The sequence below is a fragment of the Anser anser genome (assembly GCF_964211835.1).
Source record: "Anser anser genome assembly, chromosome: 1".
Lineage (NCBI taxonomy): Eukaryota > Metazoa > Chordata > Aves > Anseriformes > Anatidae > Anser > Anser anser.
In genome coordinates, this window is record NC_139720.1 from 3,566,772 (window position 1) to 3,688,667 (window position 121,896).

The window sequence follows — 121,896 nt, forward strand, 5'->3', positions numbered from 1 at the left end:
ATTTCTCTAACGGTCACATGTAACGCTTTCCTGGATCACTACCAACATCTTTAAAGATCTGCGTGCAATTAAAATCAAACTGTCTGTTCCTGCTTGTTAATAACTGGCTTATTTTGAAAGGAAATTTATACTTCCCTGCTCAGAATTTTTTAATTGGTTTTAAAATCAGGTAGTGTAGCATATAGCAATGCAACGAAATAATTCGATTTAAGGACACGGAACCAGGAAACACCCTTGGCAAAGCCACAAGCAGCCTTCGCTTTGGATTAACTTCCCCGGCCACAGGGTGCCTCTGCTGCTCCACAAATACTCTGAAGCCGAGCAAATAGTTTCTGTTGGTTAATGACCAGCTGTAATCCATAAACTGTGCTCATGTGAGATGAAATCGATCGGCTCGGGATAAAGGTAGGTCAATATTTGATCATCCTGAAGTGCTCTCGTTAGCTAGGATTGCCTGCCCTACAGACGCAAGGCTCGCTTAGCTCGGACGAGGAATTCATCTACGCTACAGCACAGCGACCAAGCCAGTCTTTGCGTGCACCCCGATAAAGTGAGTTTTGATAGAATTTCTCTAACGCCAGCCAGCTCAGCGGCCACGCTATTCACACAGCCTTCAGCATTTCTCAACTTCCACCACCTATTTGCCATGGTTCCTCAATCCAGCTATTTTTATAGGCTCAGAGGTGCACGAATATAAGTACGGGCTGCAGCATTTCAGCTGGTTGTATCAGGTGGGCTCAGCTCAACCTTGGTGGAAAACTCAATTTGGAAAACTCCCCCAGGGTTAGCACAACTGGTAACTACATTCGTATCCCAAACTCTAACTAGTTAATAACAAAGCATCTGCAAACCTAGCACGTCGGAAAACCTTGCAGCGACCTAAAACTTTCCATGTCACCGGAAAAAAAAATCCCGTGTTTCAAAGAAACAATTTAATCAGATTTCACTTTATGCACTATGTACAGAGCGGATTCTTCCACAGACATCTGATTTGCCATCCACCGAAGTATACAATTTCTAAACAGCCTCAAGTTACAGGTTACTTAAAAGCATTGCATCTGTATAGCCCTCCCTGCAGACACAGCAAAGCCCAACCTCTATCGCATTTGTTCCTTTCCGGGTGATTAATCACTAGTATGGAGGTTTACAATTTATTTCTAATGCGCCAGACCTACGGAAGTCACACAAAGAACATGATAAAGAGGCAGTACAATGCAATCAAAGCAAGCAGACACTCGAGCTCTGAAAAAGACACTTCACTAACTCTTTATTTCAAGAGTCCAAATCGTCTTTGCACACACAAGACTTCCATCAAGTTCAACAGGAGCTGTGTAGCCATAGTGAGTGCAGCAATGATACCCTACCGGCATGAACATTTCTGGACATAAAAGCTTTGCAGTCACACAAATATTTACATCAGCCAGTTTGTACTGAATGCTTACTGACACTGAATGCAAGAAGTTGCTAATGCTGGGTACGCGCATCCTTCGTTCCACTTCATAGTGCAGCACCGAGCCCTTACCTTATTTATAAAGAAGGCTTTCAGCGAGGAAGAATATATTTTCTATACATATGCATCAGCTTGCTTTTGAAGAGGTTTATGCTAGAAAGGCCTCCCTCACGCTCAGACTGAGGTCTAAAATGCATTTAAAAGTGAGTACGCTGCACTACACAGAGAGGAGACAAGCTGTTTGGAGCAAACCTCTTTACATTTACACATCGACAAACGCACACAGAAGCATAAGGTGGATGTAAACGGAGACTATCTGCTTCAGAAATCCTACACCCAACCTGGGGTCGGGTTGCAGTGGTTGGGTGTGCGCGTGGAAGACCCAGTTCTGCAGAGCTCTGTGAGGACCTGCAAAGTTTCTCAGCAGGAGAGCACGGCAGCAAGAACAGAGAGATCCCTGAAACGGAGCCTGTGCAGACAACCCCAGCACTCCCATTTTCTGACAGTTTCTCCAGAGCTCCCAGTTGTCTGTCAGGTCTAAGTGGAAAGCTCCAGAGAATGGAAGCTAGGCATTTAGGTATTTAGGTTTGAAATGGATATCAAATGCGATTTGACATTGCTGCCAGCCAGGATCTCAGACAAGGAGACAGACAATTTGTCACACATGCTCCCTTCACATGACACGCTGCGATTACAAGACTCGAGACACATACATTACTATTACCTCAACACACGCCAGTGTCCTGCTGCCAAGTTATTCAGCTGCTGAGAATGAAGTTGTAGGACAAAACAATATATCATGGCTAGCTACATGAGCAAAGAACCACCACCCCCTCTCCCATGAAACCCAAAATAAAACCCATCATCTTTAATTCCAGACAGCCCATGAATCTCAATTTTCCCCGACAGGCAAAAACAATCACTGCGTGATGGGGTTTTATTTTCTTCTCTTCCCCCCTCTTTTCTCCTTTCATTTGCTAACTCAAAAATTCAAAGTCAGAAAAAATATATGTATTTAGTCAGAAGTATGTCAGTTACATTTTTATTAACCTACTCCAAGGGAAAAGCTTCAGGGATTCACCATACAAGTATAAAACCCCTCTCAAACACCTAGGGGTTACTATATAACTTCATCCCAGCAGTCAATCAATGCAGTAAAAAAATTAAAATACTGAAAATGGATGCTTTTCCCCCTCTTCCACGTGTCCAGTGATTGCTCCGTTACAGCGTGATGAGGTCTACCAGGTTGCCTTTCGGAGGGGTCATGTTGTCCGGAAAGAAGTTGACTAGTGTATCAAACAGCTGAGTTCTCTGCGCGTAAGTGTGGTCGACGTCTGAAAATCCTGGGGGAGGAAGAGAATGGAAAGCTCGTCAGCACTCACTGCTTTAAATGCTCGGTTTAGCTGCAGGATACATCAGTTTTCAATTCTGGATGGCTGTTAACTATTCGCTGCTTCTGCTTTAACCCCTTTGCCCATGAATACATCGCTGTAGCCAACGATGAGCGTTAATTAACTGCCTTATTCCCCACTACAGCCCAGCTCACATCTGTAGCATCCTACAAACAAGGCCACCAGCTCCCCATCCCACCTACTACATGCCTACGCACACACAGCTCGTGTCACCCCAAGCCAACACCGAAATTAAAACTCCATAAAAAGCAATAAGCAAACGGCTGTCAGGCTTGTGGACGGTCCTGAAGAAATTGGGGAAGCGACAGTCCTCAGGGGACCGCTCTGATGTCCCAGAAAACAAGACCTCTGTAGCTATTTTTATTTGGTGCCTCGTTTCTTCTATCCCCAGGCTCTCCTCATTATCTCACGGCTGTCTTAGCCAGAACTGGTACTTGTGCTGCTTGCAGTTTTTCTCAAGACCAGCTCTGCTGATGGTAGGAGTCCCAAGTTAAGAGCTGTTATTTAATCCCTGGACTGCACTGAGGTCCCAGCCTGAGTCTTGGCACAGGGTCTTCGCCAACTCGTTTTGTGAAGTGCCTCCTCCCGACAGGGGAGGGTTTAGTCTACCGCAGCAGCATTGTTTATCCAAATCCCCATACTTAAACCATCAACAGCAAGAACAATAGAGCGGGCATGCAACGATTTCCTCTGCTTTGTATTTACTTAAATCACTGGTATCTCAGAAGAATGCTTTTTAATTCACTCTTCAGTTAATCAAAGTCAAGCAAGTTAATCAAATCAAGGAGGGCTTGGTTGTTTTATTTCAGCAGCACTACTTGATGTATGTGTCCTCCTATCTGTAAAGCCAATCTCTGACTACAGCATTGTACTGTAAAACACAGCGGTGTTACTGCAGGATAAACTAATTCATCCTTCAGAGCACTTAGAAGTTGGGAGGGGAGGGCAAGCTTTCCTGAAACAAGTGCTGTCTTTCTTTAAAAATCCGTATTTTAAGAAATAGCAACAACTAGGTAACATCCTCCAAAGCACACAAACTCAGCAGAGCTTCCTCATCCAGCAGGGCAGACAGAGCAGTGGCTTTTTCCTTCCGTCAGTTCCTTAGATTGGGAATTATGTTTGTCAAAAAGTGAAGTCATCCACGCTCCTAGGAAGAGCTCCGTAAAGGGATGGCAACACAATCAAAAGAACGTGAATTATGCCAACAGTCTTCCTATATCTTGCCCAGGATTAACATCTGAACCCTTGAGAAGAGTTAACTGGATAGAATAGCAAAACAAATTATGGCTTTGGCTCAGACCTCCTGTTTTCAGACCTACACGCCACTGCTGTCTTCAGTCTTGACATTCTGCCCAAAGAACTAGTTTTGCAAAGAACAGAGCGAACCAAACTACTCCAGGAATTGCAGCTATCCCAGCAAACAGAGCCATAGCCATGCTGTGAGATTCCAAAGTGACATGACGGGAGTTACTTTATTCTGACCAAAGCTTCTGTTTATTTGGGTAACAGTAAAGCATCAGATGTAATAAGAGACACAAAATACTCCCCAGAGGCACGGATTTAAAACCACTGGTGACAGCTGTTTTAAATATGGGCTCAAAGGCATTGTACACTGGTCATTATACTCCCTCTCAAATGCCTATAATGCGGCACTTCGCATAATCAAACCGAAAAGGGCTCACAATACTCCTAAGAACTGTAAGCTTTTGATATAAAAAAAACAGCAGAAATGAACAGTAATGATCTTTATGAGAGGGAACATATTTAGTATGATTCTTCTGCTACACAATACTCACCAAGAGTGGTGAAATCCGAGCCAGACTTAAATAACGCTGAGGCAAGAAGCTGAAACTGCAGAAGAGGAGGTGGAAGAAGAAAGAAGTGTTATTAACTGCATGGGAAAAAAACACCAAAAGATTCATAGTGGTACAGGTGGCTTTAGAATTACTGGGTTTTCTTTGCACAACCCTCAGAATTACTGTGACATGCATACAAATAACAGCAATGCTTTCATATGAGCAACACCGTTTGTCACCTCAGCAGCACAAGTTGGATGTTTTTTCCAAGAGGTCTTGCTTAGACCAGCATCAGTTCAATGAAAGGTACTTGACAAGGAGAGCGCTAACATTTATTTTTATATGTATTTTTAACATTTTTTTTTGCCTCTTTGGCAGATGTCAGAGCACAGAAGTCAGGTAAGCTCTTTCACGCAGCATTCCTAGAGATGAGTGTGGTGCAGTCTCTGCAAGGAAAGATTAGATGGCACAAAAACAGGTTAACTGCTCAAGTGCAGCATCAACTTCTTGAACACTGAGAAAGCTCTTAAACGGCAATAACCTTTCTGAATTGCCAGAGCAGCTCCCATCACAAGCTTGTTCGAGGCAAGGTCTTTTTAAGTTAAAAAAAGAAGAAAGTCCCTTGCTTGGGAACATCAGAATCAAGAGCGAAAGTGGTTTAAGTAACACATTCACAGCTTTATTCTCCCCTAATGCCTTGCTGATAGACAGGCAGCACTAGCTTTCCTCCGCCCCCAGCTGCTGTTTGCAGTTCCTCGTGTCACAGCAAAGCCTAGCGCTTTGTCATGTTTCTTCCAAGAATTAGCCAATCCCTTAAAGGCCTGCAATCTTCTGTCTCCTGCCTGTGTGTCTTTACAGCACACAGCCCAAGCAAAGGAGGCTAAAAACAGAAGAGAAGCAAATATGTTGAGGGAAGGGGCGGGGAGAACAGCCAGGAATTACATATCCATCATTGTAACTTCAATTTCAAGAAGAAATGGAACAGACGATGGAGAAGGTGACAAGTAGCAGCCAAAGCAGATTTGGCAACTACGGGTTGCATCACTTCCATCTAATTTCTTCTAGAGCAGGGCAGCAGGCCCTAGGGATGGGACTCGGACGTTTCCCATCTTGACTTCCATAGCACTTCGTATGCTTTTGTATGTTATTTACGGTAAATTAGCAAGGATTTGCTGAGATTAAGCTAGGACGGAGTGGCACATAGGTCAGATAACTTTACTGGGAGTTGCCATCAATGCTCTGACACCAAAACAGTGCCATGAACAGGCCAGTATCATCCTATTGCAAAAGTGACAAATACAGTAGGAAATGCATGAAAAGGAGTAGGTCTTCAAGTAAATCAAGTGCTCCTTCGGTTATCAAGGCTCCTAAGTTCTCATCCACAATAAGGCAACCACTTTTGGATGCCCTATATCAATTAGCAGCATGCAGGGAAAGCACTAGAAGAATCAAGTGGTTTGAGACTCAAGCTCTATTAATCAAGTTAAAAGGAGTCAGGGTTGCACAGCCTCCATGGAAGAATGTCCAAGGATGAAACAGCAACAAGTCACAGATGTGAAAGGCACCTACAAAAAGGTAAATCTACAACTAAGTGCAAGGAGACAAAAAAAAAATCAGTAAGATCAACTTCAGTATGACATCAAGAAAAAGAACAGCCTGAAGTAAGGCCTTCTTACTAGGGTGCTGGAATAAATTTGCAGGTTTTTGTGGAGGCTATTATCAGAGAAAGCAATCAATAGATACATTTAAGAACAAGTTAGGAAGATACAGAATTGACAGACTGCAGAATAGGGGGAAGAGGTTGATTAAATACCCTCTTCAGTGAGGTCTCATTACATGAAATCAAAAGGGACTGCAACACTACACCAGTACTTCGCTGCTAGAGCAACTTGGCTCCACGTCAGTACCGTACGTAAACAGAAGCCCAGCCTAAACAGCTCCAAAATTCCCATAAAACCGGTGGCTTGAACCCGTGCTCCTTCTGACTATGAGTGCCATGTCCTGGCCACCTTCCCCTCGGCACACAACCGCCTCAGGGGCCTGCTGCCAGCTGCCTGGTGACACGCTAAGCCAGCTCGGCGGGGACAGGGCAGATGCCACATGCTTTGAGGGGCTCCTTCCTCCCCCAGCAACCGCAGCCATCCTGCTGGAAACAGAACCAAGCCCTGCTTAGGGCCAGGCCTCAGGATGCCCAGCTTTAAGAGACCAAACAGTCGGATCCAGGTAGGAACTCGCTGAACTGGGACCAAAAATCAAACCTTCTGCCAAGTATTCCCGTCTCTTCACACCACGCGTGACCAATTTCCACTGCTACGAGTTCCTCTCCAGCTTTTTGGGGAAGGAATATCTTGCCTCCTTCCCTGATGCCGCTGCACTTCAGTTAACCTTGACTGGTGTGTTTTCATTTGCTTTAAAAGGGTGTTTTATGCATCATCTCACACTTTAAAAGCACTTTCCGATAGAAGAGTCAAGCACACAAGTTATGAACATCAATTACAGACAGCACTGATGCTTAAGCTGGCTCACTCTGCATTTGCATTACAATGTCAGCTAGCCCTGTGATGTTTTCCCAAAGGGCCCTTTCTTTTTTTTCCCCCATGCATAGTAGGGCTGTGGCTTACTCAAGACCAGGTCCCCTACACACTCTTCATAGCGTATATCTGATGCAGTTGTTTTTTTTTCCCCCCTTACAGCTCAAACTATGCTCTAAAGCCATTAATTTCTTCATTAGTTTTTTCTATTGTATTAACTTCTATCCTGCCAGATAGCACTTCAAGTTCTGATTCTTTTTGGGTCTGCTATGTGAAACTACCAGAATTTGATTTTTCAAAACATTTGGTATCAAACACCTTCCTCCGAATTCAGTTAGAGCCACGAGAGCAAAGCCCTGAGCAAACCACCCATCAGATCTCTCCCACCGGGTACCGGAATGAAAGACCCGATTACTGACCAGCTAGGAAAAGCCATTTGCTTAACGTCACAAAGCATCTCTCTTACAGAGGCAGGACCAGAATTCAATTATCCAGCAGAAGCATCCAACTGCTTCCGTCACGACGCCACCCATTTTCTTCCGACAACCCCCTTGTCTCACTGGATTCAGCTACTCCAAATTAAGCCTCCATTCACAAGACAACAGCTCCCTTCGTTACACAATTAACCTCTCTCCGAGATCCAACCCACCTTCTGAGCTGAGACTAGGGTTCCTTAGAGATAAACAGATCTGGTTAACTAACACAAGGTTCATCAACCACATTAAAGACAAATTAAGACAACACTGGTAATATTAATTCCAGCATTTTCCGACTTACAGCCTTCGTGTTTCCATTATTATTGTTCTTTTAGTGCTGCACATACTTTACCTTGGTTTCTACCTGAAGCAAAAAAAAAACAATTCCACCGTGTGGCAACCCGTGCAGGTTTTAGCCTATTTGCTGTGCTGTTTGCACAAACAGACCCGTTAACACCAAATAACTCCCGGCTGGGATACCTGGCGGGTTGCATGAATCAGACCTAATTCCTCCTCCCCAACGTCCACGTGCTCTGAGCGCTCAGATCACAGCAGAAAGCAATTTTTCTCCGCTTTGACCCATTCTGTCGGGATGGTGCCTCGCAGTGCAGGCACAAAGAAGAAGCAAGAGGCTCGAATTCTTTGAGGATGGAGCCGTCACAAGCTGAAGTCTGGGAGGGCTGAACACTTTTTTCAAAGGCTCCTTGGCTCCAAAACCTCTGTTCCTGCAGCACTCAGACCCTGAGGCTTTACAAAGAATCACAGCAGGACACGAAGAACAGAAGCGTGCTTTTCTTAGCTCCTTCCTAGAACTATTTTTCCTATTTGGGCTTAAATTTTCCCAGAAATTTCAGTCTAACGCAGACCCAAACAATACTTTTGGGCTCCGCTGGCTTTATCTGGCAAGTTTATTAAAGAAAAGGTCTCAAGAATGGAAAGTATGAAGCAGCCTTGAACAGGGGCCTCCAGCCCAGACTACGAGCTAGTCAGGCCTCAAATTGGCCTCCAGGTCCTTGCTCCTTCTCCTCCCTTTCTCCAAGAAAAACAGAATGCAGCTTTTACTTGTATCTAAGGGCAATCACAGGTTCCAGCTGAAATCTTCTCTCCACCAAACGTAGAATTCTCTATGCAAATCTTGATCTCGTTGTACAACATCATCTCACTCCCCTTTAACAGGGCAGCACTGGTCACTTTTTCCAGCACCTTCATTTCTTCTGCAGACCGCTAAGCAGCAGCAGCGTTCTGGGTGTGATCCCTCCAGCATTCGAGGAACATGTTTTTAGCCTTGTATGTGATCAACTGATGTTTTCATGCTTTAATAGCACGTTTTTAAGTTAAAAACTTGGGAATTCACTATAAATTCCCATTTTGATCTTCCTTACGTCTTTAAAAGCTGCTTCTTCTGAATATCTAAACTATCACTGAAGGTACATGTATTTGTATATGAAACAGAAGAACACCCATGCTGGCAGATGTATTTTTTTTAAAATCAAGAACTACCAATGCCAGCTTTTTAGACAACTTTCATCTCCCCGTGAACTAGAATGCACAAACTTCCACGTGCTCTGGGGATCTACGCTCCTTACATAAAGCATCAGAGCTATTAATCCACAGCCAGCAAATGACAAAGATGGACTGATCTGGAAGCACTGAACTGAAGAGATCTAAGTGATTTCAAGCAGAAATACAGTTAAGGAGAACTGGATCTGCATTTGTGGGCAACAGCAGAGCTGGAGCTGGCATACAGCCTGTGGCCACTAAAGCAAGCACCCATGAGACACCTATTGCTCGCAGGCATCTATGACTTCCTTTTATAAAAATAAAAAAGGAAGTAAAACTGCCATCCCATTAACATTGCTAAAATTCACAACAAAGAAAGGAAAATCTGGGGGTATGTTCCTACTGTCAATCAGTCATGCTACTTTAAACAAAATTGGTTACTAACGCCAAAGTTAGTTTCAAGAACAGTCTGTTTATTTTCTTTGGCATCCAACTCAAAACAGCTGAAGAGACTTGCCTAACAAAGTTAGAAGAAATTACTTGTATTATAAAACAAGTAAGCCTTACCCTGAAGTGAAATTCTGCTCGTAATATCATACCCCACAGACCTGTCTCTAAGAGAACCGTAACGCAAAGTCAGGTATGAACTCAAGACAGTTTTGTCCTTTCCAAATTTAACAGCAGGCTTGGAGAGAGGGAGAAGAACACGCAGAATGGAAGGTGATTTCTTTTAAAACTTGCCACACTAAGAAGCCACACGGCGTTCAATGGTTGCAGTCCGCATAGAGCAGTACAATCGGATATATATAGCCCCTGATATTAATTACGACCATCTCAACTACAAATAAAGACAGAGCATGTAGGTGTCTGCGCCGAGATGCACAATCAAATTGCTGCTTGAAATCTGATATGGAATCCAAAAAGCCTGCGTCAGTCCTCTGGAAAGCACACGAGCTATTTGAAGATGTAATGCCAGAGCAAAAAGCCAACTCGATGTGATAACCGGAAGGTAAATTGACGTCAACTGGAAATACACCCAGTCGCTACCAGTGCGGCGGCTGGCTCCGTGCCACTGACCAGGCAGATCGGTTCCAACGCAAAAAGCTCCAGAAGTCAAAGCTTTTTTGACCAGCAACTGCTTTTTGTAAAATAAACAAACAAGAAAGACTCCCAGAAATTGTTAAATGATTTTAGGAGACCGCTGGAACCGAGCTTTAAATTGCTTGCCGAACAGGAAGCACAGATTGCAGGCCCACAGGACAGACAGAAGCTATTGAATTTTCCTTGGGTCGGGCATTAGGATTGCAGAGGAAGGGGTCGCCATATTCACCCAGTTGGTTTGAGCTACCTCCGCTCATATGCTAGATCTTTAATGTGCAGAACACTAGTAAGTCCTGTGAAAAGGAATAATTAGTTATCAACTTTTTGTTCTGTTTGAATCCTGCATGAAAAAGCTACTTTTACCCCAAATCTTGACTCCGGCAGTCAGGAAATTCGTTCTCACAAGGCAGACAAATTCAATGCTACAGACTGAACTGGGAACATCAAATGTAGAGAATTAAGGGACTCCCTATCCCTTACGTACACAATGTACAGCCCTAACGGCAGTTCCTTTGGGCTGCTGGGTACAGTACTAAAGGCAGAGGAGCTTGTTGGTCATACCACAAACATTTTCTGTTCCAGCAACAGAAAGGCACAAGCCGCCAAGAGATGTAGGATATCTTCAGGAGCAGTTGGCCAACACCCACGGCCTTCACAGACATGAGGGGGCTACCAGAACATGTGCCACAGAGAGAAAGGCAAAGCAGAGAACACAGGGCATTGTCTTATGTCATAGAGGGCAGAGGAGAAGGTGAGAGGAAAGCACCAGAACCATTACTGTGTGTGACAGGTTATTGCAGGTTCAAATAGGAAGAAGAAAGTGCTATGACACTGGTAAGACTGGGCAGAATTGGGCTGAGCCTCCTTGAAGTGTGCTGCATGGGAAAAAATCTCCTTTTCCAGCTGAAGAAAATGAGGAATAGTTATGTCTTTCCTATGCTAGAAATAGCTAGAAAAGGTGTGAAAGTACTTGAGATATGGGACAGGCTCAGCGAGAAACCACCGAACAGAAAACTTGCAGGCACAGCAATTGTATGTTGCATTGGACCAGAAATTTATGAAGCCTAACCAGAATTTACAACAGTCAAATGTGATCAGTAATGTTAGTAAATATTTTTTTCCTTCCTTTTGGTAACTTCACAATTTTATGCTGTGCTTATGCAAGAAAGCTATTCCCCTTAAAATAACCCTTAAAATAACTTTTTGTGCCTGTATAAAGATCATTTCTCTCGATAAAGTAATGCAGCAGATTAAGTGATTTAATTCAGAGACCCAGCATGGAGTAACAGAGCTCATTCTAGTACTGCAATTTGATGAAAGGAGCTGTCGAATCACTTCCAAAGCGGGTAATGCACTCTCTTCCTCCTGATCTACCTAACCACAGCATCGAATGCTTGTGTATCCAGCTGGCTGCCCCAAGTTCCACGTGGAAATTAATGGCAGAGTCAAGTCAACCACCTTATCTGCCACTTTACACTACTTCTTTAATTCCTGCTGTAAAGTGACACGTACTGCGGTAATGGAATCAAAACAGGAAGTGGGAGCAAATTCCTGGAACAAATCAAAGAACATGCCTACTGGATAATATTCAAAACAGAGGAAATAAGAGTTTTAAGGTTTAGCGAGCAACTTGCATTACAACCTACTTCCAGAAATGGATATAATCGAGAAAAAAAATTCCTTGCCTCCCCCAGAACTATTTGATATTGACAAGCCAAAATGCAGCGTGAATAGCAGTTTCTATTCACTTTCTACCACACAACCAACCACAGACTCGTGACATTTCAGCAAGTTTATGTTTCAATTAAAGCTCCCAAAATACACACCAGTACGCTGGAATTAAAACAAAGGTCTAGTCTTCGCTATTAAGAGCACAAAACCTATTTTATCTGGATGGGTAGCTGCAAAACGCCTGTTTCTAAAGCAGTGTGATCCTTAGTGTGGAGAAAATGATAGAGCAAAGCACCGTGCACCGTCTGAGCTTTTCACACTGAATAAAAACAAAATGTAACAGGCTTAAAATCTGTGCTAGAACGTGAGAACACAGTTTACGTTTCTTTATAAGACAAGGATCGTTCATCCTTACCTCTTTTGTCTCCTCTGGGTCTGAGTGATCCACAGTTACATACAAATCATTCTGTAGGTACTTCAGTGCACTGAGAGGATCGGTCTGAGCTTTCTCTTCAAACCTGCAAAGAAGAGATACAAACCTTGAGCACAACTATTTCCTGTAGGGCTAAATACGGCTATTTCTACACAGAGCAAAACCTACCCTACAAAACTTTCAGCCAAATATTCCCAAACAAAACAGTATTAAGGGCAGCTCAGCCTCATATTTGCTAGAATGCGTGCTGTCGAGCCAGACTGAAACACAGAGGAGTGTTTTTTGGGAGCTCTAAGGGAGTTACAAGGGCAAAGTACTATGCTCTTACTTACAACACCAGAAAGCATATGTATTAAGAAGGTGCTGTATACAAGCATAAAACATTTAGTAGAGTTAATTTTCCCATAAGTAGAAGTATGAACAGCACCTCACACGAGGAGCACGGTTCAGACAAACAAGCCTCGAGCCCTACAGCCCCAGGGATATTTACGTTCCTGACCGCAAAGGAGCCTGGCTACAAGGAAAGGGATGGAGAACGCTCCCCACCTCTGCCAGACAACAGAAGAGGGAAGAATAGGGGTGAAAAATAAGTACTATACTTTGATATCCCACCTTCGGAAAGAGAACACATGTAAAAATTGCCTATGCATCATCAGTGTTATTTTCTCACTGTCTCTGAATAAAGGGAAGCACTAACTGCTGTAAGCTCCTGAGGAAACACATGCAGCCATCTACACTCCAAAAAGGATTCTGGGCTCAGCATCCTCAGTGGGCAGAGCTGCTTCCCTACAGTGCTAAGTTGGGTGAATAATCCTAAAAAAGATGAGGTTTACCATTATCTGTTTTTCCTCCTATCACCTATCCTTTGAGTACAGTATTAAACTCCGTGTTGTCGTCATCTGAATCACCAAAGTGCCTTTCCTTGAAAATAACTTAAGCAATTTTGGATTCCATCGACAAGGACCTTAAAAACCATGTTCTTGGTTACTTTACAGCTGTATATCAACTCCCTTACAAGAATGCATTATATTCATAATATACTTTAATTACCTTTGCCAGTTTGACAAGTTATTTCACGTAAAAAAATGGGTAACGCTGTATAGATTAAAGCTACCCAACTGATAACACAGTGGACATCTGTAGCTTAAATTCCAAAATCATCTCAAAATTCAAGTCACTTTGTCCACAGAATGCAAAGACCATGTCTGTTACCTGATGTATATAACATTTTGGCAATTAAACACTACTTCTTCCAAACATTGATATAGATTTTCTTAGATGATGTTGTCACAATCCAGAGAGCTCCAGCAATGCAGCCATCGTACCAGCTCTAAGTTGGCATGTTTGGCTCCCTCCCATACCCCAAGAAATGGGAAAATGGTGCATTAAACCTCAACTTCTGCCAGACAATACGTAACAATATTTACTCTGAGTGCAATTTATGCAAGTGAAAACAAGTAATTCAGAGCTGTCTCTGGAGGCAGTACAGCTGCATTTGCATACTACCACGGGAGTTAATAAATCTCCCAGATTACTGGCAAGACTTGGATTTGTTTTTGTAGGTATCCTTATCTAATGCATCGCTAACCTGCGAAAAGCCTCATCCAGCTGCAGCAACTGTGAGTTGAGTATAGCAATTTGCTTGCTGCCTCAGAAGATACCATTAGTAAAAACTGACCTTCAACTCTTGGCAGGACCTGATAACGAAGTACTCTCACCAAGAATGCAGAAAGAGGCATTTATTGGTTTCAAATCATTTGCTGAATCCTGAGAGGTTCTAACTGCTAGAGTTTCTTGCTTAAGGTAACAACAGGAGCTTCATTTTAAAAGCTGTTGCCCCTTAGCAAATATAAGGCAGCTCTGAAACATCCTGAGTGCAAGTACTTATGAATTCTGCAAAAGTGAAATCTTTCAAGCGGTTCTGAAAGAGAAACACTGATGTGACCTCACGGTGGAGGAGTCTCAGATGTGCAAAGGAATTCAGCCCCCAGACTTCATTAGCATCCTTGTGAGCTGTTACTATCTCCTAGCACACTGCTTCGGAAGCGCTCCCTTTTCTTGGGAGGTGACAGTACCGAAGCACATGTTGATGAGCAGCAGAGTTAAAACGGAATCTAAAAATTCTCCATTACTCTCCGCACAATAGGCAGACTTGGTTTTTTAGTTTTAGAATAACATAGTAAAACCAGAGTGAAGTCAATGATTACAATTTCATTTAGCCCTGCTCTACTACTTTTAATGTTGAACTGTTTTGTTGTTTGTTTTTATTTTTTATTTTTTTCTTAACTAAAAATAATCAGCAAAGTTGCAGATCACCATTTAATCAGTCAAGTGATATTTATAGGGTATTTAATTTTTAGCATCTTCAAGGGAAAAAAAAAAAAAAGGGCTTCTGAAAAGAAAAATGTGAAATCTTTTTTCTATACCTGTGCTTTCTTATGAGGTATTTGCAGTGTCTTAGCAGGTATTCCTTTGAAGGTCGACAGAGCTTCAGAGACCAGAAGTCATCTAATCTCATCTTCGGAGAGCAGGACTTGCCGGGATTCCCTCCAAACAAGTAATGAACCTACACAAACGAGAGGCAGATCAAGAAACCGACTGTTTATGTACATCCATTAAACAACGACTATGTCAACATATTTGGAGAAGTTTATTCTGGAAGGAGAACTCTCCCTTTTAGATAAGCTGCTCCATCTTATTATGAACCTCATTAGGTTTACTTTATCCCTTAGGAAATAAAGTTCTCTTGAAGTGCTTATATATTAAGATAACAAAACATCCACAAACAAGGCAATCTCTTTCTTTAGGAAAAATTTATAAGCATAAATATTCAAGTACATAACATGAGCAGAAAAGGATCCAATTCAAATCTTGTTGCCCTGTTCCAAATACCTGATGTAAACAACACAAACTGGTGGATGACCAACCTCTTTTCCAATCATGTCCTCAAAGACGCCAAACTACCACCATCATGAGACTGTCAAAATTAAGGCACCTGCATTAGGGCCCTTCTCCACTTAGGGCGAAATAGATTGTATACATATAATTGTGAGATGATCACAGCAATCAAGACTCTCTTTGAAGAAGAAATTTTTAAGCTTGTTAGACTGAGAAAAAAGGAACTTTGTAGACTAATGCACTGACTCCAGTCAGAGCACTGTCAGTGAAGGTGCACTTCTGAAGATGCTCAAAATAAAGTGACATGTCCAGTCCAGCACACCACAGTCTTGGGAGATGAAAATAGGCCTGCATCCCCCTTAAGTCCTGTAAGCTCCAGACAACCTTAATCTGTCTTGCAGACAAAAATATTTCCATCTTCTCTGGAAAGGCAGATTTATTTCACCTTAATACAACAGCCTAGCTGGAAGATGTTTGATACAATTACTACGTGAGGAACAACAGGGCAAGATCTACCTGAATAAAGAGTAAAACAAAAAAGGTAAAACTGTAATGCTAAGAAGAGCTGAGAAAGGAAAGCACCAAATCTTATTTGGAGTCAGATGTCCCAACCATTGCTGTGACTGATCTTCTATCAATCCAGAGACACCAATCACAGAAACACTGACTATGGCTGTATGCAGAGTTCATTAGTTTGAAGGTAGCTCAAATGAAGTAGTCTTTAACAGCCTTTCTGAGAGTTTCAGATGCAACATCTTTGAAATGCAAAACTATATTTGCAGAATGAGGCAAATCTCAAGGAATGTGGAAGTGTTAAAAAAAAGACGTAGTTTCTTCATTTTTTTTTCTTCACATCATTTCGTATTTCAGGCTCTGAACTGCTGATATTAAACAGACACAAAGGGTCTTCAAATTCTGAGGTTCAAGAAGCTTAACAAGCTACCTTTCTACACAGCTTTAAAAATAATCACTCAAAACAATGTATTCTACATCCCACTGATGTAGGCTCTCCTTATTTATATCAGAGGAGTTTAGAAAGGTCATTTGAACAGAGGTTTCTAAAAATAAGACTCTTCAAAACAAGCACATCAAACAGCTCTTCAGACAAAGCTGGGCAACTGCCACAATTTAGAAACCTTCACAATAATTTACAGAATTTTGCTCTCAATCTCATGGTACTTTACACTTCAAGGATGGAACAGTATTTACAGCCTACCACTAACACGTGCAACGAAGACAAACAACACAAGTTCTCCAGACATTGCACCCATTCTTCCTCAAATTCCCCCCCCCACCTGCAAACTTTCCCATATTTAATTAACATCCTACGGAATGATAATTATATTTGTCTTTTTCAGTTCAGGCTGTTTCAAACTGGGTAAAACAAATTATTATGTTTAATCACATAATATCCCTGAAATTTGAAGTAAATTTGTCACTAATTTAAATTCATAGATAATGAAATTACAGAAACCTAATCCTTGGGTTTAGGTTTTTATCGGTTAACTTGCACAATGCCCTAAGTTTACTCATCAGTCATGCATACACTATAAACAATTTTAAGTATAATTAAGCATGTATTTGTCCATTAAAATCAGATAGTTCTAAAGAATGATTTTTGCTTCTGACATGCTGGGGAAGGTAAGGCACTTGCTACAGCAGATTCTTAACAGAATCAAAACAAAGTGTTCAAACACGCTTTCTCATAGAAATGTAGAGTACTTGGAAGGATGAATGCAACAGGTTTTTTTTCTTTAGTTTAAAGAAAACTCCAGTTGCTAGCAGGTTTTTAGATCCAGCCCCGGAAGATAATGCACAAAACTTCAGGTGTTTTCAAGTATGAGAACAGTCAGTAGCTAGCTGCTGGACAAAATCTGTAGGTTTAGTAAAATTCACTGCCTGCACTTTGATTGCGTGTAGGAGCCATCACATTTCATTTGCACTGATGGGAAAAGTACCTTAACTGCTTGTTTCAAAACACAACAATGAGTTAACTGAAATTTACCCACCAGATTAATCCAAACAGGAACATCAGACAAAAAACTGTATTAAATTGTACCGCCTGCGAAGAATCAACCATGCTGGATGAGCAACAAGAGTGAAATCATTGTGTATGTATCTAAACCCTCATACCTTGTGCAACTCGTCGTACACAAGTTGATGGGCAAACCTTGGGCAGGGCTCCTCCTCCTGAAGGCTTTTACCTGGATTCTCTTTTGCTGCTTGGTCATTTTTATAGACACAAGACCTGCAATATATAACAATAAGTAATGATTGATAGTACCTCGGTGGTATCTTCAGATGTTGCATTACTTGGTAGCAGAACGGTCACTATGAAATATTTTTCATTATGGAGAATAGCATCTTGGACACATCAGAGATATGGGAAACCTAGGCCACAAACTTTATCAAAACTATGATTTCAATCACTGATTTCCATGCAGAATTAAGTTTTTTTCCAACTGAAGACCCATTTTTAAAAAACAGCACACATGCCTTCAGAGTGACTGGCCTCATGTTAGAAAGAACTTAAATACAACAATGCTGCCAGCTCCAGAAAGGGGTAGTGGCAACCAATTACCAAATACCATACAGCAAATAGATGGAGATGTTTTCTCAGAATACAAAATCTAGCAGCCACCCGATGTAATACTGAATCCAGACAGGAAAGAGCCGATAGCTCTAGCATGAACTTTTCTCCATCCCCATTCATAAAGAGAGGAACAGTTTCCTTCACTTCTAATAAACAGTACCACGTACGCTGGAATTAACAACTTCCATTTTGACTGAATTTGTTGCACTGACAATGAACCCTGGCCTTGAGCATTTCCTACAGGAAAAATTTAATATAAGGACTTACTTCTCCTCCATCCTCCAGTAAAGGAAGAGCTCATACAGCTTCCCCCTTCCATGTGCCTTTTTTCTAAAGACTCTGGGAGAGGTGCCTGAAGGGAACTCAGTTGTCTTTAAGATTAACAACCACTGCATGGTTATAAGTAGTTATTGAGTTACTTGGGAGGTATGATCGTGCGGGATTGCTTTCTAAAGAAACCCGCGTGGAGGTTAGAAATAGTACTCCTTTCATCAACTTACCAGCTGTTCCTCACAATGTCATAAATCCAGAAAGAATTCCTTACATTCTCTTCCCGCTTCTCCTTGTCTTTACTGAGCCCTGACAAGACATGGATTTCATTCAGTTCTGGATCAATGGTAGCCCTTTGAGTGAAACCTGTCATTGGAACTGACAAAAAGAGAAGTTACACACTAAAAATGCAGGAGTACACAAGAAAGGATCCAAGCACCAGACAAAAGCATTTTTCTCCCTCTGAACTTCAGCACATTTTCCGATTTCCATGGTGCAAGCAGGAGATTTCATTTAACTAACTTCTCAGTATTCTGGGATAAAGAGCATCTTACATCTAACCTCACTACCTAGTTCCCCTATTTTCTTCTTTTTAAGTACTTTCACCTCTTCATCTGTCACATAAAACCAATTCCAATGGACTGAGTGAAGCCAAGCCAGTATTTTTTTTTCCTCTTTCAGTATTCTTGTTAACTGCCACAACTTAAAACTGAAGCAGCACATCTCTAAAAGAGGAGCTGTGTAGAAGTCACCAAGCAAACAATTTACTTCTCGCGTGTGCCCTCCAAAACCACGTGAGAGGGACCAGAGCAAGAAACGTCACCCAGAAGCTGACTCCTTCCTTCCCCCATAAGGGTAGGTCCTGGGTAACTTTGCTCATTCCTTTCCTCTTTGTGATGCCTGGAGGCACAGAAAAAACATCCAGAGAGCTGCTGTTTCCTAGGGCGAGATATGGACAGGGCTTTGGGAAACTCTGTCTCCAAAATTAGAATAAAACTGCATTGCAATAGAGCTAGGCAATCCCTGCAAGATATGAATGGAATAATTATTATTAGCTCATCTGTAAAAGGAAGCATTGATTCCCACATAACTGAAAAAGCTGGAAACTCAAAAAAATTCAAGATGAACTCACAACTACATAGCTCACAGCTTTGTGTTGCTTCTTTTAGGAAAAATATTTCAAGGAAAGGGTTGTTTTGTTTTTGGTATTTTCTGAATAGTTATGGTATAATTATCAGGCTATTCTTCTGCTCCACCTTCAGGTTCAGAAGTATGGTGAAATACTGAGGATTCCAGCAGTTTTCATCATAATTCCCCGAAAAAAGGTCAGCAAATTTGTTTGGCAGTCCTTTTTGTTTGTTGTATAATTCCCATTTCCTGTTTCCCTAGGCAACCATCCTTCCAAAATGTATTTGTGAAGAGCACGTGATCTTTGTTTACAGATCCTGTTTGTCTCATTTCTCTTTCTGGGTCAGTTTACAAAGGCTGGTAAAGGGTCCTGGCCTCCGATCAAGATTTTGGCATGAAAAATTCTCAGAACTCTTGTATTTTGCAAATTCTTCCCTGCAATTAACTGTGAACGACACACACGGCCTAGAAAACAAGCCCTGTGCTAATAAAGCCATTTAATATCGCTGTTTAAGGATACACAAACCGGTATTTTGTAAGCCTCTTCTGTAATAGGTTTTGGTCTCATGCTTCTCTGTTTTCATTTGGTGCGCCAGGAAAGTAATAAATGTCAATGTAAAAATTCTGGGCAGCATTTGGTTTTCTACAGCATAAGCCCTTACCAAAATCTTTAGTAAAGCCAAAAAATAAACATTTCTTAAAATGCTTAATTCTTATGTAAACCTAAGCAGAAACTGAAATATATTGGGGTATTTCATTTTCAGAGCCCTGTTGACAAACTCCTTGCTTATTGTTTTTATGGAAAAGCCTTCAGAGCCCTCATCAGCATCAGCCTCCCTGTTTTGACCTTCAATTTTGCCATGAAGTTTAAAGGAAAATTCATCCGGTTTATAAGCAAATTGGTACAGAGCAGAGGAAAAAAAAAGCAAGGAACAATGCTGGCACAAGAACACCTACGTACCTTGTTTGAGCTGCAAAACCACAAGGAAGCTTTTTAATCCAACTAAAGAGTACTGTGAAAGTCACCCAATAAAGAAATCGAGAGCAAAAAGACAATCGAAGACCAAAAATCGTTAATTTTTGGTAAGTATCATGTAACGTGTTTCTTTGCATAGTCAGGGACTGAATTGTTGACCCAGAAGGATTAAACTCAAGGCATATTTGAGATATTTTTGGCAGGAGAGCCATCTAAATTTGATCAGCAATGCTAATGTAGATGGCAAATGTCTATGCAACCCTATCTGCTGCTTTGAACATTCGAGACCATGCCGTGTTTTTAGAAAAAAAAAAAAAGCATGCAAATCTTCAGAGCATTAATACCTCAGGCTCACTGAAATGAAAATTATTATAATCATGAAGAATATGGTTAGCATATTACCATTGATACAGAAAGCATATGAAACTCGTCTACGGAAGTCTCATCCCTCCTCCTGAAATATCGTTAAATAAATGCATTTTGTATCTAGCTTATGCTTGATTTTCTGAAGCTGAAATTATTATTTAAATAACGAAGGAGGGAAAAGTCTCCAAAGTTCAGTGCCTCTGTTTTTTAATCTTGGTAATAAAATATGATTCATCTGCAGTAACTGCAATCAAAACCAAATTCAAGTCAAGTAATTCCGAGCTTCCCTCAGCAGTACATTAATCTCCTCTTGAGACTGTTCCAAATGCAGAAAGTCTAGAAAAAAATTATACCCAAAAATATATATAATATGCATTTAGTAGGGGCCTAAGACAAGGAACAACTTGCAAAAACTCTGACCTTAGTAACTGTATAGAAGTCATACTGAAGCAGTGCCTTAGACGACACAAAGCTGGAATCCAGTCTTTTGCAGAAGACAACCAAAAGTTAGATGCAATATAATTAAACAAAACCCCCACAAATTTGATGAACAAGTCCCTAAATATAAATCAGAGGAAATAAGGCAAGCTACTACACAGTAGGAGGGAGATGCTGCGATACTTTAAAGACAACAGAAACATCAAAAAGATGTTTGCCAATGAATTCCGACCCTTGATAGAGCAAAAGGGCTACAGAAAACGAAGAGTGACAAACACTTCCACTAGGGGGTAAGAGAGCTTCATCATTTGCAAGTGCAGCTGACTTGCAGTCGATGCTGGATGGAATTCAAATCATTGAGGTCAGCATATTAGAGAGGGACAAGGGCTGTAAACTTGCGAGAAGTCCCCGTGATATTTAGCTAATAAAATGTATGCTGGGATGGAAATCTCGTTTCGCATGCAAGACGTTAAATCGAACCTGTAATGGATTGCTTAGGATGTTTGGTTTTTGTGTTTGTTTTTGGTGTTGGCTTTTGTTTATTTTAAATCTTAAGACTCAATAAAAAGTCATACCACAGGATAAGAATCAGACCCAGTAATGCCAAGGGACTGCAGGAACTACTGTTTGCAAGGTACTGGATCCAAGGGGTACACAAAGCTGTACGAAGGGCTGCATCGAAGTGCCCTCACTCTTCCACTTCTCTGCATACATGCAGAAATAAGTCAGCTTTGGAGCAAATCTCCCCAATTTCACGCTGTTCGGAGCGCCTCTCAGGCCCCGCTATCACTCAGATCAGCTGCGGGCAGACGGCTCCAAGGACATAAAACAGCAAAACTGAGAACTTAGCCCTGGCTGCTCTGACCACGACGCTGGCCCATCACAGAGCGCTATCAACTTGGCTCCCATGACAATACATCGCTGATTGAAGAGGAAAAGCTGTACCAAGAGATTGCTCAACAGAAAGCAATCCCAAAAGCAAGTCTAGAAGATGGCGAATGTTTTTCACGTGCTGCTGCATCTTTTTCCCCATGATCCCATTATTCAGGCCAGTATAGGAAGGCAATAACTAAATGAAATTAAGGGGTCTGAATCCTCTCTCCAAAACTTAACGTTTTCATTTATTTTTATGTAAGGAAAATGAAAAGCTTGTGGCCTCCGTATGTGAAAATAACAAGCAGCTACACAGGCCCTGAGTTTTGAACACAGCCAGTTACATAAACAAGTAATAATTCCAGAAAAAGCTTTGATAAGATGCTGTGTAACCATGTACAGTATAATTTCTATTTAAATATAATGCATGGGAAATGCTTTTCTAGAAGAGTGACACCTAATCATGCGACAGGTATGTTCCCACTACTACAATCCCTACTTACAGGCATTTATTTGATCATAGTGATCATTTCAGCAAGCTGAATATTTTTTGGCTTGTATGTGCAAACAGCCACAGTTGTTTCGAGCGCAGCGTTGGCTGCTGCCAGCATCTAAGCAAAAAAAAAAAAAAAGAGCTTTTACAGAGAGGCAGAATTTGCAAAGCAATAAATTGGAGTTCACGCAGAGGTGGTGCTCATAATACTAGGCAGAGGTTTGGAAATTAAACCTCGTCTCTCTCATTGGAGGAGGAATTATAGCATGTTTTTCAACACGCTCCGAACACACAGCGATGGCAAAACAGTAATATAAACCCCATAGTCTGCAGAGCACTTCTGCAGGATTCACGAAGAATAGTTGAGGGAAGCAAGTTCGTCGACAGAGCCCTTCAGTGCCACCTAAATTACGATTGCCTCCGAACACGTTGCTGCTAATCTCACTGCAAGTGACTCGCAGGCATCCTCCTCCTTGTGATGCCTCATGATTAAAAGAGCAGGAGAAAGCTACGTCACGTGGACAGCGCTGCTCACCAGCACCTGGCACCTCCCGGATGGATTAATTGGAAAGGGAAAAAAAAAAAAAAAAAAGCAGTAGGTCAGCAAGTTACCGCATACCTCCACTTGTAATTCACAAAGCTGAAGCAGCACCCCTCCTGGATTTTAATGGAGCAGCCCCTGATGAGTGATAGAGATAGCGTACGGGCCAGCTGTTGACACAGCAAGATAATGATTATCCTCTTGGATTTTTCATGATGAGACTGTGCTTGGAAGTCGGCCAAGGAGCAGCCAAGGAGACCGTTTTGAACTGTTTGGTTGTCGTGTTGAAAAAGCAACAACACGGTGCTCAGCGCACAAGTTCTCTCCCAGGCTAGATGGGATTTTGGAGAAAACGGGTCATTTAGTAAATTCCAGTGGAGTTCTGCTACTACGCCATCCCCGTAAAGCACTCTTAGGATTTGGTGTCTGCCTGGTTTCCTCTTCACCTTCATAATCAGAGCAAAATATTTCGAGATGGGTTCAGCAAAAGACCACATGTTAAACAAGAGCATGTAAGGTCCCTCACACACACACCAAAAAAAAAAACCACCACCTTCCATGACAAAAGACACCCTGGTCACTTGCCATGCTGACCTTAAATTTAACACAGGGCAAGCCATGTTGGGTGTCAAACAGAATCAAAATGGGATATTCAGACCACTTGTCTGAATTGGCTCCTAGCTGTGTTTTCCAATTTGATTAATGTTTTTCTGACGCTGTCTTACTTTAAATCAGGATTTCCTAGACTGGGCAGTGTCGTCTCTGTCCGTGGTACTTATGCATGAAGCCTCAGCCCTGTCGGGTGCATGGCTTCATGTCTGGAAGGAGCATCAGCTCCAGCAGGAGAGCTGGGAACTTCCCAGGTAGACAAAACAGGGGCAGTTTGTGCATGAGAACTACTGCACCATTAAAAGGAGCTGTAAGAACACACAGGGCTTGCTCCCATTTGACTTTGGAAGTCGCTCAGTGCCAAGGGATAGGAGGTGATCTTGGGTCTCCTGCAGCAGGAAATTCTCCCTCCAACCAGGGGCTCGGACACCACCTGAGTCAGGGCCAAGCCGGATTATCACAGGAACGTTGCCCACAAGTCTTCCCATCAGCTCCGTTAGACCCGAAAGGACTGCCCGCGATTAGTCACGGGTTGCATGCTGAGCAAGTCAGGCAAGCTGTCAGTGCAGCCTTTAGAAGACATCTGATCCCGGTGACATCTCCAAACCACGCATATGCCTCGTAGATCTGTTCTGGCATGTAAACGACGGGTTTTTTGTTGTTGTTCGGGGGGTTTCTTTTGGTTGGCTGTTTTGGTTTTCCCCATATCTAAAAGGGTACGTCCACCGCCACACACTTCTGTCTCTTCTCCAACCACAGGCTCTACTCTTCAGCCACACATCCTCCAATTTGTAACACCACAGCCTTTCTTCATATCAGACTCTTTATCACCGTTGCAGTCTTTTCCTCAGTCCCATTTTGGCCGTTTGTCTAGCTGACCTGACAAATTGCTCCTTGCTCCTAACACCTATCACTGGAGAAAGGTAATCACCACCAATGGCCTAATTTCATTTTGGTGCCCTCCTCTGGCAGCAGAGAGAAGGCACCGGTTGTTTTTTTTTTTGATGCAGTGAGGAGGAGAAAGCACCAGTGCTCACTCTGCAGAGAAGGCAGACACCAGGAGCTGCAAGGCTTGCCCACGCTCAAAGCAGACTGAGCCACGAGAGATTTTTATTTGGGGATTGGGACTAGATGATCTTTCAAGGTCCCTTTCTATCCCTAACGTTCTGTGATTCTGTGATTTTTAGTAGCAAATTGAGCTCGTCAGGATTTGCCTATGTGCAAACCCATCTTTCAGAAACTGTACCTTGGTCAAATTTGAACCTTTTTCCAAGGAATGAAAAAAAGATATGGCTAAACTTGCTGTAGTTCTTGTCCTGTATGCGAGTGAAAAGGAAAATTTCGGTGAGACGTATCACCCAGTAAGCGATAAGCACCTCTCTCAAGCACATCACCTACACAAGGGATTTGCCAGGTTCAACACTTAGAGCACAACTAAGAGCAGAAAATCACTAAATAGCATAAATATCTCATCCAGAAGGTCGGACAGCAGCAAAACCAACAGACCACCATAGTTTTCTAGCGCTGTAACCATTCCGTATTACTGATATGCCTTAACGTTTTACTACATTTTTTCATGTTCTCACTACTCTAATGGAAATTTTTAACAAATGACCAATTAAGTTTTCAAAAAGAGTAAAAATCAAAATAGCTCAACTAAGAATAGAACTGAATGCCACACGCGAGCCAGGAACAAAATGTAATCACAGGACTTTATCGGAACATTTAGGTCAGGCATCCTCGGCTCCACTCATCGCACCGAGCGGCGCGGAGCTCTGCAGCAACCAGGCAGGGAATCACTTTGTTCAGGCAGATCAAACCTTTATGTATCATCACCTAACAAGAACATACTAAAGACTTGCTCTTTGGGGTGAAAAATAACGCTGTCAGCATTTACTGTCTTGTATGTAACAGGCATTTTGTTCTCTTCCTGTTAAAATGCAAATAATCGTAGCATTTTCTTTCAAAGGCAAGGGAAACATTCAAATCCGTTTGTTTAACTTTCCGCACACAGGAGAACAGCGAACTGAGAATCTACTCGTGAATTATTTCCAATGAGTCATTTTCTTACAGAGTGTACTATTCACCACCCTGGGGCCCGTGGGAATGGGGAGGAGAGCTAAATTTTCCATATATTTTCTCTTTATATTCTCATTTGCTTAACCGATCCTTGCAGTTAGTGCTGAGAAGCAGAGCTTGATGTCTTCACTAGCCATAAGGCGAGCTCAGTATCTTTAAATCTGAAGCAAACACAAGGGCCAGCTGAAAGTCACATATTTTCAAAGCTTCTGGCTATCAAGAAAGGTAGTTTTTAAAAAGCAAAAATGGCAGTATGCTAGCAATTCCACGTGGGGAAAAAAAAATAATCAATTCTTTAAATGCTCTAAGGACCACAAGCAGTGTGTGGGTGTGTGCAGAGCAGCATCAGGCAAAATGCAGGCACCTTATTAAGTAAGATTGTCAACAATACAAGCTGTTTCTTTCTTGGAAGCACTCAAGTAAATAAGTCACTCCAGAGAAAAAAATGTTTGGGTACTCTTCTCCCTCATTGGCATACCTAAATTAAATGAGCAAACAACTCATAACCATCAATAAGTCACTTCAGAAGTTCAGCAAAATTACTTGTTCAAATTAAGCCTGATCAAAATAAGGAGGGATGCCTGAATTTAAAGGAAAAATGGCTTCCCGGGGATTTTGGTAGCTGGAAGAACAGAAAACACGATCAGGCCTAAACATACATAATTTGAAAAATATTAATAGCTTGTCTCTCATAGTAGTACTAAAGTAGCAACACAAGTTTCAGCTTTGGAGGCATAGCCTCAAAATCAGGATATCTGCAAGGGAGGAAAACGTGCTTACATATGCAGAGATCCTTTCTGGAAAAATTTACCATGCTTCTATGTCATATTTGAGGAGAAGAGGTATAAAATCAATTCTTCATGCTTGTGTTACAATGCCTTTTGGGTGTTTCTAGAGGGTTCTGGCACATACAACTCTGGCATCTATTAGTTCCAGTGGTGTGAACCAAGCCCGACTGACGCTTTGCTCCAGCCTCCTACTGTTGCTTAGCCCCAGTTTAGCACAGGAACATCAACACAACGAGCAGCAGCAGCCTCATCTTTCTCATCAGCTCGGGCCAGGCAAAATAACCTCTGCCCCTTTACTCCAATTCTCTGTCTCCGGCCATCCTATCTGCCTTTCTGCATCTCAAACCGAGCCAATTACTTCTCTGTTTTACAACATCTTTCACGCAGAGATCATTTTTTTAATTTCTACTTTCCTGTTTCACGACAATTATTTTTCATCTTTTTTCTTGTCTCTGCTGAAATTGCAAATAAGATTCACTGGTTGCAATTTTGCTGACTTTTTTTTTGTTTGTTTTCATTCGACGGGCGTATGGTTTCACGCATCAATTATTTGTATTGTGCTAAAGATGGCGAATATCAAATGACGTGGAGGACAAAAGAGCTGGCATAAGTTTAACCTATATACCGGGGAGTTCACTTGGGTACACAGGGCTAGTTAAGGATGCTAACCTGATACCACAGGACGCTGCAGCTGGCCGTTCACCTACTTAACGATACGTTTCTCAGATGTACCAGTAAGAGGAAATTACTACGTAATCATAGACTTACCCATCCCCGAATCCTTCTTTGTACCATCTGATATGATATCCACGTGGTCGCTGTCTACATCGTAACTGAAGAAGTCATTCAAATAAGTCTTCGATCTCTGGCCACCAAATACATATAGGCAACGATTTTTCTAGAAAGGTAAAAAAGTATTTCTTTACTAAGTACTTATTTCTGTTTCACAGAAACATTTATGAATGAATGAGTAACAATTATTTTTCTTCTAAGTTGAAAATCCTGCCTTAACTACCTGAGTTCCATTGATGTTAATTCAGTAAGTACTTTTTACTTCCATCTGTGCAAAGATTCGCAGTGGAACAGTTGTACAGAACAGTTTATTATTCTCAAACTCAGTAAAAATTTTGTAATTCTTGATTGAATTCTCGAGCTTCCCATGGAGCCAGGCTGAGGGAGCTGGGGATGCTCAGCCTGGAGAAGAGAAGGCTCCAGGGAGAGCTCCCAGCGGGCTGCCAGGGCCTGAAGGGGCTGCACGAGAGCTGGGGAGGGACTCTGTGCCGGGGGGTGAAGAGATAGGACAGGGGGGAATGGCCTTCAAGTAAAAGATGGGAGATTTAGACTAGCTATAAGAAAAATTCTTTACTGTGAGAATGGCAAGGCCCTGGCCCAGGCTGCCCAGAGGAGCTGTGGCTGCCCCATCCCTGGCAGTGCCCAAGGCCAGGCTGGATGGGGCTGGGGGCAGCCTTGGCTGAGGGAGGTGTCCCTGCCTTAGGGTCCCTGCGGGTCTTTTCCACCCTTAATGATTGCATAATGTCAGAAATCAACTAGATGGTAATTTCACTGTTTAAACCAGGAACAAAGAAGAACTGTAAGAGAAACCATCCAGATACCAACACACTTAGAACAAGAAAATAAACAGCAAGCCAGGTTTATTACTTCTTTCAAGCTTTCCAGGTGGAAAGTCCTTACGAAACTGATTATTTTTCTTTCAAATGGCTGTGAAAACAGTGAAGATGCTGAATTGCCATGAACTGTGCTTATAAAAACCTACATTCTTACATTTACCGTGGACATCTACTTTGCAAATCCTCCAGTTCCTATGCATTAGTTTGTGTGGCAATGTTTTTTGACTAGATTTGAGAGCCATTAAAAACAGAAATGAAATTGAAAGCTTCTAAAGCACAGCTTTCAGTATGAAAATTCTGATTTCTAATTTGAAAGGGACAGAGGAAAAACTCTGTAAGCTGTTCAAACTGGCAGTTTTCAATTGGTGGTATCAGTACACATGTGAATGCCACACTGTTCATTTCAGTTCTCTTCCTCACTGTTCTCAAGGCGGAGTTCAACATTAGCACAACTCTGCAAACTCCACTTGCTACCACCAAGAAACTCACATGTAAATTCAGTGCAGAAGTGCCATTGCACCGCATCTGCCTGTGTAAGCGGGCAGTTGATGCAATTCCCCTCTAATAAGGTAACTTCCAATAAAATAACACATGTGGAAAGATAATGCAGAGCATAATGATACTGATCATCCCTCCTTCACTACCCTTGTCCTGCAACTCCCCTGTCCTGCACTTATACACATGGCTGATGAGCCCACGTTGAAAAGGAATGGAAGATTATTATTTTTTTTTTTTTAGTATACCCAATAACAATAATAAAGTGTCACATAGCTCCCACCCCCCTAAACCCCTGCTTTTCCCCATCAGTTGCTGGATGAAGAGCCGATAATGCTATCTGTAGCGAACTTACCAGCTGCTCAGGAGAACAGGCAGCAGCAGGGTGCCTGCACTTCTGAAAGCACAACAGGTAAGCCCTGCGCTAGCCAAGTTTACCTTTCCTGTAACTACATGGGGTATTCACTAGACCAGAAGATTCTAAGACATTTTACCAATTTCAAAAGGAAAACACTTTAGATTAAATTGAATCGGTGGCCTCTGGTTCAATCGCCACTATTAAACTAAAATCAACTACTTAGAATTCACCTTGCTTTTACTTGAAATTATATTCAGTTGAAGTCATGAAAGCTCTGCCTAAGACTTGAATTAATACCACCTGCACTTACCAAAAAAGCATCAGACTGTCAGTGAACATAAAATCAAGTGAGACAACACACCACTTGGGAGATTAAAGAGCTTCAGCCTCGCAAGAAAATCAAAACCAGATGTTCTCCTTAAGGTCAGGCATAATGAATCACAGTATAGCGTGGATACTTACAGAATGGAACAACATACAGTGTCCTATTCGAGACTGGATATCCTCAGGTCCAGCGTTACAGGAATCCTCTCTCAAAAGCTTCCATGTCTGACACTGGCAGTCAAAAGCAAACAGCCCGCTGAACTGCGGTTCACTGGCTCTGCTGTCATCAACACTGCCGTTGCAGGTCAGAATTCTGCCTCCAAAGGTATATATCATGTGTTTTTCAGAATCCATGCACATCTTGAAGGACAAGAGAAGTAGTTTTAAGTCAGTACATTGAGAGTTAAACACACAGGTTTAAGCATCCCTCCCTGCAAGTGCTACCTAGTTAGATAGTACTGTGCTCATCTGAATCTCTAATAGTGGAAAAGAGCAAGAACATCTTCATGGCTGACAGGTATTAATCTCAGAAAACAGCTTCTTAGTTTAAAGAGTGGGTCTAATTTCAACTTGACCATTTAATGAGCAAAAGAGGGCTATATATACACTCTGTCATCTAAAAACTTTGCCTTTAGTATCCGGGATTCACAGCCACTTCTGCCCAAAAGTTATCACCTTTGACAGTGACTATGCAAGAGAAAAAAAATCAAAGTCAAAAATCAAAGTCACTGCTAATTTACTGAATACCACACAATTGATAAAAACCCAACCTGTGATTTGTTGCTTGGATTTCATCCCAAGCCTATATTTACTGTTATCGTCATTGCTTTAACATAATGAGGGGTAGGACCATAACTTGGCCGAAGATCCTTGATGAAACAGCAGCAGCAAAATATTTATCCCCAAAGCCCCAATTCAGGTTATGGCGCACACAAGATGCGCCACGGTACAAATCAAACAAAACTCCTTGATTGCAGGTGATGTTTTCGGACATGGTGCAATGGAGAGGGTTATAAAATACTAAGGGAAAAAAAGAGCCAGGACTGCAGCAAGTCAGAGATGCTACTCAGGAAAGCCTACACAAAACGCTTCTTGGGCAGCACATTTTTTGAAGGTTAAACAGAAACTGCTATCGCATTAGGCACTGAGGGAGGGAAAAGGAAGAGCCCTAGACTGATAAAGAATTCAGGGAGTACATTCTTTCCTAAGAGACAGCAGGGAAAAAAGAAACAATTTCAGAAGCAGGCAAACAAGGTACCCAAAGCAGCCTTGCCAGCTGATCATTTACTTTTGCCTTTTGCCCAACACCTGGGAGACTGATATTTGTTATTAATAGAACAGAAAGACTGATTGGCTTTTGTTCTGCATACAACACACCTTATTTTTGGTGTCAGCAAAAATGCATATTGTGCTGGCAGACAGCAGCTTTGGTTATAAAACTGCTAGTACCAATAAAAAGTTCTTGGGACACTTTAAAAATGAATACTGATGTGCTATCTCTTGGCCGTGATTTATAAAAACAATTAAGAACAAAATACCTTTTTCAAGGACACAAAAGCCATTGAACATACAAACACATTCAATTTGAACCCACGGAGAGGTGCAGCTTTTCAAAAGGTTAGTAGCTACTCCTGTAAGATTTCAGTCTCTACAAAACAAGCGTGTTCTACAAAATTTAAGAGAACTGCTTTTGAAAGAATCCCAATCCTGTTGGCCTCATGTCAGTATCTTGCTTCCAGAGTTCTCCTGAAGGTAGCACACCCAGCTTTGCAAGTTGTTCCCCAATGTCTACTCAGGAGGCTGGATCTGCAAACCCAGCTCAGCAAGTCTGATTAAAACCAGATGAACCGTGCTTTGAGATTTAATAAAATATGCCTTAATAAATAAAATGAATTACTTTGCAAGGGTTTTTATGATTCTTCTGACTCAATTTGATTGGAATACCGGTAGTCAATGGCATTAGACAATGACGCTATTAAAATTTAACTGAGTGCAGCCCACGGCTTTCCCCCATCGCTGTCTTGTTACCTGGTACAGCACTCCTAAATTTCAGGAGGCTACGATCAAAATTATGATTCACAAACACTGAGAAGGTGGTGCATAAACAGGAACTTGTGCTAAAGTAGTGCAGCTGACCTGATGGTCAAACACCAGCTTTGGACCTCCATCCGCTGCAGTGTCTTCACTTAGTAGCATCCATGTGTTCGTATCGATATCGTAGCGATAGAAGTCACTTTTCAGGGACTTGCTGTTCCTCACGGAGGAATCCAGGTAGCGTCCCAGCGTGTAGATCTGCCTTCGCTGAATGTCAATGCACATTTTGTGACAAGATCTGGCACTGGGACCACTCTAATAAAGAAAACAACCACAAAAATAAAGAGTATAATACATTTAATACTGCTCTGGGTAGGTCTCTGCCCGCCCAACTCAGGGTGAATCAACATTAACAGCAACTGGAAATCCTTTGAGCACTCCGGAAAATGTGTTTCAGGTAAATACAGCATTAATATATAAATAGTGATGTAACAGGACATTCTGTAGCTTCTGTGCTTCAGAAAGGCAACAGCAAGATAAATAAATAAATTTTTACAAAAAGGTTTTATGTTAAAAGTTTATTATAAGATTCCTTGGAGATCAGACCGTTTCCTCCAGAAGCGATTCTCAGAGGTACGCGAAAGCTACTTGATCTTTTAAAATAACAGAAGTTGATGCACATGAGAGGCAAATTAAGATGTCACAGCCTATAAATAACTACATAGGAAGAAGATTAAGAAGTGCTCTCTTGCATGAGGCTCTGTTTTATTAATAGGCTGTTTTCTAACAGATCATAACCAGGCACTCCCACAAGCAACCAGATCCGGTAATGGGGCTGCGAAGGTAACAAAAGCACTCCCTGTCCTTCACCAGCAGATACGGCCACTCCAACCTCCAGCTACAAGGAAGTTTCCCACGGTAAGCAAAATAGCCGTGAATTACGATCTTCAGAGGAGCACAGGGGGACACTGTCAAATTATTATGCACTTAACCATGCAGGGGTGCTCAACTTAAATCACAGAGTAATTTACTCAGTGACATGAAGACGACGCTACGCAGTGCCAGGCTGTACGCTCTCTGCTACAGCCAAGGCTGATTTTGAAAGCCTTCATGCACTCGTCTTAAAGCACACAAGTGATGCTGTTGTGCTCCAGAATCCCAGAAATCAAGGCGTTTATTTACAAAAGATCAGTCAAAAGAAGATAAATGGTGGCACACTTATGGATAGATCGTATTTCTTATTACATATTTCATCTTAGATTATGTAATTTCAGTGCACATTTAAATGAGAGCCAGAACAAGGCTGTGCGGCTAACTTTGAAAATATTCAGAAGAGTCTGGAAGACAAGAAATAGAAACTGCATGGAAAGTGACCAGAAAGTTTCAAAGGTCAGTACTGAGAATCTGAACAGGCAGCCTGGAAACCAATCTGAAAAGTGAGAAGATTTCGTGTGCCAAATAAAAGTGGTAAGATGTACATACAGATGTCCAAAGTACGTAAGACTGAAAATAAACTATTATAATCTATTGAAAAATAAAGACTGTCCAGCTATTCAAAGTTGCAACATAAATTACCATTTGTCAGAAGCCTTACGGTTAATTAGTCGTGCCATACCAAATACTCACAGTATTTGCTCTACGTGCTACCAAATAGTGCCTCACTTAAAAATCTTTGTAATTGTATATTTCACATAAAAGAACTACTGAACCTATTACTGAAATTAAAATATACTGATGGAATACACTTCACTAAGTTTAATAAAAATACAGGAAACGATACATTTTTGTAATCAAAAGGCTTTAACATTCATGTTAGAGAATTCAATTTCTTGATTAAAGAATATTTACAGGAAACTGTTGTTTGATTTAACTGTAAACAATCTGAAGAGGTGAACTAAATTGTTCATATTTGGTAAATACGAAGAATTATGTCAGCAACAATTACAGCTTTGAGGATTAGTTACTTCATGGTAATTAAGATAATTTTCTTTTCTGAAGAAAAAGTCTAATAGAAGTGAAACATTAGCATGAAATCCTGAAATGCAGCAGAAGTTCATTCATTGCTGTTGTTCACGTGGAAGAAGCTGCCAGAAGACTGCAACGTGCTTCACCTTGTTCCTAGAAAATACAAATTATCATCTTCCACAGAACCCTATTCAAAACATGTGGGATGGTTTCTTTGCAGGAGAAGCACTGACCTGTGTATTCACAAAGGTTGCCTCTGATTCCCAAGAGAATAGCCCCTGCAGACAAAGTCCATCCATCTCCTGTTATGCAACTGGGACACTTAAGGATACTCCACTGTCCCTCTGCCAAGGAGCACGTTATTGCCTTGGCACAGCCACCATGCAGATGAAATATTAAGACCTGCCTGTCTGATACTGGTCCTTTCCAACTTTTGTCTCTGTCATTGCGTTTTTTTTAATTGAACCTGCTGATTTAGGTACCTTTCCACACTCCCACAATGCTGTATGGTCTCTTTGGGCTAAAGTAAATCCTACCAAATTTGCTCAAATCAAGTCTTAGGCACTTTCAGGAATAAATCTCAAAATTATTAATTTCCAAACCGGTCTTGCCTTGAAGAAGAGTTTCAGCTGAAATTTGTCTGAGCACAGGTGTGAGGCTTAGACACGCAGCACCTGCAACACCAGTTGCAAGATATTAGAAATCGCAGCCCAGGTACTGCATTGGGTAAGTAGAGAAGAAAAAGTTCAAATCCTAAGATTATGTCAAAACGAGAAAAGTCAGGAAAACCATGTTATTTATAAAGGTAAGAGTTATATATTTGTCATGTATCACAGACTAATACAAGCTTTTTTTAAGGTGTTATGTTTAAGGTGTTACCATTTGATCTATACAGAACACAGGCAGAGAAACTTCATCTCGAGTTCACTACCTTGAACTTCATTTCACCAACTTGCAGAACCTGCCACAGCAAGGACTGTCTCCTGTTGGATAGAAAGCTTCCTCCAATTCATCATCTGTTCTCATAGAAAACTCAAGTTATTCCTCTATACCATTTATGAGGTCACATGGAACCTGCCAAAAGCTTCCAACTGAGCCTGGAGGATTACCAATAATAAGTAAATAATGAATAAATAACTCCCTTAAACAATGGGGTTCACATGAAGGCTACTCGATTTGCCTACAGAAGCCCTTGTAGTATGAACATACTCCAACGGGAGACACAAAGTCCATTTACAAAGACAGAGATGGGCAGACACTGAAAAATGAATAAAAACTTCAAGGCACATGTGGTTAAATGAATCAAGAGCCCGTGGGCGGTTGCAAATGTTCATCCAAAGTGTATTTGATGCAGCTACAATAGGGAGCCTGTTGCTCAAACAAAGAACACACTGCTACAACTTGTCATGGAGAAAGTGACCCACCAAATTCAAATGGGAACGAGTTTGTCGATGCCAGAAGTGTTCAAGGAATTTGACCCCTTATTAAGTAAGAAGTGAGAAAAATGGACTGTAATAGCCGCGACTCTCTTTAACTTATGGTTGAAGAGATCAAGTATGGTTAGAGAGCAGAACAACCTTCTTTCCCCTCCTGCCAGGATGCAGACTGGTCCGTGATCCATGAGTTAATATCCCAACAGGAGTGCGTTGTACTAGACATCTCTACATCCTTTCTAAAATCTGGGGCCTTATTATCAAAACTGAACTGACAACCAAGTATTTATTTTGGTACCCGTTACTCCAAAGACATACTAGCTATCATTCCCAAACATCTGTGGTACTAGCGACAGTTTCACCTGCACGCTGATAAACCCAAGAGAAGATTAAACAAGCTCAAGTCATCTTGAGCAGAGCAGAAGGCAAATAATTTAGACTAGATTGCATTTACCTGGCTATCCCAAGCAGTAACAGGTCAATGCAAGACTTTTCATTAAGTAATTTGTCTTTAAATGTAGTTTCACTGAACTCTCTTCAAAAGTTGCTAGCACACAGGATCTACATTTTTTGCAAACGAAGCTTCAGGAACTGATGGGCTGATTTAGCAGAGGTCTTACTTTCCCAGCAGAGCACATCTAGTTATAACAGGCTCTAGTAAGTCACATCCAGGAACAGCGCCGAAACGATCTGAACAAATACTGCCTTTAGGAACTCTTCCCAGTTCTCATCATGACGCTCCTGGCATGCACACTGCAGAAACCACACGTGAAAGAAGCTTGTGACTAGGCTAAGTCCTTATTCAGACGGCAAACAATGAGTTACGCCGCTTCAGCCGGTCCCTCCATTTATGCCAAGGCTGTGGGGGCAATAATAAAGCATTAGCATATCACATTTCAAACCTACGGGACACCAAGCAACACCAAGCTCGGGCACTTTGGTCTCTGTGCGGCTCAATAAGCGGCCGCTCGGAGCTAAGACTAACCTGAACAAAGTGGCCCTCTGCCACCCAGCACCAGTACAATTAGCGCAGCATAATGACAGCGAGGACAGATTAAACGGTAGGCACCATTCTGAAGGGGTGCCAAGCGCCAAGCTCCTGTTCCCTACTCTAATACTCCTCCTCAAGCAGGCTGGGCTCGACTGCAACTCCTCCAGTCTCTAAAATAGAGATAAACCACCTGGAGGAGGATTTGGGTAGGGAAAGGAACAGCATGTCTAGCTAGGAGTCCCTGAGACAGCCTGGCAATCCTTTAAGTGCCCGGGTTACAACCGAGGCCAAATAGGATTTTTGGGTTTCGTCAGTCCTCCACGAAATTCAATTGTGCAACGCCAAGCGAATACACAGTATACTTTATGAAAAGCCTTCTCAACATGCTAAGCCACTTTATAAAATCTAATTAGAGCTTTCTTCATTTAACTTGCAAATGCTGAAAGCAATTATCCCACTTAAGGACTAACTTACAAAACGTTTTCAAAAAGCAACACAACGGCACGGAGAAACAACGCTGCCTCCTTAGAATAATTGATTTGTTCCTATGCAGGAGAGAAAGGATTGGGACTCCTCAGGGTAGGGTCTGCTCAAATAACTATTTATGCCAGAACCACCATGCATCATCTTAGCAACAGCATCCTGGCATGCTCTGCTAAGGCACAAACATGATAGCTTTTATTTTTCTGTTTCGTGTTTTAAATAAGTGTCCTACAAACCCGCCTCAACGTGAACAGGACTGCGGGAAGCCACCTCCACTGCCCACCCCCCGAACAAAAAAACTCGGGGAGTTTGGCTTCTTTCGGTTATCATAACCTTTTGCAAATAAAGGGTTTTCGGTTGCAAGAAAATCTGTTTTATTCAGACCGATCCAGATGAAAAACCTCAGGAGCGAGCCTGGACTCCGTTCAAGAGTCAGGGAAATAAAAACAAAGAACAGCTGACTAATTCTCCCTTCTTGGTGCTTTAAAAGACTGAATGGAATGTGAACATTGCCTCCAGTATAAAGTTCAAAAATAAGCGTCATGAGGTAAATGCTCTTGTCCTAAAGCAAACTGGGACGAGGACATATAAAGACACAAACAACCTACTTTGTTTCCCGTTCTGAGAGCAGGCTGTCATGCAACAAATAGTCCCTCCTGCCTACACACAACTGCAGAGATTAATTGGGCTCATTTTCCAGTTTCAGCGTGCATTTCGGCAGATGCAGAGGATAAGCCATTTCCTCCTCCCCCAGCACCACCCCGAAAAAAGGAGAAAGTTCTCCACGATCGTGAAAATAAAGGGAATTGCATGTTATCCCTGGCATTCAATCAAGTCTATACGCTTCTTAAGATTGCTAGTGCTTTAACAATGCCAGTGTTCAGGTAACACGTACTCCCTAAATGTTTAATCTAAGCAGTAGCTCAAAAGGATTTGCTTTACTTTAGATGAGCACTGAATTCAGAAAGAGAAACAGCTACAGCCATACAAAAGAAATGCAAAACAAAAAAAACCCTCACCCCCTTAGTTGCTCACAGAGAGCATTTTAAGTTCCTCATAACTTCAGATGCCAGAAACCTATCAAAAGAATAAATCCAGTGCTTTTTATGGTAACACAGGGCATCTGCATTGCCCATCAGCCCAAAACACAAGATAAAGTGAGTGGAGGCTGACGCATTGCTCTGAACGCCCGTACCATGACCAAGCACGTGCCACCAGTGCCAAGTCACGCAGCAGAGCCCGGCACACGCGTGCCCTATGGGTGGGTGCTGTCTGCAAAGGTTCCTATAGGGTGCGAGAGCCTCCCACAAACAGCACACCCCAGCTACCCTTCCCCACTCCGTACAATGGCAGAAATCAGTGCTAGGTCTCATTTCATGTCCATGACTTGACAGCTCCATCACTAGACTCGAAAACCAACCTTCAAACTGTGCTTCAAGTAAAGCAAAGGATTAAACTGGGATCTCAAATGTTTAGGAGCACAAAAGCCTAGCTCCAAAAAAAAAAAAATCCTGGATGTTCAATGTGCACTCCATTTGTTCAATTACTCTGCAGGTTTGCCTTAAGCAAAAGCTTTAAGTAGCAATGAAGCTAACAGCTACGCTAGGTTGGCAGCCACTCGTCTTCATTTTAACCTTAAGATACTCTTGCCCCTATTTATAGGGGACAACGGATATTCCTTACTTACTTTTATAGTTGCTGTGCCAGCTATAAAGAAGATTCTTTGAGAGTACACGAGTTACATATGTTCTGCCAATAAATATTTCGGGAAATCTATTAAGTGGATCAGAACCTGGCTAAGAAGCACAACACTTAAAACTCTGACCAGTGTTGGGAAGACATGGATATACACCACGCTTCACACAAAGTAAAGTTTGTTATGACACATATTAGGCTTGGATATCAGAAAAATTCTGACAAGTATTTGCAAATAGCTGGCTATTAATAAATCTCGTCTCGGCTAAGACAAGGAAGCTATCCGTCAGTCAGACAGTCGACATAGTATTTGAGCTATGGCTAATCTGCTTACGAGTACCCTCCTATAGCAATGCAACTAAATAGATTTAGTTGCAAAGTCCTTTCTGGGCATCTGACTCAGACATGATGGAGCAGATTAAAGTCAGAGGCAGCTTTTAGCACACCGTTTTGATTCATCTGTTCTGCTCACTTTAGATGGAAAAAAAAAATTAAACACGATTAAGCTTTTTGTCCTGAAGCATGTACACATTTGGGATAGTCAGTGCTGAGACTACACAGCCTCAAGCTAAACGTTCCCTACAGAGACTTTCTTTGCTTAAAGCACAATTAAACGCTCCCGTGTTCTATTTTTGAAAGGCGGTTCAATGAGCTTATAAATCAAATGATTAAGCTCAGAGATGCGCGGCGTGACCCTTAAAACAGGGGTGAGTGGGATTTGGTGACCCATGGGCAGGCCAACCCTTCCTGCCCTGCGTAAGAATTGACTCAGGCTGCCTGCTCCATCCCGCGGGGATCAGCACAGGTTCATTACAGCACGGAGGCTCAGTGCAGCACAGGAACGTTGCTATGAAAATGAGCAGAGGCTCGTGTTCTCCTCCCATGAAATTACCTGTTAATAATTAGTCTCTTGGCAGGCCCGCTTGAAGAAATAACTAATGGCAGGGTGTTTTTAGAAAGTGAATTAACTGGCATGCGACCTATCGGCTTCCGATGAACCCCGATTAATCCAACTCTGAAGAAAGAAAACGTGCCCTATAAATTGGCTCATGGATTATCCGAAGCACAGACATCCTGTTTTGCAAGCTGTATTTTGTGGGTTTACCTACTGCACAGAACAACTGTGGCAACCTTCAGCTGCAACACTGCCCATGCAGGGAGCCATGGTCCTGGGTCAATCTGAGCAGCGTGCTCTCACCTGGCTCGCTCACATGCCCAGCTATCATCAAGGACTTCCAGCACTGCATAACTACATGTTACAGCAAACCGAGCCATCTTATGACCAAGAGAATTTCTAGGAAAGTTAAAAAGTGAAAAGGAAAAAAAAATCCAAGCATGCAAAGAACAGGCAATAATAATTCTTTCATTTCTACGAAGGAGGTTGCAAGAACACGTATGAAAGTCTTGCTTAAGCTTCAGTTTACAGTCAAAAATGTTATCCAGCCTACGTGATCCAGCTTACAAGTGCAAACAGGTGAAGGAAGAAATACCTTTCTACAAAACAACCTTGCAATGGAAGGACACTACTTTACTGTACTACTCCTAACAAAAGGCACAATTTACCTGCAAACCAAGCACTACTCGCAGTGGTGAAATGTGAGTAGTAAAAATTGCAGTTTATTAAATTTTAACAAGCAAATTGTAGGTTTGTTACACATTATCTGCTCAGCTTTGCTTTCAGCAACACTGATGAAATAAAACAGACGACCCACCAGAGAACCAGAGCTTTCACCAGCTCTGAGAGCCGGGCCCTCAGGACAACATCCCTGGTGTGCTGAATTTCACTAACCCCATTAACAATTGCAGGATGTTGAATGAGGTCATTTCAAAACACATCCTAAGTTCACGCTGTCCTCTCATTACCAGTAACAAAGGTTTGCAAAAAGAAAGTCTGGCCAAGGGAAGGGTTCTTCTGTAGATGCAAATTATTCAGCTGAGCTGCAGACCCACAGGCTGGGAGGCTGAAGATCCTTTAACCAGTCATTTACTGACTCTTTAACCAAAAATACGTGAGAAGTGTCACGGTTTCCCCCCATTTACAAGGGCATAGCAGGGCTAGAAATAAGGGTTTTGCTCTTATTATAATTATCTTTGAAAAGCTGGCGATAGATCAATATGAACTTGTCAGTCTAAGTAGTTTATGACAGCCACAGGCTCTCAGACGTTTCTGAGAAAGTGAAGACAGTCTTAAGGAGAGAACAAAAGAGTAGTTCGTACCTAGAGGTGTTAAAACGTCGCTAAAGTGCTTGTACCATTTTCCCCTCGGGCTAACCCATGGCTATGAGATTGCCTTTCTAGGGATACAGGTACTAAGTAGAGTTTAACAGTGAACAGATGAAGCCTCCATTATAGCAACATGCAAAGAAATATACATATAAAACAGATTATTTATGTTAAAAAACAGCACTGTGGAGATGGCAATGCCTTCTTTTGAACTAAGTGACAGATGAGGAAAGATGCAGCTTGTGAAATTTTTGTTTATATCACCTTTCAGCTCTTCTCAGAGCACAACGTGGTTTTCCAGCTGCAGGAATGCATCAATTACCACTGAGGGCACCACACCGCTAGTCTCTGCTCTGTCACGGCTTCAGGAACAAGGTTTCTTCAATTTCTTCTACTAACCATACTGATCTCTTTCAAGTCCAAAAGCTCAACATACCCATGTGCTATCCTTTCAGCCAGTATTTGCTCTACAGACAGTCCAGAAAGCTTAAGTCCTAATCATCTTCAGAACCTGGTGGCAGAAATATGCCCATTCTTAGCAGCAGGAACCACAAAAACCTACCAGATTTTCAAATGTGTAATTATCCAGACGATTTAGCTAAGGATGTGTCTGTGATGCTACTTGAGAACGTCTCCCCTGTGTTGCCACACTGGGATAAAAACTGATGTTTCTTTAGAGATTCCTGCGTTTGTACAGCTTGAGGAGTGTTAATGTAATGGAAGCCTTTCACAGGCTGCTAGCTGAAATAAGAGTACTCCCAAGGCAAAGTTGACTGGTGTATGAAGTTACTTTCATCTTGTTGGCAAGAGAGTACACTTACCTCCCACCTTCTGCCCCTACCTTCCTCTGTTTCTTTAAAATCATTTTTTAAATCATTTTTTCCCCACGCAGTCAGGGGGGAACACAGGGTTCCACGGGTTCCAGCTGGCTTTTGTCTTACAGCTGCTAATTTTAGTGTCATTAAAACCCAAAGGGATGTAAATCAACATTTCTTAAGATCAATATCCTTCACTTTACTAAGTCCTTACCTGAAAGTTCTGTAATGCTTAAAGCAGTTTAAAAACGTGTAATCTTCCCCAAGACGCATTCGCTAGCACATCTCTGCGTAGTGCCTCATCTGTAATTCACAAGGGACTGGATGACGCAACACCTTCCTAATACAGCCATAAAAGTAAAATTCCAGATAAGGGAATCAGCCCAGTAAGCCCATTGTAAGGTAGTCAACGTGGTGGGCTTTGTTTTGTTTTTAACCAGAGCACAAATGCCACAGATCAACTATTCACGAGACGTTACTCCAAGGTATAAAAGTAGTTCTTCGCTTTGCAAGCCACAAACTTTGCAACTGAAGGCTTCATGACGCTTTGGAAGTCCACGTATAATCTGAAGACTGGCACAGGCAAGCCCCAAGACTGCCAAAATTTCGCAGCCTTCAGAACACCGTGCATAATGCATTTATTTAAGTACTCCCTTCTCTACGAGACTGGCTTCAAAATCCAAAAGGGACCTCCACACATGAAACATCTGGTGTTAGGAATAACTCAAGTTTGGCTGGTTTTCTGCACTTTTTGCATGCTGGAAGCAAGAACTACAGGCACTTAGCAATGGAACTCAATACCTTAAGACTCCGAGCTGTTTTAAACTAAGGATTATCTTTTGTTTTTTAAAAAATGCCAGTTAAAAGACAAATAAATAAGAGCTAAGAGGACAGAGCTCTTAGTCACACATGCTTGCATAAACAAAAAGTTACCTTTAAAAGCTGAAAACGTTTCAAAATTCTGAAAACAAGATACTCTTCAATAGGGTCTTTTTGTTTTAAGCTACCTATGTGGAAAGCAGTGGAGAAGCCAGTCAGATGTATCTAAAGGTTTCTCTAACATTTAGGAGAATGAATACAGGCTAGAACATTTTTATATCATTATCCTTCTATGCAGGGGGGAAGAAATAAAACAGGAATATTTAGGATCAGCCTAGAATACGTTTCATTGGGTTCACTTCAGCATCTGCCTTCTTCGTCCCTGATTTTGTAGGCATTTACACTACTTAGGAAGTTGGCTCAGAGGTATATCTGCAGGATCCAAGTTTCTATTGCAGGCTTTTTGGGACAGCTGCTTTCTCCCTGTGTGCTCTTGTGGTACCAGGCATCTCGTACAACTGAGCATCTGTACAACTGGAACTACTCGGATATGGCAGATTCAGTGCATTAGATCTCAAGTCCATAAACATTACAGTATTCAAAACAGAAAATCCTCAAGTCACTCAAAGCATCTTCCAAACTACATCACCATCTGCAAGAAGGAGTCAATATTTGAGACTAGTTCAAGTTCTACACTTCAAAACAGCAGAGAGTAAAAGCTTTACATGGATGAGCTGACGTATTTGAGCATCACCCCACTCCATAAAAAAAAATCAGGTGTCAGAAACATTTACAAATGCATAAAATGCTTGTGTGGTAATATGACATCGGAAACTTTGGGTAAATCAACTATGTCAACAAACGTAAAGCAAAGCATCCATACACCATAAAAAATTTAACTGGAAATACAATAGCAGATGAAATTCACCCTGGCTCTCACTACCTTAAGATCTTTCTACATTTGTCAGCTTTTATTGTCAGTATCCCGGAAAAGCATTTGATGTTAGCAGCAAATTGTCACCTTACCATATGCCGATTTTCTAGATCACTTTGAACCTACTGAACGGCAGGCACCTGTTGACCTCCGCTTTCCTTCATTGTGAGAAATGATTTCTCCTCTTAACCAATTAACCCATGAAAAGACCTTATCTGCTACCTAAGAGTCTTAGACAAGAAACACTTAAAAATTTGGGAAATAAGTGTCACCTAAACCATTTACACAATTTCCATGTCCTTCACAGAGCTTGTGCGCGAGCCTGAGAAAGCCAAAATGCGGATGAGTCAACATACCGTGCCCGACAAGCTACTACTATGCACAATAAAAATGTTTGAAGGAAGATCCTTCATCTCTTCTGATGTCTAGGAAGTACTGAAACGAGGCACAGCAATACTAGTGAAATACAAAATGTCTACTATCATGCTTCTAGATTCTCATTTATCAAATCTCCAAAGCCATAAACATCTCTTAGCATTATGATCCCGTAAGTCCATATAACTAGTAATTTACTCCAAATTAAATTTTTCCTACCTATCCACTTAAACTGCTCTCCTGTACCGACTTTCACTAAATTACCCTTTCCAAAAGAAAGTTACTGCTTGGAAACTAGAAATATTAGACACCAAAACATACACATTAAGTTTCCCTATTAATTGACACTGGCCTAGGACCAAAATGCCCAAAGAATGACAATGTTTGTTTTCTCAGAGCTATTTATTCTCAAATCCTGAAAAGGTCTACTAATCTACAACCACTAACAAACCCTGGAGACAACAGCATTTGTCAGAACATTCCACTCAGTTCAGAGGACAAGCTCTTAAAGGCTCTTAGGCTTCATGTATTTTGGCCATGCCTCATGCCAACTGATTTGTAGAGCTGATGCATGCCCAAGCACTCCAAGGAGGAGACAGAAGTTGTGGGGCCAGTTAAAAGGTCACGGTGTACCTCCCTTGCAAGGATGCAGTCGTGGAGGAGGAGGACTTGACAAGGACTACAGGAGCCTTGCTGGCTCCATACACTGCAGGGATGGTGGGGAAGGTCAAATTCAGGTCCGTTTGTCCATTGGCAGCTGTGATGTGTATACTAGTGGTTCAACTCAACATCACACTTGAGTCCTTAACACTTATTTAAAAAAAAAAAAAAAAAAGAACGTGGGTGATCAGTTCTTCCAGCAGTGCTGTGAGCATTTTTCCAACATAACGGCTATGGAAAATTAGCATTGGTAGTTGAACTGTTAAAAATCACAAATGCAATTTAAGGTGACAAAGAAACATTTCTCCGACTCGCTAGCAAATTCTGAAAAACAGCATCAACATGCTTTACTAAAAGGTCACCACAAGCTTTGTAACATGATGCCAAGGGGAAGACAACGATAATCTGGCATTGCAACAGAAGCTATCAGCTCCTTTAGCCCATAATGTTGCTCTGTGTTACCCTTAAGACGATGCTGGATAAGATGCAACTTTTACCGTCCTATGCTCTTGTCCAGGCTTAATTATTCAGTGGCTAATTTAACCGGTGTCACTGATTAATTAGAACAAAAAAAAAAAGCAAGAAGCAGAACAAGCACAACATAACACAAAAACAAGACTAAGTTCTACTTGAATCTACATTGAATATTTTCAGAAATTCCATGTCAACAGACATTTCCTTTTAGCAAATTGTTTGTGAACAGTTGATGTTCCTATTAGAGAAACATCTGGAGTCTTTGTTTTTGAATTTACTTCTCCATTTGAGATTGACCTTTTCATTTCTAAATCAAGTTTTATCCAGATCTAATTAAAAAAAATAAAATACTGCTGGACTGCTGTAAGTGCTAGCAGCAGCCAGTTCACAGTACTTCGGTAAGTCACCAAAATCTTGGACTATGCCTCAGTAGTCCACCTTCTGACATCTACTGAAGACTATATCCACATCTAAAACCCTTCTGGAACTCCATTTCTAAATCCACATGCTTTCTTCCCACTTTCCTCTATGAAGTATGTCTCTTTTTCAAAGTTACTCATACATTCAATTCAATCTTCCTTTTCTTTAATTCTCCTACCTTGCTTCCTCTCAGTCCAAGACCCTTCCATCTTCCACTTGAGTTTCTGGACCTGCCATCGCACTCTTAATTTTTTTTTCCTTCCAAAATTTGTCTCCTCCATAGCTGCCCTTTTTTGTATTCCTTCGTTCCCATCCCAGCATTACCCATGCTAGAGTCAGGCATGAGGAACTTGGAGAAAACATACGCTGCTTTTGGCACTGCTTGATGCCTTGCATCCCAGCCAGGCCTCCCAAGCTCTACAGAAGCTCAACCGGATAAGAAAGGATCCCAGCAAAAAAATAAAATGAATCCCTTAAAGAAACACCAGAACTACCCACCCCGGTATGGGCAGGAAGAAAGCACGGTCACCCCTTTAGACAGGAAGGCCCTATTACATTGCATTCCGAGACAAATGTACACACTAGGTAGGTACACAAAGCAAGAAGGAAAGTAAAAGAAGAGACAGTTAAAATTGGTTTTGTTCGTTTTTAATATTGCTGGTTCTTTACTTTCTGGAGCAAAGGAAGGTCTAGCTTTATCTTAATCTCTTTTGTCAACATGTGGTAAAGTCCCAGTTTCCTCGTAATTATGTCACACACAGCCTTTGTTATCCTAGGGATGTTACCCGTTAGGTAAACGGTGAGAACTTTTCTTCAAGTGAAACCCACAGCTCCAGATGTAAACAGAGGCAACACAAGCCCAGCCTACACCGCTGGACCCTGAAAGACCAAATCCAACTTGAGCATCTTATCAACTAAACAAGCATGGGGCCACAAGAATTACAAAGCTGTGAGCAGTGATGAAAAGAGTAAAAAAAAAAAATTACTCACAAGGATATGAAACATAAGGACAATTTTACCTTTATACAGCACTATTAAGACAGATACTAGAATATCACATTCAGTTTTGTTATAGCCCATTTTGTAAAGGATGTTGAAAACAGTATGTGCATGCCAAACAGGTTTGAAGGCTAGGGAAGTGCCTTACTGCGAGATTTTCAGCTCATGCTATTTGTCCTACTTGATTACAACCTCTAAACACCTTTGCCAGGAAAAAAAATGGCAATATTCAAGTGTTATTTAATCTAGCGCAGAAGCTCATAAAATAAGCTAGTGACAAGAACGTGGAAAAATTCAAATGAGAAGACATGTTTATGCCTTTTTCAAATAGTTGGGGAAATCAACTCCTAAATTTATCTGTCAGAAAGTAGTGGAATCTCAAACTTCTCAGACCTTCAGGAAGAGTCTACATGAATTTCCTTAAGTTATGCTCTGACAAACAAGTAACGAACTTGGAACGCAATAACTACAGGAAATTTTAACATTTCACAGTATATAGTAATGTGAATTACATGAGCCAAAGGTTCTGGACCTTTTTTGTTACCTCCTATAACCCAAGCTACATTAATTTCAGAGGTTTCATACGTCAAATAGCAAGCAAAAGAGGCCAAGGAAAACGGCTTGAATGCCACAAAAACTCTTAGGATTGTGTGGCCTCTGGCAGTTACCCTCTGTTCTCTTAACTTCTATCTCGTAGTTGTCTATTTCTACTTACATTTTTGACAGAAGCTAAAAAAGAATTTATTTTTGAAGCTCAGAAGCAGCATCAGGTCTGAAATGTTTATTCAGCAGTCTGGTTGTTCAGTCCTATCAAATTATTAAACTCATGTTTTAATCACTGAGCTGATTTTGGTTGATCAGTCTGCTCTTGAGAAATAATGATTACTGGAGGGGAAAGGCTTAACACTTCAAATTCACATCCATTTCACGTTTTCCCAGGGTAAGCATTTCAAAAGTCTTCAAAACTTTATGGTCTGAATTTCGTGGTTCTTTCAGCACGCTATATATTAATACAAGCACTTCAGAAGCATGGTATTTTTTCTGTAAAATAACGCATATATATCAGAATGGATGTAGAACTTGCCTCTTTCTCTGTATCTCTGGATATACAAGTCCACTGGTTTTCCTTCACGCTATACGCCCAAAAGTCAGCCAGGTCTTGAGTTCCATCCCAGCCACCAAACAAATAAACAGTTTCTAATAAAAAAAAAAAGGAAGAACGTTATTTTTTTATTATTTTAAATAAAGAGAATACCTTTAAACAGGTTAATACCTATGAAACACTTGTGACAAATATACGAAACACTTGTGACAAATAGACTGTAGGTCTTAATGATCATCAGAAAAAAAAAGTGAAACCAATTCTTACAAAGCACCGTTCCTCTTTGAATGGAACCAGTCACCAGGACAGAAAGTAAAAACTGTCAAAAGTGTCAATTTTTAGTAATGGAAGTTTTCAGGACTGATATACTGCCAACTCGTGAGGAATCATTTTCTATTTCTGCTTTTACTTACAAGTCAATCAAATCCACAGCTTTCTGATTAAAACTCAAGACAGGCAAATTAACAGTATTTAACATTTTGGATGCCATGCGTTATTAGTCTTTGTCAGTGAAGTCGCAGTTTGGTCCCTGATTGATGTAAAACCTATAGCAAAAGACGACTTCTGAGAGAGCAGCCACAAAGCTTTTCTTTTTAGTCAATCCCTTATAAAGGAAAATTTACTTCAACTATAAAATCCTCTTCAAGGGGAATAGCTTGCATAATGTAATTTACCTGATGCCACAAAAGCCTGCCAGTAGAATAGTAACAGACATAATTCAACGTTCCAGGCCCATCTTTGGAGCACTTTACTCATAACCACTCGAAGCACACCAAGTTCAAAGGCTTCCCTGACTTGCTGATCAAACTAGATGAAGCCCCGAACATGGGAAGCATCTAAGAAGTCTGTTCTGACATCAAGAGATGACTAAACCACTTCCACTACTGAAACTTCACTATCTAGTCTCGAATACTAAAAATACCACATTTTCAGACTGCATTAAGACCCAACATACAACCAAGCCCAAGAAGAACAAGCCACTGAAGACTTGCAGAGCTTTGAAAAACTCCTTTAAAATCCACAAGCCAGTTCTATTATGAAGGTAACAGCCAATTTTTAATCCAACACCAATTAAAGAGCAGAGCTAGAAGTGCGATTATAAAATGGGAATAGTCCCTGACCCTCACCTACCATCAGGATAGTGGTCATCACCATGGAAAGGTTACCCTGGTTCATTAACTTTAATTACCCTTCCTCCTGGACTCAGGGCTCCCAGTGTTCCCTGCAAAGAGCAGGTCCCTTTGTGCGCATAAATTCTCACAGCTCACAAAACCCACATTACCACAACAGCTTCATTGATAGCCGAGGAAAATAAAAGATTTGGCACCAGCTAAGTATCCTACTGGGGCCTTGCCAAAACGTCATGCCTGCCTGCAAAGGCTTTGTCGTCTCGGATGAAATTTAATAGCAAACCTGAATGAATTTCATGAAAACTCAGATTTTAAGTTACCTAAACCAAGCTGGCAGAACTAAGTGGCATGTAAGCACCAAAAAAGGAGAAGAATCATATAGTTATAGGGTGAACCGTGAGCATCCACAGAATCCAAGAACAACATGAGTGTACATGGGACTGCGTACCAAATTTATTTTTCACCTTGATATAGAAACACAGTCCAGATGAAGAAAGGCTCCATCACTACCTAGACCCAGAATGACTATCATTGTGAATCTTATTACAGAATTACATACAATTTTATAGCAAGTTTCTGTAGTTTTACAGGAACATTTCTTAATATATAAATTCATCTGCTGCTGGTAATGCCAGGTAAATAGTTTTTCCAGAGTTCTTCTGAAGTTCATAACTGTTCTCCCAAAGTATAAGGAAAAATTAGTGGTTTTTTTCTTTCCCCTCCAAAACAAAATTTGAACTTTAATCTGTTCCACAACCAGTATCATACCTCCCACTCTATTTTTCAACTCGGGTTTTGTGGGAGGATAATCGTTCACTTTTCAAGCAAATCACCCACCAGGATGGACTCAGAGTACACATCCAGTATTCCCATGCATTTCCACAACATCTCATCAACGTATCAGCACATGCTCAAAGAGGAGGGCTGAGAAGGAATAGAGTATAAACTTGGAGGCAGCTGGAGTGTGAAGCTTGAGGGGAAACAGCAGTCTCCCATCGATGTAATTATTTCTACTTCAGTAGCACTAGGGAACTCAAGATGCAAGCAGGGCATCCCTCTCTGGAAGAGAAGAGATTCTTCCTTGTACCCAAGCGCTATGTAACACAGAAATATTGATATTGCTTTATTAAAGCAAGCCTCTCTTCTGCTTTAAGGACAGACTGGAAGAATTTTCAGATCTACCTGCAAGGCAACAAGAACAACATGAAAGCAGTTACATCTACCCGAAGCTTTTACCAGTTCTCCTCCAGCATCTTAGCCTTATCTCCTGCACATTCCTTGTTGAGCAAAAATCCAACACTTTGAATTAAATACGTTCGATGAAAATTTTTCAACTGCTTGTTCAGTCAGAAATGTTTCTGGAGTGTCTGAATTCTTCCCTTTCCTTACTCCCCAAAAGACTGGAAGGTACTGGAGCAATCCTCAAAATATCAGAGGAAATAATTAACGTATTTCCTGACGGCCCCTCTGCAAGTTCCATTCTTCAGAAGAGTACATTATGAAGCCTTCTTCAATCCCTGTTAAATCCCCAAAACCCTGGGGAAGCTTCAGTTGAGGCCAAGGCCGGCTTTTCCAACTTCTCTTGACTCCGTCTTCACTGCATGGTGAAATCCTTGGTGGGATTCTGGCACAGCAAGTCTTCCTACCAGGATGTAACATGGCAAATTGCTAACATCAGGCTGGTGAAAGATGTTTGGTCTACTGCAGCATCCCTGTTTCATCAGGGCAATGAACGCACTACCACCCTGGTGATTCTTTAACTAAACAATTTGGTCAAATGGTATTTCCATGTGCCTGCTAGAACAGTCCTCCACAGGTTCAAAATTATTTCATATGCGAAGACCCCTGGGAGTCACCTAGTTCAAGAGTCCTCTCCCCAACCCCTCAGAGTAGAACAGGATGTGCAGGGACATATTCAGCTATGCTCCAAGGATGATATTTCAGAATATCTGGACCCCTGCTCCAGTTACTGACCATCTTCATTATGATATTTTTTTTTGGTAGTATCTAACTGGAATTTCCCTTGCTGCAATTTCTGTATGCTGCCCCTCATCCTATTCCTGCACACCCCCAAAATGAACGTCCATCTTCTCCACACACTTCCACCAGCTAGTTGAAGACAAGTAAGTTCTCCCCTGAGCCTTTTCTTCCACAAGCAGAACCAAACCAGCTCCCCGAGCATCTCCTCGTACACCAGGTGCTCCAGCCCCAACCATCCTTTCACTGGACTGAGTTTCTGGAGGCCACCACCTTTATTGTACCACAGCACTCCATAGGCAGCCACACAAGTACCACGTAGAGGGACATCATCGTGCCCCAACCTGCTGGTCCTGCTTCTGCTAAGCCTCCCACAGAAGGCTGGCCTTCATCGCCACAAGGACACCCTGCAGATTGGCATTCAGCTGTCTACAGCCCTGAAAAGCTGCTCGCCACCCAGTCGTTACATCCCAGCTTCAGGATTCTGTATTTACCTTGGCTGAACCTCCTATGGCTTCTGTCAGCTCTCTCCTCCAGCCCCCCTGATTACAGTCCCGTCCTCCAGTTTATCAGCTGCTCCCTCCATGGTTTGCTGTCACCCCAAACTTGCCGAGGGTGCCCTTGAGAATCAGCGTTCCTAGGTCTGGAGGAGGACTTGTCTCAGGAAAGCTGTGTGCAAGGCACCTGAAAAGCCTTCCACTAAAGGATGGCACCTCCTGCAGTAAGCACAGCTTTAGATATCTGCAAGCTGCGCTTGTCGTAAGGGAGCACTCAGAGCACAAGTGCACCACTTGGAACGGGTTGCCCAGGGAGGTGGTGGAGTCATTGTCCCTGGGGGTGTTCAAGGAAAGGTTGGACGTGGTGCTTAGGGACATGGTTTAGTGGGTGACACTGGTGGTAGGCTGATGGTTGGACCAGATGATCTTGAAGGTCTTTTCCAACCTTAATGATTCCGTGATTCTATCACACCACTCAGTTTCTGAATTGCTGTTCAGTGCAGATGGTGGCCAGATGCATTTTTTTCAGGCTCAGGCTGGTCTGGGTAGGCATACAACGCAGACAAAGTCTTCTCAAACGCAAAAGCCCCATGAAGTTGAGTAACCTCCAGGATGCAGCAGCTGTTTGTGTTTCAGAGCTTAGAAGCCATCTGTGTTTTGTTTCAGAGATCTCTTCATCTTGTACACAAGTCCTGTCTTTAAATAAAATATCTTATGGATAGCAGTGTTTTCCTCAGGCAAAACAGCATCTTTTCTCATGTCTGCTGCTTTCACTTCATCTTTCATCTCTCCGTGCTTCTTTTGGGCCAGTCTCACCATCTCCACGTAGACCATGAGCATACCGTGCCCACCGTTTTCAATCTCCCACTGTTCCCAGCCTACAGATTTCTTTTCACTTATCTAACACAATGAAGCGAGCAGAATTCCTCACAAAGGGAAAGGGGAAATAATGTACATCTGAAATCACAAATTAGTTTCACTTCAGAGACTGAACAGAGGTAGCACAAACACTGATAAAGATCGCTTCACTAATATTTTCCTTCAGAAAATGTTTCAGTTGCCATAGCTAGGAGAAATGCAGACCAAAATCATACTGGTTGCTTAGCTATTACTTCTAACAGGCTAGTCAGAAAACATACGGAGGCTTTATCTAAATGAAATAAAGATGAACCTTGGAAAAAATTAGAATATATCATGGAAGAGTCTCTTAAATAGAACAACTTTCGTACTAGTTTATTTTCTTCTCAAATCCTAAAGACATCATTCTGTTACCCAAACAAATTACATGGCCTTAGGGACTACACTATCATTCATATAAAATTATACTTGCTCTACAAGAGAGGAGGAAAAAATCCACTTTACCTATGGAATTATAAACCAGACATCCAAAATCCAGTATAGATATTCCTCTAAAATACGGACGGTATTCCTTAAAGCCTGAATGGGGCAGCCTGCTTACCCATTCCCACCTTCTTCCAGAGTCAGGCTTGGCATTTCATAACACATCATATCTGAACTACAGAAAGGCCTGAGGGGGCATAATCAGTGTTGTGATAATCAAGGTACAGTGCTAGACAGACACCTAGACCTTTTTCCAAAACTGCATTCGGGCAATCATCCTATCAGCACTTAATGCATCTGTAAAGCACTGTGCTATACAAGCCTGCCCTTTAGTGCTCGGGTATTTCACCAGGACCTACATAAATTGGAGGTTTTCATGACAGACATCCAGCTCACTTAACACAGAACGCCCCTGTGCAGCTTCAGGGTTGTTTTCGCTTTTGGTGTTTTGGGGATGCTTTTTTGTTTAGGGCTGTGACTACCTTAACACCTCTCCTTCCTCGTAAAAGAGTGCAGGAAACTCCCCAGCCTCCTATAGAGAGCTACACGAGGCACGTGCTTTGCAGGCAAAGCAGAAGCATAAATCTTCTGCTTTCATTTACAGCCTAGAGCCTTAATGTACACACCAGCGGTTTCCAACTGTAACTAGGAATGCCTCTTTGTAAACGTTTCTCTATAGGCATACCAAGAACAACTTCCTAATTCCGCCACCCAGGGTCATTCCAGTCTGAGCGCTAATGCAAACAAAAGCCTGGAAAAAATTGTGAGAATTAACGATTACCACATTTTTGACATGGGACAATAACAAGCTGCAGTCTCAGTTCCGCATCCGAAAATGCCTGTGCCCTCGTTTCCATATGCTACGGAGGTTTTTCAAAGCACAAAGAACACTGTGCTTATTCCAAGACAGCTGCAGCAAGTATTAAGTGCGTGAACATCAGACAGAAGGGAGCTACACCACCACGAGTCACCGTTTGCCAGCAGAGATGCCGTAACTGCTCTTTTAGTTGCTTTCAGCCTCCCCTAACTGGAAGATAAGACATGCTAAAAGGCACTTTAGGCGAAGTTCACTTATTTTCTGCCTGAAACTTAGAGCATAAACAAGAGTTCACGGTGACTCAACTGGCTATCAGTAACTCGAGATGTAACTCGACTACTTACAAGCCCATATCCCTATCCTGACACTAACATGTGCATCCAGCAGGCTCGGTACTATACAAAACTTAATAAAAATAAACGTTTGTTATTGTAATCAGTAGCAACTGGCTAATATCTCCTTGAGGTTAATCAAAAAGCAGAACCTTCTGCAGTTATATCCAGAGCTACAGCAGGGCTTGACATTGGAGATTAAAGTTTGCTTCCCAAGCTTGTTCTATGTGATATGAAACATCAGAACCTCCTTATGAGTCTGATTTTGTTAAGTTTGCTTCCAAAAGATTAAAGTTGAGGAAAGCAGTCATTTTTGAAAGGACTTCCCCAACCTAATGAGGAATGCAAAGTGAACTACTCCTTCACCTCCCAAAAACCTCAGAATACAGCTCAACAAGCATGTGGGTAAGGAAGGGACGATGTCTTTGAGTGTGCTGCTGCTCCTTTTTCCATCAATACTAGATTTGCTCAAGACTGGCCAGGGAGACCAGCTCCAGTCTGCAAAACACATCCTGACATAGCTGGCCAAATTCCCACAGTCTCGTTAAACGCTACCTACGTTCAAAAGGAAAACTCAAGCAGTCAGCAGCAGCTGGGTTTAAGAATACACACAGCACCAAGAACTTCCCCTGGCCTGTCCGTAAGCTGAATTACATGGCAAACCTTTTAATTTCAATAACGTATGAGCTTTTACAAGCCTCAATGGGCCTGGAAGCAAAACTAAGGGCAACCTCCCAAATATCCCACTGCGAAACTATCTGAAGGAAGGTATTCTGCCCCCACTGGAGAGAGCTGCAGCAGGAAAGGACTGAAATCCAGTTCTCGTGCACTGGGACTCCTGCACATGCTCTCCAGCCAGTTTTAAGTCAAAAAAAATCAATTATCCATGTTTTTTACTGCCTTATGACAGCAGAGTGAAAATCTAAGTCTAAAGCAGAGATGATATGCTTGCTAAGACTTAAACCAATATGAAATGAAGGCTCACACTACCACAGCTTTCTTTCTTTCAGCAGGTCTAAAGGACTGCCTGCGCCTTGCCAAGTTCACATGCCTCGTCTTACTTCGGCACGCCTGTCAAACAGCCGCTGCTACTTATTCACCAGGACCACTAGGGAGCGTTCACAGCTTCTTTTGCAGGCAAACACCAGCAATCCTCCAGCCGCATTTTATTCTAATGAATCTCTTCCACCGAAAAAAAAGTTTGCTTTCATATACAAAACAACTCGAATGCTTTCTCTAGCCCGGTAACTACATCCTGAGTAAAAGCCAAAGACTGCAGCTACTGCTGCATTTTTGCTTGTTCACTATGACTTAGCAAATTACTCCTGAAGGTACTGTTCTGTCACATGCTTCAGTCCCTTTCCATATGACCACAACAGATACGGCCACAGTAGTGCTTGTGCCAACTCCCCCAATGACACCTCTTTGCTACTGATGACCCTGATCTTATTTTTCCTTACCTAAGGAAACTTGTATTACTCGTACAAATCCTCTGCTTAGAAAAGATGCAAGCAGGGATGCATAATTGAAAGGTTACTTTAGTAAAGAATAACGTACCCCAAAATATGATTAAATAAAAGCAAGACAAAGCTATGGAAAATTATGGAATATAATATCAGCAGAATTGTTACCCATATCCCCCTTTCTTCTCTTTGTGGGCTCTTTGAAACAGAGGCTGAACCATTCTTTAAACCGCTATAGAAAGCATTGCCATAAAAAGCATCAAATAATATCTATTTAAATGGAGTTTCTTGCACAAAAATAGCGGAAGGTAGAAGCCACTCTAACCAAAACAGAATGAATGTTTCAACACATCAGTTCTATTGCTTGAGTGCTATTCCAAAGCACACAATATGTAATAGATAAGGGAAATAATCATCCCTGATTTCTTTTCTCTTGTCTAAGCATCTGCTCAAAAAGGAGAGGAAGAACAACAAAAATTAAAACCAATTGTTCTTGTTTTCTTAGTGAAACAAGCCTAAAGGAGAACGAGCAGGGAGAAGTGGGTGGGAAAAGCAGCTGGAGTAGAAAAGAAAGCACAGTATTTAATGTAACTATTAAAAAGTGCAATTTCACCTCAGAAATTTAAATTAAGACATTCCCTGAAGAACACATTTGCACACTTATCTGAAAAATATCTCATTAAGTAATTAAGTCGGTTAAGAAACCCAGCAACTACTCACCGGTCTGAACATCTATAACCATCTGATGGCCTCCTCTCATCCCTGGTCGGCTGTCTTCCCCATCACCTTGTAAAAAAAAAAAAAAAAAAAAAGGAAGGAGAGAGTGTTGGTCCATAATAAGACTCTAAATGAAAAATATACAGCTTAATATATAATAACTTCAGTACTATAAAAAAGCAGAGCAATTTAACAACTTGCCATTCTTTAAGCATTAACAAAGTTTTCTCCAGGTAATATTCTTCCGTGCAATATAAATATATACAGTTTGGCATATATTAGAGAGAGCTACATTGAATACAGTGCCCTACTGCAATTCTGCGAGCCTTGCATAGGAGCTCGGGAGCTCCTGAAGCATGCAGGTCCCCACAAATGAGGTCTGAGCTCTCTCTGAAGCTCTCCAGTGCTGGGGACACAGAATCTTTTGCTCCCCTTTCTTCTCTCACCCAAAGCCGCCTGAAGGCAGACGAGTGAGAACAGATACTCAAATGACACGGCCCCGTACCCAAGGGATAGAAGCAAAGAGCTAATGGTACGGATACAGAAGAGTTGTTAGCTTTGCACCAATTATTTATTCTCACATAAGGGAATTCCAACCGTCCAATTAAAGCAGCTTCCCAAGCACTTCAGATTTCTTAAACATTCAGGACAGGCATCACCCCTGGGAAGCAACATTAGAAAGACAACCGGCATTCTGCTGGAAGAGAAATCTACTTGTTCTCATAGATAACCCTTCCCAAGAGGTTTGGGTATGGGCCTCCACGTTTGGTGACTGTCACTTCGAATACTAAGATTGATATATGACAGTGATTTTTGTACTTTGTAGTCAAGGTTGCTGTTACAAGACTTTTCAAGGCAGAGAACACCAGAGATAAACCTGAACTGCAGAATTTACTGCACAATAGGCAAAGATTTCAAAAGATGTCTCAAATTTAAAATACTCCATGTTAAGATAAAGCATTTATTTACCACTCTTAGCTGTACGTTGCCCTTTAAGATGACTCCATGCATTAAATCCTGCCACACAGCTAACTGTTCTTATGCTTAACCTACATTCTGAGTTTCGTTTTTGAACCGATTAGCTATCCTTAAAGTTACAGCTAGTGTTCCTGTTGCGTTCCTTGCTCAGCCTGAGTCCAGGCTGCATTTCACCGACTTTATAAATGGCAATTTTTCCCCTGAACAGCTGTCCGACAGGAGGCTTTCTTGCTCTGTATCCAAAAAGGAACACGACAGAACTAGCAGTATGAAGGTTATATCTTAAGAAATATCCTTACCTTTGGTGCTTTTGGGGATAATCTGCCCCCAGCGAGGTTTGTATTCCTGTTGACTGATATACTGATTGAATAAACCATCTGCAAAACAAAATTTCTGCTGTATAAAACATTCATACTTCCATTATAGAAAAAAAATCGCTTTTAAAGCAGGTTATTTCAGCCATACTCAATCCAGTATGCTTCTCCAGTCTTCATTTTAAATAAATTCTCTATAGACATCATTTAGTTTGTTAAACTCAATAATGAACTAAATGTGTAAGCACTATAATAAAAAGAATACATATTACTAGATCAATCAAGAATTACCCTGTTTGCCTGTCAGGTGATGCCAATTATCCATAAATCTCCAGTGTGGTGTATTTAATTCAGATTAGAATCCCACCCCCACACTTAAGGGAAAGAGAAGTTGCCAGTGCACGTAAAATTCAACCTTTTTAGTACACGTTAAGTTGAAACTAGGTGAGGCACTATCTCTGGAGCTTCATCCAAGAAGAAAAGGGAAGAAAAGCAGATTGTTTAAATGCTACAACACGGGACAACCAAGCAGTGGATGAAAAACAAAATATTAGTTTACATTCTTTTCAGAGACTTAAGCAATTAAACCGAAGCAACATTAGGTCACTGGCCAGATATGCCAACTGCAGCATTTATGTAAGAAGCATTAATTGCAGCACTCTATCCACGTTCCCCATGTGCCTTCCTCTCCCTCTGTACACCTACCACACATTTTTTTCCAGCATCCCGAGGTCAGTTCTTAATTCTGATCTGTGTATGTCATCAGTCTACTACAGAAATGTTTAATTTTTCGAAGAGGGGATACACAACACCCACGTTCTCCAGGACTGCCCTTCAGTCTGGAAAGAGCTTAGCAGGAGTTTGGGGAACCTGCTGGTATCAGCCTTGAGATGACTCCAGTAAGACAGACTTCCTAACTTTCTGCATGTATAACAAACTGTTAGACTCCTAACGGCCAGTCCCTCGATCGCAGCTTTCCTCGAGCAGTTGCTTGCCTACATCCCACCATATCAAGACACGAGCTCTTTATAAATGCACTATAAACACTTGCCATACAGTACCCAAAAAAAAAAAAAAAAAGAGTGACTTCAGACAGCCAGTTTTACACCGGTATGCTACGGTAACTAACACAGGCAAGTTCGGGACTCCAATGACAGATTTGCACAGCTTTGTAGTAAAACAGCACATTGCACATTGGCTGCTCACTCAGATGTAGGATGGGTTCAGAAGCCCTAAAGCACGTAATACCTAAGAGATTCGCAATTCAGCAGGATGGGACCCAGCAAATTAGCTCAGGAATCACTTGTACATTCCACAAAAAAAGAATCACAGAATCACACAATTCTGTGGTTCTGTGAAGAAATGGAAAATGAAGAAAGGAAAAATGAAATTATTTAGTTGTATATGATAGGTATCAGTTCTTCCAACCCCAGTAATTGTGGCTTGAGGTAAGAATGGAACAGATCATGAATGCCTCCATTTATTTACACAAAATCCTTTGGTAAGCACACAGATGAAGAAAGAAAATTCCTTAGTGCACTCGTACCTATTTATTTACAAAAAGGTAAGAATCTTTTCCAAGCATGACACAACATTCAGAGAATGTTTTAAAGCATTTCCTGCTATCCTGTAGTTTGTCATGATGGTTATTCATGATGGTTATAGGTGTTTGGGTCCCTGCCCGTGGCGGGGTTGTGGAATTGGATGATTTTTAAGGTCCCTTCTATTCTATGATTCTATGACTGAAATCCAGGTTTTAATTAAAACCCAAGCCAGCAAGGATTTCCTGGGAGAAGATGAATACTCTATTTAAAGACCATCTACTAGCAAAGTAAAGGCACTCAGGAGCTCCTGAAAGGTATTGAATTCGGTCTCAAAATACAAAAGTGCTTTCAACTTTCATCAACTCAGCTCTGCAAGTTGTTCAGATCCAATACGCTGTGAAAGCAGGGCAGATTTACTTTCACCTGTCTTACAGCCAAAAACAGCAGCTCTCTCCTAGCATTAGGTAATTGAGGAAAGCCAAAAGTTTGCTCAGCATATGTAGAAGGGCTTGTTTTGCTTTTAAGACTAGGGCTCTTACTCCAACTTCTTCAGGACTTGCAAAGCTGGGACAGGACTTGAGAGGCTTGAAACTTGAGGTTTCATGAGTTCTGATTCACAAGAGCCAACTTCCAACAGAACAAATGTATGCACTGTAAGAAACCCCATACTGACTCAGATTTTTCTAGCCACAAACCTAGATAGAAATTCAGCCTTTTGGTTATCATTAGCGTTGGGTCTTCAAGACAGAACGCAAGGCTGTAATCATCCCCACGGCAGCCAATGGATAATTGGACATAAATAGCTCAAGAGGATGAATTACACCACACAGGATCCGAAAGGGTGATTTAACCTCTCTCCCATGCTCAACACCCACAGGCTGCACTTGTCAAGATATGACACTTCTCCCCTACTGTGCCTTCAGCCTCTTTTAATAATGCTTCTTGTCTTCCATGGGACGTTGGTTTGGAAACACTCCAGCTTGCTTCCCAGAAATGTTTCTTTCTGCTGGGAGCAGTTCCACGTTCATTCCACTTGCACCGCAAACCAGAGGCAGCTTGTTTTGGAAGCTGAATCACCACCTGTCCAACACCACAGGGAAAAAAAAAGGAGGATTTCTAGGTGGATTTTGTGTCTGATGCCAGACCTGTTCGAGTGCACTCCTTCTGTTTCTTGCCAGGATAGCAGTGCTGACCAAAAAGTCTCCAAAGCTTCTGCAAGGCACTGAAGATCAGAACTAGGCCTGCTCATGTCTGTCAGCTGTTTCCAATGAATCGGTAGTTTAAAATAAATTTCAAGTCCACTGTAGAAAACGTGGTAAGCTCCGGTCTTTAAAGGAAGTTACTTCCTTAGCCTCTGAGGTCTCTCATTTCAATGTCCATGTTTACTCTGTAAAATTGCAGCCAGACAGAACTTTTATTTTGTACTATTTTCAAACACTTCGCACCAAGTTGTGACGCATTTTGCTTGTAACAACACGAAGTTCACAATAGTTAGGGCCTAGTAAATTCCACCTCCCTGATAAACGAAGGTTTTATTTTGTCAGCCAATTACACGTTACCTAGAAAGTAACAAAGCAAACATTGCAGACAAAAATATTTGACTTGGTGAAGCTGATCTGGAACAGGTAAAAGTTGTATTAGGTTTCACTTCAGACAACACACGCCTCTAGAGAGGGTTACCAAATTCTATTCACTTTAGGCTAATGGCATGAAAAACTTCAGAGGAACATTTAGCCCACGACTTCTGGGTTTGGTGTTTTCTGTTTATTTGTTTTGTTGATGCTTCCAAACAAAATCTGAAGCAGAAAACAAAGAGGATGCCAGGTAAGAGTCTAGCCTCTAGGTAACTTCCACAAGACGTGGGCTTCGGATCCCTAGCAAGCTTCTCCCCTCCAGTACGATAAAGCAGCAAACCAGCGTCTATACTTTCTCAGACGTGAATCCAAAAGTATTTGAAGGTAAAATTAAAGTGTCAATGTCAACGGCTTCCAGGAGAATACAGCTGTTCCCGTTCATCCCAAGTCTGGGGAGACATTTGAGCCTGCAGGCTGTACCTCACGTCTCCTGGTTCATCGCTCTATCTGTTGAGAAGTCAGCCCCATACGCATCTCTCATGTGGACATGAAAACTGCCAGAAAGAACACCTCGGTCCCTGGAATACTAATAGGCAGCAAACCTAGCCGATCTTCAATCCATTTCAGGCAGCTTTCTGTGTTTACAGTAGTTGCAAACAGTCCACCAAGTAATTTGCACGCCTCATGCTCTCTGTAGGAATATTAAGCAGATTTTTTTTCCTTCAATAATATAGGCTGCTTGAAAGCTATAGGAATGAATCCAAATTTTAAGCATTTGAACCAAGTCTGTGAACCAGCTGAGGTTTAGGGAACCTTTTTATTTTTGAGAGGAAGTCAGGCAGCTGCCAGAGTTTCCATTTGCCCATTTTCTAAGTGTAATGCACAAGTCAAAAGAATCTGCGGGAAAAGTGTGGCTGCCTGCCACTGAGCTCTCAAAAGAAATCATCTGGTGACGTGAGGTGGAAGACAGCGTTCATCATTAGCAATGCAAAAGAACAAGAGTTTAGCTCTGCTAGCACTAATTCTTGACCACCTACACTTTTTCTACATGACTAAGCCTATGGAAATAGCCTGCAAGAGATGCATCACTTCTCACTTCTTAAATACCTACCACAGCAAATATCAGCCTCTACGATCAGGATTTTAGACTGCATGGAGCAAGCGGCACCTCTGTCAACCTCACGGCACTGCTGTTTGTTCCTTTAAGGCTACGAGCTCTCAGAACAGCGGGAGGTCAGGAGTTCACATATTCATGTCCAGCCTGTTACAGAACAGTTTGCTCTTCGAACCATTTCAGGGATAATTTAAGGATCTGTGTACCTCAATTAACTCTACACTTGAACTCCACTGCACTCGCCATACGCAGGACTAAAGTTAACCTGCTTTTATTTGAGAGAACACCGCACCGGAGAGGAGTTCAGCCATAAGAACACCCCACAACCTCCAGATTCAGCTGCAAGCTCCTGAGATTTCACAACGAAGCTGCTAAAAAAAAAAGGCAAAACGCTGGGTGCAGACGAGGTTCTTTCAAACTGAAGAGCTTCAGAGATGTGCAGGACGGAGCAAGGACAGGTAACCATGGAGGGCCACAGGGAGCAGATGGCAGCGATGCTGTAGGAGAAAGAGCTGAAAGACTGATAACATCTATTCCCATCCTACCAAAAAGAAGAAGGACCCAGCTGTTAGGTACCAAATACATCCAGTTACTTGACTTAAAGTCATTTAAAGTCATCTGGTACAACTCTGGACAAACTCTTTCAGCCGCAGTTTCAGTTTTTTTTGTGGCAAACAGAGGGGTTTTCCTACCCCTCTCCCCCATCCTAGCTGGATCAGCTCCCTGACCTGGTTCGCCACGTGGCAGCACGAGCACCAGTGCCAGGGGACACGCTGTCCCGAGCAGGGGCTGGATTGACCCAGTTAGGCAAAGTTCTGTCAGCTTACAGCATAAACGGGATGCAGCCTCGGTGTCTCGGGATAGATAGCACTTCTCTCCAAAGGGTGCTTGCTAGGAGGTGATAGAGCTTTAAATGGGTACAAAAGCTGAAGACAGCAAAAAGAATCGCAAAAGGATGAGGGAAGGAAGGTTAATGTATTCAAAGTCAAGCTAAATCATTAAGGATAAACAACAGAGCAATGGGAGATGCACACACTGACATTTAACTTCAGCCAGCCCGGTGCTAGATTAAAAGAAAGCAATATAAATATGCCTGTGCATATTATTCTGTCACTCAAAAACAGTGAGGAAACTTAACCGTGCTACTTGAAGACTCTCCTACTAAGTTATCCACAGCCTGTTACCAAAAACACTTTCTTCTGTACTTGCTGGGACAAAAAAAGGACTGACAAAACAAACTACAGCATTTCTCTAGGTTGCTTAAGAGATGCAGAGCTCTCCAACCTCCAAAAAGGGACATGATTACAGGAACCAGGATTATTCATATCAAATCTGACAAGGAGAAAGTGTCCATCTGCCAGCCAGTGCAACACAAGACAGACTCTTCTACCAGGCACGTCTACTGCCAGTACTTCCACACCTGGAAAAGCTGAGCACTGCAGACAGCAACCCCGCTCTCAACGAACCAGGGAGACACAGAAGCACCACCTCCATGCAAGCCCTAGGGGAAAACTGCTGGAGGGAATAAATGCAGTATGCTACGTATTCGGTAGTGAAAGAAATTAACATCTGACAGACAGCACAGAAAACAAAGCCACAAACATTCGATTCATTAATGCCCGTGGAAAAAAAGAAGTCAATTTTTGAGGGACCTAATTCAGCACATTCTAGATCTCTAGTGAAATTCCATTCAAGAAATAGTTTCTACTACAGCCTGCGATGAAGTGGAAAGAGGACGGCCTCTAGGCACTGATGAGATTAAGCCGCCAAGGCAGCAGACTGATGCGTTGGCAAAACCATCCCCGTTAGCATATAGCACCCCTCTGGCTCTCAGCAGATCCTGCCTCAATTCGGTGGGCTCATCGGCTGCCCCTGACGCTCGTGTGCCTAACAAAACAGCAGCCAGCCGCAGCTCCCTGCTGATTTCTCCTCCTACAACCCTAGTGTGCCCTTAGACTCGGGAGAAAACTGCTGGTTGCAAAATGCCCCTGCATTGCAGGAAGCTGTTTATGCTCCCTTCCCAGCCAACAACACTACATAGTCTCAGGAGGGCAAACAGCACTCAGAAGGACGAGGACGAACGCAGTCTCAATGCTTGCAGCTGCTCAGCGAGCTCAGCACAGGGCAGAGCTGAGCTGTTTTGCTTCTACGGTTGAAAAACCTTGAGCCAAAACTCACAGAAAGTCACTAGCTGCAGTTTTTGACAACCTGTTGCAAGAAACTCCTTAACACCATGCTCCATTGAACGGCTTCCTCGCGAAAAGATTGTGGTTTTCATGGAAGACAGACCTTGATTTTAAAGCTATCATTTCTATCACATCTCAAGAACCGCTTGCAACTTCAGTGGTACAAAACGCACTGAGGTAGCCAGGCAGGCATACTGCCATCTATCCAAGAGAGATTCCGAAATGATTGATTAACCTGGAATTTAAAAAGAAAAACACAGAACAAACCTCTGGTGCCAGACACCCATTAAATTAGTGCACTAAGTCCATAAGTCCGTAGGCACAAGGATCTCTCATGCCAGCACAGATTTCCCAGGAATAGCAATTGCACGTCATCAAAAAGCTCAACACCCGCAGGCATGAGGACCTCTGTTTATCCAGCTGCAATCCAAATGCTGCACTGGCCTTTGGAGACACCTCACCGCAGTAGCTCAATTCGTGCATCCTGTTCCATCAACGGAAAGTAAATCTCACCCATCTTAGGCGTTGAAAGCCGTTTACACGCAGTGCTTCTGAGATGAAAGGTTCCAAGTAAAAAAATTAATAGTTAGAATGAAACCAGTAAGCGAAGTCAGCCTCTTCCGCTCACCATGACTCCTAAACTCTCCTCCAGGGAGCATTGTCCCCATAGACAGAGTTCTCAAATACAAGTTCTGCTGAAATTCCAACCAGGTGGAAAGCCCTGACTAGAGATCACGATGCGGATCATTGCTGAGAACACTTTTCTGATAGCTATACCCACCTTCAGCTTGCCAGCCACTTGCATGCAGAACCTATCTTCACCCATTAAGTGCACCACGTTGCCATTTCAAGGGGAAAGAGAGGTTCAAAAGTAACAGGGAGAAGTGATTCCATAATTTTTAGCCTACATCATGCACATACAAGTCCAGAAGTGGATAGGACACCACACGCTAAATATGAATAGAACATGGACTAGACAATCCCACTGCTGTGTACGTTAACATTTAAAGCAGTAACATTTTAATGCCTTTTTTTAATTAATATACCCGACTGCCTCCGCTTCCCTTACCATTCACAGCTTTTTCTATCAGTTCTTCACAAGCATCGAAGTCTCCCTTCAACACCAGCTTGTCATGCAGGTCTGTCAACATGGGGTGCTCCAGAGCAATCTTGGTTTTCTTCTGCAGCGACTCAAAAGCTTCGGTGTAGTTGTGCTGACGGAAATGCTTTAGGCAAAGGCGAATGGCTTCCTGTTCACGGTACTACTGGAACACAAGAAAACCTATGAGACATGTAGATTTGCCTTTTACTGGCACTGCTGGGGACTACCTGTGAACCTGTCTGGAGGCAGAACAGGCTCTTGCACACTGCACATAAATTGTGCGTGAGCTTACAGAGGAACTGAGCTTACAGAGGAACGCTATGTGAAAGGCATTAGAAGCTGTGCAGACATTTGCTTTCCAACAGCACAGAAATTATACAGCTTCATGCCATCCAGTTTAATAGGCACACAAGAGGAGGCTGCCCAGCGTCCCGGATCTCTGAAGCAACCATTATCTCCCCCCCCATCCGCCCGGTCCTGCTGTTTCAGGCCTCCATGACACAGAGCAGGAAAAAGCCTTCGCTATCAGCGTTACATAATTTGATTGTATGACTCTTATGTAACAAAATAATTTAGAAGAGTAAGTAGGTCACAGCTTTTCTGGAAGCAGACGAAAAAAAACACTGGAATAGAAATACTCGCGGTGACCGCTGCTCCTGCCATGGAACAGCAGAACGTATGGCTGCCCACAAAGCTCGTGAGGGTTTCGAATCCGTGACAGCAAGTATTTACACGAGGCCAAAATTTTACCTTCAAAATAGTTCCACAGGCCTTAAAGCAGAGCCCCTGCTGCTTTCATGCTACGGATCAGCCAAAGCTGTTCATTTCCCACTCGATTGTGGGAACGAGGCTAGATGGCTAGAAAAACCCTCGCTAGATCAAAAATCAATGTACGGAAATAGGAGAAAATAGTAAATTCTGTTTAAGAGTTACAGCTTGTGCAGTTAACCTACCAAATCCCCCACTGCATATTCAAAGCTGCCAACAATATGCATAAGCAACAGATTTTTATGGTAAGCAGCTCAGACCTTCAGAGCCACTTCTTTTATGCAGACCCTTCAAACCCAAGTTCCAAGGCATTAAAAAAAAAATCTCAATTTCCATCTTTAACACACATCATCGAGTGCAGTCAAAAACAAATCCAACTTAAGAACCTCTAAGACCAATCAAACTACAGATAAAAGGTTTTATTCTTAAACGGAAGCCACAGCTGAAAGTTATTGTATTTAAATGAGCAGAATCCTTTGGAAACCCTAAAACTAATACCAACATTCAAAACACATTAGTGCTTCTGAAGTAATGGCTCTATAGCAAGAACCTCAAACTGAAACAGCTAAAGAGAACATGGCCATGAGCTGTATTTTTAGTTCTTAATCCATCAGTATTTCACAACTGCAAATAGCCAGAACCATGCATTTTTAGAAAATCGGTTCCCAGCCCACACGAGAAAGGCCAAGCAGACGTACCAATAAAGACGCAGGACACTGGCAAAGGAATAGTAAAGCTAAAACACAGCTTTACAGCACAAATAATAATAAAAAAAAAAAGGTTTCTTGATTTTTTTTCCTCCTTTCTAAGAGATACCTAAGACACTGACTTTAAGCAAATGTTCACTTGAATAAGTCAAGGCCAAAAGCACGTTAGATTCTTTGCTGGGCCAAGGGAGCAAAAGGATAGCTGCACATCAGTAATAACCACTTCCACATGTTCAGCTCCTCTAGTTCAGCCATCAGACAAAATTGAGACTGTATATTTCCACTGAGCCTCTCATGATTGATAGATTTGGCTTCCAAAACATCAAATGACTGTTGGACGCAGGCTGGCCACTTGATGTAATGTAGAAGTTTGCATGTGATTGGCATCGCAGCAGTACTACAGAAGCTAAATGTAAAAATATTGTACGTAAATGGTGTCTAAAAAGTATATAAAAGGCTCCTTTTTACATGCTGTCATGCAGCTTTAAAGAGATGACAAACCAAAGAATGGCTTTGATCTGAATTTGTAAATAATTCCTTTGGTTAAAATCTTAATGAGAACATGAGACTTAAGACATTCACACTGTCAAGCACACAGGTAGAATTAAAAATATTTCAATGCTCATTATCAAAAACAAAAATGACAGTCATTGCTAAACTGCCAAAGTCTGCTTGCTCCTCAGTAAAACTGGAGTAGGAAGGCTTTCAGGAGGCTGTCAGCTGAGCCAGGCTGTGAGGAGAGAGGAGTAGGGAGCCAACTGAGGAGCATGCCTGCTGCTTTGTAGTCCTCATCTCCTGCACCTAATTCCTGTTCCTGGGGGGAGTGAAATATGTTGTTGGTTGAAGCTCACGCCGCAAAAAGGATGGGCAACTTCGTGTAGAACCTTCTTGTCCAAGGTCTCAGACAATAGAGAATAATTATTTGATTTCCAAAATTGTCAGGCTTCGAAGAACACGCATGGTAATACCCACACTACCTCGAAGGAACGGAAGATACCTCAAAGGAACGGAAGAAGGAGCTCAATCCTGCCTTTCCCTACGTAAGGGTCAGCACATACCCTCCGACATGGCTCTGGCAACAGTGGCCTGAGGACCGTGAGAGAAGAAAACATCGGTGACACACGCTGATCACCCAAAGCTTGGCAACTCATCCAGACAGTCATGACTAAGTCCCTGCCTCGCTGCTTTAGGGCTCGCAGCTTTAGAAGAACGATGCTGGCACCCCCTCGAAGAAGCTGTCACTGCAGACACGCTGACCGTGAAATGTGTCGATTCCATGGGTTGAGAGAACAAAACAGATGTTGACATCATCATCAAAGAAAAGAAAAAAAAGTAAAAAAAAAAAAAAACATAGCTTCCTAGTTGCAGCAGCTAGTCAAAAATGCTGGAGGCACCACCATTGGGAAGCAGCAGCACAGAAAACCATCAGCAGCTTCTGTCAGCTGGGCTTTTTGGAACTGGACACTGGTAATGAGCAGGCTAATGACCACAATGTCACGTTACGATTAAAGCTGCTATTGACAGCTTCTATTGTGACTGTTAGCGCTGCTTTTAAATCCTCCACGAAGTCACTTGTGATGTTGGTACAAACATTTATGAGCCAGACAGTGGGGTAAAGAACCTTGGGGCCATGCTAACAGCTCTGATACAGTCAGCAGCACCACAGCCACCATCAGTCTTTATCCCCTTTTTGACTTTTTCGTTCTGGAAGCAGAGAGATGCTGCTCCACCACTCAGTCGTATTCAAAAGGGAAGGATGTCTTCTCTGTAACACGCCACATGACTTGCATGAATTGTTCCAGAAGATCTAGGCATTAAAAAAACAGCACCAAACTGATTTCTCATTGTGAGAGTGCGCTTCCCACCCACAGAACAGGCGTCTGCTGTGCTCAATTAAATACAGCTTATACAAATAATGTTTAGAGCCCTTTAAACTCGCTATCCATCAAAGTGACAAATGGCATAAATCATCTCATCTCAGTCCAGCGGCGTCAGCTCCCCTCCGTTTCAGGATTTTCAAGAAAAAGACAGTAAGAGGTAAACATCAGATGTGCAAAGATCTGCAACAGGTTAAGACGCTGAAGTGGGTTTTCTTTAAACAACCTCATCCCCTGTTGCATAAAAGCTGCATATATAAACCAGAAGCCTCTAGACTTGCATACACAGCTCTGTAGAAGGACTAGTATGGTAATAAATGACTATTTAAAAGGCAACAAGAGGGAGAAATGGGATCTTTAATATTTATTTCCCTTCCACGACAAATTATTTTAATAACATTGTCCCCTTTTGACTCCACGTTCCTTCGAGTTTTCCTTGCAACATCTACCTAGCAGGTTTTTGTTTCTTTCTTTTACAGAACCTACAGACACAAGGCTCAGAGTCCAAGCCAGCCATGAGGTTTGAGCTTTAACTACGCATGTTTGTTGTTTCAATAGCAGATATTCAAGGAATGAAAAGGTCACATAATTCCAGGCCGAGAAGTTTCACAAGATTCTGAGACGACAAATCCTCAAGCAAACAGGCACCTAAAATGCAGGGCCTACCTTGCTGTACCAGTTGAGGCACGGCTGGACCACATCTGGATCATCAATGCCATTAAGTTCAACATACCAGATACTAAAATTGAAGCTAGGTCCCCAGGATAAGAGTGGAACTGGAGGAGAAAGGAAAAGGAGAAAAAGGAGGCATCAACATCAAACAAGCACTGCATTAGTCTTATCAGGCTATAAACAGTACTATTTCAACAGAAAGCTTTTGAAGGTTAAATAAGATTCAGTACTTATGACTTTACATAAGTTTAGGTTTAACAAAGCATAGGAAAAAATCACCACGCATCACGGTAAAGCTGTCATTTAAAGCAACCTGCACTAAGCAACATTAACACAGCAGATCATGGCAAAGCAGAAGCTCGCTTTAAGCAATAGAGCAAAAATACTATCATTTTAAACAGCTCTGAGAGGCAACAAGCTTTGACATGGATGGGAATCACGAGCATACCAGAGACAGTATTTGCTCCTCGCAGTACATTTATTTTCACATTTGTCAGCAACAATTATTTTCCCTAATGGTGAAGGGAATGAAGCTTGGGTATTTTAAATTTTACAAAATTAGGAACGTCTGCAAGATGTGGAGGAGGGAAGGAGGGAAAACTGTCAGTCTCCAATTTAAAAACTGTATCTAATTTTTTTTTTTTTAAACTCTCAAACATGTGCAGCTTTTTGCTAATCCTGTTTCATCTGGGTATCGGACCAAACATTTAAAACACTAAGTGACCTGTGAAACACACCGCAGCCTCTCACTTAAGGCCTCTCTGTGGTAACATCCATGGTCTTGCATCGATTTATCGATTAGCCTGCAGATTAAGAGTTTGTTCTGCTTCTCAGAGCAATCGCAGCCCCCGCACTGCTTTTACGTGAGCGCTCGCTCCTTAAAACTGCAGTGAAATCAAGCGGCTTCTCTCAAACACTTTTGTTTCCTCTCTATTTGACCATAACTGATAAACAGGAAAAGATAGCATTGGAGATGAATGAGTAGTAATCAGCAGCAGCGTGGAGTCCACTACTTCCTCCCTTCCACAGAAGCTGTTCTTCCCACGGAGAAACTGCTAGCTACCCCTCAAACCGCCACGAAACGCCATGGAGACTGCTGACTTGTTCAACTAGGGGTTTTCTGACCCACCCCTGAGGAAATCAAAGCCAAAAGTTGTCTTAAAGCTGTTCCTGTTAAAGGTTCGGAAGTATTTACGCTTCCCCAAGCTACATCCCTTATTTGCCGCAACGCGTTTGGGCACAAAGCATATTGCTCAAACGCACGATACCCTAAATTTTAAACGGTGTTTCTACAAACCTCTTGCTAGGGACTTGTGACGACTTCTAGGAACAGTCATCGGGAGAACAGATTTTCAGAAAAGATCTAAACAGACTCTGAATATGCGATTCTTAACTGGTTTTAAAATCAGTACGTAGGTACTTCGTATGTATGGCTCTCAGATCATCCCAGATAATTCCTTTCTACTTGATCCTTCAGCCTTCCAGGTGAGATGCTCTCAGAGCAGCCCCTAGTAGGTTCATCTCGGTGGAGACAGGAACTGGTAGAGAAAACCAACCGAGAAAGAGAACTGGTAGAGAAAACCAAGCCTGTCTTCCATGGGACAAAGCTAAGCAAGGTATTTTATCTCAATATCATAAAATCTTACTACTTTTAACTCCAAAAGCATCAGTTTAAAGTTTTACCAGAGAGATAGGGGAACTGATGCAATAACTGATGCATGTTTTATGTGAACAAATGCTACAATCCTTCCACAGAGACACAAAAAGGCATCAGCAGCAACTGCACAAGCCTTTCCTCGCATTCCTTGGGAGGACAGCAAACTGGCAAACACTAGAGCTCATGGACAACCCAGGGCATCCCACCTATTAGGATGACAGACCGAAAAAATACCACAAGTGTGGGCACCCCCTTTTTTCTGTCCTCAGACCGGAACGCACAGACCAAACTGAAGTTAAATCTGGTGCTCATTCAGCCATAAAGAATCCCAATCTGTTCATCAGCTCCTTGCGCTCAAACACCGAACCAAACCACAGACCACCTCAAATGGGCTGAGGCCATCGATTTCCTGCCGGTGAACCTGAGGCCAATGTCGTGGTGTTGACTTTACTGGGTGGGAAAAAAATTCAAAAAAAAAAAAAAAAAATCAAGCTTTACCACTTTACCACCTCTTTTCAGGAAAAAAAATAAAATAAAATAAAGCAGAGGTGTTCACCTCGATTTCCTTCCAGTAGAGCCTCTGGTATAAATTCAGAGAACTTATGCCAACTTCTACCAGCTTGAATAATCAACAATTCATCAAAAATAGTGAGTTTTACATAACGATTTCTGTGGTACAGAGGAAAAAGTAGCCTAAGATGCTGGAATAAGCCTCCATGGGTGCAAATCCATTCCTCTGCTCATGTCCCCCAATGGCCGTTTCTTTATTTGTTCCCCTCCAAAAAAAATAGTGGAAACCCTAACCCACAACACAGTTGTAGGGACCATACCTTATTCTAGACACTCTTTGCTATATTGCTTTTTTTTCCTCCACAGACACACACCCTTAAGGGAGAAAGATGCTCCCATTAAAAGTGTCGAATCTGAAACCTACCGCTCCAGTATTTCTCCATTTTTTAACCAAAAAGCGACCTCAGCTTGTTTTTTTTTTTTTTGCTGCATCCGTCCTGAAATGCAAATGACTGTTCAGCGCAGCTGAACTGTCACCGCACGGTGAGAGGTGCCCAGCAGAGAGGAAAAATAATAAAAAAAAAATCAATAGCCCTTTAGCAGAAGCAAAAGGTATTTAGGTCACTTAAACAGTGTTGTGTGTGGTTTTGTTTTTTTTTTTTTTTTTTACCCACACAAGACTGATTTTAGGGGGATATTTCTCAATAATTGCAAGCTATGCCTAGGCAAGGACTGCAACCCTGTATACTACAGAAAACAGCAGAGGCACTGAACAGTGCAATCATTTCAAGCACACCTCTCAAGCTAATTTCTGTGCCCCTCATCTACAAGCTGTAGTCACACAAACAGTGCATGGAAAAATGCAGGTACAATCCAACTAATCCAACTAATATTGGAAACATCCATAAAGGAGTATTGCTTTGGTTTTTTTTTAATACAAAAAAGCTCAAAAACCTTGAAGCAGAGTTAGTAATTCCCATGCTAGTAACAAACTGGCATGAGAATTGCACTCAGTATTTCTTCAGACTCCTTCATGGCAATCACTCTTCACAACACCTTCTGCTTTCAATGACACAATAAAAAAACCTCAGCTTCGAGGGACCACAAAAGCAAACGGCCAGAAACAAAGCTCGCAGCCTTATAAAATTGTTCTTCACTATTTTGTCCAGATAAACATCTTTTCCCCTCCCAAGCTCTTTAACGAGGTGCTACGTGAAACACAAAAATTACTTGTCAAGTAGGTCAGGAGCCTGTACAACTGGGCATTTCAGTGCTGAGGAACTGAGTTTGAACTAATTAAACTGCAAGAAGTGCAAGCCTCGTCTTGACAGAGGGTGAGAGAAGCAACTTACTTCTTCTGCTTCCTACCAGCCAAACATCACGTGGGCAATGGAAGTTTTAGGAAGTTTTTCCCCCACCTCTCACAGATCTACCCGTCAAATTCCTCCTGTTTCCCCCCCCCCCAAAAAAAAAAATATATTATCCTCCCTGTTGTGCTGCTAACAGCAGCGTACAGATCTGTTTATCTGCAAAATTATAAAGAAAATGCCTTATGCAAGCAGCTGCCGAACTAAACAATGCCTCCTCCAAACAGGCAAGCTTCGCTGATAACAGTAACTCGTGTGGTGTCAGCCTCTCCGAGTCCAAAAGGGCAGATTTTGGCCTCGTGCTTACTGGCAGCATTACAAGGAACACAGCACGGTATTTCAAATTTTGAGTTACTTTGGCTAGCAGCTTGGAAATTTTAACAAACTGAAAACATCTTCACGCTGCGAATCTGAAAAATAACAGAATTTCATAACATCGTTTTACAGTTGTTTCACAGTAGAAAAACACTCGCAACTTTATAAACAAAATGACACTAGGAACCAACTAGAAATTAATAGGGTTTGGTCAAAAAAGCATTTTAATTTTTCTCCTAGCACAGGAATTTCCTTCGCAGAAAATAGCTTCAAGAAATGAGAGGCAGTAGATAGAACTAAAAAGGAAAACTCAAACCATAACTGGTGAGCAAGTGACAAATATATACATATTTGTCACAAAAGAATACTTAATTTTATGTTCCTTAAGTAAGGAACCCATCCCAACAAAACGAGCCGTGTAATTTAATACCCACTCACGTCATGTCAGAGAAAAAATGCTGGTAAAATTAATCAACATTTCACTTTCCTAACAAGTTCCAACTTCATGCTACGCTTTGTAACATCTGAACATATCTGCAACACATTCTGCAGGAATACAACTTACACATCCAGAGCAGTAGCTAGGAATCTTTCCATTCAACCCTTTAGCCCTCCAGTAACTATTTGTTGTTTGTTAGCCATTAAAAAAAAATATCATGCCCCCAGAAAGCTAACACAGAAAGCTTCAGAATACATTAAAAATCGATTTAACTTCCATGACCTCAGCCTTAAACTATTCCTTTCCTCCACTTCAGGATTCCTCAAGCTAAGTGTTACAGATGCTTCCAAAAGAAGTGGCAAAAAAAAGAAAAAAAGAAAAAAAAAACAACAACTAACTTCTCCACTTGCCTAAACATGGGAAACATGATGGTTTATGGCACACAAACGATTACTTGATTCCTAAACTGAAACTTCCACGAAGAGCCTCTACACAGCCACGGTCAACCAAATCTTGGCAAAGGAATTACCCAATTCTTCAAAATGCTCCTAAATTCCTCTAAGTCAACAGGATCTCATTTGATTTTTCAGCAACTACTTGCTCTATTTGCTTTTTTTTTAAAAAAAAAAAAAGAAGAATTAAACAGCGTAAAAACAGTAATTCTTTTACTGTCTCAGCAGGTAGGAAGGGGAAAATAAATCTACTCAGCTATGTAGAGATGAAAGGCTCTAAACTACTGGATTAAGCCCAACCAGCATCAATAATGGCAAGTGTAAGACGCTTATTCTCTCTAGCCCACGCAAAGCAAGGAAAGAGCAGCCACCCGAGCTCCCAAGTCACAGGAATTAGTAATTAGTACCCCTTCTAGCATGCTCCACCAGAGAAACTACACTGGTGGACATCACGGAGCATAATTCTTCTTTGCTCCTGGACCGCATCTTTAGCCAGAAGTGAGACTTCATGAGTAGAGCAGCAAGAAGGCAAAAGGAAAGGCTTCTGCTATTGCTTTTTGTTGCAAGCATGTTTGGAGGAAAAAAGAAGAAACTTCTTCAAACTCCAAGGTTATCAATGCTGGAAACTTTTACTAGTATTTAACTTAATGATTCTTTTTTAAAGTTCTATATAGCAAGTTATAGCAGGACAGCAAGCAGCTTCTCCAGTAATTAGTTGGCTCAACAACTGCGTTTCTGAGAAGTACAGTATTTTGCTTTCAGTCCCTAGGATTTCTATTACGAAGCTATTATTTTAGTAACAGGACTTCACTGTGTTCCAATCTAACCAACCTAAGAGATCATGAAATGGAACAGCTATTTTGGATACTTTGCCTGAGTACAATGAAGTCACAAGTGCCAAGACTGGCACAAGTATAAGAAAAGATTATTTTCTACTCAGAATGCTGAAAAAATGCATTTACCTATCTTAATGAATCGACAGGGGAACATCTGTTCATCAATTTTATGCTTCAAGGTGAATGTTTCTTTGTTATAATCATTCTTTAAGCCACTGTGGGAAAAAATAAATAAGGTTACTAAATTTTACCTTGTATTTTAGGACTAGCTAATAAATGCAATCTAGGTCATGCCTGAAATGCGATGCTTGTTTCATATTACTATAAATCATCAGTACCCATGCTGGACCAACGCCTGGACTGCTATCCACCATCTTATCTCCCTGGGAGGCAGCACTGGCTAGTGGCTTCAGGGGGAACTGACATCAGATCAATGGTGCTGGTCTGTGCCAGCGTCCCTGCGACTTCGGCAAGCAATCTGAATCACGCTTCCCTGGGTAGGATGGAGGCAGACTTATCACACTGCCAAAGCATTTTGTGATCCATTTCTGAGCAACACTTTTTAAAATATCAAATATTTGCTATAGCTTATCAAAAATCCTAGGTCCATTTCTACTGAAGATGCAGCAACAGGTCCCAAAACAAGGATTTTTATTGAACTTGTGACATTATCTATCAGTAATTACTATGTCACTAAAATCTCTTCCCCCAAAGTTCGAGCAGCAATAAAGTGAGGCTGCAAGACTGGTCTACCTAAAGAAAGGGAAGGGACGGGGAAGGCTGTGGCTAGTCTCTATATGGCTTTGAAGAATACCTGCAACAAAGAACATCCCATGTTTCCCCCCTGGCTGTTCTAACTGAGTAAAGATCATGTACCCCAGTACGTTCCTCAGAGGTGGAGCTTCCTTCTGTAGGCCTCCAAAACTAGGTCTTGCTCCCTGTTGCTCTTGTACTCCTAGATATTTAAGTATCATTTCCCTTTCTGAAACAGAAAACCCCTTAAAAGGCCCTTGAAAATTTATGTTAGCAACTACTCAGAAGCTCACGATCAGCCTCGAATAGCCAAAAGACTCCTTCATTACTCCCTACCAGTACAACTACTGGACCAAACTAAAAAAAAAAAAAAAAAGGAAAACAATGGTTTTCTATTTTCTTATCTGATTTATTTACCCATTTGAAGCAAGGCAGAGCAGCTGACCAGCCAGAGCTTTACAGCTGCAAGGAGGTTCTTAACATAGGCAGGTTACTTGTGCTTTTAAAAGCTTCTTGAAGTTACCCACACCTGGGGAATCATTTCTACTGCGCCTCAGGCACAAGGAAGAAAGGAATCGCAAACACAGCAAAGTTGAACCTTGCTCTCAGCTCTTTCAGACCTCCAGGAGTTCACTCTCCACAAATCCTCTGTGGTTAGGGCAGGATAAGGAAGGCTCCCTGGAGCGAGCATTGGGATTGTTGCTCACTGACCTGACCACAAGCACAGGGGCAGCTAATTGTAGGATCACAACAACAGCTCTGTTACACTGTCTGCTCGGGAGTGAAGGGGAAGAGCTTTTTGGTCCAGCCTTTCTGATTACCTCAGCGGACGAAATCACGTCTTACCTGGATAAGAGATCTGTCATGTTTTCCTCATTCATCCCACCAAAGACTTTAAACTTCTTTAAGTTGCAGACATGCGTTTTCTCGTACTTGCCAAACGTGATGCTCTGGACTATGGCAGGTCTTTCAAGTTTCAGAATCAAATACTGTGGAAGAGAGAACAGTGAATTTCAATATTAAAGCCAAGGCTGCACAACACACCAAGGGAGAAACAACGCAGCCTTCAAATATTCAGTTATAAAGCCAGAAAAAATGAAAATTAAGATGATTCCTTCCCCCCCCAATTATCATATTTTCTCCCTAGTTCTTGGAACTAACCAAAGGCTTTTTAGGAATATTAGTTTTTAAAAACCTATCCAGGAAAAAGATTGGGTTGAATTGCCTATTCCTAGCATTGCTATTCAAGGCTTACATACATTCCTTCAAGTTGGATGCAAGACTTCCTGAGATCTGGCAAATAGGATCAAGCTAAGGAGGACGATGATTCAAACGCCCACTCCAGCCTGAAAGGAAACCTAAACTGAATGCACAATTAGATAAATACAGCATGTTCCACATGCTAAGAGAACATCAAATTACTTTTCCTCTCTAGAAGAGACTATTTAACCACTGAACACAGACTAAGTTTGATTTGTGGCTAATGCAGGAGCCAACTGCTTAATAACCATCCCAAATAAAACCCAACCACTTCGCTGACAATAAAGGGCTTTACACATATAATGATGAAAATGTTCTCGCTTCGAACATTTGCTCCCCTTTACACCTTTGCTCACCTTTACACCTTTGTCCCCCTACAGCACACAAACCAAAGTCAAGTAACTTATTTTCAGGTCCCAGCTGCCAGCTTCCCCAGCGCTGCTGGAGGAAAAGATCTATTCCACTTGAAAACCATACGCAGAGAAGCTTTCGCACCGTCCATCAGGGACCATCGAGCACCAAGTTTATTTAACCTTCCCCTACAAAGCAGGTCTTGAGGGAGCCTGGAGACATCCTGCTTTGCAGGATACACCGAAGTTCATACCTAAAAACAAGGTGGTTAATTGTCTTCCCTAATTTCTCAGAAATAAGAAGCACACAGCAGAGAAACGAGACAAAGCGCAGAATCCCAATTACTCATCGCCCTGGATTTTGTTACAAAACCTTATGATCGAGGCTACGTTCCCAGCAGACAGCTAAGGCGCTGTGGAACACCTCCCACTGCAGGCACTCCTGGTGGCCCCTGCCTCCGAAAAGGGGCGCTGCCAAAGCAGCGTGATACAGTATTTCGGGTCTTTCATCAGCATTTAGCAGTTATCTGCATGCTTCTGTAGGTCCTCAGGAGATACCAGCATCGCTGCACCACTCTGCTTGTGCTGCGCAGCTCCATCGGTGGGGCAAGCTTACCCTACAAGTGCATCTTTGGGGTGAGCAACAGAAGAAACTTTACCCGCTATCTACTTCTTGGTCCTTCTGCCATGGCCCTATAAAGTAAGCAATTCTGAACCCAAGGAGCAGTACTAATAACATTCGAGAGCATCAGGATAAATGTGGAACCTTGAGGACCTCAAAGAGCTTAGCTTAGGAGAAATACTCCCCCAAACACCATTTATCCCAAATAATGCAGACAAGACCGGTACCTATTTAGAATAAGGAGGAATTGCTGCCAAGGATCTTTGCAGCAATTCATTTTTTTTTTCAGATTGAAGAAAATAAGCCAGTATCAGCAGTGCGAGGATGCAACGGAATAATGTTTTGGTGCTCTTCCAGATATTTTAAGTATTTCTATGAACACTTTTTAGCACTGTGCCACCCATCCAAATGTGAGGACCCAATGTCAGTTTAACTAGCAGTTAAGCCATGCTTCCATCTCAAAGTAATTGCCAAACTTCTTAAAATATATATATATATTCTATATAGAAAACTGCTGAAATAGAGAAAAGGAAGGGATGAGCAAGAGGATAATCCTGGAAGAGGGCAACACCAGATCCATGGCACAGCCCACTGCCAAAATTCCCGTGTGGAACAGCCAGTACGCCCCGACATCTACGAACTCCTCCTCCACCACCGCACCCTCCCTGCAGCTTTCTCCCAGCGATGAAGAAGTGACGCCAGCACTACCAACAGCAGCGACTGCAGTGCTTTAATCTCCTTGGAGTCGCAGCCCTCACGCCTGGGTCGCGGAGACAGACTTTCTCAGCCACCCTGCAGAAGCCTGGCATGCTCTTCATCCTGCGTTATTCGATTCTTACCCTACATTAAGGGAGAGAACTCCAGGGCTGCAGTTAAATCCTCTACCTTGGCATGCACGTCTGAAACGGAGCAGGGCACGGCAATTACTCCCCGCGGCCAGCAATTAGTCCTCGAGCCTACGGACGGAGGGGGGGAAACTCTGCAGCCGTCCCCGGGCTCCCACGCACCGCAGCGCTGCTGAGTCACGCGGGCATTAGGAACAGGCACAGAGGCTCAAGACAAGCTCTTTGTGAATTTATCTCACTGACAGGGAACCAAAAAGCAGGTTTGCTTCAAAGCCTGTGGCCTGATACCTGAACCTATCTATGCTTTTTGTAGTTTAATAGATATGGGGGTGTATACACCTGTATGCTTATACAACATACATAAAAATACATCAACACGTGCACGGTTTAATGTATGTATATATACACACACGCCACTATGGTTACAGGCTGCACATCTCACAGATGTCCAAAAATGATAAGCATTGCCTCGAGTGCTGCAAACAGCTGGCTGCAGGGATGCTTTGGACTGTTACCAGGATTTCAGACGCGACAGACTATCCTCTCTAGCTTTGAGAGATGCGACAGAAGAGCACGTAAGTTCAAATTATTTATTAAGCCTGGGGAGAACAAGTTATATATATTTGTCTGAAACCTCACAGACTTAACCTCATAACCTCCGAGTTATATAACACTTTCCAGTCCTGCTGCTCTAAGCAACGTCAGTGCATTTAACACCCGAGTATTCAGGAAGTATTCCAGAAATCCAAATTGGAAGCTCAAGTGTTTGTTCATTAGAGGCACGGCGCACTGACATTAATTGGAGCAACTGCACAAAAACCTCAGCCTAATTGTCGAGCCTCAAATTACCGCCCTTGCAAACAAGATGCTACAAAGCATGAGAAGAGCAAGACTTCTGCTCGGTGATTAAAAAACATTTGCAAGCAGAGATGCACAAAGAGCAGAGCACGGCGAGTCACGTACGGCGCTTCAGCACCTCGGCAGCCGCTTACAGGCACCCAGAAAAGCGAATCCAGCCCCGTGGCACCGGGAGCCGCAACGAATTCCAAGCTTTCCCGAAGCTCTGGTCTGCGCTACCATTTGATGACAACCATATGCACGCTTCTGCATCACACAACCGAGTGTAAATTTTATTAATGGATTTTAAATTAGTTCCTGATATGATCTGCACAGCAGGATGGGAATCGAGAGGGGAAAATTGTTCTTCTCAGATACAAATTCTGCGCTGTTACAGCATGTGTAGGATGTTAGCGGCTCTCCCCGAACAATTGGTTTCAGTTTTCCATCTCCGAATCAAATAAGCTCGACCGGATTCCAAACCGTACTGTGCAAGCTGCCTGGGCAATTAGACACGCATCACATTATATTAACTTATTTCTCTTTAACGTTTTCTGCTCATCAACCTTTGCAATGCAGCGCTGCAAACTTGTTTTGTGTTTGTTCTTTGTTTTTTGTTTTTTTTTTTAAATTAGGGAGCAATGACATTTATTTTGCGTGTGAAAATAAAAGCAGAAAATAACCCAGATCCTCGGCAGGGGCTGTCAGCAGCCACTAGGCAAACCTACCCAATGTTTTTGCAATTAAGCTTCTGTCTTTTAAAACACAAAGTCTACCCTTTTGTTCTGCACGTTATTAATCAAGCCACTATGGGTAATTAGAGGTTCTCCTGCACGCAGCCTCCCAGTTAGACCACGGCTGCAGCCATCGGGACGCACACGGATGGCAGGGCCGTGCTCTTCAGCATTACCAGCCTTGCTGCTTCACACTTCCCATGTAAGAACTCCTTCAAAAATAGAACTACCAGCCCTCTTCTGCCCGAATAGGTTACTACATAACAGGTTTGTTATTGAATATGTAATTTCTGGGTCATTCTATTTCAAGGCTGAAGACAGATATCTAGTTTAATAAACAGAAAAACAGCTGTCATGCTTCCTTCCACTGGCACTCATTCATAACTCGTGGCTTTCATGGCCTCAGGAATGATTTAACTCTACCATACCCACAAGCTAGGCAGACGTTTTACTAAATATAGCCACGGGGCAGTACTTCAAATATCCAGACTTCCACTTTCATTTTCTTTTCCCTTTTCAGGAAGTTTTAGTATGGGCTTTACCACGCTTGCTGCAAAGCGCAGATCTTTCCCTGAGCCACTGGACAAACTCGGAGCTTTACAAACTCGTGCTTACCTTAGCAAGGGGAATGCTCCCAAAGCAAGGTGCCTACAGGTGTTATTGCTTCAGTCAACAAAGAAAGGGGACCACTTAATACTAGGGAGTGATTTTTACCTCTCAGGCAGCACAGAACATCGCTTGGGCAGTGAGTTAGTAAACCCTCACATTAAGGTGAGGCACACGGAGGAGACAGACGCCAGCGATTGGGGCTGCCGCGTATTAAAATATCTCACAGCGTGTGCCAGCGAGCTTGAATGGCATTAGTCCTCACACCGAGTCCTAGCCTTAGCTTCAGCTAATAAAGTTTGAGACAAGGCAAGCTTTATGGCACTGAGTTTTTGTGCACTTCCTGTCCCAGACTATTACGGCCGCCCACGCGCTGTAACAAGTGCGTCACTGTAAAAGCGACCAATTTTGAAACGAAGCGGTGCCAACACAAAAGCCATAAAACGCTTCGCAGCTTCACTTTCCATAGGATGCTCCGTGTTTATCTTGGGGATTAAAAATAATGTGCGTGTGTGCATATTATTGCTGGAATCTGAAATACCCATTTGCTAACGTAAAGCGATTAATCTCACCCCAGCCTCTCTCTCCACCACGACTATAATTCAGTCAATTATTACTTCAGCTGAAGTTTTCCCAAGCTGAGATTCTGCCTTTAGAGCTTTTGTGAAAACGGGGAAGCAGAAAGCTTGCATAAAAGTTTTACCTGCATTAAAGTGTGGCAATCACCGTGGTTCAGAGGTGAAAAACTTAAGATTTCACTGTTCAGAGGTGCAAAATCTTACCAAATGTGAAGTTCTTTGGTCACATATGAGACAACATAACTTGGAACAGTTTCTCCGCGCGCACAGGAACAGCAGAAACTGCATTCTTTGCACGAAGGCTTCTGCGAATTTCAATTCCCTGTTCCCTCTTCCCAGCTGTTTTTACAACAGGTAAGTTACACTGGCAAATTTGCTTTAAGCGAGTAATTAAACACTCAGGTGAGAGGCATGAGAATACACTAAAATACATATTAGGAGACACTGCAAATAAATAAATGGACGACTAAGCAGCTTTTTATATTCTCGCTGCTGGATACAGAGATTCAACTAAGAGGAAACCAGCAGGACCATCTTTTCCTCTTAGGCAGCCGGGTTTTTTGTTGTTTTTGTCTTTAAAGAACACAGAACACAACTTGGACACTGTCTTATCTCGACTGCCACTATCTGGATACCCTCTATACACACATTTAATTTTTAACTCTTCAATCAAAAGCTTGGTTTGCATTACTTGCTTAGCGTGCAGGGCAGCGCCCAGCTCTGCAGGGCTGGATTCAGTAGATCTGCAACAGCATCTTCATTCACGCCATATTCAATGAACAAACTTGCCGGAAGATCTCTCTTGAACAAGTTTATGTAGTTTGTATTTAAGTGATTCTGATTTTAATCTACTTGCTTGATACAACCTGGATCACTGCTTGGCAGCTTTAAGCATAGGATGGGAATATGTTAAAGCATCCAGCCACAAGAGATGAATTTCTGGTCCAGAATCAGTTTAAGAACAGAACAAAACATTTAGGATCCCTCAAGAAAACAAAAGGCAGACCTATGAGCACCTTGGGTCAGTCTAAAGCTACACCACAGCCAACCTCGCCTTGTGAACTGACGGAAGAACCCTAAGAAACTACACGTTTTCTGCACAACAACAAAAAGGATGGCACACTGAGATGCAACACATGCTCAAAACCCATTACCCTGCAATCAATAGTTCCTAGACAGATTAATCCATAGCTTGAAGCAGTTTTAAACTCCCTTGCTGTTTAACAAAATATTTACATTTAAAAAAATCAAATTAAAAGAGCAGTAGACGCACACAGGCATCAAGGGGATCAAAGCATGTGAAAAATTATCAGCCTTGACAAGCGGGTTTATGAAACATGCCAACAGTATAGACAAGATAGTTCTCTTCCCATATTAAAAAACCCTCACTTTCACAGACAGCAGTATAGAAAACTATCACGAAAACTAGGATGAAAGCCTTTCAACTGGATGGGATGACCCCGCTGTGATCTGCAGCTGCCAGTGAAGAGTACAGATTTTTAACACACCTTCACAGCAAACCAAGATTTACCTAGAGGAAAATTCCCAAGGCTAAACTCATGAAGAATACTTGAACTAAACATGCTTATTTTCTATGCACAGGAACTCTGTGTGAGAGATACCCCCAACACATTCTGCTGCACATCAGTACTTCAACAAAAGAACTCAAAACACCCAGCATAACACAGGAAAAGTTAAGCAAACAGGACCAGAGCGATAAGGCGTAGATCTGGCATAACGAGAAGGGTAACACACTTATTGGGAGGAGGAAAAATTAAGTGAAAGGGTAAGTATATTTTTCCGGATAATCTAACAATGTAATTATAAGGAGAAGGCAAATTAGAAGCTAAAAATCAATACAGATTCTATTTTAATAATCACCGATTAGCCATCAGCAGAGGTGACATTCATGGCTCTTTTTAACAGAGGCTACATTCCTAAGTGTGCTATTAGGGGAAACAAATACAAGCTCCTTAGATCTAGGATTCAAGGCCAGCAGCCTACAGCAGTCTCCAATAGCACGAACAAAGGGGGACCTGCACGCCTCATTAGCAGCTTAATCTAACCGTAAGGTTAGATTATTTCCAGCGTGACTGTGATTTTCAAGGATGAAACGTGAAACTCTTCCCCTGCAAAAATCTTTCCTTGAAAGATCGTGAAGAGATTGCTGGAAATGTAAATACCTAACGTACCAACATGTACTGAAGTGAGAGGAGGTAACTTACAAATGCATCCAGTATAAGTAGTAGCAGACTGTATTTAAAATAAAAAATCCATTGTACCTGAAGTTGCACAAGAAGCTGTACAGGAGCAGAGATTCGGGTGCTTACCTGGGGAGGATAATTGCTTTCAGAAGACCATCTCGAGGACTGATCATTAGGCTTGTCCACCAAAATATTCCTAAAAAGGAGAAGCCAGAAGTAATTTAAGTAACTGCCACACTGTATTTACATCGCCAGTAAGAGCTGTCAAACACAGAGATCAATAACACTCCCATGCAACTCCCCAAAATGCTGGGCAGAGACTACGCTTCTCCCAGACCCATTAAAACAAGTCTCCAAGCCATGTGGTTGGGAAATGGAATTTCACGTTGCGAAATAAAAATCCAAATTGTGAAATAAATGTAAAACAGATGAATTTACGTAGGCCCAAGTCTGCAGTGAAGTGGAAAAAACGGTCTCATTCACCTCGACGGGGTAGGAACTTTTCAATGAGGTTAAAACCGATGAGCAGCAAGGCAGATAGCGAGCCAAAAGCTGTCCCTTACTAGACAGGCGATACTGGAACAGGGAGAGTGAGCTGCTAACCTACTTAAGTTTTGCTGGAGTGTGGAAGATGACCGTCTAACTCACGCCAAATTCGAACACGTATTTTTCATGAGCTACAAAGCCTAGAACAACGCACAGGAAAGCAGAAGTTTAACTCTTCACCCAGCAAAGTAAATCTCTTAATTGCCTGCGTACAGCTTGAAATAGCACAGCCTTGGGGTAATTAACAAATTCCAAACAGTGTTTGGGCCAAAACAAAACACATTCATCAGGATAATCCTTATGAAGGACCTCCCTTCCTCTTTCCTGTAACAGTACAGTAAGGCTCTTCCCAGTTCACCTCCCAGATGAAATTAAAAACTGAAAACTAAAAATAAAAAAAATTAAAAATATATAGTTACTCCTTCCCCTGCTGGCAAGGTAACAACGCACCACCTGCTGGACAGGGCTTACAAAGCTCTACCAAGTCCAACTCACAAACTTGCCAGCTCGTAAAACTTATGTAAAAAGAAGGACGCAGTCATCAAAAGGCTTATGCCATCTCCATCTGCTGTGTAGGAGGAAAAGAACACGAGCATCTGGATTACTACAAAGGACCGGAGGAAAAAAACGCTCGTATGAAAGCCAGGAAGGGAAAGAGGTTAAATCAGAGGTTGAGCATTACCAGGCAGAAATTAGCTCGCTCTTTCCACATCGGGCAGCCCAAAATCACCACACCAGCAACGGGATCCAGGCAGTCCCGCACCGCGGGGGCACCTCCGAGCGCCGACCCAGCGGCTGCCTTTCCAGGACACGTGCCACGACTTCTTTTTTACAGCACAGGAAGAAAAACTCAACCTCCCTTCTGCTTTAGCTAGCTGCCATCACAGCAGGGCACTTACTAACAGCAGTGCCAGCTGATTTAGTCGTGTATGCACAGAGCATGCGTGGGAGCAGCGCACGGCCACGCGCTGCCCTCTTGCTCAAACCCCATCAGAACAGGAAAGGTCAGGCCGTTACACTTCCAGCTGGGAACATCCTGTTTGTGGCACCAAGAGGCTCAAGTCCTAAAGAAAACATAGCTCCCGCCTGTCTTAATTCCAGCAGGGACAAATTCTACCAGGAGGGGAGAAGTTGGAAGCTGCTAAGACACGCAGATTTCGAACAGAAGTTGCCAGCCGCAGTGCTAAGTCACCACCAGAAACCAAAAAGCACTTGGAAGAAGAATCAAACCGCAGCCATGCCATGCCATAGGCAAGGTGAAATGACACTTTGAAATGTTTTAATGCATTTTAATAGCTAGAGAGAGAGAAAAGGCTGTATTTGAAGGAGATGTGACTCTTAATGGACATGAAGGCAAACAAAAATGTAACGCTGTCCGGCTTTCTCCTCTTTGAAACTTCAGCTCAGCACGCAAATAACAATTCACCCTACAGAACGTGTTTTATTTATGATATTACATTTGTTTAAATATCACGGGATAGGCCCTTCATACACTGAGCAACATTTGCAGGAGCTGGCACCGTCACGCGGTCAGATAACGCCCTGCTGGAAAAGAGGCATTTTCTAACTGGGCCAGAGCCCAAAGATCGTATTTTTAGAAGCGGATTTGTTTGCTTCTCCAGGTCAAAGATCAGTTTGCCACAACCAACGAGGAGCTCATTCAGGACAACCAGACAAGATAAAAAAATCCTTCTGCAGAGAGAGAAGAGGACCGCGTAGCTCTCGTAAAATTAAAGTTAAAAGGAAATTTAAATCAGAAAAGCAAGCAGCATCGAGAAAGTTATAAATATGTTTAAAAATACATGGGTTGTTAGTTTATTAGGATTAAACAAATGTCGAAGACAGAATTTGCTATGTACAAAGTTAATCTACCATCGTGGTTCGGGAAAATTTATGGGCTCGAATACTTGGAGGAGTTCAGGCATTCCTGAGACAGCGAGAAACAAACGTCTCCTAGTGACAGACGCCTCTCGCCACGTAAAGCCTTCACTCCGGACACTGCAGAAATCCTACACGGCACCTAGAGGCACGCTTCCCAGATGTGACATCTCAATTAAAACCTCTGAGAAACTTCAGAGGTGCAAACTCCACCAACTCGATGACCGTCCACGCAATTTTCACGAGACGTTAAAGAAAGGTATTTGTAAGCCCTTGAGCTACTCCACGTACTGATACCGTTGTGCCGGCTTTCTCCGTGGAAAAAAGGGAACTCATTAAACGTGGTTTGAGATAATTCATAATCAGAAGCTGTAGATACAAGAGCTAGTCTAGCATAAATCTACAACGCTGCCAAGAGGGACTAGTCCACCCACTCGTGCTTGATCCTCCCCCTCCCTCCACCAGCAGCCGTAATAAAAAAAGACTAGCAGAAATAACTTCTTCAGTCGCATGAGTTCTCCAATTCTGCTTACCGTTAGTGCCAGCATAAAAGGGGCGAAAAAAAAAAAGAGGATAGGATCTACTGGCATAAATTCCCAATGCCACTCTCCCATAGTGGAGTAAGTACAGGAGAAATTGGCTGGCCCAGCACGCCAACAACTCCGTGGTTACTCCTACCCCACACCAAAAGCTAAGCAGAGGGAGCTTCTTTAATTGCACACCACCAGCAAGAACATGTGCGGAGGCATTAGGGCGTGCCTTAAATCCCTAAGCCAGCTTCCTTCGAGGCTATTCGCGTCTCAGGTTTTATTGCAAGCGCTCCCATCATCGAGAAGAGAAGAGGATGGTTGTGACCACGCTGAAACGCTCCTGGCAGAACCGACGGGACGTTTCTTTTTATTACCCGTGCACACGCTGCTCTCACAGCTGCTGGAAGTAGATAAATTCTCCGTTTCCCAACCCAGAGCCCGTGCTACGCGCTGCACCAACCGCGGGCCGATCTCCGCCGGGATTACAGTGACGTCCCCGCACTTGGCACTTCCAGAGGAGCTCGCTGTGCAAAGCTCTGTGATTTCAGACGTGACAATCACAAGGGGTGAGCTCGCCTTTGCTTTTGAGGAAGGGGGAGGGTAAAAAGGGAGGTAACTTTGCAAAATGTACAGCAAATTAGGTTTTAGGCTGATATAATTTGCACCTAGCCTAAATATTTTCATGAAGCTTCTATTAAGAAAGCCGACGACTTTAGAAACAAGTCCTTGAGAGTAAGCAACTCCAAAACACTAGCTTTGCTTGGCACGGCCAGAGAGCAGCTGTGCAGAAAAGGGCACACACATCCCAAAGAGGATGTGGAAGTCGGACATAGCTCTGCTGGAAAACCACGAGGTACCACGCCGGTACGTGGCAAAAAGGGGTGGGAGTGCTGAGCAAGGAGCAGCTGACTGAAAACCGACAAAGCACTTTTGTCAGGGTTGTCTGTGTCTTTTTTATGTTATTTTTTCCTAGAACCATCCCAAGACAGAGTAGCAAGAGTACAGCAACTGGGAACGGGGACTAAAATTTCTACACAGTCCATTTCAGGGAGGACTAAGATGCACGAGGCCAACCACATGGAACATGGGCGACCTCCAGCCCCACCAGTACAAAGCAGCAACGGAGATGCTCTTGCCCAGCCTAGACACTAGAACAGTCTTTAACCAAGGGGAAGAACCCCTCCTCGCCCCCACATACACAAAAACCACCACCAAAAACCCTAAACCTTATTCCATAGGGCTGGAAACAACTAGAGAATTTTTTCTCCCTACAACTCACTGCAGCTCCCACAAACTTTTAATTAACACTGATTTCAAACTGCCCGGCCGCAATGTTTAAAGAGCAACATGCACCTACAAGCTCCCCCCTAAAGCATTTCAAACAGCTTTCTAGATTTCATTGCAAAGTTTCTCTCCTTTCTGTTGTGAAAGTTCCCTGCCTCAAATGGCAGAAGGGCATGAGGACATGGAAACTTCTGCGCTGGAACACAGTAAACCACGCACAATTGCTAGGCAGTACACAGATACAGTGAAGAAACGTTATTTTTTGTTTGAGGCTTGGTTTAAATAGTTAACAGAGGATTTCTTAGCCCCAATATGAAGAACTAAGGCAGGACCTCTTGCTTAGTAAGTTCAAGGAAGCTTGAGGCAATAGTGTACGTAAGCACGCACCCTGAAATACTACGTCGTCACGAGGTTTGCCAACTTAATGCTCAAATTTATTTCCATCTTCTCAGCAGCTGTTTCACAAACACATGCAATTTATTACAAATGCACTTCTGTCAAAAGAAAAATAGCTAAGCAAGTACAGCATATAAAAACTAATTTAATTTAACAACCACCTTACAGAAACACACTCATCAGATCACAACTGGCTGTGCTGGACAGCCAAACAGGCACCACTGCGCTCTGGTCTGATAGAGGGTCATGAAAATCAGTTTCTCAATTATATCTTTCAAGGATCAGTTGGTTTTTGTTTTTGTTTGTTTGTTTGTTTTTTAAACTTAGCTGCCTTTCATCGTTGCCACCCAAAGACAGGCAAAAGCCCATGGTAGAAACAAACCTCTCCTCAAGTGCAAAATGATGTGGGCACAGAAACCTCCGGCGCTCCTCCTCACCCTGCATCCCATCGTGCCTTCGTCCTGCTGCGATGGTTCTTTCTCCGGGCACGCCGGGAGCTGAGTATTTCAACAACTGTATTGGCACAGCGAGTGCCCCCGTAATTAATTTCTGTTCCAGTCGTGCTCAAGAACCCTAAAGCACAGCCTTAACTTCTGGCTGCAGCAAGGCACCAAGCAACCCAACTCCTGAGCAGCGAGAGGCCCCGGCTCCAGGCTGGGAATATCAGAATGTCTTTTCCTTCCTCAGCGACTCTGTGATGAACTGCTGATTTCATAATCATTTTATTTGCAGCTGACCAGCCAGTGAATTGATGTTTTTGCACACAAGACTACCTGGAACCATTCCTTCTCATACTCGAGCGATTGTTTCTACACATCTAAGACTCAAGGACATTTGAAATCCGGGTTCCTAAGTGATCTACAAACAAAAGCATCACAGCGTGCAGGCAACTTAAGTAACGTTCCTGGAGGTTTCCAGAACAGAAATAAATCCCAGGCCTGATAAGATGACTAAGAATAGCACAAACTCTACCCTTCAATATTCAGCAAAGATGAGGAGATTATGCTCTGCAGCTCATTGGATCTGTAGTCGATAGAGGTAACACTGCAGTAAAAATTTCCAGAGTCTGGGACATCAACAGCCGCTGCCACTTTGTAATAAAGTTCAGTTTTAATTTAAAAAAAACTCGCACCTTGCTGAGAAAATGCAGTTTAGCTGGTATTTGAACACGGAGATTTCTACTGATGGCATTGAACAGAGAAGTCCCTGAACTTGCACTTTCCAAATCTTGCAGAAACACTGGTAGTGGAGCCCACTAACACTACCCAAGGAGGCTGGAGGAGAGCCGTGTCTGGCACATGTCTGGGTGAATCCCCTGTGCTGTCCCTGTGCTGTATTCTGAAGCATCACAGCCTTGTTGGAGTGGTTTTGCTTAAACTAATGCACGGATGGAAAAATCTGACCAAGGCCAAGAAGCAGGCTTAGGTCTCCCATGATTTTACAGCACTGCAACCATGTTTTTACGTGCCAATTTGCATTTTCACCCAAAGCAGGAATCCACAGAAACCAGACTGACTGCATGTAAAGATATGAAGTCGCGATAGAAGCCATAAACACTTCTTTAATACTCCTCAGCACTGTAACTTCACACTCAGTAAAACGTTCACCCAAAACACTGATGCCTGTAAAAGAATTTAAAGAAGACTACGTTCAACAGAACAGATTGAAGCCCCTCATGTCCAAACTGCGGTCAACCACAGAACTTTTTTCTAACTCGTACAAAAAATTCCTCCTGGTTCCGGGCAGAAACGCCTCCACTGGGTTAGCTTCCCTTTCAAAATTGAGGTTATCTCGCAAACACAACTCTACTCAGGGAATTCAGAAAACAAAATACAGACCCAGGAAAATAACAAACCATCAGAGTGATCTCAAGAACTGGTTGGTCAGGGAGCCATGCTACAAGTCAGAACCGTTTGCCTGTGGTGCTGCATTATGGAATAATTCCTTATTTTGGAGCACGATACATGAATTCACGCTCCAGCACACGACAGCTCCCAAAGCCGCCTTCCTTTCACGTTCAGCAGTTTCCAAATCCTGTACCAGAAGGCAGGTTTTTTTAGAAGACAAACCGAAAGTCAGCAGTAGCAACTCCACCATGAGAGAGGAGGGTGGGAACTCGTTCAGCAATTCCTTACTCATGGGTCACATTTACCTAATCCAGCTTTTTTTCCTTCCACCTCAGGCTGCCTCCCAGGGCTTTACAGGAACACCAAACCCAGGCTGGGGAGGAAGATCATTTCACAGAGCACACCCAAACCCAAAATGACCGACACAGTTTTTACCCCCCCCCCCCAGTTTCAGGCCATTTTCCTGGCACCGCAGAAGGCAGCGGCAGCGCAGCGAGCCTTCTCAACCCACCTGGCATGCAGGCTCCTGTCCTCAACTCACATACATGGTTGTGTTCCTCGACTTAAATCGATCCAGGAAATAATTTCTCCAAGATTATGCACGCTGAGTGTCAAGTAATAGCTAAAACAGCAACTAAGTAAGGTGACAAACCACTCAACATCTTCACTGCTCCTTCCTTTTCCTCCCAGAAGCTGTATTATTGAATTCAGACCAAGCTACACTTAAAATCCACTGCTCCTACAAAACTCTATGGGCTGTAGTCAAAATATACACATATACATTTATCATTAGAGGTTTATATTAACAAGCAATTGAAATAAATCTAGCACTGGCTTGCTTTGGAAGCTGACAAAATTTGACCTCCAGCTAAGTACTGAATACACCACTTAGCCTCAACAGAAAAATCTTGATCACATCATAAAAATCAATCGTGGTGATAAAGTTAACAGCGCATTTCAACAGCGATTTGCTAAAAAGATGAATGTGCAGAACAAGAAGCTATATTCTTTGCCGTAAAAAAAGAATCAGACTGTACATGCTGTCTCAGCAATAACAACAGTCACCACGAGGAAAACGCGCTCTGCTCCAACTAGTTTTACTCTTTAAGCAAGTAATTAGTAATCACAATCTAGCCAGCTTTCATTAAGCTTGAAGGATATAAACCATACACAGAACGAATGATCCATAATCCGGCGATGTTAACACCTTCTATGAAAATCTTACAATCTTAATGTTCCCCAAAAATGCCAGGGTTGGACGTTTGAGATTCCGCCAGCTTCGTCACGCCGTGGGACCCCAGCAATTAGCAATTTACCTTCATCCTTCTGCCAGCAAATAAAACTGCCCAACCTCCTAAATAATGGCTGCATTTTAACAAAAATTTCTTCACCTACCACAGCATTTGTGCCTTCACCTGGGAAGAAACTTCCACGAAGAGCTATCAGGCTCCTGACACCAGTGTAAGGCATGAACTTAATAATTTTGTGCTCATTTTCACTTTCACCCTTTTGATCTTTTTCTTCCTCATCACTTCACGTTTTCACCGAGTTGTCAGGCAGAAAATCACCCAGTACTTGTGTACTCAACCTGTAGGCAACTATTTCCTGCAGAAATATTTTGCAGTACTCTATTTCAGCTTGTAGAGAAGAATTCTAGGCTATAGACGTGATGCAAGCAAGGAGGGAAATGTCTGTTAGGAAAAGAAAATTTGTAGAAACATCCAAAAAAAGCCACACAAGTGAAAAAACTTTTCAAATGGATGCTGAAGAGAAGCAGATCTGGGAATGTTTCTATACATGGGGCTCGCTGGAATCAGCCAGGGACCAGCATCACTCAGCTCACTTCATCAGTCAGCGTTTGCGTCCCCAGCCCGTTTTAGCAACTGGTAAAATTATCGATTAATGGTAAGTACAGCACGAGCACGTAACTCCAGATGGCCAGAGGGTGCGTCTGCTCTGCTCCCCTCATCTCTAGTTGAAGCGACTAGAGCAAAGAAAGGATTGACTAAATTAAAATGTTCAAGTCAAACTGGAAATGCTGACAAACGAAGTTGAAAAAACGACACGCAGGCTTAAAGGTGCAAAAGCAGTTGTGGTTCTACAGCTGAAATGGAAGTCCTCAGGGCTACGTAACCAGAGTTATTTAAGAAACTGTGAGAAACAAGAAGCAGCGTTAAGACATCCAGCAAATGGACAAGGAGCAGTTTGCCCTGCCAGGAAAGCTCTAAAGGCCTTTGATGCTGCACAGCTTGGGCAGTTTTGAACCAGCGAGACCTCAACAGGAGATGGCTTCACCTAGTTAAGGACCCAGAACTCGGTAAGCAGAAAGCAAAAAGGAAAAGCAAACCTTTGCGTTAGACATTTCTGACCTCAGCTCAAGGGCGAGATCCTTCAAGACCTGGATCCGTCTGCGACAAGATTTACGAAGCCACGAGATACAGACCTGACTCATCGCTGTCACCTGCTCGGAGGGAGAACTCGCAATCCCGTTCCACTAGCCTCAAACACGCGTTTTGTCCTGCCACAGAGATCAAGTAGCTGGAATTCGGGATATTTTCAGGTTTTTTTTGTTTGTTTTAAAATCCTATGGACCTTGCCCAAAAAGCAGGCCGTTATGCACGTTCTCGGCACCTGCTTGCTAGTGCTGTGTAATATCCTAGATTTGTAAACACAAGGGAGTACATCCTTGGTTCAGGGTAAACACAGGACAGCAATAGATGGCTGGTTAGTCTGAGCAGGAACTTTCTGCCATAACTTAGTGAAAAAGGAAGAAAAAAAAACGCATTCTCACTTTGGAAGGCTCCCAGTCACTCCTAACTTGACTATGAAAAAAATCTTTTGCTTACTTTACTTGCCCCTTACTTCTCCAGCGAGCCTTTTAGAAAAGGAACAGAGTTATCCAGGCTTCAGCACTCGATATAGCACCTCATGAAGTGTCACACAGGAAAAGACTGGAATTACTAGAATAACTCAAGTCCACAGTGAGATAAATAACAAGGGGTTGTAACAAAAAAGTGACTGCCATTTAGGAGATGGCCACTGTTGGCACTGAATCATCAGCTTAGAAACTCATCTTATATTCTTAGTAGCACAAGAAATAACTTAGAGAAGTGTCAATATAAAAAGTAATCTGAAAATACTCAAAATAAATAAATAAATAAATATTCTGGAAATATTCTGACCTTCCTCTACAGAGGTATCATACAGGAAGACCCTAATGGCTGAAGATCTGAGCAACAGCAATGGGATGAAACCTCCCAGCAAAGCTGCATGACCGGAATAATGCTGTTTAAAAAAAAAAAAAAAAAAACCTCTTGTTAGTCCGTGTGAAAGTGCCAGAAGGACCTGGGCACATTTGCCAGCTACAAGATGCCATGAGTCAGGAATCTGATGCAACCACTAGAAAGCCGTGGTCCTAGGACAGAGCACTGAGGCACTTTCCAGCAGAGAAGGGCACATGATTGCCACTGCAGGGAGCACAGCACCGCTCCTTGTATTCACCGGCAGCAAATTTGAACTGGAACAAGTACAAAAAGCAGGCTATTGGAAAGATCAGGGTACAAAGTGCTTCTCCCCGAAAACAAAGAGAGAGCTTTTGGTCCTCTCCCTTACCAAAAAAAGGAAGATTGAACGGGGGTTATATTACCTTCTATAAATTGTTTATTCCCTCCCTGTCCAAAAAAAGAAGCGCCTGAGCTCATCGCTTTCTGCGGACAGCCGGAGGAGGGAGAGGGGAATAAAGCCCAGGTCTGCCTCTCTCAGGGCATGTGGAACTACACCAGAATTGTGTGTGGCTTGCACCAAGTGACCGCACTGCGGATGGTGGGGAAGTCCTCGGGGTGGTCCCTTGTGGGACATCGGGGAGCTGTCTCCCACATGGGTCATTCATTTCGGGGAGAAACCACGAAGAGGCAAGGCAGGATCCGAGGAGGAAGCGTCAGCGACCGGCTGGGCTGAATGTTTTCCAAGCTGGACAGGCTGAAGCCTCTCGATACGGAGTGCTCCCTGGAAACACCACGTTTCAAGAACAAATTTGCTCTTGGACCAGTTCTCTTCCCAAAGGCACAACTTGCCCCAAAATGCAGACTAAACTAGACACCAGACCAAGTCATTCAGTTGGACCCAGATAGTTTTAAATAATTTCCAAGCCAGTATAGCTGCTGGTAGCTACAAGCCAGCAGAAGACAGCTCCAGCCATCTGCAAACCACTAGGAGCATTCTTCTGCAGATTGGAGAAGGACAATCCGCACCTGACGTTTGGAAAGGTCTGTGCAAACGTGCAGATGAATGTGTCACTGGTAACACGGCCTGAAATTGGGTTGGGCACTAACCAGTCCCCTTGTACCACCAAACACAACAGAAAAATTAATGCTCGCTGCGAGAAAATGCTCGGTCACTTACAGAAAACTGGTGGTTATCAACAGATTGCTGATCCTAAACGAGAATGTGGCCAGACGGGTCTTTGAAAACAGGGTAGGTTTTTGTCTGTCATCTTTTTAGTGAAAAATTACAGTTATTGGGCGACTTTTGGTGTTCTGACAAGTTTCAGTGTCACTCCAGCATCCGATACGCAGATACAAGTAAGACACTGGATATCCAGTTCCTTCCACAGACAGCAGCGATGAAAATTTTCTATCTCAGCTTTGATTTTTACATTTAAAACCACGTAACTGTTTGAGAGACACGTTTAAATCATGCTTGGCTGACACAGAACATGGGTAATGCACTCTGCTCCTCCGCCACGAGCTCTTCACTCCTAACACCAGGGCAGCAGTGAGCAAGCTCCCAATGACAAGCCACACTCTGAATGTGTTCCTACGTATGGGACAGCAGGAGACTCTTTAGGGTTAAAGTAGAAACCCTAACTTCTTAGGAAAACCCCTAACTTCTTAGTTACGCTACCAAACTTATTTAAACTACGGCCTAACCACAATTCATAGAATCATGCAACGGCTTGGGTTGGGAAGGACCTTAAAGACCCCCTTGTTCCAAAGAAATAGTAAGACAACTTTCAGCTCTACCTGCACGTTCATCCCACAGCACATTACGTTCCTTTAACGGTGATTTTGAAGTCTTCCACCTCCCCTCCATCCCTAAACACCACTCTCCTATGGGATTTCCTTCCTGAGTTTCCACCTTTCAAGACTCTGATCTTCAGCCACAGGTCGGAGCCTTCCCATTCAGGCCACGTTCAAGCTGTCTCCCAGAAGGTGGGAATCGAACGTCAGCAGGCAGCAAGTGCAAACCGAACCTTCCTGAGGGCCTCTTTCACCACAACCCCGCCTGGTGTTTCCAGGGCTGCTCAGAAACCAGCACGTGAGCCCCAAACGGGGTCGGCGTGCTGGAGAACAACCCCGTCATCGCCAGGACTGCTGAACACTGCCCCAAAGCTGCTCCGCCTGCTTTTATCGACGAGCGCCTACAAACCCTGCCTTAAAAACCAGCCAAATGCAAGGTCACGCGTTCGTAAAACACCGGCCCTGTTACGGGGAGGGGAATCGTACCACGGGCTGCAATGACGCGAAGGACTTTGGGCAGCACTGCAGGTGCCACGAGAGCATTAAATCCTGACAAAAAGGTGGCAAAGAGGGCTAACGGGAGCCTCAGAAAGGAGCACGGAGGAGAAAGGGAGTTATCTTTGTGCGTTGCATCAGGGAGATCGATACTGGACTGTCACCCTTCCTTCAGCGGCCAACAATTTATAACTACAAGCACGATCGCAGACCTGAAAAAAAAATAATGCTTTAACGGCTTTTTAACTAAAAAAAGGCCGAAAGGATTACTTCGTTATCACCAAAAATAATTAATTAGAAAGGAACTTGGTTCTTTTTAATATCTAAAGAAGCAAACGTACGGAAAGATACAGCCACTGTGGGTTTAGGCAGCAAAACTTTTGTTAAAGTTTTACCTCCTTTCAGCAAACGGAGATAATCCGTGAAATTAACAATTAACAACTAAATTAACCGCTGCTTGTTGAGACCGGGTGACAGAGCTACCTCAACCCCAGGTTACTAAACTCGGTGCAATCATTAGACAAGACTCTACGGCCAGCAGTGAGCACGGTGCCCAAACGAAGTATTCCCAATAATCCCCCAGACCTGAAGGGCTGCAGAAAGGGGCAGCAAAACCCAAACGGCCAGACCACGTTGTTTTCATCCCAAATTCTGCTTTCAATAACCAGGGAACCTCAACGGGCCATAAGTGGCCTGCCAGGAGGCCAAGGATCCCATTGAGGATGGGCACACGTTAGTGCAGGCCACTGCTCTGAAGCACAACTCCAGGCTGACCCTAAATTCCCAAAAATCGCAATAAGTAAGGCACCAGGTGACCCGTTTCCCCCAAAACCCTTTGTAAATCACAGCTCCCCACAAAATTTCTCACCATCCCTCCCACACAGCCCCAAGCCCCCCAGCCTTCTGAGCACCGCTGACCCCGAACACAGCTCCCCCCAAGCTGACCATCACCCCACAGACCCCCAAACCCTGCTGAACACCCCCCCATACACACAATCTCCCCAAAACCTTTCTACCTCCCACACACAACCCCCCAAAACCTTTTCACCACCCCTACCACTCTTGCATAGCCCCCCAAAACCCCTCCCCACACACAGCCCCCCAAACTTTTCTACCACCCCTCACTCTCAGTCTCACATCCCTACTGAACCACACACACGGCATCCCAAAACCTTTCCAACTCCTCTCCCTTTCACACACAGCCCCCCAAAACCCTACTGAACACCCCCTCTTCACACATAGCCCCCCTCAAAACCTTTCCAACACCCCCCAGTGCACACACAGCCCCCCAAAACCTTTCCACCCCCCTTTCTCTCACCCACAGACCCACACAGCACCCCGCAACCCCCTTTTCCCACACACAGCCCCCCAAAATCAACTGAACACCCCCTCCCTCTCACACAGCCCCCCAAAACCTCCCCACCCCCCTCCCTCTCACACACAGCCCCCAAACCCCACTGACCACCCCCTTTTCCCACACACAGCCCCCCCAAAACCTTTTTACCCCCCCCACACAGCCCCAGATCTCTACATAACACCCCCTTTCTCCCACACACAGCCCCCCCAAACCCTACTGAACATCCCCTCCCTCTCACACAGCCCCCCAAAACCTTTCCAACTCCCCTCCCTCTCACTCACAGCCCCCAAAAATCCCTACTGACCACCCTCTTTTCCCACACGTAGCCCCCTAAAAACCTTTTTACCCCCCCACACAGCCCCAAATCTCTACAGAACACCACCTTTCTCCCACACACAGCCCCCCAAAACCCTATTGAATGCCCCTTTTTCCCACATATAGCCCCCCAAAACCCCTCCCCACACAAAGCCCTCTAAAAAACTTCCCACCCCCCTCCCCCACACACAGCGCCCCCAAAACCTTCTTACCCCCCCATAAGCAACCCTAAATCCCCACAGAACACCCCCTTTCTCTCACACACAGCCCCAAAACCCTATTGAACGCACCCTCCCTCTCACACAGCCCCCCAAAACCTTCCTGCCCCCCTCCATTTCACGTACAGCCCCAAATCCCTACAGAACACCCCCTCCCTCACACACAGCCCCCAAACCCCACAGAACACCCCAATTTCCCCCACACACACACCCCAAATCCCCACAGAACACCCCCTCCCTCTCACAAAGCCCCCCAAAAGCTTTTTACCCCCCCTTTCTCTCACCCACCGCCCCAAATCCCCACAGAACACCCCCCTCCCTCACGCACGGCCCCCAAACCCCACACAACACCCCCGTTTCCCACACACACTCCCCCAAAAACCTTAGAGCCCCCCTCCCCTCACACACAGCCCCCCCCCACCCCCTTTCCCTCCTCACCGCCCCCTTTCCCCCCCCTCACAGCCCCCAAAACCCCCTCACAGCGCCCCCAACCCCCTCCCCGCCAGGCCCCAGCCCCCCGAGGCAGGCCGTACCCCCTTCCCCGTCCCCTCCCCGTCCCCCCCCGGCGCCCAGGCCCCCCTCCGGGCTCACTCGGGCAGGTAGGAGGAGGAGAAGCTGCTCCAGCGGTGCAGGCCGTAGCCCAGCACCCGGCTCTCCGGGCCCGCCGGCCCCGCCGCCGCCATCTTGGAATCGGCACCCGCGGCCCGGCAGCGATCGCGGGGCGAGGGGGGGGGGGGGGGGGGGCAGAGGAGGGGGCGGGGCTCGCTCTTAAAGGGGCCGCGCCCGGGGATTGAGGTGTGTGGGGGGGGGGGTAAGGGTATGGGGTCGGGGTTTAGGATAGGGATTGGGGGGTGAGGTTTGGGGAGTGTTTTGTGGGGCTGTAGGGGGATTTGGGGCTTGTGGGGCTGTAGGGGGCTTGTGGGGCTGTAGGGGGATTTGGGGCTGTAGGGGGATTTGGGGCTGTAGGGGGATATGGGGGCTTATGGGGCTGTAGGGGGATATGGGGCTGTAGGGGGATTTGGGGCTGTAGGGGGATATGGGGGCTTATGGGGCTGTAGGGGGATATGGGGCTGTAGGGGGATATGGGGCTGTAGGGGCTTTATGGGGCTGTAGGGGAATATGGGGCTTATGGGGCTGTAGGGGGATAGGGGGCTGTAGGGGAATGCCCCATGAGGCTGTAGAGGGATATGGGGATTTTTTGGGGGGTAAGGATATATGGGGTTGGGGGGTTGGGGGAAGGTGTGGGGGGTGTTAGGGAATGGGGTGGGGAGAGGTTTGGGGAGTGTTTTGTGGGGTTGCAAGGGGATATGGGGCTTATGGGGCTGTAGGGGGATATGGGGCCCAAGGGGGATATGGGGCCCAAGGGGTATATGGGGCTGTAGGGGGATGCCCCGTGAGGCTGTAGAGGGATATGGGGCCCAAGGGGTATATAGGGCTGTAGGGGGATATGGGGTCTAGGGGGTATATAGGGCTGTAGGGGGATATGGGGTCTAGGGGGTATATAGGGCTGTAGGGGAATGCCCCTTGAGGCTGTACAGGGATATGGGGCTATAGGGTAATGTCCTAGGGGGCTATAGGGGAATATGGGGCCCAAGGGGTGTATGGGGCTCAAGGGGAATGCACTATGGGGCCGTAGGGGGATATGGGGCCCAAGGGGTGTACGGGGCTGTAGGGGAATGTCCTATGGGGCTGTAGGGGGATATGGGGTCCAAGGGGGATATGGGGCTGTAGGGGAATGTCCTATGGAGCTGTAGGGGGATATGGGGCCCAAGGGGGTTATGGGGCTGTAGGGGAGTGCCCCATGAGGCTGTGATGAACTATGGGGTTGTACAGGGATATGGGATTGTAGGGGAATGCCCCGTGGGCCTATAAGGAGATACAACACCGAAAGGGGTTATGTCCCATGGGGCTGTGGTGGGCTATGGGGCCCAAAGGGGATGTGGGACTGTAAGGGATGTCCCATAGGGTTGTACAGGGATAGGGGGATGTAAGGGAATGCTTAATAGGGCTGTGGTGTGCTATGGGGCTGTAGAGGGCTATGAGGCTGTAGGGTGGTGCCCCATAGGCCTGCAGAGGGATATGGGGCGTAGGGGGGATACATCCCATGGGCCTGTGGTGGGCCACAGAGCTATACAGGGACATGGGACTGTAGGGGGATGCCCCATGGGGCTGCGGTGACCTATGGGGCCAATGGAGACAATGGGAGTGTAGGGGGATGTCCCATGGGGCTGTGGTGGGCTATGGGACCCAAGAGGGATATGGGGCTGTAGGGGGTTGTGCTATGGGGCTGTAGAGGGATATGGAGATGTAAGGGGATGCCCCATGGGGCTGTGGTGGGCTATGGGGTTCAAGGGGGCTGTTGGGCTGTAGGGGGTTACCCCATAGGGCTGTGGTGGGCTATGGGACTGTAGAGGGATATGGAGATGTAAGGCGTTGCCCTGTGGGGCTGTTGTGGGTTATGGGGCCCAAGAGGGATATGGGCCTGTAGGGGGTTGCCCTATGGGGCTATGGTGACCTATGGGGCCCAAGGGGGATTATGGGGCTGTAGGGGGGTTCCTCATGGGCCTGTAGGACACTATGGGGCTGTAGGGGATGGGCTATGGGGCTGTAGGGGGATGCCAAGTGGGGTATAGGGTCCAAGGTGTGGGGAAGAGGGTCTGTCCAAATCGCTCTTGCAGTGATCCCCGTCCCTCTTCTCCCCGGCTCCATGTTGTTAGCTGGGTGTTGCGCCGTGTCTCTGCTTCGTGGGAAGGACCAGGAGAAGCTTGTTTTGACAATTCTGCCAGTTTTAACGTGCTGTTTTGTTGCGTTTTATTTATCTTTTTTTTTTTTCCCCCAGAAAGGAATTAGGGTAATTAAAGTCCCCATAAATAACGGAAAACACATAAACAAAAGTAAATAACGAGTAAAATGGAAAGGCACTGACTGAGCGGTACCCAGATTCAACACGTGACCAACAGCCCCCTTTGAGAGCAATCGCAGGCTGAGCGCAGGGTACCAGAATTAGTCAGATTTAATTATTTTTTTTTCCTTGGGTTATTTTTTTCTCCTTCAGTCCATACAACAGCTCGTCTGCGTGCTTCGTGGGGAGGTAGCCTGGAGGTCCAGACGGTGGGAAGGAACCCAAGTGGTTTCCCAAGTCTTGCACATTGTCATATTTATTAACTTTAATTTTTTATTTTTTTATTTTTTTTTTTCTGTCAATGCTGCTGAAGAGTTCGCCGTCAGTGCTGGGATGTTTGGGTGTCTGCATTGCGTTGCTGTCCCTGGTTTAGAGGGAAGCTCCCCTTGGGATCTCCGTTCCACACCAGGATATTTTCCAGTGCTTTTGCCCGCTGCATGGCCGCGCACCAGGAGGCTGGACCCAAAATCCCAAACACCTGCGTATTTCAGCATATAAATCAGACATTCCTTGACGGTTTTCTCTGTTGTTACCTGTTTTTTTCTTATAGGAGGGAGATGTTTTCACCCCGAGCCCCCATCAAATCAGAGGGGAGGTTTGGGACATCCTGGGGCAGCTCTGGGATGCTCAAGAAATCAGAGGAGATATTTCAAGACCGTGGCGGGGAAGAAAATAAACCACCAGCAAACAACCAGCTGTCGGTTGGAAATGACAGATTGAGGAGATATTATCGGGCAGGACAGCAAGATGCCTGGCTAGATTAAATTAACGCAAGGATTTTTATTTTTTCCCCTCCTTTATTTTAGGAAAGTGAGTGAGAGCACGACGACAAAATCTGGCTGTGGCTGAAAAATTCGTCCAGCAGCCTCGGAGTATTTGAAAAGTGAGTGGAAGCAGCAAGGGCTTCATCTCGAGACCCCTTCCCAGGAGCAGGGGGCACCGTGGTTTTGGTGCATGAAAGCCCCACAGTGCTGAAAAAGCGCAACAAAAACCTGCATGCAATGCACCACCTTCCACACCTCTCTCTGCTGCTGCACTAACAAGGATTTTAGAAGTTTGTAGCCTTCCTGTGGCATTTAAGATTTCACTTATCTAAAATTCTGCCCGTGGGTCTTTTTTTTATTTTTATTTTTTTCCTGCCATTTACTGCAGGAGCATTAAAGAAAATAGTTCAGTAAGGATCTTGCTAATAATATTCTCCCAACCCCAGGGAAAGGGATGCTACCCTGGCATTTGGAGCCTCGCTAACAAGCAGCCTGAGAGGAGCGATGCCATATGAGACCTGTAACCTCCGAACATGAAATTTTGGAGACTGCAAACGAGCGGTGAGTGCCAGCCCTGCGGCAGGGAGGAGGCAGAGGAAGAGCCAGCAGCTCCCTGCTCGCCGCTGCACGGAGCAAACCGCCCCAGGACTTTCTCCGCCCGGCGTCCTGTTACCGCCTGGATCAGGACGCGGACTCCAAGCCAGCTTATTTTTAGCACATTTTGGGCTTAAAGCGAAGCAAAAGCTGGTGAAATATGCAGTACTGACAGCCCTGGAAAAAAAAAAATCTTTATTCGTCTGCAGCACTGGAAGCAGGGAAGGCTGCGAGGAAGCAAAGCAGTTGCAAGCTGCAGAGCTGCAAGGCAATTCTCCCAGCTACTCGGGCTCAGTCTGCCCAGCTCTACACGGTTTTAGATGGTGGCAGGAGAGGGTTTTTTCCACGCTCAGAGAGGGCCTCACACGGCCGGGAGGAGCCCGGCATGCTGCAGGTTTGGGCAGCTTGCGAGGCTCCAGCTGAGCTCGCTGCATCTGCCCGAGCTCAGCGGCGGGGCCATAAAAATGGGAGAGACTCGGAAAACATGAGTGTCTGACCCTGCTCTGCGAGGCTTTTGCTGCATAAATACAACATGGGATTCACGGTGATGGCAGTGATGCTGTCCTGTGCCACCTCCGGCAGCCTCTCAGACCCGCTGCTTTGGGGAAAAATAACCCGGAGGGGTCACTTAGGAAGCAAACGCCGTGCAGGGCTGTTCCTGTCCCCGTCGCTTGGCATCCGGCTGAAATCCTCCAGCGGGGTTTGGTGTCTGCAGGACCTGTCTGCAGAGCAGAACGAAGCAGCAAAAGCGGGTCCCTGCAGCACGTGGAGGAGCATGCCAGGAGGTCCCTGGATGGGCGCCTGGGACAGTAGCTGGGATCACCAGGGGAGGCCAGGGTGACCCCAAGAGCTGTCCCCTGCCTCCCTCCGCCAGGAGGATGCGCACAGGGCGTTAACGTGCTTGTCGTCAGCAGGCTTGAAACCCAACCACGGACAGCTCAGGGATTTGAGGATTGTTTGTGTCTGCCTCGAGACAAATACCTCGTGTGTGTGTGTGTGTGTGTGTGTGTGTGTGTCCGCGGCACAAACCCGCTCCTCTGCTGCGCGTGTGTTTCGAGTTTCCTCATGCAAAACCTGCGTGGGTGTTGAGATATGTAATGAGCGCATAGTTCAGGATGAAAACAAGTTGCGTGGAGGAGCCAAGTAACGCCAAAAAAATGAAAGCAATACAAACAACAACATGGCACGCAGCCATACCAGCTAGACCGTGGGCCAGCCGGATCTCACGTCCTCCCCGGAGCTGCGGAGCCCATCAGCTGTTGGAAAAAGAGACCTTTAAAGACGAGCGGGAGGAAATAGCATTGGCAGTGCAGGCCACAGCGTGTTTCCTTCCAACGCGGGACGGAGCCAAGGACATGAGGCAGAGCTGTGTAACGTTTGGGGTCTCGTTGCTCAGCCCTGAAGTAAGGCGAAAACCTCCAGTGGGTTGCAGTTGTGTAAACTCCTATTGTTCTGCAAGCGGAAGAGGAGTGCTGGCCTGATGGGGTATTGTCACACCAGATTTTGGCAATGCTTGCTCACCTCGCCGAGCTCCCTCTGCACAGCCAGGGCTTGGTTTTAACCCGGGGCTGCAGGGGGAAGGACCCTGCCTGGCTGTGCTGGACCCTTGGCATCTCTCAAAGCCAAACGTGTGCTCCTTCCCATAGGATCTTCAAAGAAAAATACCTACGGGATAGAGCAGGACCGGGGGCAATTCCAGAATCGCTCCCCAAAGCGTCCTCGCTAATTATCCTGTCTCATTTTGATGATATGATGGAGAAAAAAAAAATGGGAAAGCTTATCGAGCTTTGGAAAAAAAAAAAAATGGAAAAGCTTACCCCTCTTCTGTGGGGTCTGGATGCATTTCCATACTAAAAACGGGTGAAAGCAAGCCTCAAAAATCATCTGTACCTTCTTGTAAAGCAGTGAAACCATGCCTCCTTCAGCATAATAACAGAGCTCCTCTTACGGAGGCCCTGATCCGAGCATCTGCTCCCAGGCCGTGCACTTAAATACCTGCCCGAGCCCTCTTCACCAGCTCTTGCAGCATCTGTCCTTTGGTTAAAGGCTTAAATCAGCCCAAGAGCTTGCTGGCAATCCGGAAGATTGAAAGGGGCCTTAAATACTGGAGCATCCACGTGCGTATTGGCATCATTCTTTGCATAAAAGCCAGCTTGAAAGGGCTTGTTTTACAAAGCACAAGCGTGCTTTTTTTTTTTTATATTATTTGCATCAAGGTCAGTAACTCAGCTTCATTCATTAGTCTCCAGCTGCAAAGCAACGTGCCCCAGACAAGGGGAGAAAATGCATCTGAGTCAGAAAATAATATTTAAGGGATGCGAGCGGCTCTGAGCCACGTCGAGGAAAAAATAGATCTTGGTGCCCTGGCGTGCTCAGCCCCGGCTGAGCTGAAACAGGCTGCTGGAGGGCAGGAAAAGGTGCTGAGATGGGCACAAATGTGGCCCTGGGTGCTTCGGTAGGACGTGCCTCTCGAATGTCACCCCCGTGCCACCCTCTCCAGCGCTCCTGCGCCCTCGGTGCCTTTTCCCTCTTCCAAGAGGAGCGCCTGGGTGTTGTGATTATTTCTCTGAATCACCCAGAGAGGATGCTCCGGCCTCTGTTTCAGATGCAAAATGTGCCTTGGAATTCAATAGTTGCTATAGTGCCGTAATTACGCTTTTTATGGAGTACTTAGTCACAATGGCTGGAGCGCCTGTTATTAGGCTTGGACTCCTTCTGCTGCTGTATTTTAAAGACCTTTCTGTTAAGCACCTTCTCCCTGCTTTAAAAATAGTTTGTTTCAGCACTTGTGTGCCTCCAGAGACAGCCCCAGCTCATGGCACTGATGGAGCACAAGGACAGGGTTTGCAGCCCGCTTTCTGCACCTCGGGAGCTGCGGTGCCTTGGCCTTGGGTGCTCCAAAAGGCACACCAAAGTCAGCTTAAACGACACCAGCAGAATATTTCCAGGATCTGGGAGCTGTTAAGCACTGATCCTGCCAACATCTGTGGTTTGGAGAGGACTCTCAATGCCTGCTCGGGGCACCCGCACCTTCCCTTCGGCACCGTGGAGAGGGTGGACTCCTTGGGTGCTCCTCCTCGAAGATGCCTGAGTCTACAGCAACAGGACACAATTTGGGCAAAGATTAATCCTTCTGGGGTGCTGCTGTTCTGGTGCCCGTTCCAGAAGAAGCCCAGCTGCAGCGCGGGCAGCTGAGATAGGTAAGATGAGCACCGCACTCCACATCACTCCTCTGACCAGCAGGGATGCTCTCCGCCCTACACCATGGGATCAGCCTTTCCCCTCTCTTAACCTCTTTTTGTGCCCGGGTTTCCCCATCTGGAGAATGGAGCTAACTACTTAATTGCCTACTTTCTAAGGAGTCAGGCAGGATAATTAGCTGGTGTTTGGGTAATGCGTCATAGGGCAGGAGCGCTGTGATATTGCTGTCAGCAGCACCGTGGGAAGCGAAGGGCTCAATCTTGGTTTCCAGTCGGGGATGTCAGGGTGTCCCCAAGTTCATCGCTCCCACTGACTGGTCTGCTGAGGGCAGGGGACTTGGGCGAAGAGTTTAAAGGAGGAGGATGCCAAGGGCAGCAGTGAGCTGCTTGTGATCCAGAGGAGAGCTGTGACAATAGCTCCGTGGACTTTGGAAAGAGAAAAGCAAGAATGATGACAAGGGAACGTGCCTGGGGCAGCACAGAAAGGGCTGGTGTCTGTAACTAGCATAATTCTTGAACAGCAACATCCTCCGAGTCGCCAGAGTGCATCAGGGAAAGTTTTCTTGCCATGCATTTATTGCATGCGTGCAGCACGGTGGGAAGCACCACACAGAAACCCGTCTCACTCTCCCTGGGGACTGAAGTAGCCTCGACCTAAAAAGAGATTTTATCTCTCATCATTTATCTCTCATCTTTAGTTTTTATTATTGTCCAGATTTCGTTAGGGATGAACTTTAAGCCTTTCTCGTGTCTGTTGATGATAACCGATGAGGTTTCAACGATGCCTTCTTGAGGTTAAACATCGGAGAGACGCTTTGGTTAATAGTCTGCCTTTCAGAGCAGTGCCTTAGCTCTCTTCTGCTCCCGTCTGCTTCATTTAGAGTGAGTGCCCAAGAGCGGTGCAGCTAAGGAAGGATTCTTGTGCAGAAGCTCTCGAAGCTTTCAAACGACCAGCAGACCCTTCAGCGCCGCCTTGTTTTCGCCGTAGCTGGAACAACGCTTTCCGTGACTCACTGCTAATTATGCTCAGCTTTCACAAACAAATGTTTTTAACCTCATTGGATCTGGAAAAACAAAAAACAAAACAAAAAAAAACCTCTTCGACCCTCAGCTCTGTCCCTGTGCCATCCTGGAAAAGCTGCTGTGATTTGGTGTCCCACCTCTGCGAGCCCAGCTGCTGGGCTTTCTGGCCACGCCAGGGAAGCCCATTCTCCTCCTCCTGCCTCTTTTCTAAATGAGCTGACATTTCTCACGCTCTCTATTTATTTTCTCGTCCTGGAGACAGTCTCACGCTTTGATCCGCGCAAAAGATGACTTTTCCAGGGAGGTTCTTGGGCTCTCCCTGTTTCCTGTCAAGTGGCCAGGCACAGGCCACTTGGAGGAGATGCCAACTCCCTTCTCTTCCCAGCAGTGGCAAACCACCATCTCAGCAGCTTCTCTGCTCCCTGTACGGATGTCTCCGCATCCAGGAGCAAGGAGAGGAGAAACACGGACAGTCCGGAACTGATCCTCCCCACCGCTTGCATCCACCCATCTTTGCAAGCCGTCCGTAAGGATGAGTGATGCCTGACCTCCGGAAAAGCAGAGCATCCTTTCGTTTGCCAGGCCTGACGATGTGAAAATTGGCAGGCACGCCGCCGTGGGTGAGTCGCCGGCCGTGGAAGAGCCGTGTGCCAAATCCGCCGCCCCATCACGGCGCTCCCCCGAGAGAGACCGTGCCCAGCCTCTGCCTCTGAAGTCTCTAAAAGCCTGCTTTATCCTCGAGAACCGCTTCCTGTTGTGTCTGTTCCTGTGTTTGTATTAAGGAGGTGGAAATACTGGCAGCACTTCTGGGAAGGGCAGGGCTTGGGGAAGGATATACCTATTTATCATGATCGTCCTCCGAACCGTGGCTTGGATGCTCCACTTGAGACCCTCGGGCTCAAGTGGAAAATAAAGGGGACTCACTGCTCCCATGAAGTGGGATGAATTTTTTCGACCAACAGATAAATTTATATGAAGGAATAAGCATCTTCTCTCAGGGCAGGGCATTCAGGGCATCACGAGTTGCACATTTTTTCCTCCGGAGGTTGGTCCAGCAGCAAATCCACCCAAACAGCCTCATCTGTCCTGTCCAGAGCCTGACCCTAAGAAAGGCCAGGGGGCAGTGGGTGTTTGCAGAGGGGTGGCACGTGGGACAGGGCCATCACAGCTGCTCCTGTGCCCTCCCTACTGGATCTGTATGTGCAGAAGCAAGGGGAAATGCTGCTGAAGCTGGGGGGCTACCAGGGTTGGGGGTATGGCATAAGGAGGGCTGAGATGGGGCAAGGTTGCTGGTGCTCTCAGAGCAGAGGGGCCATGGGGGTCCTGAAGCAAGATCCAGCTGTTCATGTTGCGAGGTGGCCATTATTTCCTACAGATCCCGGAGTTTTCAGCCCATTAGAGGAAAGCAGTTCTGTTTTCTGGAGACAGGAGAGCCGCGTACCCGGCAGGAGGCTTCGCTTCTCACCACACTCAGCTTCTCCTGCTCCATAGGAAGCTGCTTCCCAGGAGCCACAGATGGGCATGGAGTGGTGTCTGAGCTCGTTCTGATACCGCTCGTCTCTGTGGTTGTGTGATTTTGCAATCTGCTTCCTAGGGAGAAGAGGGACACAGAGGCCTGTGACTGCTGAAGGCTTGGGACAGGCTCCTGCTTGCAGGCAGGTATCAGTGTAGGCTTGGCAGCCTGAGTGCCATCCCTGCTCCTTTCCTGACCTGCTGCCACGTGCATGGACTGAGTGGGGGGCTCAGGGACCTCCCCAAGTGGCTGAGAATGAGGAGATAAGAGGATGACCCAAATAACCACGTCCTTCAGCGTGGGCTCCTGGAAATGCCCCCTCCAGAGAGTGTTTGCCCAGCACGTGCTGGAGAAAGGCAGGTTCCTCATCCAGCATGGGTTTCCCCTTGTTGGTTCGGATCAGGAGACAAGGTGACATCCAAGCAGGGAGTCTGGTTGCCCCAGAGTTGTGCTGCATTGGCACGAGCCAAACAGATCCCAGTTTCTCCCAGTTCTGGGTGCACAGCAGGAAGGGCAGCTTGCCCTTCTCCAGCCGGGGCACCTCCCAAGGGCCCTTGCTTCCCGCACAGGTCATCACACATTATTTATTGATATACTCGTGCCCATCCAGATGTACATGTGGGAAATTCAAAGTCCTCAGCTGCTGCAGGAAGAGAAGGCATTTGTTTTGCATAAGCCTCATGGTAAGAGCCTTTACGTGGGCATTTTGATCCCAAAATTTGTCTTGCTGGGGTCTAAGGCTGCCCATGCCTTTAAGGTGAGGCTCTGAAGCCCATGGGAGCCCTCCAGCTTGTCCTCTTACCTTTCCCAAGACCCTTATTTCTGCCCCTTGCCACGAATCCGGTCACCTTTGAGAAGAGTGGGGAATCTGGCTCTGTGCAGAACCAGAGGGAGCCTGAGAGCATGCCATAACCTCACTAAGCGCACCCCTACGCATGGCCCAACGATGCTTGGGGAACACTTACCAGCAGCCAACGTGTCTCCCTCCAGGAATACACAGCTCCGAGGATAAAAATAATTTGCTCTGGAAATGGGAAAGGGCAAAGCAAGCGAAGAGGAAAGCCTGAACCAAGCCAGGTTTGCAATGGAAAAGGAAAGGTGATGGGAAGAGCAACAACGAAACACTGAGCTTGGTGCTACAGAGCACTTTGAGGGAGGTAAAGGGTTTGCCAGAACACCAGCCTGAGAAGTAGTCAAGAAATGCCAGCAGGAAGCAGTCACATCTCCCTGCGTAGGCATCTGGAGTACACGAGAGCGTGGCACCGGCTAAAGATGAAAGGAATTCCAAGAAAATGCTCAGATGTGTTAGCGAGGACAGCATGTCCTCCAGATTGCCAAGAGAGGGAAAGAAGCAACAGCGGTGACCTTTTCCAAGTGACGGAAAACCAGGGAGATAGCCGGGAACTTGGGAAAGAGGTCGGGGAATGGAAAGAAGAGCAGTCTTGGAAATTTTTACCTGGCAACTCTGACTTCGATCCCAAATGCAGCAAGGGGAAAGGCCATGAGCTAAAACTCTGGCTGTTTAAAGGAGGAGGGAAAAACGAACATTAAGCCATGGGGCTATGAAGACCACGTGGATGGAGATAGTGTTTCTCTCAGTCTACAGAAGGAGTGGTTGTGTGAATAAAGGCAGTTTATCCACTCATTTGTGAAGGGTTTGATGCAGTGTCTCAACAAAGCCCTTTTTTTTTTTTTTTTAATTAGTTTGTCTTGGCTTGGATCTAAACACCACCGCACAGACTGAACATTGCAATTTAAAGGCCCTCTCAGGTGACCAGGCGGTGTCTCGATTCCTCCCAGGTGAAGTCGGAGTGCCTCTGTTAATGACCCCAAACCTCCGTTGAAGCCGTCTCTCTGCAGACCCGAAACCTCTGCATTCATCTGCCTCCGCCAACCTCAGTGCAGATAAGGCTCGGCAAAACACCGCATCCTCCGGGATGGAGGCGGGGGAGTGAGAAAGCCAGCAAATGAGTCATCGAGCCTTGCAGGCAAGATCTGCCCGGGATCTGCGCCGTGCAGGAGGAGAGGAGCCGTGCAAGGGGCTTGCAAGAAGCTGACGCTGGTCCTCCAGGACCCCAAGGACCACCCTTGACATCATCAAGACCTGGTGAAAGTCCACGCCATCCTTGACAATCTTTCTCTCCATCTTGTCCTGCAGGTCCAGGAGCCATCTCTGCTGGCTTTCCACCAACGGAGAGGTCTCTTCGTCTGAGAAGAGACAGCAGAGGTTTGTTTCCAAAACCCTAGGGGTTATAAATGTTGGCCACGATGCACCAGAAAGTGGCTGCCCAACTGTGCATGGCCCCCTAATTAGGGAACCGAAGCGCAATCCGTCGAGGCCGTCCCTTGCACCATGCCGAAGACCTGATTATGGTCATTTTCCTCCCTGCTTCCACTGCATGCCTGAGAAAGGGATGCAGTAATTAAAGTTTGAATCTCATTAAAACCCAGAAAGTGCTTGGCTTTCTGAGAATCCAATTATCACAAATGCTATGTAACGCCAGTCAGGGCACGGCTTGTTTTTGGTGTTTGGAATTATTCCTGTTAAACGTACAAACACGGCGTGAAATCAGATTTTCCAGGGGATGTTGAAAACCCGAAGAGGGCACAGTTACAAAATCAAGTCAAGGGCAGGAGAAGACACCTTGGGGAGGGAGGGAGAGGCTGCAAGGACTTCACTCACCGGTAAGAGGAGGAAACCCTACAAAAACACATGGCTGGAAGCAGAACCCTGCCACGCTCAGAAGAAATCCCTCTTTCTAACAAGCAGTTGACCGTGGAGAGGAAAGAGTTGGGTTCTCCATCCCCTTCCATTTCCACCTCCAGGCTAAAAGCCTTCCTGAACAACAGAAGGTGCTCTTCTCAACCCACCTACAAAAGGGAACCCAACCAAAACATCCTCCATCCTAGAACTGCCCCCCTAACCTTGGGGTTAGGGGACCCAGCTCCGGGCAGGGACCATCACCCTTCGCCGGAGCCCACGGTGGCACAAGGGATGCCCGGCTTTGCTGCGTGCTCGCCCGCTGGCTCGGCTGCTCTCTGCCTCAGTTTTCTCAGCTGTAAACTCATATTAAAACAATAACCTAATTTGCCGGGGTGCTGACAGCCTCCAGCAGTGGGAGCGAGGAGCTCTGCCAACCTGGGGTAAAAGGTGCTAGTTAAGTGCAAAATACTATTATGCTTTTTGTGGCACAGTGTGTCTGCCATACGTTACACTTATGTAACATTACTTAGCACTTAGTCGGCACTTCACATCTTTAACTAATTACACAGAATCGAGCCATTTACCAGCATGAAAAGAAAAACATCCAATAAAGGCTGATCCTGAAACGTTGGACTGATTTCCAGGCTCCTCCAGGAGTGAGAATTGCAGAAGATGCAAAATGAGGTTTTGAAGAAGAAAGGCCAAACAAACAGATGCGCGAAATGAGAGAAGAAAATCAAACCGTGTGACAGCAGAGAAGGACTTGCAGAGGAAAATAGCCCACTGCTTTTTTTCTCATGGAAACAGCCAGCCAGAGCTCAGCCTGCAGCATCTCCAAAGCACGTTTAACATTCACCTCCTCCTCCTTTTTGCAATTAAACACATATTCTTATGCACCTCGACTTTTAAAATAAATAATGACAATTTTTAGCGCTAGCAATTAAAAGCGGTGCTGTTTACATTTTAATTAGCTCTTTCAGTGCGACTAGCTCAGCTTCTTTCAATCAGAAATGGATGTATTTAGAAACAAGACAGCTTTAAATGCTCTCCCTTTTTCTGTAAACAGTAGCCCTGCTCTGCTTTCAGGTTCTCAGGGCAGAGGGAGCAGAGAGGCAATCTGCTGGATGGAAAACTCTGCACAGCTTTTCTTCCCGGTGGTGATTCTCTGTGGGAGTGCAGAAGAGGAAGTTTATTTTGGAAGTGAGAAAAATAAAGCGAGGTTTTGTTCCAGGAGAGCGCAAAGATAAGTAGCATCTGTGCGGCTGGAAGCGCTGTACGTGGCTGGGAAGGCCACATTTACAGCTGCAAAGTGCCAGGTACATTTTTTACCTCCTGGTGAAGCTCCAGAAGGCAGCCAAAAGCTACCAAACCAATCCCCGGGATGCATTTTCCACCCACCTTTGGCTTGAGCTTGCAAAATCACCAGTCGTGTTCCTGCTCAGTGCCGTCCGTGGGCCTTGATGCAGCGTGGCGAGCCGACGAAAACTCTGCCAGCGGTTTCAGCACGAATAATAGCACCATCACAGCCTCAAGAGTGCAGGTGATGTACATCGGGCCCCTCTATACACCAACCCTGCTTGGGCCGCACCTCCTTCAGCAATCCACTGCTGTACATGGCACGTCTGCATCTCGGATGCAAGCCTCTTGGAGGAGAGGCAGGTGTCAAAACACCACTCGGAAAGCTTTTGCCGCAAAATAATTCTTCCCAAGTCAACAGCAACTGCAAAAGCGTTGCTAAATGGTGCAGAGGAGAAGCAGGTTCAGAAATCCAGGGTTAGCAGGTGATTTTAGCAATGCTCTCCTGCCTGCGCCCTCACACTGCTCAGGAAGAGGCAGCATTATTTGTGACTCACAAATAAACTTGGTGGCTTGCCCAGGGCAGGAAGGGAAAGTCTTTGGACGTAGGTTGAAAACGTAGTGCTTTTCTGGGGAATGTTCTCCCTAAGTATTTTTATCTTCCCTATGTATTTTTATTTTTCCTAAGTACTTTTATTTTCTGTTTCCCAGCTATTGGCAGGATGGTGGAGGAGAAAGTTGGAGGAGTCACAAGTCCTTGACATTGAAAAATCCCTTTACTTTGTCTTTGCCTCAGTTTCTCTCTCTATAAATGACTGCAGAGCTCTCTGGCATGGGCTAAATGCAGGGAAAACGCCCGCTAAGGACCAACTATTGTCATGGAGAGAGGAGGCAAATGGCTGTGATTTGAAAAATAATAGCCCATCCCTGCCAGGGCAGAGTTTGTAAGGAGCACTGATGGGGTATTTGGGGCTCGTCTGGGGTGTTTCCTTGTGAAATTACCTCCTTGTCCAGCAGAAAAAGGCTGCAGAGGTCCTGTCTTGGGGCATTTCTGTTTTTTTTTTTTTTTTTTCTCCCCCCAGAGCTGCAGCCAGGGGTGCGGTGAGCTTGTCCCTGCCAGCCCCAGCATCCCGTAAGCCCGTGACCTTCCCTCGCCGCTTAGTCTCCTTGAGCCCCAACATAAGCAGATAAAACAGTAAGACCTTCAGGGGCTTTGCATGAGCTTGCTCACGTCCCGCACCAGGATCCGCTGGCAAAATCACACCCGATTTCTGAGATGCTTTCAGGGAAATCCCTTCGCTGGGAAAGCAGAAAGACCTGAAAGGTAAAACACAGGGAAAACACCGTCGGCAAGCGTGCAGGTTGGCACCTCCGCTCCTGTTTGCCCCACATGGCAATTGCAGAGATTTCAGCAACGATCGCAGGGCTGCATACTAAGTCACCATGAGTTCTGCAGTTAATCATGATGATGAGTATGAAGGCAAAGTGATAAGTATTTTTTCTGGTGTTGGGGCTTTCTGTGGGCTGCATCTGCACTTGAACCGCTCCTTTCCCAGCTGCACATCTGGATGGTGAGCACAGAAACACCTGTTCAAAATGGGGTATTTTTGCAAAACAAAGCCAACACAGGGGACACCTGACCCCCAGTCAGGTGCCTCCCCCTTATTTTGGGGACGGCCCTCACCAGCGGCTCACACTCGAGGTGACGAAGCCATCAGAAAGGTCTGATTCCCGTGGGTCACAGAGCACAGCCAGCGAGGATGAAGACGAAGCTGTCAACCTGCTCGAGCTGCCCATTCTTTGGTGCCATAGGATGGCATGGTTCTTCCAAAAGGAGCCCATCCCTGGCCATCGGGGAGCCTGATCAGCTCCATCTGCTGTGGTGGCCTTGCTGGATGGCTCAGCCTGCGAGGCTGAAGGAGCACCCCAACCTACCTAACACTACTGGCTCATGCTGGCTTGCTGTTTCAACACGGCACTGGTATTTTGAATTTTTCCAGCCAATCCTCCAAAGCCTCTCTGCTTCTCTCCAACTCAGCACCCCATCCCAGTGCAAGACCCCACGGCACGCACCCATGTGATGGATGGGTTATACTTTGGAGACCTTCCTAAACATGCTTTTTACAGGTCGGGAGTGGATGGGAAACCTTGAGTGTGCAGCAGGACCACAAAGAGGATTGCTAAGGGCTAGAAAGCGAAACAGGAATTTGGATTTTTTAAATCTCTGCTTGAAAGGAGAGCAAGAAGAGCATGCAAAAGCCAGTAGTGAGGGAGAAGGCTGGAAAATCCCAACAAGGCTCTACCCGTGGCTGAAGGCCAGTTGAGTGTCCAACGTAAAAGCTGGCCAAGGCTGAGTCTCAAGAGGCTGCTCGGGGTTGGGGAGCCATGGACAGATGTGTGCTCCTGGATCCAGCTGTGCCACTGGCCCTGCTCCCCCTCCAGCCGTCCATCCCCACCCACCAGCTGCAGCACGGAGCAGCATCGCTTGGAGCGAAGGCGGCGGATTTGGGGTCAGGATGATGCCATTGACATCGTGGTGCAGAGCACTGAGGACATTAACGAGTGGCTGGGGCACGGTGACATTTCCAGCTGGCACAGCCCTCTGCCTGGTGAACATCTGCCCTGGGGATGGAGAATAACCGAGGGAGCCAAGTGGGAGCTTTCTGAGGCAGCTGAGGGTTGCTGGAGAAGGTCAGCGAACCGTGCAGCAGGACTGGTTGTATTTTCATGGAAGAAGGGTTTTTACACCCAAAAGTGTAACAGGGAAGCGAGTGAGGAGGGAAATGGAATTGTTGGCAAGGCAGAAGGGCCAACACTCGGCGCCCTCCTTACAATCCTGTCCTCTGAGTTCCCAAAAACAGGTTCTTGGGAAATTTTATATTTAAGAAATCAACCTGTGTAGGTTGCAGACATCCTCTGGTATTCATCTTCAGCTGCTAACGGCAGGATCTGTTAATGAACATTTTGATCCTTGGGTGGCTGTTTTATAAAATCATTGGGCAACACGATCCTGAGAGGCAGCAAAAAGGAAATGTGGTGGTGATTTAAAACAGAAAAGGAGAGAATATAATTTTGGCAATCACCAGCCTATAAAAATAATAGAACAAATATTTAAGAAAAGATCATGATGAAGTATTTAGAGCTTAGTTCTGTCCACACAATAGTGTCAACAGGGAGAAACTTTGCAGACGCCAGATGCTGAGTAAAATTACCATGAGACAAGAGTCAGACTCGAGGGATGATGGGCACAGAAAACGGCCAGGTTTTCTTCTTTTCCAGCTCTTTTTGATGCAAAGAGGAGTACTGTTGGAGAATGACAGAGCCAGAGGATGAAGGGAGTGCAGCCTTTACGAACATGTGTTTTTATTTTGACTAATGCATTTTGCTTTGTCTTAGGAAATAAAAAAATCAGAAAAAAATGCGTTGGTCTGAAATATGGTTTGTGCAAACTGAAAACACATTGAAATGCAGCAAGTAATCCTAAACAAGGGTGTGCTGCATCAAACAAGGCGCGTCGGCTGGCGTAGAACAAGAGTCGGGATTCAGGAGTAAGCTTCATTAACATCTTTGCTGATGATCTGGGAGGACGACGCCAGTGTAAAACCAGATTCACAGAGGACAGAAAATCAGTAGCAGATTAATATCTAATAAGTTTTATGAGGTTTAGATCCACTTCTGTTCCAAACACCTGGAAATTTCCACCCGATACAAAGAGGCACTTCGTGCACCGAAAGAACTCATCTCATTGAGTGACGCTTTCATTACTCACCGCCTAGCCCACTCAGTCTCTTTGTAACCCTCTGAATATACTCCTGGGCTTCTTTCCTGGGTCTTTCCGCAGCCCTCCTCGTCGTTAGCTCGTGTGATATTCACAGGCATGTTTCTGGAGCAAGCCTGTGCATCCCGGAGCACGCAGCTGCTCTCCAGGTTTACAACCTGCCCGCTGTCCCTGTGTGCAACAAAAATTTCTTGAAAAGCCGATGCTGAGCAGCCCAAAAGGCCACTGGAGAACAGCGTTGTGTTCTCCAACACGTGTCCCATCTCCACGTGGCCTTCAGCACTCTGACCTGATAACACGGATTAAACTGAGAAACCTCCCAGGTCTGCGCCTGCCTCCGCGCTCCTCTGGCACTTACAGTGCTCCCTGACCTCCTTCTCCTTACGCTACTTGGGCGATTCGCCGCTGTTACTCAAGACCTTTCCATCCATGAGGTCTTGAGTAAGAGCCGTGGATTGTCTGAGCAGCGTAAGCCGCGTCCCCGGAGCGCTGACCTGGGCTCTCCTGGCCATCAGGAGAAAGGGGGCAGTGGAGGACAGAGAACAAGGAGCACCCGTGGCTTATCTGTGCACGCTGGAAGGATGTGGGTTGTTTCTGATTTCCTGACTTCTCGTCTCTCCTCTCAGATACATCTCGATGGTGCGAGGAAATGGGCTGTCAAGGGGAATGGCGTTACCTTAAGTGGAGAGAGGAGCCACAGGGGGACCTTCGCAGCCTTCGTCTGGGACCTTCGCAGCCTTCATCTGAGACTTTCACAACCTTCATGTGTCAACCGTCTCAGGATCTGCTGGGGATGGAGCATGGAGGAAGAGCAGGAAGATCTGGAGCTGGCAGGATGCCTTGACTGATCCAGGGGGGTTGGACACCATAGGACCCTCCATCATCACCTACAGAGGGTCTGAAGTACCCCGAGATGTCCTCTGCAGGGCCACAAAAGCCTCAGGCGAGTTCCCAGATGATAAACTCATGGACGAAGCCACCTAATGGAGTTGCCACCTGTGAGTGTCTCGAGGTGACAGATATTCGTGTGAGCTTCCCCAGCTCTGTCCGTGACAGTGAAGACCTTGCTGTGGACTCCAGGGACACATCCAATTACAGCCCCCAAACCCAAGGGCTTTTAACGTGCAGACTCAGGTGCCTATACCTGAGCGTTGGGTGGCCACAGTGGGGGAACCCTGGGGACACCCAGGGGGTGCAGGGACGTCCAGTGCAGCAGGAAGAAACCCAGAGAGAGCAGAAAGGATGCTAAGGATGGATGCAGCAACCGATGCAGGAACCAGGGGCAAAATTACTGGGGACATGGTCTGGCCAGGTCAACCACGGAGGATGCTCGCTGCGAGGGGCAGGAGCAGGCTGAAGCTTTCTGGAGAGACAATATTTATCCGCTTTGCTTTGTGGCTGCTTGAAGCCTGCTGGAGAATTTGCTCCCAAACAAACAGAGGAAGAAGAAATGCATGTGAATGGATCCAAACATCTCCTTATGGCGTTGTTTTTTTTGTTGTTTCTTTTTTTTTTTTCCCCTTTTCTTAATGGAATGTGTTGATTTTGCGTTTGCAGCACGTCAGGCTAATTTTAGGAACGTGCAATTATTTTCATTAAAAACCCAAGGGGTTGCAAAACCCCCAGGGAGGATAGCGCCGTGTCGTTGAGCGGCGATTCCCAGGTTGGGAGGGCAGGCTGTCTGCGAGGCAGCCCCAAACAGGGCAGGAGCCCAAAGAAAAATGTTGTTTCCCAGCCCAGAAAGCAGGGAAAGCCCAGGGAAAGCAGCTGTAGGGCTGCCAGGAGCTGCAGGACCTGGTGTCAGGTGCCTCTTGCCCCGAACGGGGACAGCAGGAGGCACGGCTCAGCCTGGTCCCCCCCCCCCAAAGCCGCTCCTCCGGGCCAGGCTGGAAGCGGCCCCGTCCGCCTCCTTCTCTGACTCAGCCATTACACCCAGGGAATTTATGGCCTTTCCTTCCTGCCAGCCTCAGTAAATATCCCCGTCATCTGACCGGGCTTTGGGGACCTACCAGGAGCGGGAGCTTTGCAGAAGGGTTGGGGTGGGGAGCTGAACCGTGGGGACCTGCGCCGTGGGGACCCCCAGTGGGACCCTCACCCCATGCAGGACCCTCACTCACCCCGTGGCATCGCAGTCCCCAGCAGGATGGAGCCCGTGGGGCTATCCCAGATCACGTCCCCGCTCAGGACAGCGGCCACCGACCCATCTGGGCAGGTGCACAGCAGGCACGACCCGGCTTTTATTTCCCTTTTTATTTTAAAGACATCTGTGAAACCAGGGGAAGGGATGGAGCAAAGGTCTGAGACCACCAAAAAAATAATATATATATATATATATATATACAGAAGCCACATGCTTCAGCTCTGCTGGTCCCTCCTGAATTTGCTTATTTACTTAATTATAATTTGCTTTTTCAGGTGATGCCCAGGTAGCGAGGTGCCTTCACCCCATAGTGCCAGGGCTCCTTCGGGCTGAGCAGAGCAGCAGGACGTGGTTTCTGATGGATTCCTTGATGCTCCCAGACTTACTCGGTCACCTATACAGCTTCCCTATAGCTAATTTAGGGATCCTGGCTTGCCCCCTGGAGGCAGCCCCACGCACCGTTGATGGAGGTGAGAAAAATGATACTAGTAATAAGCGTGAGGGTAAGGTGATGGAGAAGTTTAAGCACGTCTGAAGGGCTGCAGGGAGAAATCTGCACTTTTGGGTCATTGAAGCAGCTATTTTGGGTAGGCTGGACCGTCTGGGCTGGAGAGAGGGTGAGGCAGAGCCTAAATTCAGCACGTCAGCTACAGCCCGCTGGGTGCCCATGCACTCATCCATCTCAGGAGCGTGTTCACCACCACAGGGATGGCGACCTCCACAAGGCAGGTGAGAGATGCTTCAGTTCCTCATCGTTGCAGCCTCTGGGGATGCTGAAACTGCGACCTCTGGGCCAGGCATCGTGTGCTGCACCCTCCTGGCATGGCCATGGTGCCTTTTCCTTCCCGGATCACCTCTTCTCCCAGGGCAGCATGGCCAAGAGAGACATTGCTCCCAGAGCCATAAGTAGTGGGGCTGTTTGGTAATGTGAGCACTGGGCACATCCTTTAAGAGCCTGAGGCTCACACCTCGTTCCTGGAAGGGTTTTGCAGGCATTGAACTGGACAAGTGCTGAGGAAGAGCATCGGACCACACGAGTGCCCATCTCCAGCCCGTGGAGTGCCTGCGTGTGGGCTCTCAGGAGCCAGACTATAGGAGGTGCAAAGCGGCCTCCGTCTCATGGCCGAGCGTTAATTTACCTTTATTAATGGCTGGTGGCAGATAACATGTAATTGCTTTTGAGTCCAGCATGCACTTATCCTGTCTGCACGTTCAGTGCGTTCAGCGGCGAGTTCATAAATCAAAAGCTCTCAAGAAATCTGCCCCACGATGCAGTGAGCGTTTTTGTGGATGAGGCTTCCCCACGTGGCCCCGTGGCAGTGATTAATAACCCCCATCTTTCCTTTTGTCTGGGATTTTTAAGGCAAGTGTGAATTCAGGTCCTCGTTGGACTGCCACGAAGCACATCGGTTGGCACAGTGTGGAACAAGGCAGGGATCCCAAACCGGAGCGAGGCAGAGCCGTGGGAACTGTGGGAGTCAAAAACCCAAAATAAAGGAATAAATGAATAAATAAATAAGGTGGGTTGCTGGAAGCCTGGCTAAAACCATGCAAGACAAACTCATAAACACGATCAGCGAATTGCCACCTGGGACAAAGGCACGGGGGCAGTGTCTGGTGGCCGTCCCGGTGCAACACTGCCTTGGTCGTGCCGTATCGATGCCCTTGGCTGGGGCCATGACCCATCAGCTCCTCACAGGGAAGGGCTCGCACAGGCACAAACTGCTGGTGTGATGATGAGTTGCCAAAGGAGATGCTCTTGCCACATGCCCGACGGTTTGGGAAGGTGATGGTTTTGTCCAGCATATAAAGTCATCTCCCAAACACCCCACGAGGGAGCACTGCAGAGGGGGCTTCTCCTTCCGAATGAGCGTCCTCCGCTTGCTTTTTGAGCAGGTGAGGGGCTGCTTGAGTCTTTGCCCACGCCAAAGCAGCCAAAGCACATCAGAAGCAGTAGTTCAAGGTCCTCTCCATCGCTCCATTTAAACCCTTTCCATGCGCTTTGATGCTTGACCCATTCTTGTTCCCCATCCCAGCATCGCCTGTTGAGCCAGAAGAGCCAAAATTCCTGCACTATTTTCCCTGGGAGCTCTGTGCCTGGACAAAAACCAGGGAAAGAAATTAATGAAGGTGGCCACAGCTCGGGGCAGCCCTTGCTCAGCTCTGTTGGCAGCAGATGAGCGGCTCCAGCTCGGCGAGGGGCTGCAGCGCACCCTGGTCGCTTTGCAAACACAGCCTGCAGCAGCCACAGAGCTGGAGGAGGGCAGAGCACCGCCAAAAACCCAGGGCTCGCTAAACAACACTGGGAATTAACCCACGCTGCACGGGAAGGCGTGCACGGGCTGAAAATAACCCCCACTCCCCTCTGATTTTCTTAGCAGGGGGCGGAGGGGGGGAGATGCTGCTGCAAAAGCACCGTGGCGATCCAGAGCAGAGCGAGGGAGAAGCCGGCGCTTCCGCTGCCAGGGAACGAGCTTGAAATGGATCCAGCGGATAAAGAGATATTCAAAGTTCAGCTAATGAGCAAGATGACTCACTGCCTCGGCCAGACAAAGGTTAGGCTGGAAAATAGAAAGGCTCGCTGCAAGGGGCCAGTGGGGATGCGAAGGGCTGAGGCACTGCTGAGCGCTGCTGGGGCGGAGAGGCTTGGATGTGACCCCGGATTTGGGCTGGCTTTGCCCCAGGCTTTGCGTCGGGGTTGCACAACGGAGTGTCCTGAACCACGCTGGCAGGCAATCGGGCATGCGGCAGCTGTACCTGAAGCCCTTCTGCAGCCCTTCTCCTGCATAAAATATTTATCCAGTGGCTCGAGCAGGTGCTGCTTGAAAATGAAGGAAAACAGCCCTGCCTTCGCCCCCTTCTCCAGGCCAGCACCGCTGGGGAGGGAACAGCTTCAGAGGATGGTCACCCCCCCCAAAATGTGCTAGTTAGTCACCTGGAGACATCAGCCTGCTTTGAACATGCTCATCGCCACCACTGTGCCTGAGGAAGAGAAATATTTTGGTAAACATGCACGCTGCTCCAAAGCATCCAAAAGCGAGGCTGGAAAACCAGCACCTCTCTGCTCCCCGGGGATGCTGGCCGCCTTGGAGTACCCCAAAACCCTCCTAGGGCATCACAGTGTCAGGGCTGGGCAGAACTGATCTTTTTTATTTTTTTTTTTCCTGGTTATTATAGCCCAGAAATACGAGGAGCTGCAGCTTGGAAGCCTACAGACAGTTTTTCTGGTGACCTTGGGACTTCATTTTTTGGATGTGCTTTTATTTCCTTCACCACCAGCAGGAAGCTGAGGCTGGGGCCAGCTCTGGAGCTCAGCTCCAAGCTTCCCCAGGACGTGGCAGGGCAGCACGAGCACTTTCAGCCCATGCCAAGCCCCGGACACCTTTGGGCAGGCAGTTTGGGAAGAAGAGAGATGGGTGTGGATGGATGGGAGCAGCTTTTGGAGAAAGCAGGAGGTCAGAAAGGGAAAGGGGATGGGGTGGGGTGTTTGCATCGCTGCACGCTGTACTGAAGGCACTCGGAAATAGAGATGTATTGACTGAGGCAGCCCCGTGAGCAGTTTTTGGGGATGTTACAACAGAGCAGGAGATGTCTCATTGCTCATGTTCAACCCAGGGCATGCTCCACATGGGCAGGGATGCACCTCAGCACTGGATGCTTACGGGTAACGCACGCAAAGCAGGAGCATGGAGATGGGGCACAAATGAGGTAGGGGTGGAGAAGTGTGACTGAAGGATGGAAACCCCCTGTCCTGTTCTTCCCAGACATGTTTTTCCCTGCCTTCGTAGCATCCTCCATGCCCATGTATAAGCTGGGTGCTGCCCAGGAGCTGGAGCTGGGCTTCCCAGCAAGGAGGAGCCAGGGCAGCGGGCAGGATGCTCGCCCTCAACCACAGCCCCTTGCTTCCCAGGTGGCAAGCGGTAGGACATGAGGAAATGGCCCCAAGTTGCACCAGGGGAGGTTCAGATTGGGTGTTGAGAAGAATTTCTTCCTGGAAAGGGTGGTGAGGCATTGGTTTGGGCTGCCCAGGACGTGTTGGAGTGTCCATCCCTGGAGGTACTTAAGAAATGTGTGGACGTGTCCCTAAGGTTAGTGATAGGACTCATTAGGTCACGTCAATGGTCGGACTTGATCTTGAAGGTCTTTTCCAACCAAATGGTTCTATGTTTCCATGATGCTCTCCATCTGCTCTTCATTTCCATGGCCATGGGCTGGCTTCCCAGGCACAGGAAGAGGCAAAAGGCTGAAACCCAAACCTAACCCCCCCTAAAAAGGCTTTAGCATAAAGGCTAAAACCCAAGGCAGCATTCTGGGCTGGTAGAGGACAAAGGGACTACTCGTTTCTTTTCCATATCCACCCTTGATCTCCCTGCAGTCCAGGCATGGCATCCGAGAAACAAGGGCTGGACACTCTGTGCCCTCGCTGTGTTTAGGTGCTGATGTCCCTGTCCCCCAGGGCAAGGAAATTATTCATCTCCTGACTGTGAGGCTGCTCGTAAGTCTTGTAACACCAGGATGAGTTACTTCCAAGGGATGCATCACGCAGATATTAACTTGACTGCACCTGTGTACTTTGAAGCTCTTCAACGAGCTTCGCAAGCATTAATTAACCGGTTACCAGCTCTGCCTGACACGTCCCCCAGTTGGAGGTAGCTCTGCCAGCTGGCTGTCAGCCAAGCCCTGCAGGGCAGGCTAGTGGCTGTGGCGGTGCATACAAACCCTTCATCCTGAGCAGAGGGCAGCCCGGACCAAAGTTGTGGTTTAGGAGGTGACCCAGGAGGGTCCTGAGCAATGTGACAGCATGCATCACCTTGTCCTGGGTTTGTGCAGCACCATCGGGGTCTTGCTCCTTTGTGGGGTTCCTGGTTATTAGTTTCAGGCTGATTTATGGTCTTAACGTTGTTTCTTATGGAGAAATGGAGCAAATGATCACTGGGATTCCCAAAAGCACAGCCAGCCAGAGAGGTCCAGGCTTCATCCAGCCCCGGTGCTGTCATGGCCAGGAGCTGTGGTCACCAGCACCTCACAAGGACTGGGGGGTTGGATGGAGGTAAATGCACCACGTTATCAGCAAGTCCAAAGGAAATGGTGACACGACAAACTGGTTTATTAACTATTGCCATTTTAATGGTCAAAGTCTGCCAAGGATTCCTCTCAGAAGTCCTACTGAAGCAGAGTGAATCAAAATAAAAGCATCGCTATTTCTAGGGCTGTGCAGAGAGGTCGAGCCTGCCGTGAGATGATTTTGATTGAAATAAAATGACCCTGTGATGGACTGATGCTTGCAAAACAGAAGTAGGGCTAAAAGGGAGCTGCAAGATGGAGTGATGCTCCTCACAACAAAAATCCTCTGGACACGCTCGTCCTTCCACCAAGGGAACCGAGCCTGCAGGACCGAACAAACTCCATGGCACTGGGCTCAAATCCACCACACCTCCAGTCCTGTGTCCCCGTTAAAGCCACCAAAGCGCTGCTAACAGTGCCCAGCTGGAGGCACCCTTCCCAAAATCACGACAGAGGAGAACTGAAATTAAATAATTTAAGGACCATCCTACCTTTGGGGGACGCTTGTTATACCCTATAAGAAGGAGAAGCTCAGCTGGTACGTAACGTCTGCTTGCCTCTGTCACCACGCACATCCCACTGCAGATCGCGATGATTTGGCTATTTTGGTAGCAATCCCAGCCAGGCTTTCAACGAAGCAGTACCTGGCAGAAATACACGTGCAGGTGGGGCTTGGGGAAAGGTCTCCTTGCGGTGAAAAGTTTTGCCTACGCGCATATTATGGCGCCTCTCGGGCTAATGCGTTCCCAGAGCAGCACTCAGGTGCTTATTAATTTTACAAGAGCGAAAAGCAACCAGAACACCCTGTTTGCTCTCACCCGCCGGGCTGCGATGCACGTAGGTAAAGTGAAAGCAAAGCAGCTTCTGCAAAAAGGCGGTGCAGCGAGGTCGGCGGTGCCTGCGATGTGCA

The 121,896-nt window shown here is 44.8% G+C and overlaps 1 protein-coding gene and 1 long non-coding RNA gene across 3 annotated transcripts; one reads left to right on the forward strand and one right to left on the reverse strand.

The window, feature by feature from the left end:
- Nucleotides 1-2,476: 2,476 nt before the first annotated feature.
- MKLN1 (muskelin 1) lies at nucleotides 2,477-96,741 on the reverse strand. Of its 2 annotated transcripts, XM_083830601.1 has the most exons (18): nucleotides 96,600-96,741; nucleotides 82,251-82,320; nucleotides 74,935-75,077; nucleotides 73,462-73,550; nucleotides 67,754-67,863; nucleotides 63,703-63,895; nucleotides 56,201-56,278; nucleotides 54,927-54,992; nucleotides 46,632-46,744; nucleotides 31,364-31,576; nucleotides 29,366-29,587; nucleotides 27,191-27,320; nucleotides 18,362-18,509; nucleotides 17,402-17,516; nucleotides 14,797-14,936; nucleotides 12,353-12,455; nucleotides 4,659-4,713; nucleotides 2,477-2,793 (listed from the first exon to the last, which is right to left on the reverse strand). In XM_083830601.1, exons 1-18 carry the CDS (start codon nucleotides 96,689-96,691, stop codon nucleotides 2,672-2,674), a joined length of 2,202 nt encoding a protein of 733 aa, XP_083686727.1. In that variant the 5' UTR covers nucleotides 96,692-96,741; the 3' UTR covers nucleotides 2,477-2,671. The 2 variants fall into 2 exon arrangements, with proteins under 2 accessions (XP_083686727.1, XP_083686728.1); XM_083830602.1 differs by lacking the exons at nucleotides 73,462-73,550; nucleotides 74,935-75,077; nucleotides 82,251-82,320; nucleotides 96,600-96,741 and having other exon boundaries at nucleotides 63,703-63,898; nucleotides 67,754-67,856.
- A 2,143-nt stretch (nucleotides 96,742-98,884) lies between these two features.
- On the forward strand, nucleotides 98,885-121,476 carry LOC310897339. Its single transcript, XR_014582231.1, has 3 exons — nucleotides 98,885-99,002; nucleotides 99,224-99,793; nucleotides 100,121-121,476. It is a non-coding gene; the product is annotated as an uncharacterized lncRNA (long non-coding RNA).
- Nucleotides 121,477-121,896: the final 420 nt, after the last annotated feature.

Excerpts from the sequence above, each read along its gene's own strand:
- MKLN1 (XM_083830601.1), bottom strand. The coding sequence starts at position 96,691 with ATGGCGGCGGCGGGGCCGGCGGGCCCGGAGAGCCGGGTGCTGGGCTAC. Across the intron at positions 29,588-31,363 it reads AGCTGGTGTTTGACCATCAG|ATGTGCATGGATTCTGAAAA; the intron begins GTCAGCTGCACT and ends TTGTCCTTCAAG. Across the intron at positions 18,510-27,190 it reads AAAGAAGGATTCGGGGATGG|TTCCAATGACAGGTTTCACT; the intron begins GTAAGTCTATGA and ends TCTTTTTGTCAG.